We start from the raw sequence: 144,179 nt of genomic DNA, 5'->3' as shown, positions 1-144,179 counted from the left end.
CTAATAACTATTTTTGTATTAATTTGTATTGGCGATGCATTGCTTAGTTCATTGCTTGGGCTGAATACAGTGACAATTAAAAAAAAAATGTATGTTTAAATATTTAGTGTGTATAGTTTCAGGCTACCCAAGGGAATTCCTTTCTTTTGATTTATCCAAGTGAATCTTGGAATGTTTTGAATTGTACTGTATTCATTGCTTTTAAGGTTGAGATAAAATGAACAAACTATTTTATGTTTATAAATGGAAAAATAAATGGAAGATCCAAAGCACAGGTTTTGCAATTTGTGAAATTGACAAAATTGTCAATATCTTCACACCGGTTGCGGTTTAAGCTGGCTCAAAACCACACTTATGAACAAGGTACATATGGTCCCACATAATCCTCCGCTATGAATGTAAGAGCAGGTCTCAGCTGGCTCTCGGCTTCAAGGGGTGTCCACTGCATCCTTCTGGATCCGCCATCCCTCAGGAGCTAGAAGACCTTGAAAGGAAAGTCACCTGCACCTGCAGCAAATTGTCCACTACAGCTGAGAGTAGCTCATGGATTTATTTATTTCATTTCATTTAAGTTTTATATAACTCAAACGGACCCGAAGATATCAGAGAACTTTACAGAGATATCACAGCAGCAATAACATGAGATACATGTGGAGTAAATAAAAATACATAGTGACACTATATAAAATTGAATACAGTATATGGTAGGATATGTGTAAAAATAGTTCGGTGTCACATAATTCGGGGAAAGTGGACGCCGAGAGGTGGCGCTGCAGCAATTATTGCTCTTGTATTTTTAAACAAACTGGTAACAACGTCCTTTTTGAAAATGAATTACTAAAAGTAGGAAGGTCCTTTTGGCTTTTATTATATGATAAGATGTTTTCTCGAATGCTTCTTCTTTAAACTTCACTCCTCTTGGCATTCTTAGGCACAGATTGAAAACTCTGGCAACGCTATATAAATTTACTAGAGGTCGATAGCGCTGAAATCTCGATGTTATCTATCTTTGGAAAATTTAGTAAACGTGGTACAATTAACCTTTAATTACCATTACCCTTTTTCCATGCCATTATCTATTCTAAAGGTGATGAACCTTTGCCACCATATTTAGACCAAAAGAGCTCCTTCATTAACACAAGCGAGTAATCAAATGTAAATAAATATTTTAGTCAATAATGAGAGTTGTGGGTAGTTTCAAAGGGATTTATTTTCTATTTGAAGTTTAAGACTCTCGGACTCTTTATTGATTAGTCAGGTATCAATAAGGTTGCAGAATTGATAACAGAAAAATAAAGTTAGTACAGAGCATATCATGAATTGCATACAGCACGTTCCATAAAGGAAATAATTCCTATTCTAAAAAAGTGAGGTACAAATGATGTCAGTCAGAACTCATGAAGAGTAAAAAATGAAGCAAGGGTGAGAATTGCATGACGCTAAATCAATAATTAATAATTGCAGAATCTCCCATTAAGAGAAATAAAGCATAGAACAAATAAGCCTTGGCAAAGCCAGTTAGTCAAAGCAGAAAGCTTGGGGATTTAATAAAAGTCAGAATGGAACACAACATGCATCTAGTCTGCCTTCATCTGCATCTGTTCTGCTCTCCATCAAAGTCTGCCCTCTCCTCCTCTGCATCTGCAAATCACATCTGCTCTGATCCCTTTAGTTATGCATCGAAGTCTGAAACTCCTCTACAGGTCTCCATCTCTAAATCTGTCTGAGTCTGTCTGTTGGCAAAGGTCTGAAACTCCTAAACTAGGAACGCGTTTATAAGTCAGAAAAATGTTGCAAAGCATGTGGCATGATCTTCGTTTTGCATCCAACTGGAATCCAGCATTCTCATCTCCACCTCTCTGCTCACATTATCCATCAGGCAAGCAAAATCCTTCCCACAGCATATTCTGCATCGTATTTAATATAACTTTATCTCCTAACCTTCCTTTTAAGAAACGTTTTATTTCAACTAAACATATAACATTAGCTGCAAAAAACCTATGTTATTTAAGTAAAAATCATCAAAGCATAACATGGCAATGCATTTTTAAAGGATCATGGTTTTTAATTCTCTCTAAAGCAAAGAATTAACTGAAGCTTTGTTTAAACATTTCCAGCAACTAAATAGATAAGGCAGGTTTATATGCTGTAAATTCTACCAGGGGTTCTTTTTTTACAGGAGAAGAAACATTCATATTATCTGAAGGTAAAACTGGAGTTTCCAGAGCAAGCTAAATCATGTGCTGCTTTCTGTGCTCTATACTTAATTTTTTTTTTTTGTGTGAAGTTTTATGTAGCGTGAACTCGACCCAAAGTTATCAAATCACCTTATATGAGCACCAGTTGCTTTACAGACGGACACATTCATGTTTTTTTAGGCACGGGGAGATTAAGGGCCACATCTATCATTATTTTAAGTAGCGATTACCTAATTGCGATTTTCTCCGAATCACAATTAGGTAATCACTATTTCTAATGTATGAAACTCTTTTGAGTTTCATTAGCGATGCCTAATAGGTTGCAAATAGGCCTACCTCATGCATATTAATGAGGTAGGTTGCAATTTGTGATCTTGTAGGAATCTACGCCATCACAGGGATGGTGGCCTGCTGAGGTCAGCAGACCACCATGTCTGTGATTGCTTTTAAATAAAGAAGTTTTCTTTAAAAAAAAATGCATCCCGTTTTCCTTAAAGGATAACTGAATATATTTCAAAAGAAAAAATGAAACTTTGCAGTTTCATTTTTTAAGAGCAGGCAGTGGTCCATAGGACCACTGCCTGCTCTTCAAAATATCTTTTTTCCATTTTCAAACGGGACCCCTTCGAAATTACGAATGGGTTACCACCCATTCGGTAAAATATGAATGTTTTGCAAGCCTAATTCCGTCTTAAAACATTCATACATCCCATTCAGATTCGGTATTTGGAAGGGACACCCTAAACATGCCCCTTTCAAATACTGAATTGCAATTTGTGTTTCACACATATGTAAAAGCATTTTTGCGGTCGGAAACGGACCGATCGACCGTTTCCGACTGCAAAAATGTTTAATACATGTGGCCCTAAGTGATTTTCCCAGAATAACAGGATGCTGAGCGTCCCTGCCGTGACTCGAACCCGGTTCCCCAGCTTTGAGGTGGACCGTCCTAGCCGATAGGCCACATGCTCTTTAATTCAATATAAATTATATTCTACTACTGCACACATTTAACATTTTCGCAAAATAAAATCACATTCTATAGTGAGGACAAAATCTAAACTAGCCACATTAAATCAAACTATGAATTAATTGTCCAATGTTTTACATGATTCATTAAGTAGAAAGCGTCTGACTAAAAGCCTGTGAATATCAAAACCTCATGTTTTCATTTTGCAGCACCAAATTTCTGCGTGTCACTGTTTAAATGCAGTTTTATGTCTGAAGCCCAAGGCAGGTTTGCCATTAGTAATGCTTAATTATGCAGAAAATGTTTACACTCTTTCAAGGTCAAACAGTCCATCAAGCTTCTGCAGCTCTGATAGAGAGTTCAATCCAGCAGACATTAATAAGAGGAACACCATCTATTCTCAGTTTCATAAGCCTGGCAGTCATTCTTTTCTTTCTTAACTCAAAACCTCTGGCATGATTGTGGCATAGTTTGCATTTTTAATAGGACAAGACCCTAACCTTTTTGGAGCTGTTACCAGGGCTCAACTGGTCTTTTTATTCCATCAGCCATTTCCTCGGTGTGCTGGAACCCTTCGAGGCCAGTTTGTAAAATTCAGGGCCACTGTTGGTGCCTCTGACTTTTTTGCTAGCTCCTCTAGCACGCATATGGGGTCTTCTAAAGCGAGGGAGAAAAACAGAGAAAGAGAGAGTGATGGCGGTAGAGAGGGAGCGGCCAGAAAGAGGGAAGAGAGAAGGATAGAGAGAGAGAATTGATGGAGAGCTATACCTAGGAGAGGAATGGAGCTGGGCTGGTTTGAACATATTTGCCAGGGCGGCTTTTAGTTCCCTGGTCCCTGGTAAACACGGCACTTCTGTTTCAAGAATCATAAGCTTTCATTAGGTTTGCCTATACCCTATTTAACAATATAGGCAAAGAAGCAAATCCTTAAAGGTTTATTTCTGGGTCAGCCCAGCCACACTTCATAATTCACCACAGTTTCAAAATGGCAAAGCTCTTTGTGCTGGGAAAGATCACTTTTACTTGTTTGCCTTATTCCTTATACCTTCAAAATTATATCTGAGTTAGAATGTCAGAGGTCCTAACCTTCTGGTCTAGAAGTACAAGGGCTATAACTTGCAAGGTATTTTACACTGTTGTGCATATTCATGGGTCAGTGACCTCTTCTTGAGGATTAGTTCAGCTGTGGTCTTCCATGTAGAGCTTTTGATGCAGCATTATTATTTAGATAGCACATTACATGCACATACATTTTTTGGAGGCTGACTTAATTTAGGACACTTTTAATAACCTCTAACCTCAATTTAAGTACCTGATATTCATACATTTAGTAAAAAGTTACATATAGCTTCAAGTGAGGATTCTTACAAGATCTTCCGCCAGAGGGAGTGTACAATAAGTCAAGAGGTTTACCAGGAAAAGATTTACAAAGAGACCTTAAACATAGAATACAGCACTTGTTACCCTGTAGGGATAATGTCTGAGTGGTGCAGAGATCAGGAGAAAACCCCTCCTATTCCCAAAATAGTGAAAAGAATTCACACATATATTAGCAAGAAGATGGTCAGCACACACTATTCTCAAGCAATTTCAATATTGCATCAAAGTTAGAATATCACATTTGAATAGATCACAATTATTTCCATGGAGACATTTTTTATGTTTTCAAATTCTTTATTTTTTCAAAGATTAAGTCTTCCAAGAGTAGCTAACACATTTCGTCCCGTCTTGGGACTTCTTCAGGGCTACAAAACATAGATGATATATACATATTTAAAACCGCAATATTTACAACCCTCCATAAAAACACATACAGATTTACAGATATCAATATACAGTACTAAACATAAACAAAACAATAAACAAGTAACGCCCATTCTCTGACAGACTGCTAGATTGAATGGATTATCTCAACTGCTTATATACTCTCTATTCATTTAATACCATGCTTACTCAAAAGGTAATTGAAATATACTGTTTTAAATGATTAATAAACATACCTATCATTTTGTAAGAACACATAACTTGATAGATTGTAGTAAAATCTTATATTTATTTTCTTCCATTCTATTTTCAGGGTAAATGTTACCTAAGTTTGTTTTTTGTTGACAAATATTTTCTAAGGTTATACAAAGGGAGAGCAAAAAGAGAACATAGGTAGAAATCATAGTTGTGGGGATATTGTCATACCAAGGTTAAAGGATGTATTACCTTGATCCTTTTTTTATTGGATTCTTATCTATGATGCGCTGTATCGTCTCTATAGGTCAGGTCATGGAAATTTTAATCTGTCATAGAGGGGGCCACTTTCTATTAATATATTTTATACTCCTTTAGTTGCACAGAAGAACTATCTATATATTAATAGACATACCTTCTTGGTAAAGATGTTGGTTGCCAATCCATAGTCGCACTATAATTCGTCAGGAGTAATTCAGACCAATGCCGGCCACCGCATCTAGGGGTATATTCACAAGAACGTGTGATAACTACCGCAAGAGTAGCCTAACGCAACTTCCAACATCGCAGCCCAACACGGGAAACTTACGCCGTGCCAACCAAGTATTCACAACACGGCGGTAGCATGCGATAGTCACCAGATAACGCGACAAATGTCCACGCAAAATCCAAAGCCACGCCGCAAAAATGCGGAACGTGAATGCAAAAATCATGCGATGAGGCCAATCGTGGTAAAACAAATTGCGAAAAACAGCCACAGGCCTGCAGATCCCATGCGACTGGCGGGAAAATGCATCATAAAAGAAACAAAAAAAACCACCATGGATGCACCCGGACCGAGTGAAGAGGACATGCTGAACTCACCAAGTCCCACGGAGGACCAGCACAGAACCACGGGGTCAGGGAAGGGCAAGGAGAAAAGGAAGAGGAAGACGGGGTTCAGTCCGCAGGAAGACCGCATCATTGTCACAGAGGTGACAGAAAACTATCAACATCTGTTTGGCACCTCCCCTGCAGCACTGGCAACACAAATATGGCAGTCCATCGTCACAAAAGTCAATGCAATCGGAGTGTCGAGGAGGTCAATGGAGGTGGTCAGGAGGTGCTGGCATGAAGTGCACAGCCGAAGGAGAAACTCGCCGCCAACAGGAATGCAGCATCGGTGACTGGAGGTGGGAGTCCTGCGACACAAGAGGAGCTGGATGAGCTGGAGGAAATGGTGGCCACAGTCAGCAGTGTGGAGACGGTGGCAGGAGTTGGGTGCATGGATGCAGCTTCATATGACCTGACCCAACAGCAACAGGGTGAGTAACGACCAGGGACTGGGGGACGGGGGAGATCGGCACAATGGGACACATGCACAAATATGTGGTGCACACTGCACACCCATAATGATCGTGGAACATGTTCCTGACAGCCTTGGCACACTGCAGCACACACAGAAACGCCAAGTAGGACTCCATCCAAACTATCAACATCTGTTCGGCACCTCCACTGCGGCATTGGCAACCCAAACCGAAATATGGCAGGAAATCATTACCAACGTCAATGCAGTCGGAGTGTCGAGGAGGTCACTGGAGGAGGTCAAGAGGCGCTGGCTTGATCTGAAAAGGCAGACCAAACATAAGCTCGCCGCCAACAGGGAGGCTGCAACAGCGACTGGAGGTGGGCCTCCTGCGACACAGGAGGAGCTGGATGAGCTGGAGCAAATGGTGGCCACAGTCAGCAGTAAGGAGATGGTGGCAGGATTGGGGGGCCTGGACACAGCACAATACAACCTGACCCAACAGCAACAGGGTGAGTAACGACCAGGGACGGGTGGATGGGGGGAGATAGGCACAATGGCACATATGCGCAAGTATGCATAGCACACTGCACACCCACAATGACCGTGGAGCATGTCCCTGATTGCCTTGGCACGCTGCAGCACACATAGAAATGTCAAGTAGGACCCCATCCACAATGTGCACAGAGGGCCCCCCCCCCCACCAAAATCCCAACCTACCCATGCACATGTGCTGAATCCAGGAAAGCAGCGGCACTGTGAGCCACACTGACTATGCAAGTGACACTGCATGACAGATAGCTTGGCTGCACTCACAACACATGCCATGGCCACGAATCAACATGGAGGTGTCCCAGTGCGGATCACATCTGTAAAGGAGCAGGTCACACTCTGACATATCCACGTGCATACACAACCCATGTCGCACAACACACGCAGCAGACAAACAATGCACCAGGCCACAAAATCTGTCTGGGAGCACATATGACCCAAGTAAAAAATGATACAGCCCCTGAAAAGCACGCAATTCAAAGGCACCCCGCCTCAAAGGGAGAAGGGTACATGAAATCAGAACTGTAGGGGCAATACCCCCACAATGCAGCACACACACATAGCAATCACAGTACATCAGCAATGATGGCAACATGTTACAATGTGCAACGCCAGAGGACAGAGCTCACAACATGTTCCGCTCGTGCGTATCAACTGTCCACTCACATCTGGCATTGCCTGACACTGTGTGATGACAATGTATGGGTACTACCACACATCCGTCATGTAGTCGGTAAACACACTGTCTCCCATCAAATATCCAGCTCCACCAAAACAGTCACAATGTACATTGGCATGCAGTCTGAATGTAAACATCTGCAATTCTTCAACATACATGTGCAACACTGTTAACCTGCATCACCCCTTCACATTTCAAAGGGACAAAAAACACCTCCTGCAGAGCACACCACACTTCCCATCAGTGATGATGAAGAGGACAACCTGCACATATGTCAGGACACCCTCCAATGGATAATGGACAGCCTCTGCACCCCATCCCCAGGAGCAGGGCAGGCCAGATGCCTCGAGGTGACCCCAACACCTGCACAGACCACACAGCAGGAAACACACACCACCACGGCTGTCTCCCAGGACCCCCCGACCAAGACACGGAATTACGACAGCGTGTGTGGGCATGCCAGGTGGAGTTGGCTGATAAGCTGCGGGTGGGATTCGAGCTTGTGGCAGCCAAACTCGATGCCATACGTGGGTGTCTGAGTCCCATCATGGACCACGTACAGTCCCTATCGGACACCCCCTGTACGCACCATGCTCCACCACAGACCTTGGCTGACCTCGCTGGGGCCATTAATCGGATACAAGAACTGTCTGGTCAGACAGGCACCAGCGATGACAGCACAGAGTTGGCACAGCTGCAGAGGGCAATGGAGACCATGGAGCAGATGCAGGCTGGACGTCTGGCTGCCACATCTGGACACCAGCGAGTAGTAGCTGGGAACTTCAATGCCCTGCGTTACATCATCTTGCCATTGATGCCACTGAGCCTGTCACAGATGGCTTCAGCGGGAACATCGACACACACAGCACCGACCCCTGATGTGTCAGTGGCACACGGTGATCAGGTGGAAGGGTCCGACCGGTTCACATGTTGTCCTACATTGCCATGTGTGTTCACTCACCCCAGCAGTGTGTCTGAATTGGTAACATTGCAAAACAACGCTGTGTTGCTCCGAGCATGGACCGGCATCACCTTGCACAGGTGTGTGTACACACACGTAGTTCCACGCACATGCATCCAGAATCCTGACGATGGCAGACATGTCCTCGGTTGCTGTGGGATATGTGAGCATTTCTCACGATGCAACAAGTTGTTGGGACCTGTGCTGTGGGTGACAATCCGATGTGCCTGCAGGGACGTAGTTACTCATCCATGAATGCCAGCGCAGCTTCATGTGCAATGTGTTCCAATAGTACGTCGTTCTCGTGTTCGAGGAACACCAGGGTGAGCCAATCCATTAACTGGTCTGGGCAGGTGTGCTCAGCCCACGCCGTTTCCCCAATCCGCAACACAGCCCAATAGGGGAGCGCCTCGATGTGGTCACTGCACACGAGGAATTGTGCAATCTCCCATGCACAACTGCCAATACATACGCAGTATGTCAAGGCATCCCATGCACGGCTGTCTCGGTTACACTCCTGTTCGTGATCCAACAGGGGGCGCAGACACAAGTCATAGTCCAATTCATCTACGGTTGTGTTGGATAGGCAGACATCCATGGGACACTCAAATGTGCATGTTCGGCAGTGGAACCAGGGCTGGACACAGGTGACGTAGGCCAGGTGGAAGCTCAGCCGGTAGCTGATCCGCAGCACTGCCAGTGGCAGTGCGCCCAGTGAATGCAGCATACGTGCACGGCACGTTACTGTTCCATGTGATGGGGGTTGTGCATGTGCCCGGGATGGCCTGACATTGCGTTGGTACGTCTCGTGGAACCGGCACTCTTTCTGGACTGCGGCAGTTGTGTGAAGGATGTGCCCTATCTCTGGACTATGATTAGATTGTGTGTGCCACTTTGGGTAGAATGGGTTGCTGCTTCCGCGAGTGTCAAGGGCATCCGATGCGGGGGTACCTCAGGCAGGGCCTTCTGTGTGTGGGGTGTGGATAGGTTGGATTGTTCATTTGCGCAATGCGTGGTGTGGGAGTCATCCACCTCTGCCATGGCATCTCTCTCAGGGTGTTCCAGCCACGTTCAGGACCAAGGTCAGAGGTGCAGGTGTCCTCCCGCCTTCTGCATTGGTACAAAGGAGCTTTCATCCCTAATGTGTGTCTGACTACTACTTGCGTTTTCAGAATGTGATGTTGCTTTGTCGCTGAGATTGAGACAAGGCCTTGGGCTCATGGTGTCCCGATAGCGATACACACACACATGTTGGCATATAGGGCCAGGTGCCTGGGAGGCCTTGCGCTGCTTGTGCAGTCTCACTCCGACTCTCTTCCTTGCTCTCTCCCTCCCTCTCTCCCTCTCTTTCCTTTGTTGTGCGCATGGATTTTGTCTTCCAGGCTGTGTCCTACAGATTGTCCAGTGCGGACTCGCTAGGACTCTTCCGAATGCTTTTTGGGTTTTGGTTGGAATGGTGTTTTGTGTTGGTGATTGCATTGCTGTATGACTGATTCTCCATTTTCTGGGCATACATGTGTGTTGGTATTCCTGATTGTGCGACATCAGTTTTTTTTGGAGGGATTCGTAGTGTTGGTGTGCAGTTTATTTGTCCAGGGGGGGTGAGTTGGGGGCCTGGGGGGTGGGGGTTGCCGGCCGGGGTGTGGTGTCGGTGGGTGTTATGGCCCTCTTGGGTGTCCGTGCTGCATGGGCAGTTGCTTGGGGGCATCTGTGGTTCTTCATGTGCGGCTCTGGGCTGGGCTCCCTTTCGTGGTGCAGGCTGTGGTCCGACTTAGCACCAGGTCAGAGCAGGTGTTATTTTCCTGCTGCTAACGCGCCTTATCGCCTGTTTTGTGTTCTTATCGCAGTTCTGTCTGGTCGTTGTGAATGTTGTGGAGGGGTGTTGTCGCGGCTGTGGGCATGGGAACGCCTACCCTGCATCTCATTAGCGATAGATGCGGGGGTCTGCTGTGGGGATGTTTTTTGCGTCTGCTATTGCGGATAAACTGGTACTGTGGGCTGTTAACACCAGCTTGTGAATGGAGAGATAAATGTATCGCAACTTTGGCTGCGATAAAGTGCTCTTAACTCGGCAATAGCTCCTTGTGAATACCCCTCCTAGTTTTTCATAATCCATTGTTAGATAAGTTTGTATTTTACGATTTTAACACATATGGTAGTATAGCATCCCTGTATATTCTATTGCTGAAAATTAACAAATAGACACTCATCATTATGTTAATGTACAGTATACATCCGCTCTTAGCATATGGTCAAATGTCAAATTTTATATAATAGTTATTTTAGAGTGGGCCTGTGTAATTTTTAGCATTCAGTTTTTGAAAGTATCTTGAACAATACATTTCTGTCTGACAAATGCGATGCAAAAAATCATGTAATGTAAACATATATTCAAATGAGAAGCGATCAATTATTTCAACTGATACAGGCCTATAATATGATCCCATTATTTTAAAGCAATTGATACATAGTGTGAACACAAGATGATGATGGCCCCCATGGTGCGTTTATTAATAATAGTTATGAGCATCTTAAAGAGTCTTGATTGCCACAATATTTATTTTCTCGCTATATAGCCCAACATTAAGGACAAGCAGCAATATTCTCCACATATTGTGGACAGACATATGAACTACCGATTTTTTTAAATCATTGTCTGCCATCTTTGAATGACTCTAATAGCTCTATAAGTATCAGGTGAGCATTCTAAAGCGTTCAATACGGCATAGTCCTACATGGACACTTTAAGGTCACCATTTTGTAATGTTCACAATGAGTTGTCTTTTAAAATCTAAGCGGAAAGTAGTCATTCATTCTAAGACTCTCGGTCGCATAGTATGATTACAATGTCAATTCCAATACAAAAGACGTTTGAAACCCTGTTAAAATATAAAATTGTTCAATATACAGTGATCACCACTGAGTATTTCCACGCTATATTACCTAACATTTAAGGGCAAAAAGCAATATTCTCCACGTATTGTGGACAGACATATGAACTACCAATATTTTTAATTCATTGTCCTCCATCTTTGAATGACTCAAATAGCTCTATAAGAATCAGACAAGCATTCTAAAGCATTTGATACGACATAGTCCTACATCGACACTTTAGAGCCGCCATTTTCTGATATCCAAGATGATGTATTTTTATGATCTAAGCAGGAAATGATCATTCATTCTAGAACTCTCGGTCACATAATATGCTCACAATGACAATTGTAATTCAAAAGACATTTAACTCACTATTAAAATACCAAACTGCTCAACATATAGTGATCGCCACTAAGCATATACTTTTAGAAGAATATCTTTAAGGCGATACTGATGGAGCAAGGACTCGTAGAAAAGAGACTTGTTCGGAAGCAATCTTCTCATATAACTCATAAACTTGTATTAATCATGTATTGTGAAAAATGAATATGCACCAAACATGATATAAAAGAAAAGAAGACGCTTGCCTATGTGTCTTACTGATAAGTAACCCGAGTGAAAGCTAAAATGGCTGCTAACGCGAGAATCTGTATTGCGCATGCGTCAACTGCATCTACGCAGTATGACGAGCTAACGCTTGGAGGGAATTACCTGCACCTGCGCAGTTGCTCTTAAAATGGCCGCTTGAAAGCTCACATGCTAAGCATCTGCTTTGCCGAAACTAAAACAAGTTATTTACTAACTGCTAATGCAGGGAGAGCATTTATAAGTAAATGGGATTAGAGTAGAGATAGGTGGTATACAGTGAAATCATTTTATTTTGAAATTAATATACTTCTTTTTGACTTTTCTATTAGTTCGTATTCGGGACTTTTGTAAGAAACTGAAGTCTATATTTCACGTGACCTTCACACATGCGCAATCTAAGTGAGCCAGAAGCCGCGATGTAATCCGTGAACGCCATCCAAGGACAAGAACAGCAACATACCCTCGGAACCAGTATGATGTCCTGTGAAAAGGAAGAAAATTATATGAAGTGTATTCTTTGTGTTTGATAAAGATGTTAATGCGGGTGGGAATAAAGATTTATGAATAAAAAATTAAGGTGCAAGATCATTTAACAAAGAATTGAAAGAATATATAAAAAATTTGGTATGGTGTGATGATCATCCCCCCTTGCCTGTCCAATCAGAGTTAGGAGTTTCATGATATTGAAACATAAATGGGTGGTACATGATCATAGAAAGGTATAATTGAGGTAGCTTTAGTTAGTTAGCGAGCACAAGACCGGAATGCTGTCCGAGAGCGCAAGAGACGGAGATGCTGCAAAGCTCGGGATGATGTCGGAGTGATGAGCAAATGCTGAAGAAGACTCGAATTGCATAATTAATAATCTAATCCAAATATTTAGAAGAAGGTCGCTGAAGAATCTCGAGGAGGAAGAGAGTGACAGAGAGGGGTGCGACGCCAGCGTCGGTGCTAGAGAGGTCATCTATCCTGTCCTGATTCCTCTCCTGAAGTTTTTGTCGCCTGATCTTTCCCGGGGGACCCTTCGCAGCTCCTTGGCCAGGGGTTGATTTTCACACCATACAAGGTAAATATAATTTCATGAAAGTGCAGATATACTTTTCTCTCTGTCCTCTCTTCTCTGAGCACCGTTATTACGAATTATGATTTTGTCTGAAAAACTGACTAATTGAATCTTCCTTCCTTTGAGTGGAAGAGACTGTAAAGTACTTTGAATGGTTTCACGTGAATTTAATTTAGATAAAACCTTAAAAACTTTCCCGAGTCTGTGGTTATTCTCATTACAAAGAAAATTGATATATGTCATTTCACCATCAACTATTTCAACTAATGGTCCATTGACCAGAGGAAAGAACTTTTTGATCAGTGAAAGATTGGTTAGGTATGACAGGTAACTAATGTTGCAATAAGAAACATCCTAAAAATTGACCCCCAGTGATTTAACTAGTCAGTGTGAGTATGTGTGTTTATGGGCCCAGGTGAGTATATGGTGTTGGATTATCTGTGGCTGGTTCACCGCTGGATCAGTTCTCTGATAGCAGAGCTATGGTTTTTATTGACTAGTTTGGTGATGAGTATAGATTATTGCTTATTGATTTATGTTTTAACAAACCTGTTTGTATTTTGTTTTGTGTTGTCTGGAAATTCCCGGGAAGTGAATAGCGGGTGGTAAATGGAAGTCACACTGCAGTGAGGTTACTCGTCTGTTAGAATAAGCACTGAGAAGCAATGCAGGGTTAGCAGTGCAAATTTAGGAACTTTTCCGTATAAAAGTGAGAGTGATTGACAGAAAAGGAGTTCGCAGTTGAAACTTTGGTTTTATATCACCTAGTAAGGGTAACACCGAAGGAGTAACAGGTTCTTCCGAGCTTGAAGGAAGGGTAAGTGGAAAGTTTTACTCGCAGTATATGAAGAGTAAGCGGAAGGTTTTACTCGCAGCAAAAGACATAATCTATCCTTTGGTTTTAGTGGAACAGACAGAGTAGCGAATGTTTCTATATTGTTATTAATGAAAATTGAAAGAAAATAAGTTTTCGTGTTACCTTGTGAAGGGAGGGTCAGTCGCCAGAGTTGCACTGACGTCACAGAGAGCCGCGCTGCGATAGGTTGAAACAGCGGATGTGTGACTGACGGGAATTTGTAAAGGAGGGGTCAGTAGTAAGGAGTGATACTGACGTCACGAAAAGGCAGCGCAAGGATTGGTTAAACGAACAGCGTGAGCCCAAGTCTGATTGGTCAAAAGACTAGAAGCCACACTAGAATTGGTGGACGGAACTTTTGTATAATTGAATCTCATTTGCCATTCAGTGTGAGTCGCCCTGATTGAAAGCTCAAGGATTTGCAGATTATTGCTTTATGTTTCCACAGTATAAAATGTATGGTGAAAAGAGAAAAAACTCATTAATTAAGAAAATTAGGAATTTCTTTAAGAAAGATAAACCTGTATTGACTAGGGAGGGAATTCCTATGCCTCCGCCAAAAACACCTGCTTCATTTATGATGATGGAGAGAGGATATCATACGTGTGTATGGATGGAGAATTAGATAGAATACACGAAGGGTGATGGTGTTTTGGCTTTTCCAGAACATGGTACATTTAATGGGAGAATTCTTCAGAATTTGAGAATGCGGATAAAAGATTTAGATCCGAGACCCAGAATGACACAGTCTGAAGCGCTAGAAGAATGGGAGACTCAATCTTATGAGAGAGAGAAGAATAGGAGTGGAAGATGCATGGGTCATTTCCCCAGGTATTTGCGTGAGGCACGTGAGGTTCAGATGAAGCAATGGAGGAAAGCAATGTATCGGAAGGTTTATATCCAGTATTAAAGGCTGACGAACAGTTAGGGGGCAAATGTAAGTAGAAAACAAAACATTTGACAATTACAGGTTTTGGTAAATTGGAGGATGAATTTATGGAGGACATTTTAACTTAAAACCCTCCACCATATCAGGAAGGACCAAATAGGATTATTCCGAGTGCCCCTGTCCTGGGAATGCCTTTGATTCCACAGGTTATACATGATCCAACAGTTGATAGGGTACTTTAGGATAAGGAAAGAGAAACAATAAATAAAAACAGAGACAAACTAATACAGAAAATAACCCAACTGAATACACTCCCTGAAGCATTGACAATACCCGTAACTCTGGGTCCAGTTGTTCCATTATATGGAGACAAGGTAAATTGTCCAAAGCCACAAGCTGTGACAACTCCTTTGAATAATCCTAGAACAGAAATTGTAATAACTGATGACCAAACCAGTGAGTGCGATTCAGTAATTTCATTAATGAATTTGCTGATAAGGGAATCAGTGAATGAAAACCCGAGAAAAGTTACACCCAGCAGTTCAAAAGAAGGAAGGTCAGGGACATCCTCAGGAGTCAGAAGTGTAACAGCAGTAACTCCAGAAGATCTGGAGAGATGGGCACAAGGAATAGGAAATGCAAGCTCACCCTCAAAAATGTTGGATATTTACAAATTGAAAGTGGAATTAGAAGAGATGATAGCTGGAAATGTGGGATCAGATAGATTAAATACTTACAGTGTAGAAGAGTTGTTGTTCATTTGCAGGAGCATAAATATAAATGCAAAGACCTTCCATGAGAAATTGACAGATCTTGCATTCGAAATGGGGATAGAAATCGGAAGATCAAAGGTATTACAGAAACCATACAGAGCAGAATTTACTGACAAAGACCTGGAAAATATGAATGTTTCTGGAAGAAAAGTACAGATTAGAGAGCTAATGATTATTTTACAAAAGTGGGGAGACTTAGACAGGTGGAAGACTAGGTGGACAAAGAAGAATGAGGAAGCACAGGCAAGTCGGACCGCATCTAAATATTTATTAAAAGAATTGGGAAGGGCACAGAGATTGTGCCCAATGAGAGAAGTTCCCGGAAGAGAATATGTTCATGTTCCATGGAGTCGACAAGATATTTTGTCATTTCGAAATGACTTCCCTAAATTGAGAGAGAAACCAGTTGAATGGTACAAACAGGTTGAGAGGTTTGTGAAGGTTTCAAAGGTTTTGTTGAAAGATTTGGATGGTCTGTTTGACATAGTAGTACCGCGCTGGGATAGGTTGAAACAGCGGATGTGTGACTAATGGGAATTTGTAAAGGAGGGGTCAGTAGTAAGGAGTGATACTGACATCACGAAAAGGCAGCGCAAGGATTGGTTAAACGAACAGCGTGAGCCCAAGTCTGATTGGTCAAAAGACTAGAAGCCACACTAGAATTGGTGGACGGAACGGAAATTTTGTATAATTGAATCTCATTTGCCATTCAGTGTGAGTCGCCCTGATTGAAAGCTCAAGGATTTGCAGATTATTGCTTTATGTTTCCACAGTATAAAATGTATGGTGAAAAGAGAAGAAATTCATTAATTAAGAAAATTAAGAATTTCTTTAAGAAAGATAAACCTGTATTGACTAGGGAGGGAATTCCTATGCCTCCGCCAAAAACACCTGATTCATTTATGATGATGGAGAGAGGATATCATACGTGTGTATGGATGGAGAACTAGATAGAATACACGAAGGGTGACGGTGTTTTGGCTTTTCCAGAACATGGTACATTTAATGGGAGAATTCTTCAGGATTTGAGAATGCGGATAAAAGATTTAGATCCGAGACCCAGAATGACACAGTCTGAAGCGCTAGAAGAATGGGAGACTCAATCTTATGAGAGAGAGAAGAATAGGAGTGGAAGATGCATGGGTCATTTCCCCAGGTATTTGCGTGAAACACGTGAGGTTCAGATGAAGCAATGGAGGAAAGCAATGTATCGGAAGGTTTATATCCAGTATTAAAGGCTGACGAACAGTTAGGGGGCAAATGTAAGGAGAAAACAAAACATTTGACAATTACAGGTTTTGGTGAATTGGAGGATGAATTTATAGAGGACATTTTAACTTAAAACCCTCCACCATATCAGGAAGGACCAAATAGGATTATTCCGAGTGCCCCTGTCCTGGGAATGCCTTTGATTCCACAGGTTATACATGATCCAACAGTTGATAGGGTACTTCAGGATAAGGAAAGAGAAACAATAAATAAAAACAGAGACAAACTAATACAGAAAATAACCCAACTGAATACACTCCCTGAAGCATTGACAATACCCGTAACTCTGGGTCCAGTTGTTCCATTTTATGGAGACAAGGTAAATTGTCCAAAGCCACAAGCTGTGACAACTCCTTTGAATAATCCTAGAACAGAAATTGTAATAACTGATGACCAAACCAGTGAGTGCGATTCAGTAATTTCATTAATGAATTTGCTGATAAGGGAATCAGTGAATGAAAACCCGAGAAAAGTTACACCCAGCAGTTCAAAAGAAGGAAGGTCAGGGACATCCTCAGGAGTCAGAAGTGTAATAGCAGTAACTCCAGAAGATCTGGAGAGATGGGCACAACGAATAGTAAATACAAGCTCACCCTCAAAAATTTTGGATATTTACAAATTGAAAGTGCAATTAGAAGAGATGATAGCTGGAAATGTGGGATCAGATAGATTAAATACTTACAGTGAAGAAGATTTGTTGTTCATTTGCAGGAGCATAAATATAAATGCAAAGACATTCCATGAGAAATTGACAGATCTTGCATTCGAAATGGGGATAGAAATAGGAAGATCAAAGGTATTACAGAAACCATACAGAGCAGAATTTACTGACAAAGACCTGGAAAATATGAATGTTTCTGGAAGAAAAGTACAGATTAGAGAGCTAATGATTATTGTACAAAAGTGGGGAGACTTAGACAGGTGGAAGACTAGGTGGACAAAGAAGAATGAGGAAGCACAGGCAAGCCGGACCGCATCTGAATATTTATTAAAAGAATTGGGAAGGGCAGAGAGATTGTGCCCAATGAGAGAAGTTCCCAGAGGAGAATATGTTCATATTCCATGGAGTCGACAAGATATTTTGTCATTTAGAAATGACTTCCCTAAATTGAGAGAGAAACCAGTTGAATGGTACAAACAGGTTGAGAGGTTTGTGAAGGTTTCAAAGGTTTTGTTGAAAGATTTGGATGGTCTGTTTGACATAGTGGTACCTGCTGATTTATGGACAGAATGTAAGATCACAGTTGATTGGCCTTGTGATGAGTATCCAAGAGATCCAAAGACAGGTGCACCCTCAGATGATGTGATGAAGAAATATCACCAAGTAATTACTTTCTTAAAGGGAAAAATTCCTCTAAAAGAAACAGATTGGGTAAAAATAGACAGAACAACCCAAGAGCCGAATGAATCTGTTCATGCATATTATGAACGATTATTGCAAGTGTTTAAACAGTATAGTGGATTTGAGAACATTGGAGATAAGGACATGGGTCATTTTGTGTATCGGTTTGTGTATGGATTGAAACCAGACATTAGTCAGATGATTCAGCAGCACATGTTGTGGTGGCAGGGAATGCCCATAGACGACATTTTAAAATATGCAAAGTACTGTGGAGATGACATTGAGGCAAGGCATAAAAAATTGAAAGAGAAGATGATGTGGGCACAAGTAAAATTAGCAGAACAGCAGGAACTTAAATTAAACAATCAAACTGATGGACAAATGAAAGAACAGGGTCAGATAATGCCGTGAGCGGTGGTAAAGCAAGAGGACGAATGAGCCGAGAGAAAGCGAAGAAAAAGTTTCCTTGTCATGGGTGTGGAAAGTTAGGATATTGGAAAAACGAGTGTAAGAATATTCAGAATAACAATGGCCCAGATCAAAATTTAAATCCACAGACGCAGAATGAGGTGCTTATGAATCAACCGCAGCAGGTTGTTAATCAGCAGAGTCAGGTGCCACCTGCCCCTCTGCCAAATTTTGTGGGCAAGACAAAGTACAGTGCGGACGCCGGATTTCAAGGAGGAAGTGGTAAGAAAAATTCTGTGATTTCACAATATTTTTTGCAAATTGATAACGTCACTGAGTTTGAGCAATGACGGTTCCTGAGGGGGGAAGAATAGGAATACATACTTGGCGCATCCTTGCCAGTAGATCAGTCAGGTCCTTTTATTGATGGGAAGGTGGAAGGTAATGATATCACTTTTCTGTTGGACTCTGGTGCTATCCGTTCTACAGTGAGAACATCAGACATCCCAGATCTTCCCCTCTCGGGAGAAGCCATCCAAGTTGTAGGTGTATCTAATAAGCAGATTAGAACCCCAATTACAGAGCCCATGGATGTGCGAATTGGCAACTTTAAAGATATGCACAAATTTGTGGTGTGCGACTCCAGTCCAGTGAACTTACTAGGAAGAGATGAACTGCACAATTTATTCTTCACCGGATGGTGTAGCAATTCAGACTCCTGATGAGGACATTGTCTACAAGATAATGCTCGCAAAGCAAGGCACAGAGGTAGATGAAATGTATTCATTAATGTCAAAAGATGACTTACCCGAAGAGTTGAAAACCACTGTTAATCCAGAAGTATGGGATTTCACTGGAAAAGATAGGGCTAATGACAAATGTAGATCCAGTGAAAGTAACTGTGAAAGAAGGTGTAGTTTACCCTAACACCCGACAATACAAAATGAGTCCTGAAGTCAAAGCAGGAGAAACTTCTGAAATTGATTGAATGATTAAACAAGGCATTTTAAAGGAAATAATGAGCAGCCCTTGTAATTCACCTATAATGGTCTTAAAAAACCTAGTGGAAAATGCCGGATAGGGCAAGATTTAAGAAAGATTAATAAGATTGTTGTCCCTTGTTGTCCTGCAGTGCCAAATCCAGCAGTGATTTTATATCAGATACCTTGGAAATGCAGGATGGTTCACTGTAATTGGTTTATGTCAGGCATTTTTCTCCATTCCTTTACACCCAGACAGCCAATATCTTTTTTTGTTTAAATTTGAAGAAAGTATTTTGGCATGGAACCAAGTTCCTCAAGGGTATATAGAAAGTCCAGAAATTCAGTTCTGGTGCAATATATCGATGACCTATTCGTAGCATCTAAATCTCGAGATGACTGTGTAACTGATTCAATTGCATCATTAAATCTTTGGCTGATGGAGGACACAAAGTATCCCCAGAAAAATTAAAATTATGTCGAACTGGAGTCAAATAGTTGGGTCATCAAATAGAAAGGGGAGTGAGGCAGGTGACCCCAGAAAGAATTAAGATAATAAAACGGATACAGTTGCCCCAAACTCAGAGAGAGATTAGAATGTTACTTGGAGTAGTCAGATACTGTAGGCAGTGGATTGTAGGGTTTTCCTTATTAGCGAAGCCACTAATACAGATGACATGTAAAAGAGTGAAGGATCCAATCGTTTGGGATGATGAAAGTGTTGAAGCATTTGTAAAATTACGAACTTTTCTATGTTAGTTCCCTGCTCTGGGTATGCCGGATTATACAAAAGAATTTGCATTGTTCTGCTGTGAGAGGGAAGGTTGTGCACTTTCAGTCTTAACCCAGAGACATGGATTAAGCCGATGGCCAGTAGCCTATTTTTCTGCTACTTTGGATCCTGTGGCTTCAGCATTACCCGGCTGCTTAAAACCTGTAGCTGCTACCTATGTGAGTTTGGAACAAAGCCAGTCAATTGTGATGGGACATCCAGTAAAGGTGCATGTTCCACATTTTAGTTGAGATTCTTTTAACAAGGACTCGAACATAGCACCTTACACCTAGTCAGTTGACTAAGTACGAGAGAATAAATTTGGGAGCAGAAAATGTGACAGTGATCAGGTGCACAATGGTAAATCCAGCAACTTTATTGCCAGACTCACATTGTGAAGAAGTCAGAGATGGAAAAGACCATGACTGCTTAGATGTGACAGAGTTAAGCCCCGCCCTGATATACAAGAAGAACCACTAAAAGAACCTGGCCACAAACTTTTTATTGATGGTTCCTGCGTGAGGCTTGAGGAAGGAGGATTGAGAGCAGCCTATGCTGTATGTAAAATTTCAGAAGTCATTGAAGCATCCTGTTTACCGGGAGCTAAGTCTGCACAAGTAGCCAAATTGATAGCTTTAATTAAAGCATGCAAAATTGGGAACAATTGGAGAGTAACCATATATACTGATAGTCAGTATGGTTACGGGGTTGTGCACGACTTTAGCCAGCTTTGGATGCTAAGGGGATTCATGACTTCTTCAGGATCTCCTATAAGAAACAGAAAATTTGTGAAAGAACTGTTGGAAGCAATACAATTGCCAAAAGAACTAGCAGTGGTCAAGTGTGCTGCACACCAGTCAGGAAATGACTATGTAACAGCTGGTAATCGATACGCTGACCGGATTGCTCAATATTGTGCACGAAATAACATGACAATAAACAAGAAAATTGAAACAAGTGGACTCAGCTGCCAACTTATGCTATTCTCAGCTTTTGAAACATGGGATGAGGTGAGATAGTTGCAGGACGAGGTGGAAGTGAGTGAAAAGGAAGGTTGGATAAAATCAGGTTGTGAAAGGAGGGCAGAAGATGACGTGTGGGTTTATCAAGATGGCAGACCAGTCATGCCAGACTGTTTGCTTTCACAAATGACTACAATGTACCATGGAGACACACATGTAGGCAGGGACGCCATGATCAGACTTTTCAGGCAAGATTGGTACAATACAAGATTTAGGGCAGTCGCAGAGAGTCTTTGCCAGCAGTGTCTGATTTATCAACAAATAAACCCAGGAAGGAAGACAGTGGTCAGTTGGAGAAAAATTGGAAAGGCAGAAGGACCATTTGTAAGGTTACAGTTAGATCTCATACAATTGCCACCATGCAGAGGAATTAAGTACATCTTTGTTATAGTATGTTAGTTTTCAAGGTGGATGGAGGCATATCCTACTAGGAGGAATGACAGCATAACAGTTGCAAAATTGTTGTTGAGAGAACTGATTCCGCGGTTTGGTTTCCCAGTAACTTTGGAGTCAGATAGAGGATCTCATTTTAATAATGAAATAATTCAGTTAATCTGTGAAGCATTCAAAATTGAACAGAAACTGCACTGTGCATAGCGCCCAGAGGCTTCTGGAGTGGTGGAACAAATGAATGGCACAATCAAGTCAAGACTGGCAAAAGTGTGTGCATCAACATCACTGAGTTCGCCAGATGCATTACCTTGTTGCAGGGATTCTGCTTTTGCACAGAACTATGCGCAGGAGACCAGGACCTCAGAGAATTGTGGTGTACCAGAAAACTCCCCTCAGAACCCAGAACCCCTTATCCGACTAGCTTAGTATCCCATTCGTTAACCTAGATCTAGCTAGGTGGTCCCAATGTATAGACAAACCAGAACAAGCGACTTAGATATTTCTCAGGAGTGGTGGGAATCCGAAATACCTGTTCGTATTTATTTGTTAGTCCACAACATAATAATACAGACACGGTAAAGTTTAAAGAGTTTATTTTATAAACCTCGCGTCCTAAGATGCAGTACTTTGGCTAACACTAGCAGACTAACAGTACAGATCAAAACCATAAGCATTATTAAAATACCATATAAAATGAAAGGAGCAATCATACTGTTAATGACAGTGGTATACGACCACACTCCTTTCACTATAATCTAATACATTATTATTATTAGACTATTAGAAGGTCTCTTAGGCTAACAGGGGGGACCCCATACCGTATAGATCAGCTCAGTAGAATCACATCAAAGGATCAGCTCTCACAGCATGCATCAGCTCTTCTGTTCGAATGCATGTAAAACCAAACTGTTCTGCAATATTAAAGACGCTTGTCCTTCAGATATTGGCAGCTGTATGCATGATATGTCTAACAAGTGGTACGATCAATCTAAACACAACACTCTGTACCTTCTAGTGACCCAGACGCGTTCTTTGCATGATGTACAGACCAAGGGCACATTTCACGGTTAAGAATGTGAAACAACAGTTTGTTATCATGTAAGGCAAAGTCGAGTCAGCATTTCTAAAATGAATAACACATAACAACAGTGTCGTGTGCAGCGCAGCAGAAACGACAAGCTTGCTTGCTAAAAATGATCTTGTTTATGCTAACTTAGTGTTGTAAATAGGGCGTGGCTTAATCCATCTCACACCCCCCCATGATCGGAGCACTAACCAATAGGGATACACTTATCAAGAACGCAGAGTTCAAGTGATTTAGAACGTAACCAAGGGCATGAACTATAAGTCCATAGAAGGTAAGTGTAAAGTCCAAGAATAATAAAAAAAAAAATTCGTTTAAAAAATGAAAAAATGATATATTAAAAAATAAGCAAAACTTTCGTAGAAAATTAACAATCCTGGATGCACCCTGGAGTGACAATGTCAATCAGTCAATCCATGAAGGTATATGCACCATAAGTTGCAACTGCTTCCAAGAGAAAATCATTGGAGCGTTCCGCAAAAGTATCTGCCATCCAATTGAGCAAGGGAAAGGAACACACCTGTTCATCAAGTATCGGAGCATCCAGCACCATGATAGAACAACTGTCAGTCTCTTCAATATAACTCCTTTCAAGGAAATCAATAGCTGCCTCTCCGATATCCCAGTTTCCAAGGACTCCGTGTGCAGCACCCAAAGCCATAAACCCGACACCAGAACAATCAAATTCATGAGCCACTAAGGGACACATTAGTTCATCAAAATCCGGGTCAGGTGACGCCAAGTTTGACAGGCACAAATCCAGAGCCCATTGGAAGGGACAATCTAGGCAATGAAAAACAGGTTGCACACACGTAAAAAAGGGAAACCGGAAAGACAATCCATACTTGACGCTTAATACCGCCAGTGGTAAGGTGCCGTAGAAATCAAGCATCCGGCTACGAAGATGGAGCAAGCGCAGCATTTTGTCTTGCAACTCCCGGTATGCAGCCATATCGAAGTGCGCAAATCAGCAAGAGGATCCCAGCCACTAAAGCGAGGAGTAAGGGGAACCCTCCGAAGACACTCGAAAAAATAGAATGTAAAAATGCGGGTATCACACCAAAAATAGTCTGGAAAGATGTCACGAGGCCCGAGCCCACAATTTTAAAAAAATGAACAAGGCCAGTCGTAGACGAAGCATTAAAGATAGTTTGAATCAAGGTTCCAAAATGGAGGGGGAGGTCGGTATTTAAAAGAGCTTGTACCTCAGTGCGTGTATTCGCCACATTAAGAAGAAATGTTTCACGGGACGAAGTCAATGCAACCTCTTTTTTAGACAAAAGAGCCCTTATTCTGCTCATCCTATTGAACTCGGCGTTCAAGGTTGGAATTGCTGGCCAGATGGATATATCGAGTCGGCCTTGCGGGGGTGGGAAGAGGACGTTATTACAGCAAACTACTTTTTGTGAAACAGTCACTATGTAAGGAATACCCACTAGCATCCCACAGCAAGCTTCACTATTTAAAAGCTAATAACTACCGTTGGCAAGCAGCTTAAAGGAAGACGTTATAACTGGCATTGGAATCCCCTTTAGAACACAAGCTAAATTAGGAGCGTGTATATTGCAAGCGCCATGTAATTGTATATGTCTACAAACCACAGAGTAATCAGGAGCGGAATTGCATTCTTCACCTTTTAAGTAAAATTCCTTGCCATCCCTCACGCATCTGTAAGTGAACGGAAGTGACCAAACTTCATGCAGAAACGCATCACCAAGTTGTTCATATCTGCCGATGGCATAATGTTTCATGCACGAACTAAACTTGAACAAACTGAACGGTAAAGTGACTAATCCGTGAGTAAGCCACACGGCTGAATTTAACTCAGCTACAGAAAAAGGTAAAGGTTCTAATTTTTCAATGTGCAGCAATGCATAAGTTGCATCTTTCATGGACATGAACTGCTGTTTTTCTGCCAAATTAAACGGAAGGAACAATGATGAAATATTCATGTAATCCCAAGGGACTTTCCCTGCTTTTAACGTTTGCAATGTCCATGCAAACTGCATAATTGAACGCAACTGATTTTGACCATGATACAACACAGATACATCATCTTGCACAATGTCTACGACAGAAGAAACAATATTATCTAATGTATAAATTCTAGAAGACAACGTATTAATACTATTATCTATCACAGCCAATACTTTTTCCATATTGGCCTGGTCAATAGCACGTAGTCTAGAAGCAGCTTCAATTTGCGACAATTTCCAGACTTCATTGTAAATAGCATAAGCCCATCGTTTAGACCTGCCATTTGCAGGACCCTTAATAAAATCATTCAAATCTAGTTTGTCATTTAAGCGTGATAAATGAAGCTTAACTGAAGTTAACGTGGAATGTTGCAGCCATGACTGACATAATTTACCTACAGAGAAGGTAGTCACTGTGTGTGAAGATGTAAAACGAGGGTCAACCCTAAGTTGTGTATACCCTGGAGCCAAATCCAGAAACCGACGTTGACAGGAATCTGAGCTTGTTTGCCATACCAACCAACCCTCAGGATTCAATGTTGAAATATTGAAAGTGCCATTGGAAACAAGCGACTGCAACATAGTAAGGGACAGATCTGAGTGATTTTCCCAACCAGGATAAGCACCCAGATCAGGGATCGAGGGAAAAATTTATTTTTTAGATATAGCCAATCCAAAACAGGTGGTCTGAAAAATAGACGAATTTAAAAATAAGATATGGTTAGGGATAAGACAGGCTCGATGCAAAGCTTCTGTTCCTTGTACCTGCCACGGTTTTGTTCCCCAAACCGATTTAAGATCGATAGTAGCTTTCCATACGTCATAACCTCCAATAGCCAATTCATTCATAAAGGATTTGGAATATAATAATTTTGTGTGTGTCAGTCTGACCTTAGAAGTGGGTTCTACCGCCACCTTAAAATAGAAAGAATCAGGGTTTGACACACTAAAATCCGAAAAGTATGTGAATTTTTTCAATAAAGTGTCAGAGCTGCCAGGCATAGGGACAGGACAATGTTCCCATTGAGTAAAATTAACAAAATTTCGAAAAGTATTTGCTCTGTGTAAAAAATGTGTGCCATAATGTTGAAAACAAAATTGTTCATCATAGTTTGCAGTATTTAAATACAGATCTTCAGCATCAAATGCAGCATAATATTTTAAATCAGAAAACAGTGCTTCTATTGCTTGTACATCCCAATCATCTGAGCGGATGTTTTGTTTAACTACATCACCCATAGAAACACGAAAAACAGCTGGCACATTAATAACTTCGGTGGGACCATGAATTTGAAAGTTCACTGCATCCCAAGCAATCCCATCACGTACAGGCCAGGCGGTGATGTTCACAAACGTCTGGTCTCTTTTCATGATGTGTGATGAGGAATGGGGGGCCAAAGTTCCATCAATTAATTGAATTGTAGAACGCTCATTCAGGTAGTGTCCATTGATAAGTCTAAAAAACACTACCACAAAACCAATTGTCATGAATAAAAAAATACAAATTAGCACCAACCAGATGTAAGTCCAAGGTGCAACCAAAAAATGTCTCTTGAACCAGGCAAAAAATTTAGAAATTTTGGAAGGGACAGTGGAAGTCAATGATTCAGTTTCAAAGGAAGAATGTGACTGGGCAAGTGTCGTTGTATTTAATAGTGGCAATGCGACTTCTGTAGGGTAAGCATACTCCAGATCACCAGGCAAACCACCACCAGAAGGTGGCACAGGCAGGTCTGAAACTGTATTCATCTCAATGGAAACTTCAGGCACGATGATAGAGGGTGGCAACACAACAGAGTTTCTCAGCATTGATGGGCAGGAAACCGAAGGTGTCATACTATGGAGAATCGGCCACTCTGTGTAGCTTGACATTCTCAATTGAAATGTACCTGTTTTCCTTGCGACCAGGAAGTGAGGGTAAAACAACTGTACGTGTACCCAATACTCCAAGCACCGGGACTGGTGCACGATAAGAGGGGCCAAACTCCTTCTTATTCTCCACCTTCTCACGGACCAGATCACCAACTCGAGGCAGCCAGCCGACCACCGGAATCAGGAGCGCTTCTTCAGATGTAGAGGGCACGTGTTCTTTCGCTAGAGTGTCTCTTGCTTCTTGTAGATTCTGTAATACAGCACAGTGGTCATCGAGGTCAAAAGGCGCGGCAGCTGCCGCCATGTCTAGACCATCAAGGTCCGGAACAAACATTCTCACTCCAAAGAGCATCATGTACGGGGTCCGCCCACCCAGAGACCTTCTAGGGAGATTATTAAGTGCACGTTGGATGTCATACAAGTGGGCAAGCCAGTTCCGGCCTGTACCTAACACCTTGGCTGTCAACGATTGCTTTAGGTCACGGTTCATCCGCTCCACAACACTATTGCCCTCAGGCCGGTATGGAGACGAAAATTTGACTTGGACCCCCAAACTTCTCATTGCCTCTTTGTAAGCCTTAGAGGCGAACGCCGGGCCCTGATCAGAGTGAAGGGTACCACACGCAAAACTCCCTATAAAGACACGCAATGCTTTGATGACAGTCCTGGCATCAGCACTCCTTTGTGGCCACACCCACAGAAAACGTGTGCACGAATCCACTGCAACCAAGATGTACTTGTACGCAGTATCAGAGGTAAAAGGACCGCAGTGATCTAAATAAACACACGCTAGTGGTTGATTAGATATATGCAGCTGCGTTGGAGGTGGACGCGCAACAGAAGAAGGTTTGATCTGCTGGCAAATGTCACAATTAAGTACATAAGCCCGCGCTTGTTTATACAAACCGTACCACCAGTAACGTTGCTGCAAAAGAGACACAGTTGCTGACACTCCAGCATGCGCAGACGCAACACCTTCGTGGGCAGCTGTTATCAAATTTGGTCTGCAGTCCGCGTTGGGAATCAATCTATCACCAACGTCGTTAATCCTCACTAATGGGACGTTATCAGGACTTAAGTAATAATGGTACCGAGAAGGGAAACCTCTAGGGAAGTTAGTCCCTGTCTCAGATGCAGCAATAGCTGCTAAGATGTCTGCATCTACCTTAGATTTTGATCTTGTAACTGCTGCTACTAAATATGTCGCCAGTGCTGTTTTAGCTGCCTCGTCAGCCAAACTGTTACCGACAGCATGGACGCCAACTCGTTGGTGACCAAGAGTGTGAATTACATCCACAAGCGGCAGACTCCCTTTGAGTTCCGACACCCGAGCCCAAAGTGTTTTATGCTTCACTGCGCTACCTTTGGAATCACGAAAACCATTCATAATCCAAAAAAGTAAATTGTCGTTGTAAGATTGAACACAATAGTAAGAGTCACTCACTATAAGAGTAGTGACTCTGTGATCAGCAAACTCAAGTGCAAGCACTAGAGCACGAAGCTCCGCCAGTTGCGCGGTACAATCACCCAATGACTGCGTATGCACTGCATCAGATTTGAACTCTCCATTCACGAAAGTACCGACTACAATTGCGCAAGCCGCTGAATAAGCGTGCCTTGATCCAGTTGCGGGTTGCGCCGACAGTGTATATGACACAATGGTATTCCTCGATGGGGCGCAATGACTGTGGAGCAGGATGAACGAATTCATACTCCAAACTCTCTTGAGTCTGCAACGCTGCGTCAAAGATGTATTCGACGTCAGGCGAAGCTAAGGAGGTCGCCCATTGTATCCACCTTGGATGCAAAGCCTTGGAATTTGGTACACTAGCTTTAGTGACTGCTTCAAGAGCAGGAAACGGTGTTACCACCAGCATGCGTTTTCCTTGTGATAGCGCTCGTTCTTTCAGGATCGCCATCTGAACTGCTGTTAAGATTTTTTCAACAGTGGAAAATCGCAGCTCAGCCGATGTGTACAGATGAGATTTGTAAGCAATGGGGACTGTGTCACCCTCATTGAACGTTAAGTACGTGAAACCTTCCGCGCCGGGAACAATTCTAATGACCAGGTTGGTGTGGTTGTCACGAGTTTTTAGATATTTAGCTGTAAGAAGATCAGTTTGCAAAGTATACAATGCCAACGAGTGCTCTGGCAACCAGCAAGATCTGGTGTAAGTTGGTTGTATCAAGGCATAAAGTGTCTTGATACGCTGGGCATAATCAGGAATGTAGGATCGACCGAAATTCAGAAAACCCAGCAAGGATTGTAGTTTTTTCAGTGTCGTAGGGATACGAAGGTTTGCGCATTTCTCAAGGAATGGCGGTGCCAAGCCTCGACCTTCATTATTGAGTTCGTACCCCAAGAACAACACTGTAAATTCTGCAATGTGGGACTTCTTAAAGTTAAACTTGTAACCGAAGTCCGCAAACATAGTCACTATGTTATCCACACGAGCAAGGTGTGGAAGCAACTCGTCGTCAGTCAGATAGATGTCATCAACATACGAGTATGCTTCCGGGTCTACCATCTCCAAGAGAGAGACCACGCGAGCGGCAAAAACTCCAGGGCTGTTTTTATAGCCCATCGGGAGCCTTTTGAACATTTTTTGTTTACCACCCGAGGTGAACGCTGTCCACTCATAACTAAGAGGGGCCAGGTTATGGCAATAAAAGCCATTGGATAAGTCGAGCGTAGTTTTGAAACGTTTTCTCACAAGACTATCTACGAGAGCCGAACTATGAGTATTTTGTACCGCACACGTCCGGCAATGTGAGTTTAAATGCCGGTAATCCAAAACTAGGCGGTACGACCCGTCAGGCTTCGTTACAGTGAATAAAGGATTATTCATGGGTGACACACATGTCTCAATCACTCCTTGATATTCCAATTGTTCAAGGATGGACGCAACGTGAGGTCTTGCCTCGCGACGCATGGGATATTGGGGTTGAGGCTGGGGATCGGATCGCAATGGAATCTCGTGATTGGGAGAACATTTATCCCAGCCAACCTGATTACGATATAACGCAGGCACTAGCACCTGCGCCCACTCCCCGGCCAACCTAGTAGACTCCTCCGTGGGCACTGCGTGCCCAAAGGAAGGAAGTATAACTTCCTCTCCCCTAGGGGTGTCTAAAATGAAAGCCGGAGGCCAATCTTTCTCCGCCAAAAGAATATCATATGTGGTGGTAAGATTATCCCAAAAAACCACTTTAATTTTGCGCTGTATGTCACCCTTAATATTAAGGACTATTTCAAATAATCTTTCCGGGGGGGCTACGCGAGTATCAGCAGTTTCAACTGTCACATAAATGTCAGTTGCTGTCGCCTCCAGAAATGGACGCAATGCTTCCCGCACTACTGTAACTTCCGCCGCGCTGTCTAGCAGCGTTAGTGCCCATGTCAGGTTCCGAAGCTGTGTCCTGACCATCTGAGGCATATCTCGCTGAGATAGCAGCAACTTTCTTTTTCTGAAACGGTGGACGCGGTCTTGCAGCGTCTTCCTGCTTGCCTTTACCGTCAGTCTGGCGGGGCTGGTCTCGACCTTGAGTACCCCGTCCTCTACCACGGTCTCCACCACCAGAGTGCGAAGTCGATGTTTCCTGTGAAGAACGAGGAGAGCGTTGTTCAGAAACCTGAAACCTATCAGGTGACTTAATACGAGTACGATCGCGCAAATCATAAGTGCGTTCACTATACGACTGAACGGGTGAGGCAGGACGAGAAACTTGTTTCTGTTGCTGCTTCTCTTGTTTTTTGGCTCGCCAACTTTGTTTAGGAAAGTTGGGCTTTTCGTCTTTTGTAGACGAACTCACCTTAGTTTGCTGCACTACATCAGGAATTTTGATGGTGGGTTTCACACCTAAGGCACTACGTCCAACCAATAATTTTTGCGAACTCCCTAGGCTTATCGGCATCAGCCACAAGCTCCAGCATATTACCAACTTGGAACTGCATGGCATCTCCTTTGAGGTTGCCCATTACCATGGAACAAATCACATCGAAACTGTCGACAAGCCGTAATCCCAACTCAATAGCTGCCTCCGCACCATGACTTTCTTGAACTTTCTTGATGACGGAGGGTAGTACAGCCATAGACGTAGCACTTCGAATATGTCGCAGCAAAGACCTTGCCCCAATTGTCACAATCAACAAGTTCAGGGACTAGGTCTTTCGGCAAAGTAATGGTGAGTATCCTGTGTTTATCCACAGGTGTAGTGTTTGGAAACACGGCTTCTAATTGATCAAATTTTTCCGCAAGCCAGTAAGGAAATTCATCCTTACTGAGGGGGCGCTTGCCGACAACCGCGTTAACCATAACAGGGCTAATCACCACCGCGTGATGGTGATCCGCCCCGTGTCCAGCAACCGCAGGTGCTCCCACCTGAACTGTGCGTGACACATACTGCACTAAAGCCCTATGGACCGTAATCAGGGCTGTGTGTAGCGTACGTAAATCACCCACTGCCACCGTCATGTAGCGTGGGTGTGGAGTATATCCGGCCAGTACCGGCCATGAAGCCCCTGCAATTGACAACGGGCCCATTCTCGCCGATACGACCTCATGGGGGAGGGCGCCATTAAACCAAATTGTATGCTGCCAGGCAGAAATAGGAATTTCCAGAGTCCGATATGGGGCATAAGCCGCAGGTACAGCCGAGGCTGTGTATTCGTGGAACAAATTATCGTCTGTATCCACCTCCGCAAAGGTCACCCATGAGTAAAACAACTCATATGGGTAGGTGGTATCAGCACTGACCACAAAGACTACAGACATTCCGTCATCAGGTACCCCATACGCCCTCAAATGAGCGCGCAGAGGAACCCTACTATGATCGGGAATATTAACCGCCATAAGGACACCTCAAAGAGTAACAACGATATTTACAGTAGCACTTGGGCTCAAACATTATAACCTTTTTAATTTTCAAGCTTGATAGAACCTTTAGTCTAAACCTAGGTAGGTTAAACCGTCACTCAAGTTTTCCGGAAACGAGAGTGAGGGTAGTTGTGGACTAAAACTTGTACTACTAAAGCGTCTCAGATCTTAAGACCAAACGTTAGGTGCGCCATGTTGCATGGATTCTGCTTTTGCACAGAACTATGCGCAGGAGACCAGGACCTCAGAGAATTGTGGTGTACCAGAAAACTCCCCTCAGAACCCAGAACCCCTTATCCGACTAGCTTAGTATCCCATTCGTTAACCTAGATCTAGCTAGGTGGTCCCAATGTATAGACAAACCAGAACAAGCGACTTAGATATTTCTCAGGAGTGGTGGGAATCCGAAATCCCTGTACGTATTTATTTGTTAGTCCACAACATAATAATACAGACACGGTAAAGTTTAAAGAGTTTATTTTATAAACCTCGCGTCTTAAGATGCAGTACTTTGGCTAACACTAGCAGACTAACAGTACAGATCAAAACCATAAGCATTATTAAAATACCATATAAAATGAAAGGAGCAATCATACTATTAATGACAGTGGTATACGACCACACTCCTTTCACTATAATCTAATACATTATTATTATTAGACTATTAGAAGGTCTCTTAGGCTAACAGGGGGGACCCCATACCGTATAGATCAGCTTAGTAAAATCACATCAAAGGATCAGCTCTCACAGCATGCATCAGCTCTTCTGTTCGAATGCATGTAAAACCAAACTGTTCTGCAATATTAAAGACGCTTGTCCTTCAGATATTGGCAGCTGTATGCATGATATGTCTAACAAGTGGTACGATCAATCTAAACACAACACTCTGTACCTTCTAGTGACCCAGACGCGTTCTTTGCATGATGTACAGACCAAGGGCACATTTCACGGTTAAGAATGTGAAACAACAGTTTGTTATCCTGTAAGGCAAAGTCGAGTCAGCATTTCTAAAATGAATAACACATAACAACAGTGTCGTGTGCAGCGCAGCAGAAACGACAAGCTTGCTTGCTAAAAATGATCTCGTTTATGCTAACTTAGTGTTGTAAATAGGGCGTGGCTTAATCCATCTCACAACCTCTTGTTCTGATGGGACTTAGAAGTATTCCTGACAGAACACAGGACTGAGTCCCCAAGAAATTCTCATGGGAAGAGCAATGAGACAAGCATTTACACCAGGACATACATTGTTAAATATAACTGATGATCTGGTATTAGACTATTAGACTATGAAAATCTTGAACAATAAGTTCAAGGGTCCCAAATGAACCTATATGATTCTTGAACAACTCGAGAATTTAGATGTAAATGGAGAAAGTGATGAGGAAATAATTGCAGAACAGATTGATGAAGGAGAAATGAGACCTCTGTGAAAAAATAAAAATAAACAAACTTCAGAAAGCAAAGTAAATAATAAATAAAAGAAGAGAAATCTTCTTCGACTACAATGGCTGAAGAAAGAGTTACTGGAAGACCAAAACGAAACTGCGTAAAGAAGTGTTGGAGATTTTGTTAGTGATCATAGTTTGGCTATTTTCAACAATAGTGATTCATTACCTTATGATAACAGATAAGAAAAATAACACAGACACTAATGAAAAGTTGGCTAACATAAAAAGAGATAGAGTAGAATTAGAAGCTTCAGATGAGTTAGATTTACATCACAGGGTGACAGATCATGACACTACATTAAATGTATTCACAACGTTGTTGTTTCAATATGTAGATACTATGGAGATTAGTGATTGTTATGTTTGTATGAAATTACCTGCCCCAGTAGCAGAGGGGGTCACTTACCATCATTTACCATTAACATATGGAATTTCATGAAGTGTACTGACAAGTCTATTTTATAGAACTGGAAGACTTCAATATTATTATTCAAACTTAGATGTGATATTTTCAGAAATACCTATCCGAAAGAATATGAATCAGTACTTAGTAGTTTAGATTCACAGTTTATGGAAGGATTCTTTTTAACTATGAAAACAATAGATATAGCAAAGGCACATCAAAGTAATTTAACATGCTAAATACGTGAAGAAGAGAAGGTGTTTTTAAATTTAGTTGAAGAAAGGAGACAGGACTTCCAGAAAAGGGCTTCTGAACAGAAACCCCATATTCCACCATGGGCTGAGAAAGAGGGAATTTATACAGCTGGCAAGACACATGCTGCGATGTCCCTAGATTTTGAAAGGACAGGGAAGACCTGCCTCCATAGATTAAAAACAGATTATAACAATGCATTTATTGGTTCCAGTGAGTGTGAACATAATTTCTTAATTCTTGGAGGTTGGGGACTAAAAGGGGGAACAGATCCAGTCTTTCCTGGTGTTTACTGCGTGTGTGGAAAAAGGCTTATTATAAGTTGCCTGAACAGTGGTACGGGAGTTGCTATTTCAGAATAGTATTCCCTAAAGTTTATCATATAATGAGAAAGACTGGAAGCAATGAAAACACTAAGGGGCAGATTTATGTTCCCTGGCGCATCCCTGCAAATCAGCATGGATGCGCCAGGGAAGATGCGTCACGCAAATTTGCCCTTGTGCCACCGCAGATGCGCCGCATTTACAATGTGGTGCATCGTGGCGCAAGGACAAGCAGATGCGTGACGTATCTGCCGGCGTAAGGTTGGCGCAGTGCTGAAGTTGTGTCGCAAACGCGACGCAACTTCAGCACTGTTCCAACCTACCCCATACCTAACATGGTGCGTCAAGCCTTACGCCTGCTTCAAGCAGGCGCAGGGTTTTGACGCATCAGCGTTGGGAAAGTGACTCAGTGAAATCTTATAGATTTCACTGAGTCACTTTTCAGGGGCGTTCCTGTGACGGAACGCCCCCCCTGCGTGGAAACGCCCACATGAAACCTGACGCAGGTTTCATGTGGCGCAGGGCTTTACACCGTGACGCATCTCCATAGATGCGTCACGATGTAAATAGGGCGCAACGTGGTGCAGGGTTTACGCCGCCGCTGCGTCATAAAAGTGATGCAACGGCGGCGTAAAAGTGGCGCAACTCCAACATAGATCTGCCCCTAAATAACTAACACGTAGAAAGAGAGCTCGTTTTTCAGAGATAATAGGTGACATTTTTGGTGCATTAATACCTTCAGTGGGAGTCATTCTAAATTCACATAGAATTTGTTAATTGTCTACAGTAGTTGACCGTCTATCGACTGATACTGCTGGAGTTTTCTTGATGATTAATACGGAAATGGTTGTAATTAGGTCTATGGTTTTACAAAATCGACTTGTGCTTGATATATTGTTAGCAAAAGAGGGCAGAGTCTGTAAAATGTTGAAAGTGCAACATTATTGCACGTATATACCGGATAAAATCACAGAAATTAGGGGGTATATCAAGAATATTACAAAATTGCAAGAAAAATTGTAACCACTGGAGGTTGACAGTGTATGGGAAAAACTAACAAAGAGTATTTCTTCAATAGGGACCTGGTTTACTAATATAGGGAAAGGCATTATAGGTCAAATAGTAATTCCATTAGTTGGTGTAACCATGATCGTCTTAATGATAATGATATGGTGCAAATGTTGTAAAAAGAGAAGGGGGTACGGGGTAAATGGAAAAGGAAAGAAAAGAAAGTATGAAGCGATACAGTTGGAAGAAATGAAAGGAGAATTAGATAAGAAAATGAAAAACTTGAAAGCTGAAGATGGGAATAAAAGTGAAAAGATAGAAAAGCGAATTTAGATGTGCTAAAAGTTGGCATCTGGGTTTAATGGGTATTTTGTAATGGCTTAAAATGCCATCAGAGAGGGGATTCCTGGAGCAAGGACTGGAAGAAAAGAGACTTGTTCAGAAGCAATCTTCTCATATAACTCATAACCTTGTATTAACCATGAATTGTGAAAAATTGCACCACACATGATATAAAAGAAAAGAAAAAGCTTGCCTATGTGTCTTACTAATAAATGACCAGAGTGAAAGCTAAAATGGCTGCTAACGCGGGAATCTGTATTGCGCATGCGTCAACAGCATCTACGCAGTATGACGAGCTAACGCTTGGAGGGAATTTCCTGCACCTGCGCAGTTGCTCTTAAAATGGCCGCTTGAAATCTCACATGCTAAGCATCTGCTTTGCCAAAAATAAATCAAGTTATTTACTAACTGCTAATGTAGGGAGAGCATTTATAAGTAAATGGGATTAGAGTAGAGATAGGTGGTATAAAGTGAAATCATTTTATTTTGAAATTAATATACTTCTTTTTGACTTTCCTATTAGTTCGTATTCGGGCCTTTTGTAAGAAACTGAAGTCTATATTTCACGTGACCTCCATACATGCGCAGTCTAAGTGAGCCAGAAGCCGCAATGTAATCCTTGAATGCCATCCAAGGACAAGAACAGCAACATACTCTGGGAACCAGTATGATGTCCTGTGAAAAGGAAGAAAATTACATGAAATGTATACTTTGTATTTGATAAAGATGTGAATGCGGGTGGAAATAAAGATTTATGAATAAAAAATTAAGGGGCGGGATCATTTAACAAAGAATTGAACGAATATATTGAAAATGTGGTATGGTGTGATGATCACCCCCCCTTGCCTGTCCAATTAGAGTTAGAAGTTTCATGATATTGAAACATTAATGGGTGGTACATGAGCATAGAAAGGTATAATTGAGGTAGCTTTAGTTAGTTAGCGAGCATGAGACCGGAATGCTGTCCAAGAGCACAAGAGACGGAGATGCTGCAGAGCTCGGAATGCTGTCGGAGTGATGAGCAAATGCTGAAGAAAAATCGAATTGCAGAATTATTAATCTAAGCCAAATAATTAGAAGAGGATCGCGGAAGAATCTCGAGGAGGAAGAGAGTGACAGAGAGGGGTGCGATGCCAGCGTCGGTGTTAGAGAGGTCATTTATCCTGTCCTGAATCCTGTCCTGAAGTTTTTGTCGCCTGATCTTTCCCGGGGGACCCTAACCAGCTTCTTGGCCAGGGGTTGATTTTCACACCATACTAGGTAAATATAATTTCATGAAAGTGCAGATATACTTTTCTCTCTATCCTCTCTTTTCTGAGCACCGTTATTACGAATTATGATTTTGTCTGAAAAACTGACTAATTGAATCTTCCTTCCTTTGAGTGACAGAGACTGTACTGTACTTTGAATTGTTTCACATGAATTTAATTTAGATAAAACCTTAAAAACTTTCCAGAGTCTGTGGTTATTCTCATTACAAAGAACATCGATATATGTCATTTCACCATCAAATAGTTCAACTAATGGTCCATTGACCAGAGGAAAGAACCTTTTGATCAGTGAAAGATTGGTTAGGTATGACAGGTAACTAATCTTGCAATAAGAAACATCATAAAAATTGACCCCCAGCGATTTAACTAGTCAGAGTGAGTATGTGTGTTTATGGGTCCAGGTGAGTATATGGTGTTGGGTTATCTGTGGCTGGTTCGCCGCTGGATCAATACTGACTGGCATGTAAAATCTATTCTATATGCTTACCTAATATTCTCGGTAATCAATAGGCATAGGCAGTCTCCACGCGCAGTCTCCGCGTTCGTTATCAAACAGGAGCCATTTTGCTGCGCTTCTTTTGTACAAACTGAAATTGACTGCGCATGCTCAATGTGAACACGCGAACCTTCCACTTTAGCGGCTATCTTTTAATAGATTTTATTCATATAAAGAGAACAGCTAGTATGTCTTTAAAAATTTACATATTCTCGATCATGTATTGCGAGGTAGTTTATGCTTCTATTTTATCTAACATATCATAAGACCGAGAGAATATATTTCAATAAAAGCTTTTGTAAAAATTGGAACTGACTGCGCATGCACAATGTGCACAACCGAACTTTCCACTTTGGCGCCCACCTTGTAATGGATTTTATTCATATAAGGAGAACAACTAGTTTATCTACGATGAATGGACAGATTTTGTGAAATAGTTTATGCTTCTATCTTCTATAGCGTATCATAAAGCTAAGAAGATATATATTATAATTCAGACTTTATAAACAGATGGCTAATCTGACATAGATTTAAATCATCTACACATGCGCAATGTGTGCAGACAGATTTTTACCTTAGCGGACATATTTTAATGGATTCCATGCATGTGCAGAAATCAGATATTTTATCTGTAATGAATGGACATATTCTTGATCATTAGTTGCAAGATGAATTACTCTTCAATCTTTTGTAATATATCATAAAACGAAACAATGTGCAAAGAATATACGTTTTCTACACATAGTATAATAATATAATTAATCCACGGTCCCCTCTGTTTCGAAATTCTCATGTCCTAATCACTTTTTACTATTCATAGATATTAAAGATCAGTTGTTTGTTACTGTAATACGAAAAATGGAATGGCTATTATAGATATACAAAAAGTACAGTGACAAACGATTCTTCAAATAACAGGATAAAGATAGTTAATTGACAATCCTGTCATGTAGGCGGTGTCAACCAATTCACCAGAAGTTGCCTCATAGAAAGTAATGAAGCTCAGAATTGCTGTTGAGGCCCTGATGATTTTTGTATATGCATGGAATCCATTAAAATATGGCTGCTAATGTGAAAATCTGTCTACACACATTGCGCATGTGCAGATGATTTAAATCTATGTCAGATTAGCCATCTGTTTATAAAGCCTGGATTGTAATATTTATCTTCTTAGCTTTATGATACGCTATAGAAAATAGAAGTATAAACTATTTCACAATATATGATCAAAAACATGTCCATTCATCATAGATGAACTAGTTGTTCTCCTTATATGAATAAAATCCATTAAAAGATGGCCGCCAAAGTAGAAAGTTCGCTTGTGCACGTTGTGCATGCGCAGTGAGTTCCTATTTGCACAAAAGCTTAAATTGCAATATATTCTCTTAGTCTTATGACATGTTAGATAAGATAGAAGCATAAACTACCTCGCGATTCATGATCGAGAATATGTACATTTTTAAAGACATACTAGCTGTTCTCTTTATATGAATAAAATCCATTACAAGATGGCCGCTGGAAGGTTCACGTATGCACATTGCGCATGAGCAGTCAATTTCAGTTTGTACAAAAGAAGCCTGGGAAAATGGCTCCCATTTGATAAGGGTCGCGAAGACTGCGCGTGGAGACTGACTATGCCTATTGAGTACCGCAAATATTAGGTAAGCATATGGAATAGATTTTACATGCCAGTCAGTATCGCTGTAAAGATATTCTTCTAGAATTATATGCTTAGTGGCGATCACTATATGTTGAACAGTTTGATATTTTAATAGTGATTCAAACGTCTTTTGAATTGGAATTGTCATTGTAAGCATATAATGTGGCCAAGAGTTCAAGAATTAATGACCATTTCACGCTTAGATCTTAAAGATAAATTATCTTGTACATTACAAAATCGCGGCTCTAAAGTATTGATGTAGTACTAGGTCGTATCAAACTCTTTAGAATGCTTGTCCGATAGTTATAGAGCTATTTGAGTCATTCAAAGATGGCGGACAATTAATTAAAAATATTGGTAGTTCATATGTCTGTCCACCAATACGTGGAGAATATTGCCTTTTGTCCTTAAATATTAGGTAATATAACGAGGAAATACTCAATGGCGATCACTGTACGTTGAACAGTTTTGTATTTTAACAGGGTTTCAAACATCCTTTGTATTGGAATTGACATTGTAATCCTACTATGAGACCGAGAGTCTTAGAATGAATGACTACTTTCCGCTTAGATTTTAAAAGACAACTCATTGTGAACATTACAAAATAGCAACCTTAAAGTATCCATGTGGGACTAAGCCATATAGAACGCTTTAGAATGCTTGTCTGATACTTATAGAGCTATTAGAGTCATTCAAAGATGGCGGACAATGATTTAAAAAAATTGGTAGTTCATATGTCTGTCCACAATACATGGAGAATATTGATTCTTGTCCTTAATGTTGGGCTATATAGCGAGAAAATACATATTGGCAATCTAGACTCTTTAACATGCTCATAACTATTATTAATAAACACACCATAGGGGCCATCATCATCTTGTGTTGACATTATGTGTGAATTGCTTAAAAATAATGGAATCATGCTATAGGCGTGTAACAGTTGAAATAATTGATTGCTTCTCATTTGAATATATGTTTACATTACATGTTCATGATGTTTTGCATCAACTTTGTCACATGGACATGTATTGTTCAAGACACTTTCAAAAGGTGAATGCTTTTAATTATATAGGCCCACTCTAAAATAAATATTATCTAAAATTTGACATTTGAACTTATGCTAAGAGCGTATGTATACTGTACATTAACATAATGATGAGTGTCCATTTGTTAATTTTCAGCAATAGGATATACAAGGATGATATACTACTGTATTTGTTCGACATAAATAAACTTTAAAATCTTAAAATGCAAACTTATCTAACTATGGATTATGACAAACTAGATGCAGTGGCTGACATTGGCCTGAATTACTCCTGATGAGTTATATTACGACTATGGATTGGTAACCAGCATCTTTACCAAGAAGGTATGCCTATTAATATATAGATAGTTCTTCTGTGCAACTAAAGGAGTATAAAATATATTAGTAGAAAGTGGCCCCCTCTATTACAGATTACAAATTCCATGACTTGACCTATAGAGACGATACAGCGCAACATAGATAAGAATCCAATACATAAGATCAAGGTAATACATCTTGGTATGACAATATCCCCACAACTATGATTTCGACCTGTGTTCTTTTTTCGCTCTCCCTTTGTATAATCCTGAGAAAACATTTGTCAACAAAGTAGAAACTTAAATAATATTTACCCTGAAAATAGAATGGAAGAAAATAAGTATAAGATTTTACTACAATCTATCAATTTATGTGTTCTTACAAAATGATAGGTATGTCTAGTTTTAAACAGTATATCACTGTTACCTTTTGAGTAAGCATGGCATTAAATGAATAGAGACTATATAAGCAGTTGAGATAATCCATTCAATCTAGCAGTCTGTCAGAGAATGGGCGTTACTTGTTTAATGTTTTGTATATGATTGGTACTGTATATTGATATCTGTAAATATGTATGTATTTATATGGAGCGTTGTAAATATTGTGGTTTTAAATATGTATATATCTTCTATGTTTTGTAGCCCTGAAGAAGCCCCTAGACGGGATGAAACATGTTGGCTACTCTTGGAAGACTTAATCTTTGAAAAGAATAAAGAATTTGAAAACTGATTAAATAAAACGTCTCCATGGAACTAATTGTGATCTATTCAAATGTGATATTCTAACATTGATGCAATATTGAAATCGCTTGAGAATAGTGGGTGCTGATCATCTTCTTGCCAAGAGGTTTACCAGGGCCTGTGTTACAGATCAGGTGCATTGTCCAACTCTAGGCCATAGTGCACCCTTAAGTGGCTGCTCCTGGTTCAGGCCAGGAGAGTGTGCCTCATTACAGAATGTGCACTGTTCCTGTTGAGGCATGAACTCGTGGCTGCACCAGAAACATCTCATTAGTGAAAGGTGGACTGACTATTTGATGCTGCTGCACTGTCTTTCACTGCAGGTAGTGGCCCAATTCACTTCTTAAAAGGAGGGCATTGATTTCCCTGTACGTGGGTGCAGTGTATGTCTGAGCCCACCCGTAGATGGTTGCCTGGGAAGATTGTAGGGCTCCCTTTGAAGGGGTGCCCTCAGAGATGCGCTGAGTGTGTACCGCCTCATATATGACACACCATCCGTGTGCTTCCTGATAGCTTCTTTGCCATCGCGCCTGCTATTTGGAGTGTGTGTAGAGACAAAGGGATATTATAATTTTATGGGATCATTCCCTAAGCAAATGACAGCACATTTAGCAGGGCAAATTCCATGTTGCATAACGAGTCACGCGAGCTTCAGAGGAATCATATGTAATAATTATCAAAGTAATAATAAGTGCAAAAAGTGGGCACAAAGGACCCTTGTATTCCCTGGGCAGTATGAATAATATGCCCTCACTATGTCATATGGTGGAAGGACCTATACAAATGCTGGCAAAGAACATAGGGAAAGTAGAAACACTATTTCTTTGTAGGCGCTGTTAAGCATAGCAAAATGGAGAGCGCTCAAATTTCCCAGTTCACTATATGAGTATTTCGTCCAGTCCAAGTTATCTCTGTGTATTCTGGGACTTGTTGTCCTTTTCATCCAATTAATATTTTAGGGCTACAAGAACAAGAACACAAAGATAAGCATTTGCAAAGCCAATAGGTCTCTGGCTTTGTCAATGTTTATAACTATGTTACAAAGCAGCATGGTTGAAAACGTTTTAAAAAGCTCTGGCCGCATCATAGTATTTTATTTTTTAATTGCTGGCTAGAGGGAGTGTGTGCAACACAGAGGGTGTAGATAACTCACACCCACTCTACTGACAACAATAAAAAAAATCTGGCAAATCCATAATTTTGCAGAAAATGCAGCAACTGCAAAATCGCATAATTCCAGTAGCCCTAATCTTATTATACACTCACTCGCCCTTTCCACATAATTCTCATCTCACTCTCCTCTCTTCCTGTCTTTTCTCCCAATCTTTCATTGGCTGTCACTGTCAAGAGAGGAAGACTGACCCACAAGGAATAGGGGTGGACATTTTTGCTATTTGTTCCCACATAACACATGTAGCACCTGAAGCTAATTCATGATTTGTGTTAGCAGTGTGCTGAGAAATTTGCGGTCCCTGAGTTGGTGGATGGAACCCTTCTTCCCTAGCCAAAGAAAAATAGAGGGTTTAATGCAATTTAAAGGAAATGTGTGCAGATTAAATAAACTAAATTAAAAGACACCTTCTGCCTGAAAAGATGAAACTCCAATTCCCAGAATGCAAAGTACCATTACCTAAAGCACCCGTACTGGGTGAAGGGGTCACAGGACAATGAGCACTTAGCACTCTTTCCTTTCTGAGAAGTGGCTGTAGAAGACACGGCCCCTTGTCATTCATGTATCAAAATGCAAAGTAATAAACAATACTAGGTGAAACGCTCTTGGATGAGACAACCAAACTTCATATCTATCACCACGGCTGTCCTACTCAGGCATCCCAACAATTTCACTGCTGGTCCCACAGTGGGTGTCCAGATCACACTCACGGACAGCAGAACAATGATTGAAAATGCCTTACTCTAATTAAATCAGGGAAAAACTACAACTCTCAGAATACAATGATGTGCTCAATGACCGGACCGGGACCATGATGCCCTCACAGTCATTACGTTATGTTGAAATCCTACTCCAAAAGTGATGCTGATTTGAGAAGGTCACAAGCACATTCACGTTGGTATAGAAAATCGTATGGTTAAATTAAAAGACATATGTTCCACTCCAGCAAGAGGAGCAGCAGTTCACTTGTCAAGAAAAGCAGCAGCCGCCTTTATTGACTAGTTACCCTGTGGCTCTTAATGTTAAGTGTCTGGAATCACGAGACTCAAATAAACATCTGTTTAGCGAGTTTAAAATCTTTTCAGTAACAGTTCACGCATATAACCTGCTCGCTTGTTAGTTACAAGCAGCCGCCTGAGCAGAGAGGCAAACAGCATATGTAACAAGAGAAAAAGTGCAAGCGCAATGGAGGCAGCAGCAGACAGGAAGAGTTGGGAGGGGAGAAGAAATAGTACCTCAATCACTTGGAGAGCAGTGGATGGGCCCAGATTAACTTGCATCAATCTGTGCTTGGTCCCTGCTCCACAGCAATGATCGGAAATTACTTTTCCCCCTCACTGGACAATTAAGGAGGCTGTAAAGAAGAGTGACCTGAAGCCAACAAATGGTAAACCAATGGGCAGGCTCCAAGCCCTTTTTGTATACAAAAGTGACTCGTGCATGCACTCGCAGCCATCGACCCTAAAAATAAAATTTTAGGGCTATAATAATGTAAAGAAAAAATTCATACAGGCATTGAATTGAGAAATTTGAGCGGCCTGAAAGTGCTTGTATGGGGCTCTGGTGAGCAGGCTTAGAAATGCATCTCAAAAGTGCACTTTTCTTAAAAATGTGGTCTGAGGTCCAGACCAGTGGGCCTAGATTAATATCTGAGTAAGAGTATGTGTTCGTACAGGACCAGGAACCACTGGTACACACATAATTTAAAACAAGAAACTCTAAAGCTTTGCTAGGTTGAACAAAAGTGACGTTTACTCTAATCTGACATTGCCTGTGCTGTTTTTCGTTCCCATTCGCAGCACTAGAAACAGTTTCTTTTCTTGGTGAAAATCACTTTTTTGGGTAACCTCATCACACGCCTTTCCTTCTCCTTATATTTTGTTTAGGGTAATCTCATTTTAACCTGTATTTGTTAATGGAGTCTTGGCTAGCCCTCCCTCACCAGTCCTATGTGACAGTCTGGCTGCTTATTTTTCTGACAAAATACAGGAAACGTATAGAAGTATTACACAGTCGAGCTTTGACATCTACCTAAACCCAGGAGGTCGTCCCCTGCATTATTAAATAAGAAGTGCTGGATTTGCTCGCTCCTCTGCAGTCTGGATCTGCAGACATTATATGTTAGGTCTCTCTTGTGAAATCCCCAGCTCCGATGGTCACTCCTGTCCTGGCCTACATCCTTTATGTCTCTTTTTCCTCTACGGTCCCCACTTCATGCAGGAAGGAGCATATAATCCAACACCTCGAGAAACTCAACTTGAACATTCCTGTTGAATCCAACAATAGACCATAGTCTTCACCAATATCAGGGAAAAATGCCCCCTCTTTGGCTCACCACATATCTAGAAGAAAACCTCCTCATAGGTCCCAGCTAGATGGGCTGTAGACTGGGAAGGGAGAGTGAGACTGCTGTAATCACTGTCATGGATGAACTGCAACTGGGTTTATGAAGCCTTCCTGACTCCTTATGCTGCTTGACTTCTCCTCTCTCACTCTTATCTAGCATCCTGCAGTGGTGGGTCTACAAGGGTTGGCTTGTGTTTGGCTTGTCTCTTTTCTCTTCAAGAAGACAATCTTGCTCCCTGCCACGCTGTTGCTGTGATTCCCATGCAGTTACCTGTGGAGCTCAGCAGAGCTCCTCATAGTCCACCATTTGTTTTAATATTTAAATGCTCCTCTTTGTCAACATTAGAGCTTCTGTAATGAAGGTAGTATCTATGGGGCTGATTCTGACTTTGGCACAGTTGCGCCAGCTCTCCGCTGACACAGCTGCACCAAAGTCGCAGGAGGAATGCCCACCATATCACAATTTGAACGCGTGTATGGCAGATGGTCCTTCGCCTTTCTCTTGGCGGTGCCTGGAAAACAGGCACCGCAGTGCACTGCGGCGGAAATGGCTGGTGGTGGCAGAACTCATAATATGCTGAGCAGGATTGCACCAGTCTTGCTCAGCATGTTACATTGTGGTGCAGCTCCGCCACCGCCACGGAACAATTGTTCCCTGGTGCAGCCGGTGGTCCTCCACCGCAATAACCTTTGAAGTTGTAATGCGGCAGACAGACCCCCGCCACCGCAAGTTTGGTGGTCTTATGACCGCCAGACTTGTAATCAGGCCCTTAGGCAGACACCCAGCTAGGCTGGAGTTTGACAAACCTGCATCCTAGATACAGAACTCCCTCCAGGCATGCCTCTTGGTGACTCAATGCTGGGAAAGTGAGAATTCCCAAAGGTTAATGCTTCCAAGATGTAGGGACATAATAGGAGTTTGGTAGAAGGCATACTCCGCCACAAACATGACAGGTATCCTGTCCACTGTATTACAGGTACATTATGGTCTACCACATACAGCAGGTGGGATATCCGCCACATTTTGGCAGTGTATCCAATCCTCCAAACTCCATACAAGGCCCTTATTATTGATACTGGGTTATGAGACCCTCTCGACCCAATTCCTTGGGCCAAACAGCAAAGGGGTTGCATCTGCTCCTGTCTCAAAGGAGAAAAGGCTTGGCTTCCTTCTGGACAAATATTTCAGTTTCAATGGGCAGGTTAGTGTTGTAGTCTCCTCTTGTTACCATCAGGAGAGGGGTGGTAGGAGCATGTTACTGTCTATTTCTCCATCCCACTGTAGTTTCTGTGAATGCTGAAAGTATGTCCGGACCTGACTTTGCTAATCCCTGCTACTTTGGTCTTACGCCTGCACCATTTAAAGGCTTTAAGGTGTCCAGAATATGGCCATTGGTTTGATTTGCCATTTTAGGAAATTTGTGAGGGATGGGGTCTCTGACGCCTGGAGGCAGCTTCACTTGCTTGCTGTGACCCAAAGAATTCAGTTTCAGTTAGGAGGCAATTCCTATAAATCCTTCAATGGTATTGACCCCCATATCTTCCAGGGCCTTTAATTTGTAGTTCTACTATTCAAACGTTATCAGTGTGGGGGCCAGGAATTTCCTACTCCGGGTCCTTCATTGGGAAATAAACGCCCTCTTAATTTGCAGCAGATTGAAATCTATTCTGCTTTCCAAAGAGCCCTGGAAACCTGTGAATTCTGTTAAGACTGTTGTCTGTTTCCTTTCTTGCAGATTGCTTCCTGTTTTTTGAAGAGTGAATAGTTTTATGAAGATTGAAGAAAATGTTAGCACCAAGATTATTTTGGGTACCCATTATGTTCTACAAACTTCACCACTCACTCACTCACTCATTCACACACTCACTCTCTCACTCACTCACTCAATCACTCATTCACTTACTAACTCCGTTTTTATATTCTCATTTTTAGTTGTACTACAGTGAGGTGTTTTGCCTAGTCAAAAGGAAGCATGTGAGGGTTGGTACAAATGTCAAACATATGGAGCATAGAGAGAAACAGGGTTGGTGACCTAAAATGGACACATGTAATTTTCCACATCAACTTTTTAAATGAAGGCGGTCCTTTAGCAAAATATATACATAGATGTGAATTGCATCTTTGTAAGACATTATCCGTATCTTACATCATTTTGTGACATTTAATTGCATTATGGTTTTCACATTTTTCCACATTTGAACTTTGATAATATGATTGATATCCAATTCATACCTAATTCAAAATTAAACTCACAGGAAATCAATACCTTAATAAAATGTTAAATGATGTATATTTCAGCTATATAAAAACACACAGATTTTTCCAAAAATTACAATGATAAAAAACATAATATACAGGTAGGCACATTTATTAGTGACATATGGGTTTTTAAAATGTAAGAAGTGTATTTGATAGATTTTTGTAGATTACCTTTGAGGCAAAAATTACTGTAAAGTGCAGAGTATACCTCGGTGGATATCATGCGCGTACTGCTTGTCCTGAAATATTACTACAAATGCCAGGCAGGAAGTTTCATGAAAGTCATTTACAGTCTGTGGAGAGCAGTAGGCCGGCTCCAGACAACTATACTCTCCAGTGGAGTTTATGCACTTTAATTTATATTCATGGATGTGCCTCCAGCAGATGAGACTACACAGCTCCACTGTTTATCCTCAGCCTGGCATTTTATTCTGAATATTATTCAATTTTACGTAGAAATATAGAAGGATTTTCAGCAATACTTTCTGGATAGGGAAGTGTAAGAAGAGTTATGAGACCCCTCAGGTGAGCCAAGAGTGTAAAATACCGATTCCCAGGGCCAGAACGTATTTATGTATTTATCATTGCACACAGAGCCACAGATGAAAAATAACAGTTTATTTTATCATATGCTGTCCTCTCTTAGCTGCCCTTGAATGACTCGCTTTTCTCTAAAAAGAGTGGGTCATTATTGATCTACCTTTCATTAATTGTGCTTTATTAGCTTTGCACTTTTTTAAAATCTGGATCGTATTTTAATCCCGAATTATCATATTGCTGTCTACATTTTGTGAGAATTTGCTAATGATCGTAACTTTTGGTAAACAATAGTATGCTATTTCTTTGCTAAAAGGGCTAAGCTGCTCTGAAGTATTTAGCTTTTCAAGTTTACATAATGTATTTATGTGCCTCACCCATCACCATATATTGTCAGTCTCTACAAGCACATGCAGACCTAGGCGACCCAAACCCTCACAAAGTATTTGCACAAAACCTAGACCCAACCTTGTACACATCCCACTAACTACAACACACCCTACCGAACTCACTCTGCTGCACTCCACAAACCAATCACAGACCTCATCATCTATCATAAGGGTGACAACTGTTTAATAGCAGAAACATGGGGGCATATGTACAAGTCCCTATCACCACCGGAACGTCCCTTTTTGTGATGTTCCCCTTGCGGTAGGGGCCTTGCCTTATTTACAAGGCAGCGTTATGCCACTTATAGGCCCCCTTTCACGCAATGCTTGGCGTGAAAGGGGTGGGCTGTGGGTGTTGTGGTGGCAGTTCCACCACGGACACTGCCCCCTATTTACAAGTAGTAGTAGGTAAAAAATGCCTGCAAGGGATTTTATTTATGTTCGTCATGTGCTTTCAAGGATTGACGCTGGCTTTCCGATAACGCCCCTTCCTGAGGAAGCAGAGATTATTGATAAATCTGGCAGTGGATGAATGACCACCCTCTGACATTGATGCCATTAATTGTGACGGCCTTGGAAATTATCGGCATTAAATTTGGCCGATACTTGATCCATTGATCAGTGATAGCTTCGCCATCTATATAAGCGGCACAGACTTAATCTCCACGACTAGGATTAATCGCGTTGAGTTTGACTTGAAAAAGGGTCCTTCCTTTCTTGCAATATCCATTGTCCTGAAGATGTTCTGATGGACTGACGCCTTAAAAGACCAAAACGTCGACTCCTCCATCTATTTCCGAAACAATTTTTGTTTGCAATTGATTATTATTCTCATTAGGAGATATGTCATTTCTGATTCCATTGGAATAGATGTCATTTTCAGGAAGGATTAATTTTATTTGTACCTCTTTCATGATTTATTGCTGAATTTATTGTTCATTTGTACCCCCCTCTTTTAACTTGATTCAACTATATAAATAAGATTGCATTTTCATCAAAAGATATTCCCGTGTTTTTGTGTTTTTTTATGTTCATTAATTGGTGTAGTCAGATGACTATTGGGTGTATGATCTAATTAGACTCACCCCACAAATAATCTCGGAACAACCAATTATTAATTTTCTTTAAATAAAATCCCTTGCACGCATTTTTTACCTACTACTATTTGATTTGCCCAAGCCTTCAAGGGTATATTGGGTTTACCCTACTTCTACAACCCTATTTACAAGGGCAGCGTAAATAGGAGGCAGCGCCAAAATTAAGACCAGGGAAAAGCTGGTCTTAAGTTGGTGAAACGAGGAGAAATGCAATATTTCTCCTCATGTTTGCTTTTTCCATGTGTGCTGCCTTGTGCAGCACACATGGACAAAGCAAAATGCCTTGGATTGTTTATGTACAGGAATGGCCCCCTTCCTGCACATTAACAATCTTTAAAAAAAAAAACACATTTCGTGACTTTCATGTGTGGTGCATTAAGCAGCACACATAGAAGTGACAAAATAGTATTTAAAGATTGTTTTTGTGCAGGAAGGGGGACCTTCCTGTACATAAACAGCCTTTCTCCTGTACACAGACACCCTTGCACAATGGTGCAAGGGTGCCTGCATTGGCGCTAAACTGCTAAGTGTAGTGCCAGCGCAGGGGGAAAAGCAAGGCTGCACCATATTCTTGTAAATATGGTGCAACTTTGTGTTTCTGAAGTGGCGGAGTGAGGCGTTAAGTCATCACGGCTAACGCCTCACTCCGCCACTTCCTCGTACATATGCTCCATGGTTCACTAACCCATCCTAACACTCCCTAGACGTCCTTCTCCCCACAGGCTGCAGCATCCATCATGTGGACTGTGCACTTAACAAGGGAGGAGGCCTCGTTCTCATCCATTAATCCTCCTGGTCCTGCACCCTAGGCTAGCAAGTAACACTCAACTCCATGGAAGTGCTAACATGCCACTTTCCACTCTTTGCAACTCAGACTACCACCTTCCATCGTATCTATAATCCTTCCAAGCAGTACAAAAACTTCATTGATGAAGTGTCATATCTCCTTGCCACCCCAACCATGCAACATGCCCATACCACCCTCTTGGGTCACTACAACCTCCCAGACATAGCAAGCTCAAAAAACACAAGAGACACCCTCCTCAACTTCATTGAAACACTCAACGTGGTAGAGCAGTCATATAGCCGACACACTTCAAAGGCCACACCCTCGACATTGTTTTCTCGTCATGACCAGCAATCCATTTTTTCATTTTTTAGGGCTCATCATAATCACGAGTAGTCCGCACCGCATATATTCCTTTGTCCTATTAATATGAGACTGTAGAATGTGAACTGTAATAACGTGAATTGTGGTGTATTAAGGTCAGTTTAATTTAAATGTGAAGAGATAATTTTGAAAGATTAACTTTGAAACTTGATGTGGTTAGCTAAAAACATTAATGTGCAGAATTTGTGTAAACCACTGACAATTATTCATGTATTTGATGTGCTTATGTAATGTGCTAATTTAGAAGTGCTCAGTAGAGAGTGTGTTTACTTTGTATGTAATTTCATAATGCCTGCGTGCCATTTTCTTATGTCGGCCGATTTCTATAGGCCTGAAATTTATTTTCTCTGGAAGCTCTCGCAATAGATTTAATAGTTGAATTTCATGTGCATGATAGATTTGTTCTTTCTCACGTGTCTGTTGCAGGTGGAAGAATCATCCTTGTTAGTTAGAAGAATGTCTTTGTTTTAGGAGTTAGGCTTAGTGAGCAGAGTATACTTTGAGCGTTGATACTAATAGTGGAGAACTGTTGTTCTCTCTCATCTAAGCAAGCCTGGGAATCAAGGTCTTATCGTCAAAGCTTTGTCTAATGGAAAGTTACCTATGAGGAGGTGGCCTGACTGGATGGCTTGATCCGGAAATCACCCTGGGATGCTACCTGTGTTATTGATGTATCATAACTAGGGCAAGTGTCCGGGGGACTTCTGCCATGCATTGAGAGAGAGAGAGCATCTTAGAAGGAGCTCTGTAGCTTTATGCTGCTTGACTCAACTGATGTGAGGAGACTTCTTAGGAAGACTTCACACGCTGACACCATAACTAATCTTCCCTTGGGAAATGCTATGTAGGGATGTCACGTTAGTGCTAGTGTAGGGACAGCTTGCTGTTTTATACCCATGAACGTCTGATGAAGGGGTGTTATGAACCCCGATGTACATCAATATAGGCCTAGGTAGTTGTACAACCTTTTACCTACATTTGTCCTACCTTGCTCTACATAACTGGGGCTGACCTTTTACCCAGTTAGGTGCTGTATAAATGTTGTGTGGTTTTCTCAGAAAACTAGCCTAATTTATTATGCATGAGGATTCTCAGTATCACAGCAGGATTACCATCTTCTGCATATTAACTCTGTATAAGGGTCACCACTATCGTCATACTTGGCCGACATACCCACAGTACCATGACACATCTGGGTAGAACCCCTGAGGGTACCGTTCGGGTATATAAGCACAACATCTTCGCTGGGCAAAGGAGAGGAGAAGAAGCTTCCATGCTGACACGAGACGTTGAGGTCCCTGCACACAGACACTCCAGCACACAGTGGTCTGACATTCCTTGTGGGGTGTCCAACTTTGTTCTCTCACATCAGGTAATGGGGTTGGCTCTTACCTAGGGGGATTCTTGACTGTACACCTATATACATGCTAGGTATACTTAGGTAGATCTAGTTAGGTCTTGCATCGTAGGAGTACATTATTATTGTATTGTATCTATAGGCCTGCATAGATTCATTGTTTTAGCACTATGGTAGCATTCTACCTTCTATTTACTCTTTTGGTGCTTATAACCGTATACATCTGTTTCTGTCTAATGGTTGCTGCAGCACACGTATCTTAGAGTAGAATGACACTGGTTCAATAAATACTTATTGAAAACGTCCCCATTATTTATTCTATATATCTCTCTGAAAGCAAGTAAGCACGAGTGACTGAGCGAAAAGTACTGTACTGTTTCCCCGATCCCTGAGGGGTCAAGGTTGTCATGTTCGATACTTCCCAGAAACTTTTCGCTCCTTGGTGAGGTTGTGGGGCTTCTAGTGGCACTCTGAGCCAGCTGGTCTACAGACTAACATATCCTTTGGGGGTGTTTGAAATCAGTCTGGACACCAATCCCTTAGTTTATGTTGTCTAAACGCGCAGATCCTATATAGATTTGTAGAAGCTACACAACAGGGAAATATGGATGTCTGCTCAATAATCTTTTGTAGCCTGATTCTCGAACGAATCATTCTGTGCATGTTGCACCGCCTTAGCTTCATCCGTATATTTGGCTTTGTATTAGTTCCAATGTATTTCTACACCCTCAATTTGAGGTGCCTGTACGTCCAGTTATTCTTGGCTTTGTAAAAAACAGACTAAACTTAATTGGGAGTTTCTAATTCTTTAGAGTCATAGTAAATTGGAACTGAAATGATTGATCTACTAACAATTTCTCTGCCCCCTATGCTTTCATGCTGATAAATAGAACCATTGACCCGAGGTTCCAGAGCGGATCCAGAACATGGAACCTTCAATAGATTTTTGTAGATTACCTTTGATGCAAAAACTATTATAAAGTCCTGAGTATACGCCGGAGTATATCATACAAGTATTGCTTGTCCTGAAATATTACTACAAATACTGGCCAGGAAGTTTCACGAAAGTTATTTACAGTCTGTGGAGAGCAGTAGGCCGGCTCCAGACAACTATACTCTCCAGTGGAGTTTATGCACTTTAATTTATATTCATGGATGCGCCTCCAGCAGATGAGAATACCCCGCTCCACTGTTTATCCTCAGCCTGGCATTTTTATTTGAAATATTATTCAATTTTACGTAGAAATATAGAAGGATTTTCAGCAATCATTCCTGGATGGGGAAGTGTCAGATGAGTTATGAGACCCTCAGGTGAGCCAAGAGTGTTAAATACCGAGTCCCCGGGCCAGAATGTATTTATGTATTTATGATTGCACACAGAACCACAGATGAAAAATAACAGTTTACTTTATAATATGCTTTTCTCTCTTAACTGCCCTTGAACGACTCGCTTTTTTCTGAAGAGAGTGGGTCATTCTAGATACACCTCTCATCATGTGTGCTTTTTCAGCTTTGCACTTTTTTTCCTATATCTGGATGGTATTTTATTGCTGAATTATAATAATGCTGTCTATTTTGCGAGAATTTGCTAATGGTCGTAACCTTTTGACAGACAGTAGTATGCTACTTCTATGCTAAATTTTTAAAGTTTAGATAAAACATTTGTGTGCCTCACTCGGCACCCTATATTGTCACTCTCCACAAGCATACGCATAGCTAGATGGCCCAAACCCTCACAAAGCATTCGCACAAAACATAGACCCAACCATCTACACATCCCACTAACTATAACACACCCTACCGAACTCACTCTGCTGTACTCCACAAACCAAACATCACAGACATCATCACCTATCATAAGCGTGACAACTGTTTCATGGCAGAAACATGGTTCACTCACCCATCATCACACTCCCTAGATGTTCTTCTTTCTAGAGGCTGCAGCATCCATCATGTGGACTGTGCACAAAATCTAGGGAGGAGGCCACGCTCTCACCCATTAGTCCTCCTGGTCCTGCACCCTAGGCTAGCAAGTAACACTCAACTCCATGGAAGTGCTAACATGCCACTGCCTACTCTTTGCAATTTAGACTGCCACCTTCCATCTTATCTATAATCCTTCCAAGCAGTACGAAAACTTCATGGATGAATTGTCATATCTTCTCGCCACCTCATCCATACGACATGCCCATACCACCCTCTTGGGTGACTACAACCTCCCAAACATAGCAAGCTCAAAAAACAAAAGAGGCGCCATCCTCAACCTCATTGAAACACTAAACTTGGAGTTTCTTCTTCCTACGAAGTAGCACAATAGCTGACTTCATTAGCATTTCTTGTAGAGGGCAACCAGAAGCAGGCATTCTATCAAAAAAAGTTGACAGAGACACGCATGCACATAAACACTTAAATGATCTATCATGCCGAAAACTGACATACTGCTGCTCCTTAAATAGACAAGTGTGATTTACAATTATCTTCTTGTTGCATGCTCTCTGCCACAGCCTGGAAATTGAGTAGTAAGGACTGAGTTGTATCTGCAGCTTATGTATTTGTCCTAATTGGGAATTTGTAAAGAAATTGCGTTCTTAGTTGAGGGTGTGTCTACCCACCTCCAGTAGTAATCAAAATCCTTGTCAGGGTGTACCGTTAAAGACATTTCATTTATCTGAGCTTATGCCCTGGTAGCTATGGCACAGAGCAGAGAGTAGACAGGCTTAACCTAGGGGAATGTTGAAAGTATTTATGCAATACCAAAAATGTAATAAAGTCAAAACCAACACAATACAAATTCCAAACCAAATTAGAAAAACAGAGTAAACTTTACTAAATAAAATGACACCAAAAAGACAAAAATCCAATAAGATAGTCCAGAAGTATGACATTAAAATTTTTAAAATAATAAATTGCACCAAAAAGGTTTAAGCTTCAACCACGGTCAACGGGACTTGGTAGACCAAGACCTAGATGTGTTTGAAGCTGACTACAATGGTCTACATATGGTGTGGCTAGGTCAACGAGTAGCCCCTCCTCTGTGTTAACTTCAAACCAGTTCTGGGGTTAGCTCTCCTCCCACAGGTGTTAGTTCCTGGCTGACTGTATGCACAGAGGAAGGGGCTGCCCTGGTGTCAGTGAACATTTGCCTGTTAGAAGGGCAGTTCTCTTTGAAGAAATTTAAGTGCCTGGGTCCACCCGAACTTACCATCCTCCCAGATGAACAAAATACCTTCCCAAACCCCGGCCTTCGCCCTGTTCTGGGAGCAGTCTTGCCACCTCATTCAGGAACATTCACCAGCTGGGCGACATTTGGAATGTCAATGTAAATTAGCCTTTAGGAGTTTCTAGTAGGCAAAAGGTAGCTATCAAAAAGTTACTATTCCTCAATATTGATTAACAACCTGACTGTCCCATTGAGATGCTTTTAATGAATATTAAAACAGTTGTTGTATCATTTTTCTAGCTGGTCTCTACCCTGAGATACCAGAATTAATATTTGATATTGCTTCCCACTGTTTATTTATAGGCCAGTCAGCTTTACTAAAGTGAAAATAGCCTTTGGGTGCTAGTCACTGTAAGGACATAATAACATTCCATTTCTGCATGTCCTACTTTTAAATACCATGCATTCTGCCTAAGGAGCAACAAGACCTACATAGGGGTGAACAAGTAATATTTAAAAGTAAGGTATTGACGTGCCAGAAAGGCTCATTGCAACTGGTTTAATTGCAGTTTTTACACTCCACAGAAAAGCTACAATGGTCGGCCTGAAGCCATGTACACTATAGGTGCTGCATTCCACTAGTGTCATTTAACTTTGAGTCTCTGCATACACTTTATACCATATACTAGGGATGTATAGGCAAGTTAAGTATACCAATTAGAAGTATGCCAATTCAACCGTGTTTAAAAAGAGAGCACAGGGACTTTACTTTTGTTTACCAGATGTAAAGTGCTAGACCACCATTCAGTAACTCTATTGGGATTTGTGGTCCTATCATAATAAATCTCTAGGACTCTCTTGGCAACAGCAGTGGCCTAGCTAAGAGCTGGGGGGGCGGGGGGTGCTGGTGTTTTGGGATGACCGCAGGTAAGGGGGGGCACCGGACCCAAAACTTGTGCTGCCTGGGGCGAACCGCCCCTGCTTGCTACGCCACTGCATGTGAATTTGTGTTTTCGTATTCTTACTCAACTTCCCAAACGCACGTACTTCAGGTGTGTGCTGTAGTTGACACATAAGTAACTTGCTAATGTGCTTAGGCCCTGTACCAAAATCCGATGCCTTCTGGGAAATTCCAGTGAAGTCACTGATATGTTTCCAGATCATTCTCAAAATGTTTGAAGTTTTTGGGGGTCTTGTCCAACCAGTGAATTTTTACAGGGGTGAATACATTAGACCCAGACCAAACAGTATTTGTTATGTATTAAGGCTATTTTAATTCAGTTTAGAGAAATGGGATAATTGTTTGGCTGTAACATTCCTAGTTAGTTCCTCCTCAAACAATTGTTTAGATTGGTCCCATATGTTCATCATCCGTTTTATAAGAACACATACAAGAAAGTGGCATGTTTCCTCCTCTTCCTCCACTTTAAAATCACTTTCATTTTTAATTCTGCACATCTTCGACAAAGGCGACTTTCTCTAATGGGCCATGCCAATAAGGAATTGCTCTAATGGTCTCGAGGATTGAAATGGTACACCTAAGGGTGATGTCTGCATTTCACATATGTGAAATTGTGCAATTTTCCCTCTGAAACGGTGCTAAATTATAGGAAAGTTAAGCAAAATGAAGTGTGCCCCCTTAATATCCAATCAGCAATGTCAATGGGAAACAACATTGTTGACAGACTATCAAAAATAAAATATCAACAGGTACTTTAGTCTAGATTTTCTATACCTAACTCCACATATATGTACCTACACAGTACATACATATCTCTTCAAGGTTCTTTTTCATAGAAAGAGGAGATTGCCTCTTAGGATTGTTTCTGTGTGGGAAGGTATGCCTTGCTTCACAAAAACAGTGCTGCTCGTAACGCAGGCATCTTTGCACCATGGTGCAAGGGTGACTTCATTTATGCTGGGGGCCCCAAATGCATCCATGCAGGTGGAGAGCTGAACAGTGCCATACCTTACTAGGTGCTAGGTGCTGTTAAGTTCACTCCAGTTCATGCAACGCAGCACTGAAACTTTGCTTGCTACCCAGGGTAAATATGCCAGTGAGTCCAATTCATTTTATTGCCTTTCTGTCATCAGAGCTTAATTTGAGAATGTGGTTGCAGGTGGGGCCCACTGGCACTAATTTGTTGGGTCTGGCACTTACTTTTCCTCTTGTGACTTTAACCAAGAAGAAGAGAGAGAAAGAAACATGCTAGAACAGGGTGGCTGGTGGCGCCTAGTGCAACCATCCTTTTTGCCCCCCCCCACTCCCTGCTGACCTCCCCTGATGCCCTCACTATCACCTGGCAAAATTGCCTGTCATCTCTCCATAGCTCCTCTCACGTACATTTAATGCACTTTAAAGCGCTGGTAAAGGCTGGCTTTACTAATCCACTCAGCTATACACATAAAATCCATATCTGTTTTTTGCAGCAGGCATATTAACCCTCTGCGGTACATTATGGCGAATCAAAACTGCCCCTAGACAAATCTCTGATCTCTCTCTCTAGCAGGAACATTAATCATAAGAGTTATCTTGACATTTTTATTGCTGCCTGAAAGCTAGACGCACAAAGAACTCTGCATCAGGTGCTTTTAAATCATAAGTTATCATTAAACACACCACCCCCCTCAGCACCCAGTGCAGCTGCACCAGTCACACCTGCATTTGAAGGAAAGGAGGAAGAGGAGAAATATGGAAAAACAGGGACAAAGTGATGAATAAGAGCCCGCAGGAGTTAAATAAAAGGCAGGGAGGATATGGTGGTGGAAGGAAGAGGAAAATCAAGACTACGCGGCCATCACATGCGGCAGCCCCCACATGCCTCAGCGCCAGCTGCGGAAAAAAACTTTGCACACCAGCACTTAGTATTTTAGAAATTAAGCACTGTCCCCCATGAAGATGATTCCTAGCCACCACCCAGTAATCATGACAGTGAACAACGTGCTGTTAATGAAGAAGCACTTTCACTTAAAAGCCAGATCTATTGGCCTTGCCAGTGCTTGTTCTACATTTCTGTGTCTGTGGGGTTCCTGCGCTTATTATTTTACAAATTAGGCACTGTCTGCCATGAAGATGATTCCTAGCCACGACCCAGTAATCATGACAGTTAACAACGTGCTGTTAATGAAGAAGCACTTTCACTTAAAAGCCAGATCTATTGGCCTTGCCAATGCTTGTTCTACATTTCTGTGTCTGTGGGGTCCCGCGCTTATTTTAAAAATTAAGCACTGTCTGCCATGAAGATGATTCTTAGCCACCACCCAGTAATCATGACAGTTAACAACGTGCTGTTAATGAAGAAGCACTTTCACTTAAAAGCCAGACCTATTGGCCTTGCCAATGCTTGTTCTACATTTCTGTATCTGTGGGGTCCTGAAGTGACTCCTGAGTTGAATGGCTGGGGGGGGGCATAGAAACCTATTTGTTGATGTTATTAAAACGTGAACATGAAGCACGCATTCCTCTTTTTTTACTTTTCACTTTCCTTTTACAAATTGAATTCTGCTCTCGTCAAGACCGGTGCCACACCTGGCGCAGAGCACGGATAAAAGAATATGTATCCAGCATGACATGGTTTCCTGTAAACGGGTGCATTTTGACTAATGTCTGAGCACCATCTGCTCCATGAATGTACGCCGGAGATTGCTTGATGGCGCACCAGCAGGGCACAGTACGAAATGTGCAGACGGAAAATGAGATGCGCGCGCGCGTTGTGCGCAGGTGCACGCGCTGCAGAAATGGGGCTGAATTATACACGGTGTTATGAGGTAGGTAATCATTTGTACCTTCGTGGATAAGTGCGTTCATACCCATCGGAGTGTACAAACATGATTCAGCGAGATAACTTTATAATTTCATTTTAGAGCCATGAGAAAAATCAATACCCAGTAAATTTAGAGAATGCCACCTCAGTGCTTAGGGCCCATAAATGCATTCCTGTGGACATCAGTAGTAAAGCTTACACCAAATTTAGAAACCCAAACTAAGCTTTTTCTTGCTTGATTAATTCTCCATCTCCTGTCCACCTGAGTTCCCTGGTATTGCATTTCCACATTTAGTAAAAAAGCCGTAGAATTGTTTTATTCTGTCTTGCATCCTGTCACGCCCCGTTCGGAAGGCTGGGGGCACGGGCAGGTAAGGGTTACTAGACATTACCCGTGGTGGTTAAGGTGATTTGCCCCTTGATGTGCTGTGGTCTGCCCAGTGCTTAATTTGAGCCTGTGGTTTCCGGTGCTCAGCAAGGACACTTAATCATCAACACTAGCTCTTTTAATGAGCACTAGTTAAGGGCACATTCATTTACGGGGAGATTAAAGTGATTTGCCCAGAATCACAGGATGTTGAGTCCAGCCAAGACCTGAACCTGGTTACCCAGCTCCAAAGTCGGCAGCTCTGGCCATTATGCCACAACCTCTTCCCACTTTCATGGTTAGTATTTGGTTCTGTTTTAGGAGGAGCTAACTGGAGGAATGGGCTGGTGCAGGCTGCCTCCTGACAAGAGCCCCAGCACTTTTTTTTTTTTTTTACAAATTAACCCCTGGGCCTCTCCTACTTTCGCTTCTGGAAACTAGGCCAAGCTCAGCAGCAATTGACTCTGCGGTAGCAAAGGCTACCAGTTACTGGTCAAGCACCAGACACAATAATCTTAATGTCCAGCCCAGTGCTTGGCTTTACAAAAAAGAAAGTATGGTAAACCACACAGTTGCAATAAATACTACACAGTTCAATGATCACACAAGTCAGGGTTCCTGAGTGCGATCCCTTGAAGGTGCTACACCCTCGCTGCTTCCTCTTCTACTCCTTCCGGGGTGGCTCTCCCCTAACTCTGGGTTCCTGCCCCTTAATGCTATCAAGAGTAGCATGAATGAAGCATAAGGGCAGTTTATATGTGCCCAGAGTCAATTACAATCAGTTTCCATTTGATCTTACTCCTTCTTTGGATGGATCATACCTTACAAATACTCGTTCTGTTCTTTGTTTTGGGGGTGGCCCTTCTGCTTGATCGGCGGGGGTTGTGGTGAGTGATCAAGTCCACTGGAATGTCAGAGCCTCGCCCAGGCCTAGTTTACTAGCATGCCTGACCACTATTGGTCGGGAAATCTGTGAGGGCTGAATTTAGGACCATGAAGATGTGGGCCCAGCTGCTGTAATCCTCATCTGGTTTAGTGATGCTGAAGCAGGTACAACTGTAGGGTCGGGTGGTTGCAATCTTGCTGGCCATTATACCAATTGGATGAAAGGTAGAGCGACGTTGACTGAGCTTACTGTAATTTCATAATTACAGCCCTGTCCAGGTTACAACAATCCCACCGGTGCAGTCCTTGAATTGGTTGATGGTAATCACATAGTTGCAGCCATCTCCTGGGCCTTCAGGAGTCATGCATGTCCAGCCCGACTGGACTGGCAAGAGCACAGTGCAACAGTTCACACCCAGAACCAAGATGAGAGACCGGGAGAAGCCCCACAACACAAAGAACCTCCCTAGTTTGCTTTACAGCAGTCCTCTCTCCCTCGACATTCCATAGCCACATAGCCATAGACATTCCATAGCCACAGAGGTGCCGATTACGATCCGGTAGAAAAAATCCCCGTGCGACTCGTCCGGTCTTTTTACCGTACGAATCGTACAAGTTCCGTACGAACTGGCAATCACGATTCGCATGGTAAAAAGTCCATACGAACCGCATTTGGAATCATTCCCCACACGTCCTCGGGTCGGAAAATGTGTCCGACACGTCCTCGGACGATTTACCGTACAAACGTGAAAAATCAAGTCCGACCGAGGAATCACGATCCCACCCGTGCGTCCGAACTCACAACCGTATGGTAAAAACACCGTCCGCACCGAACTCCCATTGCAACCATGGAGATATGTGCCCGCATACGCGCCAAACACTCCCCCCAGCACCCATACGTTCGAGTCGTACTCCCCGTTAATGTACACCCCCCCCTGTATGTACACCCGTGTACGTGTCGAACCCCCACCCGTGTATGTACACCCCAGTACGTTCGAGTCGTACCCCCACCCCTGTACGTGTCATACCCCCGTGTACCTACACCCCAGTACGTTCGAGTCGTACCCCCACCTCTGTACGTGTCGTACCACCGTCTAAGTACACCCCAGTACGTTCGAGTCGTACCCCCACCTCTGTACGTGTCGTACCACCGTCTAAGTACACCCCAGTACGTTCGAGTCGCACCCCCACCCCTGTACGTGTCGTACCACCGTGTACCCACACCCCAGTACGTTCGAGTCGTACCCCCACCCCTGTACGTGTCACACCCCCGTGTACCTACACCCCAGTACGTTCGAGTCGTACCCCCACCCCTGTACGTGTCATACCCCCGTGTACCTACACCCCAGTACGTTCGAGTCGTACCCCCACCTCTGTACGTGTCGTACTACCGTCTAAGTACACCCCAGTATGTTCGAGTCATACCCCCACCTCTGTACGTGTCGTACCACCGTCTAAGTACACCCCAGTACGTTCGAGTCGCACCCCCACCGCTGTACGTGTCGTACCACCGTGTACCCACACCCCAGTACGTTCGAGTCGTACCCCCACCCCTGTACGTGTCACACCCCCGTGTACCTACACCCCAGTACGTTCGAGTCGTACCCCCACCCCTGTACGTGTCATACCCCCGTGTACCTACACCCCAGTACGTTCGAGTCGTACCCCCACCCCTGTACGTGTCGTACCACCGTGTACCCACACCCCAGTACGTTCGAGTCGTAGCCCCACCCCTGTACGTGTCATACCCCCGTGTACCTACACCCCAGTACGTTTGAGTCGTACCCCCACCCCTGTACGTGTCGTACCACCGTGTACCCACACCCCAGTATGTTCGAGTCGTACCCCCACCCCTGTACGTGTCGTACCACCGTGTACCCACACCCCAGTACGTTCGAGTCGTACCCCCACCCCTGTACGTGTCATACCCCCGTGTACCTACACCCCAGTACGTTCGAGTCGTACCCCCACCCCTGTACGTGTCATACCCCCGTGTACCTACACCCCAGTACGTTCGAGTCGTACCCCCACCTCTGTACGTGTCGTACCACCGTCTAAGTACACCCCAGTACGTTCGAGTCGTACCCCCACCTCTGTACGTGTCGTACCACCGTCTAAGTACACCCCAGTACGTTCGAGTCGCACCCCCACCCCTGTACGTGTCGTACCACCGTGTACCCACACCCCAGTACGTTCGAGTCGTACCCCCACCCCTGTACGTGTCACACCCCCGTGTACCTACACCCCAGTACGTTCGAGTCGTACCCCCACCCCTGTACGTGTCATACCTTCGTGTACCTACACCCCAGTACGTTCGAGTCGTACCCCCACCCCTGCACGTGTCGTACCACCGTGTACCCACACCCCAGTACGTTCGAGTTGTACCCCCACCTCTGTACGTGTCGTACCACCGTCTAAGTACACCCCAGTACGTTTGAGTCGCACCCCCACCCCTGTACATGTCGTACCCCCATGTACCCACACCCCAGTACGTTCCAGTCGCACCCCCACCACAACCTCCTAAGTACGGAGCGCACCCCATGCCCCAACATCACAACCGCATGTACGAGTCGTGCCAAGCCACACACAAGGACAGCACCGTACAACCAAATGGCCCATCTACACACCGTACACACGCTCAAAACGCACGTACACAACCAGGACAAAACAAAACAACACAAGAATACACTATTCGAATGGCACAAAGCCACTAAACATGGCCAACAAACACTCAAAAAACACACATTCACTGACCTGCAACTGCCAAAAACAAACAGAGGCCCTAAACACCACCACTCCTTATAACACACCCACCCAAAGTTCAAACACAGCCACACCCACCAATGGACCAATCAAAAGGGCCCACACACACAAACCATGAGCCTTTGCAACAGACTCACTGCTGCCAGACACCACAGACAACTTACAGCACCTTACTACAAGCTTCACCACACCTTACACTTGCACATCTCCACACAACCACCTTCACAAACACACCCTCATCACATTCACACACACACCTGCACAACCACACCCACACACCCACAACCATCCACACCCCCCCCACCATCCACACCCCCCCCCATCCACACCCACACCCCTCACCATGCCCACTACCAAGAATCCAAAGTTCAGTAACCGAGAGTTGGAGGTTCTTGTCGATGAAATCCTCAGAGTCGAGCCACAGCTCTTTGGAACATTGGTCAGACAGACCAGCATTGCAGCAAAAACAGCCATGTGGCAGACCATCGTCGATGCTGTGAATGCTGTTGCGGACACCAGAAGGACCAGGCAGGAATGCCAGAACAGGTGGTACGATCTGCGGAGGAGGGTCCGAGCCAAGAGGCAGGAGGAACACAACCAGGCCAACGCCACAGGAGGAGGGCCCTCCCGCAGACCCGTACACTACCAGCCCTGGGAGGAGAGGGTGATGGCCATACTGCCGGTGGAGGCAGTCGAAGGATTAGAAGGACTCCGAGACCCGGGTGAGTACACAAACAACGCACCTCACATGGGGGGAACGGCATCCACTACCAAAATCACTAACAGACACGCAACCACCCCAAGCCATTGCATGACTCAACCACACTCCATGAGCACGCACATGCCACTGCTGCTACCATGCCCCATGCACCCAGCTGGACAATGTCAAGTCACAGGCCACAGAAGACACCAACACATGACACGGTAACCCGGATGGCGGGAGGCTGGGCCCCAAAAATCACATAGTGCAACTCCGAAGCAGACAACAATGCCCTCTGCCCATATGGCCTAGGTCACAGCCAGACAAACAGTGTGTCCCAACACAGGAATGACTTGCCAGCAAATGGCGGACGCCTTTCATCAACACATGGGGGTGAAGGCACTGTTTTGCACATGACAGCAGCTAATGAACAGCCAACATTGTGAAAGAGTGGCAGCACACACCACCACAGCAGCAGCGCACAGACACACATCACACCCAATGGGTGCCTGGAGATCAGAAACAAACTCACATCAACAAGCCAAGGGCCACTCAAAGATCTGCTAACAGTGTGTGCCCAGGAAGCTGGGCTGAGGTGACAGAGGGTGACACACAGAGGGAGGGAGAGGGGGACAGAGAGGGAGGGAGACGGACAGATGGAGGAGGCTGACACACGGAGGGAGGGAGAGGGGGACAGAGAGGGAGGGAGAGGGGGACAGAGAGGGAGGGAGACACAGGGACACGGACAGAGGGAGGAGGCTGACACACGGAGGGAGGGAGAGGGGGACAGAGAGGGAGGGAGAGGGGGACAGAGAGGGAGGGAGAGGGGGACAGAGAGGGAGGGAGACACAGGGAGACGGACAGAGGGAGGAGGCTGACACACGGAGGGAGGGAAAGGGGGACAGAGAGGGAGGGAGACGGACAGAGGGAGGAGGCTGACACACAGATGGAGGGAGAGGGGGACACAGAGGGAGGGAGACACAGGGAGACGGACAGAGGGAGGAGGCTGACACACGGAGGGAGGGAGAGGGGGACAGAGAGGGAGCGAGACACAGGGAGAGCAAATCAGCCGTGTGGCGTGTGCGAATGTCTGCTCGTCAGCAGGTAGACTGCGTGCATGTAGACAAGGGTGGCCAGTCCCAGAACCCCCCCTCTTCCCCATGGCAAAACACAGGGCCATGTCACAACCTGTTCACGAGCACAACGACAGCTACCTGGATCATATAAGTGTGTGGATCCACTCCATGTGCACATGTACAGTGCTACATGGAAGGCGCCAATGCATGGCTCGCCACCCCTGCCCACTCCACTGCTGACTGCAGTCACACTTGACGCAGCAAGTAAGACCGTGCCACACATAGTTAAAGGGGCCAAAGTGGTGCCCAAGAGACACACCCATGCACAAGTGCACTGTGAGTGGAATGCAAGACAGATCCCAATTCCAAGAGGAAATGTCCCAACTTTGAAACAGATGAAACATGGATGTTGCATGGACCAAAATTAACATTGTCTCTCTCACACACAGGTCAACGTCGTGGTTCACCCCCCAACACTGGGGGGGAAGACTCACAGGACCCGGATCTGCGGGAGCCCGATCCCACCGGCAGCGACCACTCTCACCACTCTGTGGACGACCCGACCGACCTGGCCCCTCTGGTGTCCAACCACCTGCAGCACCTGCGTCAGGTACAACTGTGCCAACCACCACCCCCACTCCTGCCACATCCCAGGAGACACCCAGGATCCCTGCCCCAACACCACAATGCAGCCAGGCTGCCCAGGAGGGACACGGTGTCCCGGGCACCCAGGAGGAGGCAGGCGACAACGCCAATGCCACCCCTCAGGGGTCCCGGAGACCCGATGTACCCACAAGGGCAGGCCAGGTGCAAGTGGGCAGGGGTGGTGGGAGTGGAGGACGGCGGAGGCGCGAGCCTGACCAGTTGGCTGGGGAACCGGTATATTCCCATGTCCAAAACATCCTGGACACATACCGGCAAGACACCACAGGCCTGGCCCAGGTTGTGTCCGTCCTCGAGGGGATCAAGACCCAGCAGGCCCAGCAACATGCGGAGCTACATGCCTGTCTACTGCGACACCAACGGAGGATGGAGGACAGACAGGCTGAGCAAGTGACGGCATTCCAGGGGATTCACGATACACTCCGTCGGATGGCCGACAACATGGCCGACCCTCCCTGTGCCAGAAGGCGGAGAACATCACCACCCACAGGGAGGGATCAGGAGGAGGAGGAGGAAACATCCGATGGAGCATCCCAGACGTTGTCACGGCCTGCTGCTGAGGGTCCCCGCAGGAGGCCGGGTCGTCCACGGAAAGGACCGTGAGGGTCGGCGCTACATCACCATCTCCCAGGACACCTGGCCTGGCACCTGGCCCACTGGAGCAACAGCATCACAGCATCAAGAGACATTCTCTGCCACATGGCCCTGCTGGTCACTGGCTGACCAATGTTGACAAAGACTGTGGCATGGACTCTGAGGATTTCAAATGGCAAGGACACCAACTCCCCTACTGAACTTTGGATTCCAAAATCCCGGAAAGCCCCTCACTTTGTCCCCCCCCATAATAAATCACACTATGAAGAGTAGATGCCTGCTGGTTGCATTATTACCTAACCTGTGTCTTGTAAAGTCTAAACATGCCTGAGTCATCTTTTGTCTTCAACCATCCACACCCTGGGGCCTGAGTCTGGCACAGGACACATGGGTCACAGTGTATTAGGCAAGACAGACATGGAGCACCATACACACCTGTGATGGGCCCAACCAGCTGAGGGGGTGGCCGAACAACCGTGCTGACAGACACATTGAGTACAGCAACAGTCATGCGCAGAGGTCAGGGATCCAGTCCAGTGTCCTGGGGGGCACCCAGGTATGTGTAGACAGGTGGCAGAACCATGTCCTGCAAGCTTGAGTCCGGTGGATGCAGAGAATGGGGTCCTGGACAACGTTGGATGCATGAGGATGGCACATGTCACAATACCCACACAGTCATGGACATCATGCCCAATACACAGTCTCAGCCCACACACACAGCTTGCATCTTGCTACTCGACACATTGACACATAGCCACAATCAGGGAATACCATGCCAGACATGCTGGATGCACCGTGGCAACACACTAGCATTGACTGAGAAGAGGCACCTTGGAGGCATAGGGACACCTTTATTAGTCATGTTTTCGGGATTGCAGAGGCAACTTGAAGTACACATGAACACATCATGTGGAGTAACATGTGGGTCCAACACTGGCACCCCCCTTCTGCAGCACAAATGCGTGTTCGCCATGGAACTGGCACACAAGCGTCGGCTAACAGCTAAACACCCACAGCTGCTCACGGAGAGCCTGCCATACACCATAGATCCGCTGATGTGGAAGTCCCACACCATGTCAAGCCAATGCTAACCGTATGTGTCCGAGGGCAGTGTCACACACATTGATGCCATCATCACAATCCCCTATCCCATCACTGATGACTGTCAACCAGTCAGACCATCTATTCAGGTGTACACAGCTGCATGTCGTGTCCCATGGTGATGCTACATGGCTGCAGAGGAACCAAACATCGACAGGGGCAGTGTGCATACATCGTGAACAACTGCCACACCCAATACACCCCAGATGCATCCCTTACCCTATGGAGACTTCCAAACGTGTCCGTGCCTGTAACGCTGAGTCAGCCCACGATGTCATGTCCATGAGGAATAGCAGTGCCACAACAATGCAAGCAGCAGACGGCATGCGCAAGTACCTGGGGAAGAGAGACACACAAGAAGTCAGCCACAAAAAGCACAGCCACTTGCATGTGCATTTACTCGACACATGTATGGATGACAACATGCTGGGTCACAATTATGACTGGTGAAATACAACCATCACTGCCACCATCACTCCAGTGACACACCCACACACACCTCTGACTCACGTGCCATACATGCAGGTGGAGACACACATCCCAACACATGCCACACGGGGACCAATGCGTGCACACTCAGACACTGGTACTCACCACTAAGCAAAGAAGTCGCGTATGAGCCGAGTCCGGATGTCCTCTTGTGGCTCCACATCCTCCACATCACTAGCCCCATTGCCAAGCCCTTCGTCCTCCACGGGTGGATGGTCCTCGTCATGTTGATCCAGGATGAGTGGCACAGCTCTTTCAACTGCCATGTTGTGCAGCATGCAGCAGACCATGAAGATCTTGCAGACCTTCGCCGGGGCATATGGGAGTGCGCCGCCGGTCTTGTGTAGGCACCTGAATCGGCTCTTCAGCAGGCCAAACGTCCTCTCTATCACTCGCCTTGTCCGGCCATGGGCGGTGTTGTAGCGGAGCTGGGCCGGCGTGATGGGGTTGTGGAGAGGTGTGAGCAGCCAAGGCATGTTGGGATAGCCAGCATCCCCTACATGGGAAGCACATGGACATCGTTAGAAGTGGTGAAGCGGTCGTGCTGGTAGGCTATGCAAAATACAGGACAGACAGACTGTACCCACCAACAACACATGCCCGTTCGTTGCGCAGCTGCATCATCATTTCAGGCATCCCGCTACGCCTCATGATGTAGGCATCGTGTGCTGATCCTGGAAAACGAGCACAGACATGTGAAATCACCATGTTGGACTGACACACCACAAGGGCATTGATGGAGTGGTAGTGCTTTCGATTGCGGTACGCCACCTCCCGTGCGTGTGGTGGTACCAAAGCTACATGTGTCCCATCTATGGACCCAATGACATGGGTCATCCCTCCCAGGGCATAGAATCCACGCTTGACCGCAGTCATCTGTTCAGGGGTTGGGAACTTGATGAAGTCATCCAGGTGAATCAACATGGCCTCTAAGAAATCATGCAGCACACGGCAGAACATGCTCTGGGACATGCCACCAACATGAGCTATGGTATATTGAAAGGTACCCGTGGCAAGAAAATGTAGGGCAGCCATTACCTTCAGCTGGGGTGTCAGTGCCGTAGGATACCTGTGCTGCGGTTGTAGGTGTGGTGCCAGTCTCGCCGTCAACTCCAGAATCAACGGTTGGGTGAAGCGGTAGAGCCGGATGCTGTCATTCTCCTGCATGGCAGCCAAGTCCGGAATTGGTCGGGCAAGAGGCGGCGCTCTGCAGTAATTTGGAAGTGACAAGGAAGAGTGAGTGCACTACAACAACAAATCATGTGTACTGAGCACATGTTAATCTGTCAATACACATATGCTACATAGGGAGTCAGGTATGTGCTACATGCCCAGGACACGTATGGATGCAAGGTGACACTCCTACCAAGACCCAGCTACACACGGAGATTGAGAACCTCCCCATGCCACGCCATGGGAATAGCTGTGTCCCAGTGCAAGTGAACAGCCAGACGCAAGACAGGAGTGACATACGCCCACACATCAGCAGCAGTAGGATGCCGATTGCAGAGACTGGTAGCGGAACACTGGAGCCACAGGTCATATGACATTACACTAGGACAGCCCACACACCTTGCCATGAAGGTGCACATGTCATGACTCACCACACATTCCTCGTGAGGATGCTGACATGTCCTTGTCACGCTACTCCGTGTCCCATGCATACATGTGCGGCTCACATCCGATACCACATGTGGCATGGTGTGCGGAACAGTGTGCAATGACAATCTACACACAGACACATGTTGGTTGCTGCAACGGCTGCAGCTTTTGAGGGTGCTCCAAAATCAACCTGATGGGAAGCCCCCACACATACATGACATAGTCACATTGTGCACCGTGGGTAGTGACAAGTCAGGTGTGATGACCCCTGTACCGGGCATCAGGGGACACTTCCGTGTGTTGGTGTCCGTGCCATGCCAGTGACGCTCACCCCAAGTGTGCAGTACGACATGCACACATGTCAAAGGAGTCAAGGGCATGCCTGGCACACATTGCACCATCACACAGTACATCTGTACACATCTCATCATACATCTGGTGCCTTCTCGACTCAGGAGCAATGTTCCACATCACAGGCCGTCACACCTGTGCCCCACACATGTAGTAATGCACAGACGATGCCTTGATGTCAATTAATGGACAAGTATGTCCATTCATGGACAAGTATGTCCATCCATGGACAAGTATGTCCTCCCTATCCCTACCTGTGTGCCGCCTGTCACCACTGTGATGTGTGAAAACCGCTGTACTGCTGCGAAGAGGGCCTGTGTATGTTCCCATATCACTATGGGAGTGCTGCCGTATGTGTACCCATCGTGATGGCGAGCGTACAGGCATGTGTACGGCCCGTACCACTACGTGTACGCATACGCAAGAACACCCATAGTGATAGGGAGCGTACAGGCGTGTGTACGGCCCGTACCACTACGTGTACGCATACGCAAGAACACCCATAGTGATAGGGAGCGTACAGGCGTGTGTACGACCCGTACCACTACGTGTACGCATACGCAAGAACACCCATAGTGATAGGGAGCGTACACGTGTGTACCGCCCATACCACTATGGGTGTTCTTGCGTATGCGTACACATAGTGGTACGGGCCGTACACACGCCTGTACGCTCCCTATCACTATGGGTGTTCTTGCGTATGCGTACACGTAGTGGTACGGGCCGTACACACGCCTGTACACTCCCTATCACTATGGGTGTTCTTGCGTATGCGTACACGTAGTGGTACGGGCCGTACACACGCCTGTACGCTCCCTATCACTATGGGTGTTCTTGCGTATGCGTACACGTAGTGGTACGGGCCGTACACACGCCTGTACGCTCCCTATCACTATGGGTGTTCTTGCATATGCGTACACGTAGTGGTACGGGCCGTACACACGCCTGTACGCTCCCTATCACTATGGGTGTTCTTGCGTATGCGTACACGTAGTGGTACGGGCCGTACACACGCCTGTACGCTCCCTATCACTACGTGTACGCATACGCGAGGCCACCCATAGTGATAGGGAGGGTACAGGCGTGTGTACGGCCCGTACCACTACGTGTACGCATACGCAAGAACACCCATAGTGATAGGGAGCGTACAGGCGTGTGTACGGCCCGTACCACTACGTGTACGCATACGCAAGAACACCCATAATGGTACGGGCCGTACACACGCCTGTACGCTCCCTATCACTATGGGTGGCCTCGCGTATGCGTACTCGTAGTGATAGGGAGCGTACAGGCGTGTGTACGGCCCGTACCACTACGACTACGCATACGCGAGGACACCCATAGTGATAGTGAACGTAGGCACGCGTGTACGGTCCGTTGCAATGCATTTGGGGTGCCCTAGGGCCCCGGAACGCACCGTACCTGTGTGTGGAGCTCCAAATTACATAGGGGACACATGAGGGACAAGTATTAAGGCCTACATGCATGCTGGTTGTCATGGAGACCAAGTTCAAAATTTGAATGTGTTCTGGAAGGTGCACAGCAGTAGTCAGTTGGAATTCTTCTACTTTGTTGCAATGTGTTTGTGGGGCTGACATCATGCAGGAGAATGAAACCGCTAGAGAACCCACAGACTGCTAGGTTTGAAGGGATTGGAGGAAACATAGGATGCAAATGTGAGTGACCAATCACTCTGTACTCCTGTGCATGAGATGGGCCAGCAAGGCAGATATAAGGCATCCAGGTCCCATGAGGGAGCACTTGCCTGCACATCTCTGTATTCCACGACCCAGCTGCTGCTACTGATTCCCTGGAACCATGTCAAGGGCTGTGGAGAGGTCACAGCCATTCACCCTGGAGGAGAACATGGCTTTGGTGGATGTGATCCTCCCACGGTACCCCATGCTGTATGGGCGACCAGGTTATCAGGTGAGTTCAGTGTCCACTGGCACAGACTGTGTCCCTTTTTAGTGACTGTGACTTCTGCCATTGTGTCCAGGTGTGACACACATGCTTTGTACTGCAGGGGGGGTCCCAGGGGGGGAATGCCTGATGTCTCCCAGCAGTGCCCTGAGACAGGAGGGGTGGGGGCCTATCACTCCCAGCAGTGCCCTGAGACAGGAGGGGTGGGTGCAAAGTCCTCCCAGCAGTGCCCTGAGACAGGAGGGGTGTGTGCAGAGTCCTCCCAGCAGTGCCCAGACACAGGAGGGGTGGGTGCAGAGTCCTCCCAGCAGTGCCCTGAGACAGGAGGGGTGGGTGCCTATCACTCCCAGCAGTGCCCTGAGACAGGAGGGGTGTGTGCAGAGTCCTCCCAGCAGTGCCCTGAGACAGGAGGGGTGGGTGCCTATCACTCCCAGCAGTGCCCTGAGACAGGAGGGGTGGGTGCAAAGTCCTCCCAGCAGTGCTCTGAGACAGGAGGGGTGTGTGCAGAGTCCTCCCAGCAGTGCCCAGACACGGGAGGGGTGGGTGCAGAGTCCTCCCAGCAGTGCCCTGAGACAGGAGGGGTGGGTGCCTATCACTCCCAGCAGTGCCCTGAGACAGGAGGGGTGTGTGCAGAGTCCTCCCAGCAGTGCCCTGAGACAGGAGGGGTGGGTGTGATGCACAGTGTGAGCCAGGATCATTGATTGTGTAGTTGCCCTCATTCCACCTGTGTCCTTCCAATGGCACGTACTGCTTTTGGCCTTCCCCCACAGGATCATGTCCCTATGACAAAGTTGCAATGCGTTGGATGCATACTATGCCTTGTTGTAAACTGCAAATGTGTTCTAATCTGTGTCCCCATGACATGTGCAAGGTGTATTGATGTAGTGTCACTTGTTCATCCTCACAGGTAGACGCCTCTGCCAAGGAGCAGATATGGCTGGACGCCGTCAGCGCCGTGAGGAGTGCGGATGGTCGGAGGCGGCACCTGTCCCAGGTGAGGAAACGCTGGCAGGATATCCGGTGCTGGACGCGGAGGATCGCACGGCTCCTGCTGGGGGACTCACCTGAGAGCCACAAGAACCGCGGGCGCCGCCGTCTCTCCGACATCCAGAAACGTGTGCTGGCGGTGGTCTTTCCTGACTTGGACAGGCGTCTACAGGCCATGCAGCAGCCGGAAGGGGGTAGGTACATGTGTGTGTTTGTTGTGTTTCACCAGCATTTGTAAGTGCACTGTTCCATGGATACACTTCCAGGGTTTATGGTGCTGTGCAGATCCTGTTACCCACAGTGTTGCAGGCCTCACCTGCCTCCCTTCCCAACCTTGCAATGTGTTCCCTGGTCTCTGTGTAGTCACTCCATCACAAAGTAATGTAGCCTGACACCTTCTCCAAGTGTACAATGCCTGCAGCGTCATGTGTGGGGGTGGTGTGTAAGAGGTTTAGTGACCTTGCCTGTGCCCTGTCCAGTTCTGGACTTGTGGGTTCCATGTCAGTTGGCACTAATGCTGATTTCAGACATTAGAGTTGATCTCTTGAGTGCGAGGCCTTCCAGCAGGCATGTCCCATGTGGTGGCCTGTGACATGATGTGCATGAGTGTGCGTTACGCATAGTGCAGGGATGTTAGCGTGTGTTGCAGTCATTTCCATTCAGGAGCATGGAGTTGTGTGGCCACTACTGTCCCCAGGGGCATCTTTTCCTAGGTATCATGTGTGTAATCCGAGAATGTCGACAATCTCTGTGTCTACAGCATAGCTTGTGCTCTGTGCCATTGTCCCCTGGCACCATGTTTATTGACGTGAGATGTATTACAAGTGTCCACTGTCCAGCCTGACATGATTTTCCAAGTTCATACTCACGGTGGCCATTGCCTGTGTGTCTTGTAGCAATCATCTGATGATGGCCATTTGTACATGATTCTTTGGACAGCCGCACCTTGGGTATTTGGTGTGCAATCTTGAATTATTGCATCCCATGTGTATTTCACCCAGACTAAGAGATGTAAGTGCTTCCTGTGTCTCCACAGATGTGTCTCATGTAGGGGGTGGGTGGGGCGGCCATGGCCTACATGTCAAGACCTGTCATCTCCTTGCTCGGACTGGCCAGTGTGTGATGTTTGTCTGGACATACACTCAAGGTGCAGCGTGCCAGTCAGGGTGGGCATGTTCTCAGTATTACCTATGCTGCATGTGCCTCTAGTTCCTGGATTTGGTCCCTGCTCATCCCAATTTCCTGCCACGCTGTGTGGTGCAGATGCAGTGCTGTATTGTCCCCAGGGCCTTGCTCCTCAGTCAGAATGCCATGTCATCTCATTTGCTATTGTGTCATGCTCTCCATAGTGTTTCCATGCCATGGTGGGTCACACAACTGTGTCTTGCAGGGCCTACGTATGTACCTTGTTTTGTAGTTGTAACTCATCCTTTGTTTCAGGCTATGCACTGTAACCTACGTAGATTGTACTCATGTGACATATGTATACAGGTGTATGATTACTTTCTGTCTCTTCACCCTGCCCACAGCATCGTCGGGGGACACGGTGGGAGACATGGACACAGACGGCGCGGAGGGACAGAGCACCAGTGCCAGCGGTGACATCGGGGCTGGCACTTCGAGTGGGACAGAGGCGGTGGAGAGTGACCCCGGGGACCTGTCGACTGGCACAACAGACTATGAAGCGGACGGGTCCGAGGATGATCACTCCGAGTGGGCGGTGGCTGCACCACCATCTGACAGCAGCCCTACATCTGGCACCGCCCCCTCCATTGGCATCAGCCGCCTCCCACGTGCTTGTGTCCCTTCCCAACGTGCCCGGTCACCACATGTCTCCTTCCTGCCAGGCACCGCACCCCCTGCCCCTGTCTCCACTGCTGCCGCCAATGCTGAGTCTGTGGACATCCAGCGGCAGTTGCAGATTGGTCAGACTGCGATCCTTAATGTCCTCCATGCCCACAGCCAGGTCCTCAACAACATGGAGGCATACTTGGAGGGCATTCATTCATCGCAGGCTGACCAACGCAACTTGCTGAGGTCCATAGACTCCACACTGACTGCAGCAGTGGGTCTCCTGCAGCGCTACGTCCCACCCCCTACCCCTGCTCCTTCCACACTTCCCACTCCCATGCCTGTCCAACATACACCCAGACGTAAGCATGCAACCACCACAACAGACACAGGCACCACACCAGCAGGGAAGGTCCGCCGCACACCTCCTGACACGCACACACAGGGTGCAGTAGGCACACCCACTGGGTCGGGGGGCAAACGTGTGACACGCAGCCAGAGTGGGAGTCCGCATTCCACCCAATCCACTCCCTCCAAATCCCCTCCCCTCAGCTCTCCTGGCCACATCTCCCCCAAAGACTCCTTCATGGCCGCTCTGTCCCTGAGCCCCACAGTGACACCACCCCGCAAGCGGTCAAGGAGGTCCCCGGTCATGGTGCTTGATTCCCCCCCCTGTCCACACCCTCCCACAGTGGCGCTGCGACCCATCCCTCTGCCCCCCCCCCTCCTTGGGGCCTGTGGTTCCTTCGGGTGCAGGGGAGTCCCTGGAGGACCTTGCTAAGGTGTGCAGCAAGATCCTGGCCTCCGCCTTTGGCCCTGCCCCACCCCCTGTGGTGGAGTCCTCCATCCCTGCACCCACGACACCTACCCTTCACCCTCCTGTCCCTGCGGTGCCTGTTTCTTCCCCCCCACATGATGCCCTGACCCCTGTGGAAGACGACGGATTGTAACTGTGCAGGCAAGCTAGGGGACACGCATCCCACTGTGTCCCCCATCCAGTTGGGACTCCTGGACTGCCCTATGGCCTTTGTTGAAATTTGACTCACGTCATACTAGTTTTTTTCTCATGCTGAATAAAGCTATTTATTTTTTGCCCTTGGAACACTCCTGCATTGCTGGCCTTGCTGTTGGTGGGGCTGCTACATGGTTGTGGGTGTTGGTCATGTGTTGGGTGTGTGGGAAATGTAGTAGTGTGCTGCTCATAGGGGGGACCCTGGGATCTGTGTGCCATCACACGGTGTTAGCTACCTTTCTCCATTCATGTATGCAGTTGCTGCATGTTGCAATTGTCCCAAGGTGTATTCCTTCCTCTGTGTACCCTGACTTCTTCCCTGCAGGGTGTCCCCTGACTTTGGCACAGAGCTGTGTGTCCATTAGCTGGGTGTGTGACGTAGTCCTTCACCTTTGCACATGCATGCTGAGCGATGTCTCCACATGCGTCATTCGTGGCATCCTTGGTAGTCATTGTACTTGTGTATGTGGCCTATTGACATGACTTCATGTGTACATGTTTTCTTTTCTGCGCTATGCATGCGTATACTCCCAGCCTCGAACACATGTGGTACATGTACTGCAGGGTCTTTGTGCACCTGACTGACATTTGTGGGCATGGTATCTGTGACTACTCCACCCTTTGCGTTCCATGGGCACTGCTGGGAGTGATAGGCACCCACCCCTCCTGTCTCAGGGCACTGCTGGGAGGACTCTGCACCCACCCCTCCTGTGTCTGGGCACTGCTGGGAGGACTCTGCACACACCCCTCCTGTCTCAGGGCACTGCTGGGAGGACTTTGCACCCACCCCTCCTGTCTCAGGGCACTGCTGGGAGTGATAGGCACCCACCCCTCCTGTCTCAGGGCACTGCTGGGAGGACTCTGCACCCCCCCTCCTGTGTCTGGGCACTGCTGGGAGGACTCTGCACACACCCCTCCTGTCTGAGGGCACTGCTGGGAGGACTTTGCACCCACCCCTCCTGTCTCAGGGCACTGCTGGGAGTGATAGGCACCCACCCCTCCTGTCTCAGGGCACTGCTGGGAGGACTCTGCACACACCCCTCCTGTCTCAGGGCACTGCTGGGAGGACTCTGCACACACCCCTCCTGTCTCAGGGCACTGCTGGGAGGACTCTGCACACACCCCTCCTGTCTCAGGGCACTGCTGGGAGGACTCTGCACCCACCTCTCCAATTTCACAATATGTACGCTCATGACATACACGGATGTGGGTACGCTCCATGCATTCGAGGTGAGGGTACGTGTCTTACTTACACTGTTGGGGTGGGGCTACGCTCCATGCATTCGAGGTGGGGGTACGTGTCGTACTTACACTGTTGGGGTGGGGGTACGCTCCATACGTATGCGGGTGTGGGTACGGGTCGTACTTACGCTGTTGGGGTGGGGGTACGCTCCATACGTACGCGGGTGGGTACGGGTCGTACTTATGCTGTTGGGGTGGGGGTACGCTCCATACGTACGCGGGTGTGGGTACGGGTCATACTTACGCTGTTGGGGTGGGGGTACGCTCCATACGTACGCGGGTGTGGGTACGGGTCGTACTTACGCTGTTGGGGTGGGGGTACGCTCCATACGTACGCGGGTGTGGGTACGGGTCGTACTTACGCTGTTGGGGTGGGGGTATGCTCCATACGTACGCGGGTGTGGGTATGGGTCGTACTTACGCTGTTGGGGTGGGGGTACGCTCCATACGTACGCCGGTGGGTACGGGTCGTACTTACACTGTTGGGGTGGGGGTACGCTCCATGCATACGGGTGGGGGTAGGGTCCGTACATATCCGTCCCCACGCTATGTGATGCTTGTGCGGGCCGTACCCAGGCCTTTGCCACGTGGGTACGAGCCGTCCCGCCATTGTTGGAGTGACGTGGGTGTGGGCGTGGTTCGACTCGTACCCACGCTCTTCAGGCGTGGGTACGGGACGTACCTGTCTGGTTGTGTTGCCTGTTCGCGTCGTGACGGACTTCCGTTGTGGCGGTCGCTGGCTTATCTGGACACGCCCCCACCCCCTCGTAGTGACCAGGGCATGGGAGTCAGGTATGTCCAGGGCATGTGTGCTGTGTGACTTTGGTGGGGGGTTTGTGGCCTGCCCTGGTCCTGCCACCCCCACCCCACCCCACTTTCCCCCCTCCCTTAGTTGTTCTGACCTTCTGCGGCGTCTGCGTCGGAACCTGTAGAGGAGGTCGACTGCTATGAGGGCCGGGATGACTCGTAGGTTCGGGTCCATGTCTGTCCGTCGCGTACTGGTCCTCCTTGTTCGCGTCGTCCTGTCTGTCCGTCGCGTACTGGTACTCCTTGTTCGCGTCGTCCTGTCGCGTACTAGTCCTCCTTGTTCGCGTCGTCCTGTCTGTCCGTCACGTACTGGTAGTCCTTGTTCGCGTCGTCCTGATTTCCCGGCAGTTTTTGGCTGCCGGAAAATATTCACCGTGCGGGATGACGTCGGTGCGAATCGTAATTCCTGGTTCGTGAATGGCAGGCTGCGTGCGTCCCGACGTCAGGTCGGCGCTTTCCCGGTTCGCATTTGTATGTTTATTTTGTTCGGTCGGGGTTTTTTACGATTCGTACGGAAATGGTGTTCCCGTGCGAATCGTAATTCCATGTTTGTATTTTTGTATGACCGGGTACGCGTCGGACGGAGAATATGCTCCGTCCGACGGTTCGTACCCGGTTTTTACAGGATCGTAATCGGCACCAGAGTGTCTTGCTCCTCTGGGACAGTCTCTGCTCCTACAGGGCCAAAATAACCCTTTACCTCTCTTAGCAGCCAGGCAGGCTTCTAGGGGCTTCAGGGCAGATCCATAGTTTCTCCAGTCGACTCTTAGACTTCAGGTGATGTCATCTCACCTCTGGGAGACTAGCTATCTGTTGGACCTGACATCCTTTGATTGTTTTTTCCCCAAAGTTTTTACCTTCTGTTCCCTTGTTTTTCCTGCCTTCATACTTGTTCGTTTTAGGGCTCTGCTCGCGGCACCACTTTTAACCATTGCTAAAGTGCTTTCTCCCTCTCCTTTAACATGGTAACATTGGCTTACACCCAATTGACACATTTAATTTACTTGTAAATCCCTAGTACAGTGGTACTACATATATCCAGGCCTGTAATTGAAATGCTACTAGTGGGCCTGCAGCACTAATTGTGCCACCCACTTGAGAAACCCATTAAACACGACTCAGGCCTGCCATCGCAGCCTGTGTGTGCAGTTTAAAACTGCCATTTCGACCTTTCATAATAAGCCCTTTGCCAGGCCCAAACCTTCCATTTTAGTACATATAAGTCACTCATGGGGTGGGCCCTAAAAAGCCAATAGGCAAAGGTGCAGTGTACTTAAAAAAAGTTGGACATGTACTTTTACGTTTTACATGTCCTGGTAGTGAAAAACTCTCACACTTGTTTTACACAACTACAAGGCCTACCTCTCACATAGGATAATATTGGGTTACCATATTACATTTAATAACTGATAACCTTCAATTGGGAGCAGGTAGGAATGTCAAGTTTAGTGTAAAACAAAATTGTAATTTAAAACCCTTTTTAATGGTGAAATCGGATTATAAATCATATTGCTGAAAATAGCACTTTTAGAAAGTTGGCATTTTCTGTCTCAACCATTTGGTGCCTGTAGCCTATACCATTGGTCACATGACTAGGTGTAGCTGGCAGTTGCTCTCTGTGTATTGTTCCCAGACAGTGAGACAAAGGGCTAATGGGTGTCTGGTCGAGTTTTAGCCTGGACAAAAAGTGTGGGTAATGGAGCCTGTGGAACCACAGGCCTTGCAATACTGATGGCCAGGGCCCTATGAGGTGAAAGAACACAAGTGGGAGGTCACCTACGTGGTGGACATCAAGACCCCCAGGAACCACTTGTGGGTCCTGCACATCAGTCACCTTCAATCCCACTTTGAGAAATACAAGGGTACCATGCTCCTGGTCATGGATGACGGAGTCGAGGAGGAAAGTGAACCTCTCCCCGACCTAATGTCTTCCAAAGAGCAATATGGGTCTTCCCAAAGTGGGATTGGAGGTGACTGATGTGCAGGACCCTTCAAGTGACCCTAGAACAACAGACGTTACAACAAACAAATGATGGACGGAATGCTGACAATGCAGACATTCTCCCCCAGTCAAGAGATCTGGGTTAAATCCATCGTTCTTTTGCCCACTACGCCACCCCAGTTCAGACATGGCCATGTGCAAATCAGTCTTGACCCTGTGCCTCATGGGAACAGTCCAGCCCGAACTGCCAAGCCATGTCTTCCCTGGACCGGAATCAAGCATCCTAGAACCGGTTTCTAGCTATCAGCCGTCATCAGCCAGGATAGCTTGACTCCAGTGGCGTAGTGAGCACGGGACCCACGTCTGGGCATACCCATCCCACTTAGGGCGAAAAGCGTTACAACAAACAAATGATGGACGGAATGCTGACAATGCAGACATTCTCCCCCAGTCAAGAGATCTGGGTTAAATCCATCGTTCTTTTGCCCACTACGCCACCCCAGTTCAGACATGGCCATATGCAAATCAGTCTTGACCCTGTACCTCATGGGAATAGTCCAGCCCGAACTGCCAAGCCATGTCTTCCCTGGACCGGAATCAAGCATCCTAGGACCGGTTTCTGGCTATCAACCGTCATCAGCCAGGATAGCTTGACTCCAGTGGCGTAGTGAGCACGGGACCCACGTCTGGGCATACCCATCCCACTTAGGGCAAAAAGCGTTGCAACAAACAAATGATGGACGGAATGCTGAGAATGCAGACATTCTCCCCCAGTCAAGAGATCTGGGTTAAATCCATCGTTCTTTTGCCCACTACGCCACCCCAGTTCAGACATGGCCATATGCAAATCAGTCTTGACCCTGTACCTCATGGGAATAGTCCAGCCCGAACTGCCAAGCCATGTCTTCCCTGGACCGGAATCAAGCATCCTAGGACCGGTTTCTGGCTATCAGCCGTCATCAGCCAGGATAGCTTGACTCCAGTGGCGTAGTGAGCACGGGACCCACGTCTGGGCATACCCATCCCACTTAGGGCGAAAAGCGTTGCAATAAACAAATGATGGACGGAATGCTGACAATGCAGACATTCTCCCCCAGTCAAGAGATCTGGGTTAAATCCATCGTTCTTTTGCCCACTACGCCACCCCAGTTCAGACATGGCCATATGCAAATCAGTCTTGACCCTGTGCCTCATGGGAACAGTCCAGCCCGAACTGCCAAGCCATGTCTTCCCTGGACCGGAATCAAGCATCCTAGGACCGGTTTCTGGCTATCAGCTGTCATCAGCCAGGATAGCTTGACTCCAGTGGCGTAGTGAGCACGGGACCCACGTCTGGGCATACCCATCCCACTTAGGGCGAAAAGCGTTATAGCAAACAAATGATGGACGGAATGCTGACAATGCAGACACTCTCCCCCAGTCAAGAGATCTAGAAAAACAGAGGCATTGCCACCAAGTGTTGGGACGGATTGCCTCTTTCTTCTCCCTAACTCTAGGTTTCACTAAATGGAGTACCCATGCAATAGACACTGGGGATAATATGCTGGTGATGAATAATATCTACAGGCTATCTGACAAGGTGATAGCCAGCATAAAGAAGGAAGTCTCCAAAATGCTAGAGTTAGGAGTAATTGAGCCCTTTAGCAGCTGTTAGTCCAGCCCAGTGGGGCTAGTTCGCAAGGCTGACTATCCATATACCAGCCCCAAAGTCCAGTTTGGCATGGATTACTGGGGGCTCACGTCAGTCACTAAGACTGACACTCACCCCATCCTCTGAGCTGATGAGCTAATTGATCGGTTGAGGTCATTTACTTCCAGCTTCAGGTGTTGCCCTGCGGGTTGAAGAATGCACCTGTCACCTTCCAGAGGTTGGCCAATCAGGTCCTGGCTGGGTTGGAGAATTTCAGTGGCGTTTGCCTATACAACATTGCAATCTTCAGTTCCAGCTGGGAGAGCCATCTGTGCCATCTCAGAAAAGTGCTAGTTTCAGGCATTGTAGACAGCAGGCCTGATTATCAAGGCATGTAAGTGTCAGATAGGGCAGGTTTCAGTGGTCTACTTGGGTCACCAAATTTGAGGGGACAAGGTACAGCCCCTCCAGGCCAAAATTCAAGCCATTATGGCTTGGGACCCCCCTCACCCCAAGCCCCAGCCAGAGGTGATGGCCTTCTTGGGCCTCAATAGGTACTCCGGAAAATTTGTCAAGGGGTACTGCGCCATAATTGCTCCCTTGACAGAGCTGACTTCGAAGTAGCGGCCCAGACAGGTGATTTGGACTGAAGCATCCTAGACTGCTTTTGACACCTTGAAGAAGACCATGTGCACATCACACATGCTCAAGGCCACTGGTTTCTCTCAAGAGTTCATCATGTAGACAGATGCCTCAGAGCATGGCATGGAGGCAGTGCTCTCACAGCTAAACAAAGAGGGCTAGATCAACCAGTAGCCTTTATCAGCAGGAGGTTACTTCCCAGGGAACAGGGGTGGAGTGCAATAGAAAGGAAGGCATTTGCAGTAGTCTGGGCACTGAAGAAGTTGAAACAATTCCTGTATGGGGTCACTTCTAGGTTCAGACAGACCACAGACCCCTCAAATGGCTAATGCAGATGAGAGGTGACATTACCAAACTGTAGCGGTGGTCCATCTCCCTACAAGGATTGAACTTTACGGTGGAGCATCGTCCTGGAATTGATCACACCAATGCTGATGGTCTCTCTAGGTTCTACCTCCTTATCGACGAGAACTCCCATGAGGGTGGGTGGTTCTCTCTGCTTTTACCTGGGGGACAAATGTTGGACCTGAAATCCTTGGCGTGGTATTCACCCAACTGTTTGCCTTCTATTCCCCTGTTGTTGCTGAGTTTGTTTTTGCTGATTTTAGAACTTTGCACACTTTACTACTGCTAACCCGTGATGAAGGGCTTGTGCCCTGCCTTTTAAACTTGGTACCACTGGCTCACACCTGATAGGCACATTTAATTTACTTGTTAGTCCCTCGTACAGTGGGCTGCAAATTAAGTCCTACTCTTCGGCCTGCAGCACTACTTTTACGTTTTAGATGTCCTGTTACAGAAAACATCTAAATGTGCTTTTTCACTATTGCAAGGCCTACCCCCACCATAGTATAACATTGGGTTACCTTATTACATTTAATAAGCGATAACTTTCAATTGGGAGCAGGTTGGAATATTGAGGTTGCTGTCTAAAGAATTGTTACGTAAAACCCTCTTTAATGGTGAAGTCAGATTTTAAGTCGCAATTCTGAAAATGCCACTTTTAGAAACTTGGGTTTTCTGTCCTAAACATTTGGTGCCTGTAGCCTGTGTTCCTGGTCACATGACTAGGTATAGCTGGCAGTTAGTCTTTGTTGCTTGCTCTCAGACAGGGAGACATAGGGGGAACAGGCTTTGGCAGGATGGGTCATCTCTGACTTAATGAGAGTGAGGATCTGTCACCTACCACACTTGCCCATCACAAAAACTCTGCCTGAGCTCACTCACAAAGGGTTTCACACTAGTCTTTTGTGCCTCCAGACAAGCTGCTGAAAGGGCAGGGAGGCAGGAAAGTCCAAACACCTCTAGGGGTGGAAACCTCCAGAACCTTCTCCTTTTTCAAAGCTGGTACCAGGTATAAATATTGGACCCTCACACCAGTGATTAACTTGAGTCGATGGTTTCCAGTGGGGGGGGCACCAGCACTCATTTTTTGGAACCAGCACTTATTTTTCTTCATTAGACATTTATCAAGAGTAAGAGAGGGAAAAGCACTGGGAACAAGCATTTGCAAGCATTTGCAATGCAACAGGTCTTGCATTCACACAAGTTTGAGCTATTGGCATTGTAAATGACAATGCCTTTTATTTATTTATGTTTTGGGTTTTAAAACCTAAATAAAAGGCATTTTCATTTACAATACTCATAGCTTAAACTCTCACAAACGTGAGACCTATAGCATTGCAATAAAAGGCCTTTTCGACCACTTGTTAGATTGTAAATATGAGAGGAAGAGACTGGCTTCAAAGTAGTGATAAATAGTGCAGTGAAGAAGATGTGTAAGTGTTATAAATTACGCGGACACAAAGTGTGAAGTGAGAGTTACAAATGAATTGAGCTATAAACACTAACAAAGCGCTCCAACACCTTTTGCTCTATGATTACACTGTCGCGGCTCAGGAGAAAGAGCGGGAATGGGGGCTAGTTCCTGCCCTCTGCGTGATTGAGTGTGGCATCGCATAATGTCATTGCTATCTTTGGCCTAATAACACTCAAGCTGTAGTAGGGCCCTGGCTTCACCTCCTGGTGCAGGGCAGGCTGTGCTTTATGGCAGGCATGGAGGGAGGGAGGAATGGTCTTGGCTGCAGCTCCGGCCTCGTTCAGTGCCACTGATATTACTAGTGAGCGAGAAGCGCTGAGGTGGTGGTATTGGTGGTGGTGGTATTGGTGGTGGTGTTGGTGGTATTCATGGTGGCATTGGTGGTGGTGATATTGGTGGTGGTGGTATTGGTTGTGATATTGGTGGTGGTGGTATTGGTGGTGGTATTGGTAGTGGTGGTAGTATTAGTGGTGGTATTGGTGGTGGTATTGGTGGTGATGGTGGTATTGGTGGTGGCGGTATTGGTGGTGGTGGTATTAGTGGTGGTGGTGGTAGTAGTATTGGTGGTTTTGGTGGTGGTATTTTTATTGGTGGTGGTATTGGTATTGATGGGGGTGGTATTGGTATTGATGGTGATGGTATTGGTGGTGGTGGAGGTGGTGGTGGAGGTGGTAGTATTGATGGTGGTATCAGTGGTGGTATTGGTGGTGGTATTGGTGGTGGTAGTGGTATTGGTGGTGGTGGTATTGGTGGTGGTATTTGTGGTGGTATTGGTGGTGGTGGTATTGGTGGTGGAGTTGGTGGTGGTGGTATTGGTGGTTGTAGTGGTGGTGGTGGTATTGGTGGTGGAGGTGATATTGGTGGTGGTGATATTGGTGGTGGTATTGGTGGGGGGGTGGTATTGGTGGTGGTGGTACTGGTGTTGATGGAGGTATAGATGGTGGTGGAATTGGTGGTTGTATTGGTGCTGGTGGTATTGGTGGTGTTGATGGTGGTGGTATTGGCAGTGGTGGTGGTATTGGTGGTGGTATTGGCGGTGTTGGTATTGGTGGTGATATTGGTGGTGGTGGTATTGGTGGTGGTGGTATTGGTATTGGTGGTGGAGTTGGTGGTATTGTTGGTGGTGGTATTGGTGGTGGCGGTATTGGTGGTAAGGGTGGTGGTATTGGTGATGGTATTGGTGGTGGTGGTATTGGTGGTGGTGGTGGTATTGGTAGTGGTATTTAAAGGATAGATGGTGCTGTGGACCACCCGTGGGTTTTGACTCAAATCCCTGTCTACTAACATTCATATTCAGGGATTTGTTACAGAATATACATTTCCTTGAGGCAGGCGTAACAAGGAGAAATGTGTTAATTTCTCCTTATTTTTCCAACTTTGCATTTCTCCAGCACACAAACAAAGTGGAAAAAGTCTTAAAAGATAGTTTTTGCACTGGAAGGGTCCCCTACAAAACCTATACCTTAGAGAATGCACAAACCCTTACACTATGGCGCAAGGGTGTGTTCACTGGCACATGGTTTCAAAAAGTGCACTTGTGCTAGGAGAGAGACAAAATGTGCTGTATATTAGTAGATATGGCAATTAAATTTTTTTTCTCTCCCTTTGACACAAGGTAGTGCAGCAGCTTTGGTGGCTGTGCTGCCTCGCGTCAACTATTAGTAAATCTTGGCCTGAGTTCTTCAAACAGGTTATGAGCTAAGTATAATGTTGTATCTTCAAGAATCAGTCAGAGAGGTCACAAATATATCTTTTTAGTATTTCTTCATTCTTCAGCATTTACAAATACTATTTCAATTCGGTCAATAACCTGCAAATCTTACACAAACAGCCGATAAAAGCTTTTTCCTTTTACATGTGCTAAGAGTTGTACCCTCTTAACTCGAGGCTCTAATATTCACACCCCTCACTTGTCACTTCTGGTGCAAGGAATGGAAACAAGTGATGGCGTGACACAATAGCGTAACATTCAGGGAGAGAAAACCAAACTCGCGCCCGCCATGCACAGTGTTGTCATCAATGATGTAATTTTATTTTTTCCAAAATATTTTTATTGGCATTTTAAGAAAGAGAACAGCACGGTTGTATGAATCAGTTCAGGAGGTCATTTGCTTTGCACTCTATCCTTAAACATCTGTCTGATGAACATCATTGCACTAACGCAGTAGCTATACAAATCTCAACAATTATCCAGTGAGTGCTATAGATTGATTGGTGTTATCCCTTATATATCAGGCCCTCTTGGCAACATTACAGTCTGTGTTGATGTGCATATTTTATGACATGTACGGTTGCTGTCCACACATCTACACATATCCATATATTTAACCATTCAATATTGCTTGGTGCTCTGGGAGTCATGGTCATGGAGACAGACCTACTAATACTGCCAACATTTTATACAATAAAATTAAACAATTTGGATGTTATTTCCATTCAAACAAACAAATAAACAAAACAATAATGAAACCATAGTGTCGCTTGGTGAGTATGCATAGGTCAACTTTCAGGAGAGTGTCCTATAGGATAATCGACCACTGGTATGAAGATGTTGAACCTGGTTGGGGGTGGTGGTGGGGGGTTGGTATGTGGGCAAAGCCTAGCCTGTCAGTTCGGGACATTATTACTCAGACTCTCAGTAGTTGGGCACAGAGAGGATTCTTCCGGGGTCTCAACTAATCTTGTAGTGGAAAAGGTATCTTCTGTCCTGGCAGTGAGATATGAATTCCATGCCCTGAGCACTTCTGCCCCTGTTCCGCTATTGGGCGGCGTCTGAGTCCTCGGGTGTCCTCTCTTTTTAATGCCCTCTCTTCTGCCCAAGCCTATGCTTCTACATCTTTCTACCATGATACAGTCATGGGACTCATCTGTGCCATCCAGTATAAAGCTATGCGGTGTTTTGCTAGTATCAGAGCTAGATCTATGAATCTGGTGCTAACCTTGCGTGCTTTGGGCCTAGGAAAGAGTCCAAGCAGGCAGATCTCTACTGTGCATGTAAGGGAGCATTCCAGGGCCCCATTAATTGATGTTGATGAACAACTCCCATAATCCCCTCATTCTTGGGCAACCCCATGCCATATGTGCAAATCCAACATCTGGTATCCTGCATCCATGCATAATCCTGAGGTGGTGTGGGGTCAGCTATGCCATATGTAGGTAATTAAATTGTATATATTTGAAACTGGTGTTCCCAGAGATACTCTTAAGACTCTCAACAAATCTATTGCACTCTGCCTCCTTCAGGTCTCTGCCTATCAGTGATGCCCACTTATCTCTTAACCTTGACAGCCATCCTGTAACCATTTCTAATTGCGCCCTAGAGAACCATTTTACCAGATGTTGTGCTGAACCAAGCATTACCAATGCCTGTAAAACTGCATGGGTTTCTGGTTCTCCCTGATTTCTGGGCCATAGATGTTTAAAGGTTCTGACTATCGCGTGGTAAAGTAGAAACTGACCAGGTGGCAGTCCACACTGTCCCAACAGTTTGTTAAATGGCAAAAGCCCTCCTAGTTGGAAGCAGTCTCCAACTGTCACCAGCCTTGTGAACGTTCAGTCAGCTAATTGGGGAAACAACCTTTACAACACAGTCATTACATCGCACTACCTTTACATAGCAGTCATTACATCGCAACATCCTTTACATCACATGTCATTGCAATGCAGCCATTACATCGCATGTCACTACAATGCATGTCATTACAACGCACGTCACTACAATGCAGGCCTTACATCGCAAGTCATTACAATGCATACCATTACAACGCATAGTACCCTTACACTATCCAACACTTACCCTACTGTTGCACTCACTGGAGTTAGAATAGTAATTATTACCCCTATACTATCCAACACTTACCTTAAATGCGATGTAATGGTATGCATTGTAATGGTATGCGTTTTAAAGGTATAATGCGATATAATGGAATGCGTTGTAAAGGTAGTTTCTGAAAATGCTATGTAATGGCATGCGATGTAAAAAAATGCGTTGTAAAGGATGTTGCGATGTAAAAACTGCGTTGTAAATGTATGCAATGTAACGTCATACATTCGCTAATTAGAGACTTGTGAATGGAGAGGGAGGATCTCCATGCGGCACACCCACTAGTGGTAAGTCTGGGGTGTAAAGATGCACTCCTTGAACATGCCCCACACATCTCCTCCAGCATTGTAGGGCTGTTCGTAGCAATACCCCTGGTGTAGGGATCTTTACTTTTGGATTGATTAGCGTCGCCAGTAGTAATCCCTGATTTGTGAACCTTCCAATAGGGCCTAGCAATTCAAGGTCCCTGCTGTCCAGCCAGTGTGCCAGTCACTGAAGTATCAATGATGTTGTTTTAGATGTCATTGGTAATGTTATCAATGATGTCATAGAACATTTCATGAGTGAAGTAATATGTAAGAGTATAAGCAGTGCATGGCAAAGGCGCGAGTTATAGTTGATACATGGTGCAAGATAGATAGATAGATAGATTGATAGATGGATAGATAGATAGATAGATAGACAGACAGACAGACAGACAGATAGATAGATAGATAGATAGATAGATAGATAGATAGATAGATAGACAGACAGACAGACAGACAGATAGATAGATAGATAGATAGATAGATAGATAGATAGATAGATAGATAGATAGATAGATAGATAGATAGATAGATAGATAGATAGATAGATAGATAGATAGATAGATAGATAGATAGATAGATAGATAGATAGATAGATAGATGGATGGATGGATGGATGGATGGATGGATGGATGGATGGATGGATGGATGGATGGATGGATAGATAGATAGATAGATAGATAGATAGATAGATAGATAGATAGATAGATAGATAGATAGATAGACAGACAGACAGACAGACAGACAGACAGACAGACAGACAGACAGACAGACAGACAGACAGACAGACAGACAGACATATAGATAGATAGATAGATAGATAGATAGATAGATAGATAGATAGATAGATAGATAGATAGATAGATAGATAGATAGATAGATAGATAGATAGATAGATAGATAGATAGATAGATAGATAGATAGATAGATAGATAGATAGATAGATGAAATCTTGTGAGATTGGCCACTGTGTTCCAGGGCTGGACCTGACTCTAGTGATTGCTCTGTTTCTTTTCATGGCTTCATTCTAGCAGAGAGTCTAAGTTATTTAAGTTGACCTCACTTGTTTTGGCATATTCACATTTCTACTGGCGGGGAAAAGATCATTTAAACACAAGCATGTGTAATCTGTTGTCTACTCTAATGAGAAAGGGCACAGATGTAGCAACAGCACAGTAAAATGAATGTAAACTGATAGGTCTGGTCTAGTCAAATTCAGTGCAAACTGATAGGTCTGGTCTTGTCTCAGCCTGTGAGATCCAGTAGCTGGTTGGGGAGGCAGTGAACAAGTCTCCGGTTGCTGATAGGACAAAGCATGACAGACACCAATTACACAATAGTCAGGAGGTATATCTCTCTTATTACACTTCCTTGAGTGAGGAAGCAGCGTGGTCTTCCAATTGTAGCAAATGTGTGTCTGCCATGACGGGGATTATCTTGGAACGTTCGCAGAAAAAACTGGATTTTCTGGAACTGGACACAGTGAAGGATTCTCTCAATAGTCACTTCCTTAATATGTTTCGTCTTCATGGCTGGTACTTCTTTAAATGTGAAGATCACAGCTCTCACTCGAAGTGAATAATGTGATTTGAGTCACCAGGCAGTGCCTCATTTCATGCAGCTTGTGAAAGCCCTAGAAAATGAGGAGACCATGCATCTCCCACTCCTAGAAAATTGAATAATTAAATGTGTTGGTCACTTTGACTCATCACCCTTCTATGAATCCTAACATCTGTACCATGGATGTTGTTACGGATAAGCAGACTACGAGCGCCATGAAAATTGCCTGTGCTTGGTACAAGTTGGTCTTCAGAACAGGACTGACAAAGCATCTACTCCTCAGTTATTGGCGGAAGACATTAGGCCTGATTCTCAAACTACACTTTTCATTATTTTTGTGGTGCTACAAAACATACTACAAAATGCAGTTCACAAGCTACGTGCAGAGTTTTACGACTCTGCAAATCCTATACATATGTGTGCAAAGTTCGCCATCACAACTACAGAGTCTGCGGGTGAAGAGAACTCCACACACATAAGTATAGGGAGTGCAGAGTCATAAAACTCTACATGTAGTTTTGAATACCAAAAGTTAGTAAACTTTATATAACGTATAAGTTTACCTTTGAGAAGCAGGGCCTTTGAGAGTTTGGCTAAGGCCATGCAAAAAGGAGAGACTGTTCTGATCTGGTGGCAAAAATGTAACAGCAGGTGTTGTTCCTGTCGGCTATCTCATGTGATGGCCTGAGTGCTTAAGCTTTTGTTTCAGAGACTTCAGTGGTGGATAGATATAATATGTGGATGAATGGTTGGAAGCCAGATGGGCAGTGAAAATTGCCCTTTAGAAGATTCTTTTTTTGGATTTTAAGCTCTTTGTGGACCAACTGGAACAAATAATCTCTAAAGCCTTCAATGATAGAAGGAATGCCTTGCCCTACAAGGCAGAGTATTCTGGCTCTGCCCACACTCATGATTGGGAGCCAAATGAATATTCATTCTATTATTTACAGGCTTCCAGTTCCTAAAGATTTCATCTTCCTAAATCTGGAAAGAAATTAAATAGAGTACCTTCCTACGTAGGGCATAAACAGAAGCAATCCTTACTAAAGGTTTGCTTTGGAAAATTTAGGACAAGTCATAAGGGGTATCCAAGAAAGTCTGCCCACCTGGGAAACAGGCGTGTCAGACCAATGGTGTATGTACTTCAGTTGGAAGGTGTTTCATTTATACTGGGATTGGTATAAACAAAAGTAACAGGGGCTTACCAGAGAATTCTTCGACTATGAAGGAGAATGAACATTTCACTTTCTCTCCGTCAGCTCATTTTTAGACGCTGCTCTGAGACCACTACATAGCATCCTTGCTGCCTAGGTCATTCCTGCACTTCCATGTTTCTGAGACCAGGATGATTTTTTGTGAGTTGTGTGGAGTGCAGAAGGTGAAGGTTTGCAACCAGACTCCAGAATTCTCTGCTGTGTGCAGGATGTCAAACATGTGCTTCTTTCTTATAGTTGAACAAAGGTTATGAGTTCTGGGAAAGAGACTGAAAGACACCATACACATAGTCTATTCCAAGATGGTGGTGTGTCCATTGGAAGATATCTGAGTTTTGCAAGACAAGATGTTGCAGAGTCTTTTTCTATGACTTTTCAGAAACAGTCTGACTTTTTATCATGATCATCATCCCTAGCTACTATTTATGCCCCTGATTATTGCTTCTTGGCAGGTTTGATTATTTTCCTTCTGGGTGATTCGCTTTACATAACCTGATCTTGTGATAAATTTGGTGCCTATATATTTTCTCCGTCACTATCTTCATCTTCAATGAAAAAGTAATAGATTTACAAATGAGGATTGTCACCTTTTGTGGGTTTTTTCCCTTGCTGGGCCCTCCTAAAGGAGACAATTGACACGTTAATATATATTTTATCTGCAGTATCGCACAGTGAATATTGAGAGGAGTCACCCTTTCCCTGGGCATCATAGAGGGTTACTGAAGGAACTTTTCAGTGCCCACTCCTTTAGAAAGGGTTCCACCAGGTCTGGGGCTCATAGTTTCATCCCCTGAAGCAAGACCAAGGTGGAGGCATTATGGGCCAAACTTTTATTTTTATTGTAGTAAAAGAATGGTATTCCCACTCTTGTGGAATTTCAGTATTTGGGTGTTCATTGTCATTCTGTTCCGGCTGGAGAATGGTGTTGGGCAGAGGTAGGGGTTTGCCTCTCTGAAAAGTTAAAAAGATGAGTACGTACTGTGCATTCAAAATGGACAGTCTGCTGAGGATCATTACCATGGTTCAGTCAGGGAAGTATCTAGTAGCCTCAGCTGTGCAAAATGCCTGTCTACACATGCCCTTAAGACATTGCATCAGAGATTTATGAGGTTTGCAGTCTATGGTCGACATTTCCAGTACTGTGTCCTCTGATCTGGCCTTAAGCCAGATCCTCTGGTGGGTCTGTTGCATGGCACGACCATTCAATGTCAATCTTAGCCGGATCACTGGTTGGTTCACTCCCAGACCTGAGGGTATTGACATTTAGGTGTCATCTGTTGGCTCTTCAGGGTCATGAGACTCCAACACAAGGACCTTGGTTCCAGGTGCAGAAGTTGAAGAGACCATGATCTGTAAGATAGAAGACATTCTTTAAATTAGTAGTGATGAAATAAATATGTTTTGCTATTTTGTTTGTGCATTGTTCCATGTAAGTTAGCATGTAGTTATTTTATGTTTAGCCGCCATTTTGAATCATGCCCTTAACTGCGCATTCCCTCTTCTAGAAGAAGGCTGTGGAAAGTTTAATTTCTCCAAGTTTAGGCTTTCCTCTGCTAATGAATACACTGTTCTTATTAGCGCATACCTTTCCCACTAGATAGAGGTCTTCTCCCACCAGTCTAGCGGCAGGACAGAATGACCTTGGGTTGGGGATACTGTGTGCCCGGCCTCAGAATCAAAACCCATCTTACTGTACTTCTTTGTGTTAGCTGCACCTGTTTGTAAAATTCTATTATGAGCAGGTCTTTCTTGGTTCTGAAATGTACATAATGTATCGTTATGTTTGCTGAAGTCAGTTCTCTCTGAAGCACCCCTAAGCGACTGGGCAGATGGGGCTCCACTCGAGTGTATCTGAATAAATATATACTTGGTTTTGTATTCTCTACTGTCTGACTGACTCTTCATTTTTATGGAAGGCTGAGAGGTGGTCGCGAGTGACCCGGGTGGCCCTAATTGGATCATTTTCCTTCAGTTGGTGCCTGAACAGGGACTCCTTTGGGTGAGTGACCCATTCCCTCCTGCTGATGGGTGGGGAGGACGGGGCTATCGTCGGGTTGGACGGACGGATCAGGGATCCCTGTATAAGAGAGTTCCTGAACTTGCAGCTGCCCCCTCTGTCCTGCTGAACAGTGCCTCACCCAGTGGTCATCCTGACTGGAGTCCTGAATGGAGAAACCCTTGGATCTGACCGTTCGTTCTGAAGAGTCGGCAGTGGAGAATACATTTGTTTGGCCTGCATATATCAGGTGAGTTTGTTTTGGTTTCTTTGTGGATATGGTGCCATTTTGGTTTGTATTTGGTACGGTCTAAGGGCCGCGTTTGGGATAAAAGCAATTGCAGTTGTTTTGCTAGGCATAAAATAGTGAACTTGTTTTCTTTTGAGAATGCCTAGTGTTAGTAAATTGTTTTCCTTGTGCTGTCGTTGTTGTTCTACTGATGTTTGATTGGAAGAAATTCAGACAGTGCCTCCAGAAGGCACTCTGAACTTTGATATGTATGTGAAGCATGGCCTTGGCTCTATTATGTTCAGTACGCTATGGCACAAATATACGAGGGACAATGCCGAGTTGCAGTGACCGTTGACGGGCACTTTTGATGAACAAAAAATTTAGTTTTTACAGGAGAAATTGTTTGCGAAAAGAAGTAGGCAATCTATGTTTGATTCTCTTCAAACGTGGCAAAAGGAGGCTAAACAGAGGCGAATGAAAGCAGAGAAAGATGCCCAGAAGGAGCGAATGCACACATTGACTCAGAAAGCTGTAGCACATGACCGAGAGAAGCAAGACATAGGGGTCGATCATGAAGATAGGAGGTTTTGATTACAAATTGTTAAATCATTTGTAGACCGAGAAGAAAATGATACGTTTGTGGAAGAATTGCTGGATATTAGACCCGCATATGCCCCGCAGAGGATATATCCCGCTCTTCCATCACAGGCCCAGCTACCCGGTTCTTCTGTCTCTACTGTTTCTGTTCCTGTTACTATTGATTGGACTGCTTTGGCCACGACACCTCCTGTCCTTTCTTTGCCCTCGCCATCTCTGGCAACAATGACTGTTAGTACTCCTGCAACTCCTACTGCTTCGACGTCTCTTTCACCAGCCCATACACCTACAATGCAGCCAGCAGCAACGTTGGTGTCTGTACTTCTGTTGCTACTCCCCCTTTGTTCTTTCATCCCCTGACATTACTGAGTAGTGGGACACCAGTACGTGGCCTTTAGGAGGCAGATTGGATGAAAATTAAGGAACGCTTTGAGCGAAAGTTAGTGCTGATGTGGGAGATGAAGAGAAAAAGGTAGTAGCTAATCAGGCTGCCCAGTGGGCTCGAAATCCCATTTACAGTGTAGAGGATGTGTGGAATGTGATGAAAGATTATGAGTGCCTTAAAATGGCCGACAAAATGCGGGAATTTCACTGCGCATGCGTCTACTGCATCTACTTAGTATGACGTTTTCTATGCTTGGAGGGAAACTTTTACAGCTGCGCAATAGCTTCTAAAATGGCCGCTTGAAACTCACATGTTAATGCGCATGCTACTGCTTAAACTAAACCTCAAAAGTTCTCCTAATTGCTAATGCGAAAGATTATTATAAGTGAATGGGATTAGAGTAGTAATAAGTGGTATACAGTGAATTCATTTATTTTCGTATTCTAACATGTCTTTCTCTGACTTTATTATTAGTTTGTATTTGGGCCTCGGAGGGTGACTGAAATCCCTACCCCACCTGATCTGTGCGCACATGCACTAAACCCTGCCCGGAACTATGATGACACCATTGAAACCCAGCCAAGGTCAAGCTGGCAAGAAACACATGGGAACTTAACTAATCGACCCGGACAAGAGCAACATATTATAAATTGTATAAATAGTATTAAGCCTAATGTGAAATATGGGTGGGAATAAAGCTTTGGGAAAGTAAATTAAGGGGCGTAAACATAGAACAAAGAGCCTAAAGTAAAATATTACATTTAAAATGGTGTGATGAACTCACCTCCTTGCCCTGTCCAATCAGAAATAGGGGAAAACACGATATGGAAACTTTTGGGGGTGGTACACGAACACAGAATAGTATAATTGAGGTAAGTTAGTTAGTTAGATGTTTTGAATCTGGAGCAATCCGACCCGACACGTATGCTGCCACAGATGCTGTACGAGACGCTGTCTCAGATCCTGCAGATGCCAGAGACCCTGTTTGAGAGACTGAAATACTGATCTATATTCCAATCATCTAGAAGGGGAATCACGGAAGACAGATCGAGGAGAGTAGTGCCAGAGAGGGGTGCGACGCTGGCGTTGCACTTAGAAGAGGTCACCTTCCCGGTCCTGAGCCTTTGTCTTCCACCTGTCCTGGTGGATTTCATCTGCCCATCTTCAAGGAGTTGGGTTCATCTATCTCCTTAGGTAAATATAATTCTGTGAAATCTGTCTTTGTACCTGCTCTCTCTTTCCTCCCTTCTCAGGTACTGTCCTCACAATATATTTTTTTTAGATTTATTGTTGAACTAAAATGTACTTCTTTCCTGATTGAAACTCAATGTTAACATTGTATTTGATCTTTGACTAGATAAACTTTTAAAACTTATTGAGTCGGTGATTATTGGAGAAAACGTAAATGTTATTTTTCCGCCTATACAACTAGCTACTGGATTCATTGACCAGAGGAAATTTATTTTCAAAGAGATTGGAATGGTAAGATTTGGGTAAAGAGAACAAAATCTTGCAGGTAAAACAATATTGACTCCGGCGGTACTACTAGCTTATTGTATGAATGTTTATGGGCCCAGGTGAGTATATGGTGTATGAGTAACCCAAGCTGGTAAATCCTCTGGATCAGTATTTCTTGGTAGCAGCGCAATGGTCAGGGTTCTAGTTAGTTAGGTAGAGAATATTGTGGGTTGAATTATTGATTTATGCATTAACACCCGTTATTCGTTTGTATTCTGTTCTATGTTGTCTGGAAATTCCCGGGACTATTGAATACCGGTTGGCGAATGGAAGCCACACTGCAGTCAGGCTACTTGTCTGGATCAAGAAGGTGCTGAAAGTTATGCAGGACTAGAAGCACTGATATAGGGATTATTTTCTTTCGTATAAAAGTGAGAGTAATTGGTAGCAAAAGAGTTCGCTGGTGAAACTTTGGTCTTATATCACCTAGAAAGGGTAATACTGAAGGAGTATCAGGTTCTCTGATGCTTGTGTGAAGAGTAAGCGGAAAGGATTTTACTCGTAGTGTGTGAAGAGTAAGCAGAACGGTTTTACTCACAGCAAAGAAATAGACTATTCTTTGAATTTAGAGGATCAGACAAAGTAGCGAATGTTACTATGTTGTTAATTAATGAGAATTGCACGTAAATTGAAGAAAATAAGTTTTCGCATTACCTTGTAAAGGAGGGTCTGTTGAGAGTGCTGCACTGACGTCACAGAGGGCCGTGCTGGGATTGGTTGGAACAGCGGGTGTGTGACTGACACAAAGAATTGTAAAGGAGGGGTCAGTAGTAAGGAGTAATACTGACGTCACAGTGAGCCGCGCTAGTATTGGTTAGACACGTAGCAGAACAGAATACGGTTGGTGAGAAGAATAAGAAGCCGCGCTGGTATTGGTCAATTGTTAAAGTAAAAGCGAACATTTGATTCGTTCAAAAATAGAAGCCACAATAATAATTGATAGTGGGTCTTGCATGTGGAGACACAATCCTACTTTTATAGGGAATCGACCAGATAGAAGGTATTTAGGATTTGTCCACGAACATTACATAAAAGGAAGATCTCGAAAAATGTACGGAGAGAAAAGGAAAATGTCATTTATGCAGAAAATCTAAAATTATTTTAACCCCTTCAGTGCGGCGCGGATTATCGCGCCGTGCTGAAGGTTCGTTGCGCGGGCGGGGCCGTGACGGAGCGGTTTTGTCATCCGCACAGCACGACCGATGCGCATGACGGAACCGCTCCGTCATGCGCATCGAAAGGGTTAAAAGGGATAAACCCATGAAAACTAGAGAAGGGATTCTTATTCCTACCCCGAAAACACCTCCATCTTACATGATGATGGAAAGAGGCTATCATACCTGTGTATGGTTAGACAATTGGATAGAGTACACAAAAGACGATGGGATACTAGCTTTCCCTGAATTTGGAACATTTAACGGGAGAATCCTACATAACTTATGTACTAGAATGAACGAATTAGAACCCAGACCCAGATTAACACAGTATGAGGCATTAGAAGAATGGGAGACTGAAGCATTTCAGTGCGATAGATCAAGAAGTGATAGAAACTTGTGCAGATTTTATCCCACATTTCCATGCGAAACCCAAGGTAGGCAGATGAAACAGTGGAGGCAAGCCATGGTGACAGAAGGATTATATCCTGTATTGATGGCTGAGGAACAGACAGGAGGAAAATGCACCCAGAAAACAAAGCACTTAACAATGGCAGGTAGTGGAGACTCAGAAGATGATTATTTAGAAGATATTTTATTGAAAAATCCTCCGCCTTATCAAAAAATATCTAATAGAACTACCCCGAGTGCCCCAATTCTAGATACACCTTTCGCTTCACAGGTAGTACATGAAAAAACAATGGAGAGGGTATTACAAGACACAGAAAGTTAAGCGGTAAATAAGAACAGAAGTGAATTAATAAAGAAAATTACTCAGTTAAACACGTGTCCTGAAGCTTTGACTATACCAGTGACTATAGGTGCTGTAGTCCCATTGTATGGGGAATAAATCAAATTGTCCTAAAACACCCATCATGACTACACCCATCATTGAACCGAGAAAAGAGAAAATAATAATTGATGACTAAGCTAGTGAATGTGAGTCAGTGATTTCATTAATGGACTTACCGATAAGAGGGCAAATAAATAACACACCGAGAAGGGACTCTCCAGGTTGCTCAAAAGAAGTACAAATAGGGACATCCACAGGGACGAAAAGTGCCACAATAGTAACCCCAGAAGAAATAGAAAGATGGGCACAAGAAATAGAGAAACCTAATTCACCACCGAAAGTATTAGACATTTTCAAATTAAAAGTTGAATTAGAAGAAATTATAACTGGAAATGTAGGGCTGGATAGGTTGAATACCGATAGTGAAGAAGAGTTACTGGTCATTTGCAGTAGCATCACTAGAAATACAAAAATATTTCATGAAAAATTGACAAATTTGGCCTCTGAAATGGGAATTGAAATAGGGAGATCGAAGGTGTTGCAGAAACCCTATAGAGCAGAATTTTCTGAAAGAGATTTGGAAAATATGAATATGTGAGGAAGAAAATTGCAGATTAAGGAGTTGAAGATGATATTACAAAAATGGGGAGATTTAGATAGATGGAAAGTCAGACGGACAAAGAAAAAGAAAGAAGCACAGACAAATCGATCGACGTCTGAATATTTGATGAAAGAAACAGAGAAGGCTGAAAGATTTAACCCAATGAGAGAGGTTCCAGGAGGAGGATATGTACATGCCCCATGGGCCTGACAGGATATTTTATCATTTACTAATGATTTCCCTAAATTAAGAGAAAAGCCAGTGGAATGGTACAGGCAAGTTGAGAGATTTGTGAAGGTTTCGAAGGTTTTGTTGAAAGATTTGGATGGTTTATTTGACATAGTGGTGCCTGCTGATTTGTGGACCGAATGTAAAATTACAGTTGATTGGCCTAGCGATGAGTACCCGAGAGATGAGAAAACAAGAGCTCCGTCAGATGAGGTTATGAAGAAATATAACCAAGTGATCACTTTCTTAAAAGGAAAAATTCCCCCAAAAGAAACAGATTGGATAAAGATAGATAGAACAACTCAAGAAAAGGATGTCTGTACATGCTTACTATGAACGCCTTTTACAGGTATTCAAGCAGTATAGTGGATTTGAAAATATCGGAGATAAGGACGTGACTCATTTTGTGGATCGGTTTGTGTCAGGGTTAAGACAAGAAATATCCCAAATGATTAAGCAGCACAATTTGTGCTGGCAAGCGAAGCCCATAGATGAGATACTAAAATATGCAAAGTATTGTGGAGATGAAATTGACAATAAACAAAAGAATTTAGAGGAGAAAGTAATGTGGGCTCAAGTGAAATTAGTAGAACAGCAAGAACTCCAGCTACAGAATCAGACAGGAAATACAGGAAGGGTGCAAGGTCATGGTGAGAATAATGGGGGTAAACCAAAAGGGCGATTGAGCAGAGAAGAAGCAAAGAAAAAGTTTCCCTGTCATGGGTGCGGAAAATTGGGGCATTGGAAAAACGAGTGCAAAAGTATACAGAATAATAAAGGCCCAAATAAAAATTGTAATCCACAGTCGCAGAATGAGGTGATAATGAGTCAACTGCAGCAGGTTGTAAACCTACAGAGTCAATTGCCACCTGCCCCTATGCCAAATTTTGTGAGTCAAGCCAAGTACAGTACGGATAGGGGATTTCAAGAAGGAAGTGGTAAGGAGAATTTTGTAACATCGCTGTTTCTTTTGCAGGATTCTTATTTTGATGACAGCACGTTATGACGGTGCCTGAGGGGGGAAGAAGAGGAATGCGTACTTGGCGCATCCTTACCGGTAGATCAGTCAGGTCCATATATCGATGGTAAGGTGGAAGGAAATGACATTACCTTCTTGTTGGATACTTTTGCTACCCATTTTACTGTGAGAACAGCAGACATCCCAAAACTACCCCTCTCGGGAGAAGCGATCCAAGAAGTAGGTGTCTCTAATAAACAAATTAGGACCCCAATTACAAAACAAATTCAAATAGATGCATACGCTTGTAGTGTGTGATTCCAGTCCTGTGAACTTATTAAGCAGAGATCTATTGTGCAGGATGAATTGCACCATATTTTGCACACCGGATGGTGTTGCTATTCAGACCCCAGACGAAGATGGAGTGTACAAAATCATGCTAGCAAAACAATGAACAGAAGTAGATGAATTATATTCTGTAATGACCAAAGAAGATTTACCAAATGAGGTCAAAACAACAGTGAATCCTGAAGTGTGGGATTTTACAGGAAAAGAGGTGGGATTAATGAAAAATGTAGATCCCGTAAAAGTGACTGTAAAAGAATATGCAGTTTATCCAAATATACAACAATACAAAATGAGTCCTGAAATAAAAGCTGGTGTTGCAGCAGAAATTGATCGAATGGTCGAACAAGGCATTTTAAAAGAAATAATGAGTAGTCCTTGTAACTCACCTATAATTGGTATCAAGAAACTTAATGGGAAGTATAGGGTAGTATAGGATAGTACAAGATTTACGAAGGATAAACAAGATTGTACAGTAGAAAAGAATAACACCCACACACATGAGAGAGTAGCTAACACTAAAAGAAATAGGGTAGCCTTAGAAGCACCAGATGAGAATAAGATAAGACAAGACAAAGTAGGTTTAGAAGCACCAGATGAGTTAGACATATCACACACTGTGACAGATAATGACACTGCTTAAATAGTATTTACAAAATTATTAGTGCAATACGTGGACACTATGGAAGTTAGTGATTGTTATGTGTGTATGAAGTTACCGGCATCAGTAGCAGAAGGTGTGACATATCATCATATTCCATTAACATATGGTATCTCTTGTAGTGTTTTGGCAAGTTTATTTTATAGAACAGAAAAACTGCAATATTATTAATCTAATGTAGACGTGATTTTTTCCGAGGTTCCTATGCGAAAGAGCATGAACCCAGTTCTTAGTACTAGAGACTCACAATTCATGGGTGAATATTTTCTAACTATGAAAGCAATAGATTTAGCTGAAGCACATAAGCACCATTTAACATGCAAATTACACAAAGAAGAAAAGATATTTCTGAATTTAGTTGAGCAAAGGAGACAGGACTTCCAGAGAAGGGCTTCTGAACCAAAACCACAGATACCTCAGTAGGCTGAGAAAGATGAAATTTATAAAACTGGCAAGACTCATTCTGCCATGTCCTTGGACTTTGAAAAGAAAGGGAAGATCTGCCTCCATAGATTAAAAACAGAGTATAACAATGTGTTTATTGGTTCCAGTGAATGTGAACATAATTTCTTAGTAATGGGGGATGGGGACTAAAAGGTGGAACAGATCCAGTATTTCCTGGAATTTATTATGTATGTGGCAATAAAGCTTATTTCAGATTGCCTGATCATTGGTACGGGAGTTGCTATTTTGGAATTATATTTCCGAAAGTGTACCATGTAAAAAGAATCACTGGAAGCAATGACGACGCGAAGGAACTAACCCGTATAAAAAGAGCTAGTTTTTCCTGAAATAGTAGATGACATTTTCGGTGCATTGATAGCTTCAGTGGGAGTAATTCTGAACTCTCGTAAAATCTGTCAGCTTCCTACAGTAGTGGATCGGTTATCTACTGACACTGCTGGAGGGTTCTTAATGATCAATACAGAATTAGTTGCGATCAGATCTATGGTTTTGCAAAATCGACTTGCTCTTGATATATTATTGGCAAAAGAGGGCGGAGTCTGTAAAATGTTGAAAGCGCAACATTGTTACACTTATATTCCTGATAAAAGTGGTGAAATTGGAGGATATATTAAGAATATTATGAAATTAGAAGAAGATTTGAAACCACTGGAAGTTGACAGTGTATGGAAGAAATTGACAAATAGCATTTCTACTATAGGTAATTGGTTTGCTAATGTAGGTAATGGAATTTTAGGTCAAATAATAATGCCAATAATGGGAATAACTTTATTAGTTTTAGCAATTATGTTTTGGCACATGCTTTAAACACATAGGACTCAATATAAAATGTTACAGCATTTTCCTTAGATACATTGTATTAGATATTAAAAGGAATTCACATCAGATGAGTGAATTGGTTGTTGCTGAAATAAGCACGACATTACAGAGCAATAGATTTGTGCTGGCTTGAAAGGCGTGTAAAGTGACGCCTGCTGGTCAAGAGCACAGCTGCGTCAATAATACATGGCTATTCTTGGTCCCAAGCCACAAGGAAACTGCTGAGTCAACTAGATTTTAAGTTAGTGCAAAACACGGTATAAAGGCCTGCATTACAAACTGTTGATTTTAAAAGTTACAAAAGACAGTTCCATTATTTTGGATAACAGAGAAAAGATTAAAAATAGGGATTTCTTTTCGTAAAGCTTTTTACATAAGCATATCTGTGGTTCTGATGTTAAATAATAACTGTCCTTTAAAAAGTGGCAGAGGCTTTTCATATATCAAGTAAGGCTTCTGTGCTTAGGGTTATAAATGAATGCGTTTAAAAATGATAAGATAGGAATGAGGCTTGCTTTTCATATGTGGAACAATAAAAAGGGTTGGTGATCATTATTAAAAAAGAAAAAGGGAATTTTGATTATATGAAAAAAAAGAAGTTTATTAAAAATAAGTCCACTAAATTTGTTTTTTAATCTCTATAATGCCTAATAATCATGCTGTGAACTCCTAGCATCAAAGTTGAATTTAAGCAGCGCTTTACCGCAATGGGGGGAACTAAAATGGAAACTTTCACTTTACCCATGCATACAAAACTCATTTTTATAAGGGTGTACCTTATACATTTCTGTCCACCATTCCAGGGATATCTAGGGGACACTCTGGGGATGACTAATATGCCAAAACATTGTAGGTTATTCATTTTTAAGTGCCCCTAATACCAAAGTCGAATTTGGGCAAAATGTAGTTTAAAAGCAGTTCTGCCACTCAGAGCAGTTTTCAAACTGATCTTAGGCTTCAGTAAATGCACACATGTAAGTATAGAATGAACAGCTGCCCTCTATACTGCTAGAAAAGCACACCACATACTGCACACAAATGAAAATAAGTATATAGAAAGCAGCAGAAGTCATTATCCTACCTCTAAATTACTGGCAAACAGGAAGGGAATACGCCGCATGGAAAGCCTTGCACAAACAAAGGACAGCTGGTAAGGGTTGAAGGTCGAGTTCTGCATTTACCAGCCTAGCAGAGCTAAAGGCAAAGTTTGCTTTGACATTTTGACCTCTGAACATTTTTGAAAGACGGGATGACAGTGCAGGGAGAGAAAGAGACGTTTTGCGTATTATTTTTGGCAAAAGCAAGTTTTTGTGCAGGCATTGAACAGAAGGAAATATGGTGGTATATGTGGGCCGTGTAGAGCACAGCTCTGCCATGTATATAAAAATAATGCTTTTAGTTTAAACATTACTGTGCAAGGGCTGAGATAAGGAGGCAATGGGATTTAGTTTGCATTCATTCGCCCTCATGTTACACTAGTACAATTGCTAAAGGAATTGGGAGTTGGTTATTAACGTGTTCTAGCTAGCTCAATGTGCTATTTACCTCCTACAAGTTTGTTTGTGCCCAGCTGCCACAGATAGGAGTTGATAGTGTCGACAGAAGTGAAACCTGTTTCAGGTTTCCTACTGTCAAAATAGGGGAAGGAGGTTAGCTCCTCTACAAATTAAGGGTAGGCATATTTATATTTTCTCTCTCTTTTTCTCACTCTCTTTTGAGCCTGTCTAAGCTGTCTGGGAAACAGCCATGAGACATTTAATTCGCTATTCAGTAATACTGTTTTAAAATTGTTAGAATTAATAAATGAATAAAAAAATACGTCATGTTACTGCCCATCCTGTCTGATGAAATTATGAAAGGATGAGTAGTCTAGATTGCTATTCCCTTATTTGACCTTTAAGGGGAAACTATATGTTATTCTCATGCTACATACAGTTTTGCAAGGGCATTGCTAGTCTTTTATTAGTTAGTCTGTGTAATTGAGCTGACAGCCCTTATTGAGATGGTGTATAGGATTTTTTCCTTTGAAAATGATGTCGCATAGTCCACATCGTGAAAAGTAGAATGCATAAGGTTTATAATGTCAGGGAAGACGCCCATGTGATCCTCAGCAAACATTTTTGAAGGAAAATATTGTTTTATAGGAGTTTGTTTGTTACAACATGTTCTGCTGGAGAAATTTATGTACTCACTATGTTCAAGTTTTTTTTAAAGTTCTTTATGTAATAAGAATCCCTGTTAAATTAGCAGTTTTATATTTTCCTGCTGCACCTATAACATGAGAGCATGGTCCTAAGCATACAATGTAGGTGCTTTTATGAAAGAAAAATCATTTTAGAAGTGTCTGCAGTCCTGTACAAGTAATGTAAAGTTTATGAGTAAAAGTGTAGAACATTTCCTTTTTTCTTGAGGTTCTTCAGATGAATAATATAGGAATACACAAATGTAAGGTTTTGGAGTATGTCTGTATTGTTTTTCTCTTTTCCTCAGAATTTAGTAAATGAAGACAGACTTCCTTAGCTGCTTCAAATAGTGTAATAGGCCCACGGTTTTTACTCTCAGATAGATAAAGTGGTTCTTGGGTGCCTTTCTAATACATGGGGCACCCCAAGACTAGGAATAATTTTGAGACTATCCTCTCTGCTGATAGATTAATTGTATGCCTTGTCTAAAGACCTTTTGTTCTGTTTAAGGGTGGGTGGAATTTGCGAAAGTGCTTTTCGCAAAATATCGCGAAACGGCAAAAAATCTCCGCGATCACGCGAAATTTCGCGTGATCGCAGAGATTTTTGTGTGCTGAATTAATGCGTTACTGAATTTGACCATCAACTCGGGCACTTTCTTTATTCATATCTGTAAGACTTACAGATATAAATAAATAAAGCAGGTGCCCGAGTTGAAGGTCAAATACAAGTGCTTCCTGTTGGGGTTTCATTTTTGTGACAGGAGCATCGTGCCAGAATGAATCCTGCCCTGCATATTTACCCAAGAAGATACCACCGTTTTCCTACACTGCAGCCTGCTGTAGTGTAGGAAAAGCACTATACATTTACCCAACGAGGTAGCACTTACGGATTAGCCAGTAGAATCCTTGATGGAGCTCTGTGCATCCATGAGTTTCTCGAGTGCAATCCCAGTGTAGTGTAAAGGGCCAGAAGAGTGTCTACAGCGACCATGTGTGTCTGTAACGTTGCCACAGCACCGACGGGCGCCGGGGCCCCTCGAGTGAGCTGTCCATCATAGTGGGGGAAAGGGAGGGAACAGGGGGAAGACGATGCACACTGCTGGGGTGGGGGGTGTGGGGCCAAACGGGAGGGGCTTCAATGCAATTCACATGCCTCTTGTTTATAAAGGGCCAGAGACGGATCAGAGTAGCAGATGAGGAGACAGAACCTCCTGGTGTCAGGAACTACAAGGGAATTGTGCTCGAGAAACTCATGGATGCCCAGAGCTCCATCAAGGATGACAGCATATGGGGAGAAAGCACACCTGCCTAGGCGACAATTTCCGTTCCCTCGCGGATCGTGGAAGTTATGACATTTTCGCGTTCCGCGCGGAACGCGAAAATGTCGAATTTTCGCAATTTCCGCGAGCGGAACGGAAATTGTCGCCCACCCTTAGTTCTGTCCACCAATAGATATTTGCTGCCTTACAACCATTGCCAGAGGGGCCTGGACATCAGATCCAGCCTGAGGGGTCAGCACCAGTCCAGCTTGAAGCCAAGGTGAAGGGAACCAGCACAGGCATTGCTGGCAACTAGGACCTCAGTGAAGGTAGAAGGCCGGAAGCACTGGGATGTGAAGTGTGTACCCCTGCCACTGTCTTGGGCGAAAGATGGGGTCACAAATCAGAAAGGAGAAGTTGTGGATCCAGTTTTTGATGCCCAGCCCGACCGACAAGAACGGGAAGGAGGCTTTTGCTTGAGGTGACCCCCTTTGAAACAAGGGTTGCTTCAGGTACTTCAGCATCACGCCCCTGAATGCTGGCTGTAAAGTCTGCACCTTTGTTTGTTGATCAAGAGATGCCTGGGCACACTGGATGCAATCTGTGGCCCCAACGAAAGAGCAGTGTGCCAGAGCAGAGCAATACAGGAGTTAGGGAAGGGCTTGAGTTTAGGGTATAGTTGCTGTGCCTTTGGTGCCTGTTAGGTTAAAGTGAAGAAAACTGGTGCACTGCCTGAGACTCTGGACAGGATCGTTGAAAGACTTTTTCTTCTCAAACTGAGCCGTGTTCCTGAGTTGCGAGTTGTGCAACTCCACCGTGGGAACAACAAGAGCCTGTCTGTGAGGCTCAAACGGACACAGAGAGAAGACTCCCCTCTGGCTGGTTGTACAGTGGCTTCAATTTTCCAAGGACTTCTTTTTATTAGCGATGTACCATTTCGGTCGTCCCATTTTTGAGGAGGAGCAGCCCTTTGCGGCTCCTGTCCTAATTCCTATGGCCCTGTGTGGTCCTCCTGGTCCCCAGGAGCCAGGGTTGTTTTTGTAATAATATGTCTGACTGCTTTAATATTTGCATCAGGGATAATGTTTATTCTGCAAAATAAAAGTTCATCTGAGCAGTTGACAAATGTTACTTTGCCCTTTCCTTGACTATAATGATTGATACTCTAGCCCTCATAAAAGGAACACTGGAAAAGTCTATTGAAAATGTTCTTTACATAGAATTAGACTAGATGGTTCTAGGACTTGCTTTCTGCTTGGGGTTGAAAAATATTGATGGTTCTGTTTGTAATATTAGTCATTAGTCTCTTCTGCTATCTGTATGTTAATTATGATCCAATGCTCTGTTCCCTTTGTACTCCTGCTTATACTTTATATATGCCCGCTTAATATTTAGAATGAGAAATGCCCACCTAGCAATGGATTAGAATATTGATGAATTTATGAGACTAAATGTGCAAAGTATTTTCTATGTTCCTTCTAGATCATGGGAATGTCTTTAGCTCATGGTAAAAGGACCGTCTGTTAAAGATTGCAGGTATTGCTGTTAGCATGAGCTTAAAGCCATTTTGTTCCTGGCAGCCATTTTAGTTAGCCATGTGCTTTCTCCCTCTTCCAGAGCCTTGCACATGCTCAGAGAGGCCTAGCTGGTAGAATGCACCTGCTCCTTGTATAGAATTGTCAGGCTATTCTTACTGATGTAAGCAGTTTAGTCTCCCCTCCCACTATGTTGAGCAAGCAAATTTTGTATAGCCATATTAGTCAGTAAGAATTCTTATATGTTCCAGGACCTCCCCTTAGTTTTATACTGACTATGTAACCTATGTATATATAAGGCCCCTGTTCTCTGTACTCCTTAGAATGCCTCCTACAGTGGCCTGAGGGTACTGTGTGACACAGTCTCCCTCATGTGAGGTTAATAAATATGTTTTCTTGATATTACAGCTTCCGTGCCAATCTCTTCTTTGTTGGTTTAAAGGACCAGGTGTATCAGTGAACCCGTTAGAAGGTTTTATTTCTTCACTTCCCTCCTTTTGTTTTCATCAAAAATTTTCTGGCTCAGGTCAGGTGGGGGGAAACAAGCTTGACCCTGAATCTCCTGGTGTCCTCTACTATATCAGGTGCTTCTTCCCCTTCCTTCCATTCTTAGGTGGTTGTATTTGACAGAGAACTTCCTGGTTTGCCTCTATTTGTCTAGTTAAAGGTTGAATGGGTTGTCTTTCAAAATAAGGGTTTGACCAGGGATCTAGCCATTACTGTGAAAATTTCAAGATGACAGAGCACTCCGACATTGTACTATAATCACCGGGCTTACATTAGGAATTGATGTATTCACCATGGTGTGGATCCTCCGTTTAGAGAGGGTGCATATCCTGTTATTCCTGCAAGATGGTTTATGTTTGATAGGGGCCACTCTTGGCTTCATTGTGCATCTATTACAGCTGTTTGAAAACCCTGGGATGGAGCGAGGAACTGTGAGCCTTATGCATTAGATCTCTTGAAGGGTTTTTGCCTTGCCACCAGTCTTGTGTGATAAGCTGAGACTTACTGATGGTCTTTGATGCTTTTATGAAACCTTGTTTTGAGTCACTGTAATCAGTGGATGTTATATCCTGACCATAAATTGTTTTTTCTTGGAAGCCATCATTTCCATCTGCAGAATTGTAAAGATATGGGCCCTGTCTTGCAGAGCAGTGAAGAGGTTGGGTCCTTATTTGTTCCTAGGGTGACTTCATCTTTTAATTATGAACTAGAAATGTTGCTTTCTGACTTTGATCCTTGCCCATATTTACCTGAGCAAATTCAGCTCCATACCTTTAAAATGAGGAGGCCCCTAAAGGTTTAGCTGGAAAGTAAGGCTTTGTGCGTTTGGAAGATTCTTAATCTTCAGGCTTTATCTTGCACTGTCCATTACAATCCTTACTTTCTGCTGCATATTTCCTTTACTGAAATTCCTAAGACTTCTATATGAGCAGAATGTTGCCCTTCTGTGTGGCTCTGTCTTCCAGTGCAATGGAGGAGGTGCTGCTAAGTATGGTGAAAGAGTACTTTCTTCTATTTTGGGAATATGCTAGTGTTCAATGGTAAAGTCTGCCTGGGTGTTGCATCATTTCATTGTTCGCATAGTTTCTCTTTCCATATTTATAGAAAGGACCACCTGCTCAGTGACTTGGCTATTCCTCAAGTTGTAATAACTGGATTGAGAAAGTGGACAAGGGGGTAGTGTTTTAATTACATACTGGTAATTCCATAACTGAGCCCGTTTGTTTTCATTTGAGTTATTAAGTGTAACCCACTCTCCCAGTTAGCCAATTGGTTGGGCTGACCTGTGTCTTCTAGACACATGGTCCTCTTGGTATGGGGGCCTTAAAGTTATTTTTAAAGGGGATAGGATCACCGGAAGGCCAGTCAGTAGATGGCGACTCTCCTTAAGTTGTAAGGAATGTAATTCAAACATTAAGGCCCTTAAGTATAAACTAATTTCCCTATATACACAAACAGAATACAGCATTCAATACATCAGGCTCCATAGCCTTTTTGAACTTCCACTCTTGTGGTAGTGAGAATATGCAGTAAAAGCTTATTTTTAGAGTTTGACGCTGGTCCTATACAGCTAACACAGGAATAAAAGACAATAGCTTAAGTGTGCAGCCACTGACCTAAAATTAAGTAACATTTAAATTTAAATAGGACTTATATTTGCAATGGTTAACATACCTAACAAACTGTTCATATCAATACATGTTAGATACCTAACTCTCACAGTAGTTTATTGTCCATTGCTTCTAGATATGAGGGAAAATATCTGAATGAATATTTGCTTATGTTCATAGGTTATGACTCTAGGGCCACGATAAAACGTTTGTTATCAGAGTCTACAGAATAAATTGTTGTTAAATAATTTAAATTTTAAGATGATTTTTGCGGTTAGATTTATTTATTTTTAGTTATTTATTGTGTTTCATAAAGTACGAACATGACCATCACGGTATTAAAGCACTGTACAAAGAGGGAGCTGATGAGGGCTGCAGTACATTAAAAATATTTGTCACTTAAGATACACTGTACATAGAATTTGAAGAGCAAGGTATAACACAATAGCTTACAATATAAAATAGGGTGAATGACAGTTTCAAAATAGTGCTCTTATGATACATGTTTTTCTAGAAGTAATGCTTTAACTACCTTCTTGAAAAGCCTGGGTGAGGTAATTACTTTCACTGAGGGTGGTAGGAAGTTCCACATTTTTTGGGCAGATCCGGCGAAAATGCGGCCTTGTGTTTTTCATTTTTTTAATCTGACTGGTTCTAGTATGAGGGATTTAGCACTTCTGGAATCCCTTCCGCTGCCTGATAGCTTGATCCTATTCGCCATGTATTTAGGACCAGAATTGTGTAGAGCTTTGTGTGTAATGCATGCAACCTTCAGTTGAACCCAAGCTTCAACTGGGAGCCAGTTGAAGGCTCTGAGTGATGGAAAAATGTGACCATGACTTGTGCCTGTTAAAAGTAGTGCTGCTGCATTTATTGTCGCTTTTGTTGGGGCTAGGCTGGCTTTAGGTAGACCTATGAGTGTGTCTTTCCCATAGACTAGTCTTGAGAGTACTAGAGATTGAACCGCTGTTTAGAGGTCTCTTAGCAGTATGAAGGGTTTTAGTTTTCTTAGAAAGTGCAGATGTAGGTTAGCTCTTCTGATTGCAGCTTGTATGTGAGCTCACATGTTTAGATCTGGGTCTAGTGTGATTCCTAGAGATTTTACGGAGTCCCAGATGTTTGGGGCGCAGTTTAGCGATTTGACGTTAGGAGACTAAAGTTGTGGTTGATGAGATCTAAAGGGTGGGGAGAAAAGAATTAATTTGGTTTTCATTGGATTCATTTTTAGATGGTAGTGTGCCAGCCAGTCCTGTGTTTTTCTCAGGGTGTCATCCAGTATCTGGATATCCTCTTGAGAGGAGAGTTTGATGTAGAGCGGAGTGTCATCAGCATACATTTGGTATGAGATTTTTTATTGTTTAGGGATTTCAGTGAATGGTTCCATGTAGGGATTGAAGAGCGTTTGTGAAACTGTAGATCCTTGCGGATTGCCCCTGTCGATGTTTGCTACATCAGATAGGGTGGTGCCTATTTTGACTCTTTGTTGTCAGTTGTGCAAGAAGGAGGTAAACCAGTTCAGTAAGACGTCTGAAAGGCCCATTCTAAATTCAAGAGTTACTCTGAGGTATTTGTGGCTGACTCTGTCGAACGCTGCTGATAATCTAGATGTATTAGGAGACAGGATTCATTTTGGTCTAGTGATGTTTGTATATCATCTAGGGTGTTTAGAATGGCGACCTCAGTTTTATGCACAGGCCTGAAACCTGATTGGTGTTTGTCTAATAAGTCAAAATTCTTGATGTATTTGCATAGCTGATGGTGGGCACATTGTTCTACCAGTTTAGCCAGGAAAGGCAGACTGGATACTGGCCAGAAGTTCTTTAAGTCTTTCTGGCCAGTGTCCGTTTTTCTTAGTAGGGGAGATACTTAGCCCATTTTCAGGTATTCTGTGAGGGATCCTTCTTGTTGGAGAGACGTGTTTACAATTTTTGTCTATAAGGAAGTGACAGGTTGGAGGATCTCTTTCAGTAGGTGGGAGGGAATGGAATCATCAAAATGTGTAGTAGTTTTCATTGACTGAATGTTTTTTGGGATTTCTCCCTCAGACAGAGATTTTAAACTGTTCCAGAAGGCTCTGTTTTTTCTTGGGACAGTTGTGGTGTGTTGGTCAGTATTCTTGGAACGCCCCCATGTGTGCTCTGAGAGTGGGGTTAACGGATTCCCTAGGTTCCATAGGTTGGGTACTAGCTTGGCTCGAAATAGAATTGCCTAGGTTTTGATTTTATCTTTAAAGAAAGTAGAAAAGGCGTTGCAGATGTCCGTCGAGTTGTGTGCAATTGTGGGTTCTGAACGTTTTCCTGGTTGTTGTTTTATTCTGTAAAAGAGTTTTCTGGGCTTGTTGTTCAGTCTGTCATCATTATGGGAACTTTATTTCAATCGATAACAATCATAAAAGTATAAACACTAATTACACAGTAAATTAATACATAAATACATAAAAATACACTTTTAAAAATGATGATCAATAGCATATTGGTAAAAAAGGGAAGCAGTACCTATTACACAATTGCTGCTAAAAAAAAGTATAAAATATCAAAATCACAAAGTGTGTCTTCATTTTTAAAATACAAAATGTCACAGTTCAGTGCCTACCACATTAAAACCATTCTCATGTAAAACCCATAGCAGCCAGTAAAGGTTTTGCACTCTTAATCCAAAAGGCCCTAAGAAACATGACCACACAACAGACTACTATCTGGCTAGTGTCATTCTGTAATATTCTGAACATTTCCTTGTGCTCCCCACAACCCAAACTTTTGCACACAGGAGCAATCCATTTTGCCTGTATATGTATGAGGGATAGAAAAACAAAACACGAATGGGTGCTTCAGAACACTCATCACAACCCCCACACATATCATCTTTTTGCCCCTTTGTCTGTTGCCATCAACTGGTAAATTACCTTATGGGTAAGGTACCATACCTAAATTGCAAATGTAGTATCCTAGCCACTGGAGGGGCAATTTCGTCAATGGTACCTTCATAGGCGGTGTTAGACCTGTCAGCCCTTTGGGTGGTCCCTCCTCATCATTATTTATTTTGTCCCACTTTTGCCTCAAACCCTGTTATAATTTTTCCTTTTTGGGAACCACCAGACTTTTTAGTGTTGATGCAGGGTCAGGGAGCCATTTTCCCTACCCCTGGAACTTCTGTCTGAGGGCCTGAGACACAAAATGGTGGCCATCCATTGTCACCTGTGACATCACCAGAACCTCCTAGAACATTCTAGAATCCTGTGACCGTGGGAGGCAGTTTAGAATGTTGGGAGGCCATCTCAGGTTGGCAGTTGGCAACTGACTAGAGAAGAGAGAGGACAGAGATAGAAGGAGGTCGGAGTAAGGCAGCAGAGGTGGAAACCAGTGCTTGGAGTGGGGTCCAGAAACCCACCCTTGATGCTAGTCTCTACTGACCAAGCCCAACCTAAAGCCCTGTGTGGGACCAAGACCAGAAGAACCATCTTAAGGAACTGAACATTTGGAACAGGCCTTAAAGAAGAAGAACAGCAAGTTCCTGACCTGTTCAGCAGTGTCCTCCTGGAGTCCTGACGTCGAGAAGCCTGGAGACCTGGGGCCTGAGGTCGAGAAGCGGTGCTGACAGAAAGCAGACGTCGTACCCAGAGCCGCCAGAGGTCGAGTGAGGGCGCCGACGGAGGTCGTGGAGAGACACCAGAGGTCGAGTAAGGAGTCACCCGAGGTCGGGTGAGGGCGCCGACGGAGGTCGTGGAGAGGCGCCGGAGGTCGAGTGGAGAGTCACCCGAGGTCGAGGTGAGGGCGCCGACGGAGGTCGTGGAGAGGCGCCGGAGGTCGAGCGGAGAGTCACCCGAGGTCGAGGTGAGGGCGCCGACGGAGGTTGTGGAGAGGCGCCGGAGGTCGAGTGGAGAGTCACCCAAGGTCGAGGTGAGGCGTCGACGGGGGAGTGAAGTCCGCCCACCGGAGTCGCCGGAAACGAAGGTGAAGCACGCCGGAGGTCGGGAGTGGAGATCGCACTCCGGAGACACCAGGAAGTGGGGAGTCCGAGTCCCTGTGACGCCGGAAGGCAACATCGAGCCGAGACCGCCCAGCGACATCGAGCCGAGACCGCCCAGCAACATCGAGCCGAGGCCGCCCAGCGACATTGAGTCGAGACCGCCCAGCGACATCGAGTCGAGACCGCCCAGCGACATCGAGTCGAGGCCGCCCAACGACATCGATCCGGAGCCGCCTCACGGCGTTGACACGGCGCCGAGCGGAGCCGAACATCGTGAAAAGGACAGTAAGTGGTAGAGGGGGCATCTGAGGCCCTGTGGAGCCCTAAAAGACCATCCTAGAGGTTAAAGGGGTGTTAGGACCAGCCTGGGAGTGCCAGGGGTGAACTGAGACTGGTACAGTGACCTCCATAAAGGGTTGTGTAGTTAGGAGGGCCAGATCTTTAGATTACTCTTGTTCTGCCTCAGCTTAGGCCCCAGCCTTGACCAATCTAGGTGGGACACCCCCATGCCATCCAAGTGTCCTTAAGTTGTGTATGGGCAAAGTAAGACCAAGTGACCTCATGAAAATGATCTGAACTGTAATTGTCATTGATTGTTTTACCTTATTTATTGAAGGTGCTTTATTTATTGTCTTCCACTAATTTATTCCTGCACTGTATTTATTGTCTGACTGTATTTATTTGCCATCTGTATTTATTGAACATCTATTTATTCCTTGCTTAAGGATGACCTGAACCTATTTATTGAAATTCCAAAGTGGTATTATTTATTATTTGACCTGCTCTTTTGAAGGAAAATCTTATTGTATTGTATTTATGTTATGAAACCTGCAACTAAGAGAAAATAAGATAACGACATATATATTTTCAACTTGACTTGCATAATTTTTACGGTGTAGTGTCGTTTTTGGAACGGATGAACGCATGGTTATTGTGAGGGTGTGACGTACGCTTAACACGGTGCCTGACCCCCAACCGCTCGAGCCAAGCTACCATTGTGCTGGGAGCCTGGTGACTGCTAACCCGGTTACCCGGTTTCCAACAGGCGGCTAATGGTTTCCAGCTAATATTGTTAACTGCCACATTTTCCCCAAAAAGTCCTTTTATACTGGCCTTACCAATCATGCACATGCTTTTAGGGTTTGTCCAATACACATCCTTATTCAGTCTATGAAGCACATCCTTCATAGCACAGAGCCAGGGTATTTTCCGTGCGTACTCAGAGGCAAAAAGGTCTTTAACACCCTCACTGTAAGACCTGAGGGCAGGAATTGTCTATAACCTGTGCCAAAAGGGCAGCATTCTACATTCAATCTTATCTGCAATTTTTGTTTGGCCCAGGTCTAAATAAAGAGGGGAAAGTGGTGTACTAGCGGGCAAATTCAATAAAGTTCTTAAAAACCGTTGCTTCACTATGGATAGGCCTTTAATGTGGGAGTAACCCCGCAGCTCAGCTCCATAGAGAACCACCCCAAGGGCCTTCACATTGTAAATTTCCAATGCTGGACTCAACCTTCTTGATAATGTATTACTGTGGATTTTACCTCTATGTATTGTGTGTTGAATTATGGATACATGGGCTTTTTCCACCTGTGGTGTCCAGCATAGGTTCTTGGTCGATTTAATCTCCAAGTACTCAAAACTTGGTACCATATCTAAAATTGTGTCACCCACTAGCATCCTCCTCTTACAAGATTTCGTCAACTGTCTACTAAAAATCATACATTTGGTCTCGGAGCTATTAAGCTTCAAGCCTCGATCCCCACAGAACAGTTGGAAAGAGTTCAGGAGCTGTTGCAAACCCTGCGGTGACTTAGAAATTAGTAAGGTATCATCCGCAAAGAGTAGCGTAGGAACCCTCTGCCCACCTATCTTAAGTGAATGGCACCCATCTTGAGCTAAGAAGCCCATTACCTTATATATAATGTAGAAAGGATGGGGGCCAAAACACACCCCTGCCGGACCCCACGTCCGATACGGATTGGGTCTGTTAGGGCCCTGTCCCTCCCCCACCTCACCTGGGCAAACGTGCCAGCATAAAGCCTCACAATAATATCCATCAAAGGGGCTGGCAAACCCATCTCTTCGAGGACCTTCCATAGTCTTGCTCGGGTCACTAAGCCATAAGCTGCACGAAAATCGACAAAGGCAACATAAAGTTTGCCCTTGCCTATGATCAACTCTCGCCAATACATATCAACAAAATGAAAGATCTGTACTCACATTTTGTCTAAGGCCTGCCTGCCAATCCGTAAGTATACTCGCATCTCTAATCCACTTCTGTACATGAGCCAGTACCTGTTTGCAAAAATGTTTTTGCAGGGAATCGATCAGACTTATTGGCTGATAGTTGGCCAGGATAGCCCTGTCCCCTTTTTAGGTCTCGCCTAGCATTGCAGCGCGAATGCGCTGCCATCGCTTTGCGAGGCATGCAGTATATACTATAGTGTGGAAGCTTCGTGGAAGCTCCACCCACTCTCTGCCCATTGGCTTTTGTCTTAAATGCTGCCTTCCGATTGGTTTGAGGCTTGCTAGTCCCTCCTCATTCATCATTTGTATCCTTCCAGGGCTATTGGCCCCTTTACTCCTAGCACTATTTTCTTTTAGGCCTCGTCTAGCGCAGCAGCGCGCATGCGCTGCCATCGCTTTGCAAAGCATGCAGTATATACTGTGGTGTGGAAGCTTCGTGGAAGCTCCTCCCACTCTCCGCCCATTGGCTTTTGTCTTAAATGCTGCCTTCCGATTGGTTTGAGGCTTGTTAGTCCCTCCTCATTCTTCATTTGTATCCTTCCATGGCTATTGGCCACTTTACTCCGAACACTATTTTCTTCCCTGTCTCCCCACCACATCGCCCCCTCCCTCAGTCTGTGACTTTTCAACCTCCCCTGCCCCTCCCCCCCACTCTCGTTCATGTTTTCTTGCCTGCCGGCACTTCCGTTTTCATCTTTAGTATTGCCACCTTGAAATATGCGCGTTCAAGATGCGTGCTGTACAAAAACTTCTCTTGTTTAATGAACTAGATTTTAATGTTTCTCTAAATATAATAAGACTCTAGGCAACATTCGGGGTATGCATGGCAACTGACGCCTCTTAGTTCACAAATGGCATTGTTGTTGGGCAGGAGGAGCGGCAGTGTTTTAACTCATGCTTAAAACAAGCACTTTTAATAACTTCCTCTCAATTCAGTGCTATGATCTTGTGTACTGAGGTGACGCGCTAAAGAAATGCACTTTTGTGAATTCTCGCACATTTACATCATGTTTACTGTATGATTAACATGCTGATCATTTTCATGTCTCGCCCACTGGCTCGTATACTCTTGGCTCTTCTCCGGCTGTCTCTACCTGCTAATTAATATATTGGCTTGCGCACCTCTAACAAAGAGAGATAAATGGATACATGACAGTGAGCCCGGTAGATGGTAGAAAAATAGACTGGTGCAGACAAACAGACAAAGTCAGTCGCCATAGCCTCACGTCAGAATCATCACTTTCAATAACCTGGAAATCTGCCGGCAACTCCTGCATGCCTCAACCTCATCCCCCTCACCAATTCTTAGCAGAAGCGGCAGATTCTGAGCTGTGCCCTGCTGGTGCAGAGGAGCACAGCAGAGTCTGTAGAAGCGCTAGGATCCCTAGCCTCTCTGGGCGGGCACCTAAGCCTTCCGGGTGCCTTCACACTCAGGATAAATGAATACATTTTGTTCTGTGCTTTAGTCGCCCCTCTGTGATCACTGTCTGGTAGATGAACCTCTGTGTTAATAAACACATTCAAAGAGGTCGTTGGGTACAAACAAACAACAGCCACAATACTGTACGTTTTGAACATGGAGTTAAATAACTGCTCATCGAGTACCTCATAGGCTGATCATTCCATGGCACTACCAAAACTACATTTGGACACATTTGCTCAACTGTAAAAGACTCCCTTCTATGAGTCATTTAACAACTCAGGGCTTTGGGTTAGGTAACCTACTTTGGATGCTGTGTAAAAGAGTAAATACAAACATTAATTCAGTGAAACTAAGCAACCAGTACTGTCTAAAACACTGTGAAAACTGACACGCATTCTGGCATTTTGTTTAGTTAATGTCGATTTCCTCATAGATGCGAGTAAAGTACTCTTAATATCTTAATGAAATCTGCACTCTTTTAACTAATAGCACCGGGCGACCTTTGACAACTAGGCAATGAATACATTTTCCTTGCCTAGTTATGTTATGTACCCCCGAAGCACCCCTGCCCCCGCCCCGTTGGCAAACTTCATTACCTGCCAGTGTTTTGGCGATAACCAAGACGCAGGATAGTGAGTCAAATAGTCCAGAAAATGAAAGAGAAGCCGGGATTCAGATTCACATGCTCCGATCCCGAACACGTTGTTTAGTCTGTAAGCACTACTTTTATTAATGAGTTTCGCATTATTAAAGCACCACAGTGTACATGTGTGGTGACACTTCACCCATGAGGTACGTGCCAAGCAATTGTTGACACAATCCACACTGCGTCTTTTTCAATATATTTATTACGAAGTGCAGGACCTTTCCAAAGGATTTTGCATTCTACATACATTCACTCCAAAAATAAAACGTGTAGGTAAAAAAGAAATTGCCATTTACAACGTCAATAGCTCTAACTCACAAATGCGAGATCTATTTGCATTGCAAATGCTTGTTCATAGATGGTAATAATTTCAGTTAGTTTCCAGGAGGATGGGATCACCATGCCCCGCCAAGATTGTGTGTGAAAGCAAGCTAATGTATTGGCCCCAGATTTCAGGGTTTACCTTAAATAAATCAATGGGCAATCAATCTGGCCCTGTAGCATGACCAGGGATAGAAGAGTATATAGATAGCAGCGTTTCCTTAAGGGTAAACGACAAATCGTAAGCTTTCGAAATAAAACTAGATCGAGAAGCCTCTTCTCTCACCTTGTTATCACATTGATGAGAATAGAGCTGTTCGAAATGAGTCATCCAATCATGTGGCTGGATACAAAAATCAAGGGTCGATTGACGACCGTTGAGGCAGTCCGCCACTATCTTCCAGAAAGACTTATTGTCATTCTTAGAAATTGCTGCATGCAATTCAGAACAAAGAGAACACTCCCACTCTTTCTTTGCTTCAGATATCACATACTGGTACAACTTCTTATGCTTGGCTATTTCAAGCTGGATTTTAGATTTAATAGCCCTAATAAGCTCACTATTGGCTTTTCTGCATGCTCTGTTGTACCAGTTAACAAAATAGAGTACATTTTTCCCCCGTGCCTATGTTTTCTCAGAACATCTCGGGCATGCTCCACTAATTTCTCATGATTTGTTGCAAAAATCTCGATTCTATAGGTAAGAGATCTCGGATAAGATCTCATAGGTAGTGATTGTACTCTATTTTATAGTTTTTAACACTGACTGTTTTTTTATCACCCAATCCCATCTAAGCAAATTTAAATTGTTGGTATATCTTAGTAAACCTGTGTCATTGTTACCAGCAAGTATCTTCACTGGGGTCACTCCAACACAAAGCTTCATGCTGTCTAGACACTCAACTACATCCATGTCCTCAATTGCTGACCAAAGCTTCACGTCTACCAAGAAGTAATCATTCTACTTTTATGTCCCACCCTATTAAATATCTGGTTACCTTGTTGATCAGAGTGGCACCTACCATTAGTGGCTCTAAGGTCACAGTTTAGCGTCATGGCCAATATCTGGCTCGCTTCAGTCTGTCTAGTTGAGATATGATTGCTGTTGTTTTGTAATTCAAGATAGCCTTTTCGTATGAGATTCTGTGCATTCTCAGCTGTTCGAGATGGGTAATGTTTGGATCCTTCCTCCAAAGTCATTCCAGATGTCTTAGTTGACTTCTTTCCTTGTTTATGTTTTGGTTGAACCACGGTACTGAAGGTTTTGTCTTTTGCCTTTTTCGATGTAATGGAGTAGCCTTCTGAACTATGTCGTGCTAGTCTAGAGGTGCATCAGATAATTGTAGTTAACTAATGATTTGATAAACTGTTATTATTGTTTGAGATGTAAAGAAAGGGAACTGTACAATAAAGTAATATTATGAAAACAACCAAAACTAGGTGACGGACTTAAGTGGATAGCACTTATAAAGTAATATTAAATTTATTTACAAACAGAGTGAAATAGTAGAGTAAAACATTACAGTATGAACATCATCAGTGGTGAGGATCTGAACTCCTTATATCCTTGTCTGTGTTTGTACGGTTGTCCTAGAAGCTGAGAGGACAGCCGCAGTGTTAGCCCTTATTGTGGATTATGTGCCAGGGTGGTGTATGGGCAAGAGCAGAAAGAAGGTCTGAAGCTTCAGGGTAACCTAATTTGATTTTGATAGGCACACATGGTAAAAGGCAGTCATGTTGATTCTTTTTGCATATGCTTGCAGGGACCTCCTGTTCTTTGTGGACATCCACCAGTACACAGTGTGTGTGTGTGGGTCACACCCAAAATCAAGCCGGTGATTTTCCAGACAACGGAAAATGGTGCTCTTGTGTCTCTTTGGTAGTGTCCTTTACGAGTTCAGTTTCTGTTCATTTTGGCGTACAGGGGGTTTTGGCCTCCGAACATTCCTGTTGACGTTGTGCCCTTCCTGGTTGGGTTTTAAGAAAGCCACTTGACACACAAGCACTCTTATGGCAGAGTCCCACCCTCTTTAATCTGTATGTGGCACCTCTCGCACCATAGTCCACTCTTTTGGATTGGAGGTGGTGTCATATGCGGACGATACTCAAATTATGGTTATCATCCCCAAGGGGCTGGGCCTACTGTCAGAAAATGTCCCTGGATGCATGACCAGAGTGGCAGACTTGATGTCCTCTAACTTCTTGAAGCTTAATGGGGAGAAAACTGAGGTGATGATATTTGGACCAGGGGCAGCCAAATGGAATAGTAGGTGCTAGCCTCAATCCCTGAGATGCTGCCCTGTCCCGAGTGCAAAGGCTAAGAACCTGGGAGTCCTGAGGGATACTGAACTTAGTTTCAATGTCCAAATGAATCGTACCATCTGTACATGCTCCTGCCTCATAAGGATGTAAAAAAAAATATTCCCTTTCATCCAGCGATCAGCTAGGATCCAGGTAGCACTGGCCCTGGTAATGTCCAGACTCGATAACTGCAATGCCCTGTACCTGGCTGCCAATAAGAGCTTACAGCATAAACTCCAGGTACTGCAGAACGCTTTAGCTAGACTCATTCTGGACATTCCCAAAAAACAATCTGCAAAGAAGGGTCTAGAACATCTGCATTGGCTTCCCATTGAAAAACGCATCATTTTTAAATCTCTTTGTATGGTCCATAAATCATTGCACGCTCCCTACCCCTCAAGGCTGAAGAATATGTTCAAACAGCAGTCTTCCAGCAGATTGCTACTGGTTCCAAGAACCAAGAAGAGTAGGTGGGGGGATAGGGCATTCTCAGTGGCAGCAAGCAAACTCTGGAACTCCCTAACCCTTGCTCTTAGATCTATCCCTCTTCTGCTTCCATTCAGAAAGGCCCTGAAAACCTGGCTGTTCACAGTCGAACGGTGAGCTGGAGTTCTCTCGCTTTTTTTTTCTAGATTCCGTGGTATGTATGGCCTTTCTCTTAGTGCCTCGATGTCTTCGGTAGAATGCTGCGCTGTATAAATATCAAATCAAAATCAAATCAAATCAAATGGCATGAAAACAGCTATAAAAAAAACAAGACAATTCCCATATGGGAGGAAGAGCACCTCCAGCAACTTGGAATTGAAAAATAACAGTTTGCCCCAGGCTTCTTGAATTATTTTTCTCATTGTTTCTAGAATCAGTGTGAATGGAAGGGAAAGACATATAAATAGGCTCAGAGAAACAATATCTGCAGATTTGTTGTTTGTCTTGGTTGGGTTGGGCAATGGCGCTGTGGTTTCTTTCCACACTCCTCACATTCAGGAGGTATCAAGCCCTCTTCTGCATGCACTTGGCATGTGGGCTTCATAGTTCTTGATAAGGCCAGATCTAGGAACCTCCTGGCAGTCTGCCACCATCTGCACAGCACCAGCACGCTTCTGCAGCATGTAAATCCTGCCACTGGCTCCACAGAAGGAATGGAAAGGCCAGTTTAGTAGCAGTTCCCTCTAGCCTGACTGCATGCCCCTTTTAAACTTGTTTAAATTGTTTTAAATACACCTGCACTGTCATTTTTAACTTCAGTGCTTCAGTGTGCGCCGTGTTTGCTCACTTATCCACGCCTGAATTAGTAGCCATTAAGTGCTACCAGGTAGCTTGGTTTCACAGTGCACTTGTCACTTATCTCCTGCACCTAGTGTCTGTCTCCTGAGTTCCGCGATCTGACACAGCTTTGCCGATTAAGCGAAGAGAGCTCAGGGAAGATTGTGCTGATTGCTGTGACGTGGCTGCACTGCGTCGGCTGCCATTTTTGGACGGCAGCGGTCTAGTCGATCACAACATTTCTGCATGAATGCAGGCCTGGTGCAGACGCGCGGCAGACACTTGCAACTGGCCAGTGCACCAAAGGCAAACTCGTCTGCGCCCTTCCGCAACCGAATGTCACCAGGCGCGAGGAACCTTGCATCTGCAACTCCAGTGGCAGCTTCCTCAATTGTTAGGTACTACAGTAGTAATGACCAAAAGAAATTCAAGCTCTGCTACCTGTAATGCGCTCCTGACTTCCCAGTGTGTCCTGAAGGACCATTTTCCTGACACACGTGGGTTCTCTTGCTCTGTTGCTGAAGCAACCTCACTGAATGGCAATAGGGAAAACTCTGCCACTGGGAATCTCTGGCCGATGCTTCTAAAGTACTTATTTCAACTGCCCTTGACTTGCCCATCAAATCGCAGTCTATCCCCCTCATCCAAATATCTTTATTTTACCTCCAGATCAGTCCCCAAGCACAGAGTCAAAATTTGGGACTTTCTCATGTCCACACAGCCAGATCTATGTTTTGTCACAGATACCTGGCTACATTCTTTTTAGCGCTGCCCACCATTCCCATCGCATTTCTCGACAAGTACAAACTGGTAAGGTGGCATAGGGAATCAAAACCAGAAGATAGGAGTAGCTATTGCTTTCTTAGACTCCTTCAGAGTAGAAATACTTGACTCCCTCCTCATCGATTGGGTAGAGATGGTAATAGTCAAAATAAAAACCCCCACGGTGACACCTGGAAAGTCGCCATAGTCTACCGCCCTTCGGGTATTTAAAAAGAGTTCAGTCATAAATTAGCTGAACAACTAGACCCTCAGGTATTGTCCACTCGAGATTTTCTCTCTATAGGGGATTTCAACTTAATGTCGACATAGCCATAGCCACCGACCCTGGGGTAACCAAATTCTGCTGTCCTAAATGCTAGATCCTCATTTGTTCAAAACCGGCCCTACACATTTGGCAGGCCATACACTTGACCTTATTTTTTCAACCTCCAAGTTTCTTCAAGTTGACACCCCACAACCTCTTACCTGGGCTGATCATTTTTTTAGTCAGCTTCCGGATTCCGATCATGATCATTCCTGTAAAACCCACAGCTCAGAAACACCTTATTTCGAGGCCAAGGATACAGATTACTTTGTAATCCTTTCAACTCGCCTTTCTCGCCCATACGGTACATAATTCTCAGGACATGAACTCTGTTTAGCCCTGTTCCGCAACACTTTTTTTATGCTCTTCACATTGTTGCTCCCTATAAGCAACTTCCCGCTAAAATATGCAGACCTTATGCTCCATGGTGTACTGCTGAATTGAAAATAGACAAATCTAGCTGTAAAAGACTAGACACCTTGCTGAAGAGGAAGCCCTGCTGCTGTTCTTTGCCCTCTGACTACTGGTGACCTGCCTTTGATTTTAACTGTTCGCCGGACCCGCTTCGCGGGTCCCGCTTCACCAGTATTACCTTTGGGAGAACTGCGCTGTGTCCGTGAGGCTTGTGGTGCTCTGGGGTACTGGGCAGGACTGCGAGCGTTTCAGCAGGGACTCCGTGTCCCAGGAGTCCCTGCCTGGCCGATTGAAAACACCTGGCCCGCTCTCCTTGTCAGCCCCGCCCCCTGCACACGGTTTGTGAAAAGGAGTCTGCCTGCCTTTCCTCACTGGGACGCCTTGCTGAAGAGGAAGCCCTGCTGCTGTTCTTTGCCCTCTGACTACTGGTGACCTGCCTTTGATTTTAACTCTTCGCCGGACCCGCTTCGCGGGTCCCGCTTCACCAGTATTACCTTTGGGAGAACTGCGCTGTGTCCGTGAGGCTTGTGGTGCTCTGGGGTACTGGGCAGGGCTGCGAGCGTTTCAGCAGGGACTCCGTGTCCCAGGAGTCCCTGCCTGGCCGATTGAAAACACCTGGCCCGCTCTCCTTGTCAGCCCCGCCCCCTGCACGTCACACTAATTATATCTTTGATATCCCTCCCCGCTGCGCGGGAGTGTGCGGGGGAGCGCCCGGGGCTACGCCCGGGCAAAGGGCGGGCCGTTTGAGGCCGTTCGAGGACGGTGGAGGCCGGGACCGGGCCACCCTCCCTTCATTTGTCCTGTCTTGCTGGACTTCCCCGGGGTTCGCACACCTGCTCCTTATATATTCATCGGCAAGCCATCTATCCCACTGTTACAATGGTGTTAACAAGAGGCAGGAAAAAAAAGGCAGCGGGAGGGGTGGTTAACCTCCTAGGTCCAATGGACGATTTTATCATTAAGGCAAACTCTTTTATCGACCAGAGTATCAGCCTTATGGAGGGTAGGGTGTCTTTAGACCTTGCACGCGCCAAGAGATCTTCTTTGGGTGCTCTAGCGAGTGTAAGATCCCCTGAGCTAGTTACTGCTCCTGATCCCAGGTCATTTAATGAAGGTAGGCGTAGCTTACCAAACATGGTGGATCTATCCGCAACTTTGCTATCAGACTTACAGACCAGCACAGATCTGGAAAAATCCCCTGACCTTCTCCCGCAATCTCCACAGCTATCCTCGCAAGTTACGCCAGAAGAAACAAGAAGAGATAGAGGGAGGAGGGAGGGCGCCGTGAGGAAAAAGAAGTTGGACATAAATCAGCCTTCTCTAGTTCCCAATACACTAGCTTTTAATAAATCAGTTTCTAGGCCTAGTTCAACTGAGTACTTACACCCGAGAAAGGTACAAGTAGTTCACTCCGCGATAGCACATCGCCCAGTACACGATAGTTCCGACCCCATTTTTGTGGCCTCATTGACTGATGTCCCTAGCGGTGGAGAACCACTCCGGTCTGATAACTTACAGATGTCATCAAACAGTATAGCGGATCTACTGAAAACTCTACTCACCCCAATAGAACGTAGGTTAACAAATATAGAAAATAAATTGACCAATCTTTTAAATCTGAATAAGACTAAGCAGGTATCAGAGACACAAATTCCACGAGTAAAAAACCAGATTCAGAACCCAGCCAAATCAGCACTCCCACAAAACCGTATATCTATTCCTACTGCCCCATTACAAAAATTAATTCCATCCACTAACTCAAAAATTAATAGTTCAGCAAAACCCGCCCCTAAAAATATCGCCACCTCAACAGTGGCAAGTACTTTGCCTCAAAAAACAATGGTACAAAATGCTCAAGCCTCAAAAAACTTGTCCCGGCCACTGCCAGCTTCAAAAACAGCACCCCCAGTTTCTGACACAGATGGTATGAGGGTAGGTCAACAGGCTAGACTTCCTGTTGACTTGCCCCCGGAAGCCTACCCCCTTGTGGCGGTAATGACGGGTGTCCCTGAACTCTTGGATTATAATTCAGAACCCACAGGGTCCCTTAAGAACAAAGTGCAATTCTGGCTCAATACTAATCGCCCTGTTCCACCGACAAGGTCCTACAGGATCCTTATGGTACGTAGAACTACCTGGGTGGGCCATGGCAGGAAATCACTGCCAGGCGACTGCATCGTGGTAACCTTTGATGATCCTAGAGCAGCCGACCATATCTGCGCATGGGAAAATTCATGTGAAAGTGGAGGAATAAGCATTAAACGGCTTTCCTTCTTTTATCCTCCAAGGTCCTCAAACATCCAAGAGCCATCTTGGCAATCGATGGGTCCCCACTATTTCGACTATGACAGCCACAGGCAGACAATGGGTCCCTGCCATCCCCAACATGACAATACCTGGCAAATAGTGGGGCATCGACATCTGGGTAGAGAATGGGACAGCTGGGGTGGGACACATACGTTGAGGGCGGTTAATCATGAGCGCACTCGCTGGGCTCCCTGGTCCGGTATTCCCACATATAACCGATTCAGTGGCTTAGAAATGGTCGATTGACCACTAACATTGATTGACCCCTTTAACTCAAAGTCTACTATGGGTAATTTTAATACACCTGACTTAAATAACCCAGTTATATTTGGCGAAACAGAGGGGATTGGGGTAATAAGGATACAGGAGTTTGACGGTGCAAGCACAACTAACAGGGAATGTAGGCTTTCTTCCTCCACCGTGACTCCTCAGCTATTAACGACACAACATTTACCCAGCGACATCAGCTTTAGTATAAGATCGAGTGTAGCAATCACGGAAGTCAGGCCAAGTTTTTCATCCTACAGCCTGATTACGTGGAATGTGGCAGGTTTGAGCAAAAAGGTCCACCAGCAAGCATGGCTGGATGTTATTAATAAACACACTATAGCCTGTTTGCAGGAAACCTGGACGACCGAGGAAATTTATATTATAGGATTCCAAACCTTTCATTCGCCCGCACTTATTAGTAAGCAGGGTAGGAATAAAGGAGGCCTTTGTACTTATGTGGCTACAACGGCGGAACTTAGGGCCATCAAGTGTCTTAACGCAGAGTTTTATCAGGTCTTGGTCTTTAAAGGGCCTCGCTCTGTCAATGTAATTCTAATTAATTTTTATAATAACGTACCATCTATCCATACAGAGCATGTTCTTTATAATCTTCTCAATAGCATAACATCTCTAATAGATAATCTTGCAGGTGAGAAGGTGCTAATCTGGGTAGGGGACTTTAATTGTATTGTCTGTCCCCTTTCTGCAACTGGCTTGTGCGGCCTAGCAGATTATGGGGAAGACTGCCCTACCCATTTCACCCACTCAAAATTAGGCAACTCCTTAAATAATATGATGTTCTATTTGAATTTGTCCTTTGTAAACGAACTGTGCAGCCCGATCGTTCCGTTTCAACCAACTTTTAACGGACGAGGGTGTAACTCCACCATAGATTTCACCTTAATGTCCCCGGCCCATGCTGGTTGCACAATCCTCTGGGAGACTGGAAAGGCTCTCTTCGGAGATCATTACCCCATATCATTCTCAGTAAAAACAATGGGAGAATGCAGTCAACTCAAGAAGAACCCTAATTATGCTCCCAAGGTTAAGCTGGGTGCTATAAATGGGTATGTTATCAAATGGGATAAAGTTGAGCCAGCTGGCTTCTTAAAGAGCTTGGTTTCGATGTCTCTCGAGGATATTCACGTATGTCTAACAGCTGCCATGGAGCCTGATAAAGTCGTGGCTGCCTTTTCTAATATCCAACGGTCAGTAAAAGATCTTTTATTTAGAGAACATAGGCAAACAGCTAAACGCCCACAGGGTTGGTTTGACAATAAATGCACCAAAGCTTTGACTTCTCTCAAAAAGGCCCTACATACCAAACCAAAAAACCAAGACCTGATCCGTCAAGCCAGAGGAGCTTACAAACTGACCATTAAAACGAGAAAAGCCACCCTTAAGCGGGAGGCGTGGGCGACCTTACGTGAGGCCTCGCAACAACGCGATAGTGCACTATTTTGGAAAGTGGTTAATGCCCCATACCTGCAAAGCAGAGCGGAAGAAATCTTAGACGTGGCTATCCCAGGGGATACCTGGGTGAACCATTTTAAGCAATTATATAATAATCCGACTGTAGGGCACTGTGCTCCTTAGCTAACTGTCAGTTTGACGGACCTCGGCGGATCAGGCGAGCGAAATGCTCCAAGAGGTCATTAAAGCTATTAAGGACAGCCCATCCGGTAAGGCTCCGGGTCCCGACGGTGTCCCAATCGACGTCTATAAGGCAGAGTTGGATTTATGGGCACCCTCACTTACCAATGTTTTAAACAAGTCTAATCAACAGGGATTTGTGGCATCTTGGCCTGACGCTACTGTCGTGCCAATATTCAAGAAGGGTGACAGAAACGACCCAAATTGTTATAGGCCAATCTCTCTTCTGGATGCACTGATGAAGGTGGCCGGTAGGATCATCCTAAATCGGATCCAGAGCTGGGAGGCCGAAAACCAGGCCATCTCTAACTTACAATATGGCTTTAGGACGGGCAAGGGAATGGTCGAGCAGTGCTTGAACCTGGCCTTAATTATTGCAAAGTACACTCAAGCGAAGTGCGAAAAGTTATATATTTCCTTCATTGACCTAAGCTCAGCGTTCGATTGTGTGAATCATGAACTCCTCTGGAACACACTTTCTTTCTTGGGCCTTGACGCCCAAATCATCACGTTTATTCGTGAACTTTACAGGGACGCAGGGGCAAGGGTCAGATTCGGACGTCTGGGGGAATGCTCAGACAATTGAAACCACTGAGAAATTCTGTTATTTAGGTGTGACTTTTGATAGGAGGGGGAGCAGGAAGCCGGCAATAGCAACAAGGAAATTAGCCTTTTTACGTTCCGCGGGAGCCCTGAACAATTTTTCTGCAAAAATTGGGGGTAAGCCTGCTAGGGAACTAATACAAATCTATAAGGCCAAAGTGGTTTCCTCAGCCACCTATGGGGCAGGGCTCTGGGGGATAGAAAATGTGCAGACGTTACAAAGCGGTGAGAATCGGTTTATCTGCCATTTGCTAGGAGTCTCTAAATTTTCATCTACTTACATGACCCATATAGAAGTAGGCCTTCCCTACATTAGCGACATTGTTAACATCTCCCCTCTTTTATTGTGGCACAAGGTCTGGGTGACAGAAGAGACAACCTTAAATAGGGAAGTAATCACCGACTGTCTCACAATGAATGGAATGGCCAATATTAGGTGGCTCTCCTACGTGAAAAATCTTTGTGTAAGGATAGGACATCCAGAATTCTTGATAACCCGCTCAGTTTGGATGGGCTATCGAGAGCCGCCTTGAAAAAGTTGGCTCTTGATTACCTGGTAATGGAAAGATGGGACAAGGAGAAAATGAAACCTACTGTACTTCGGTTTCAGGAAATTACTCAGTGTGAGGGTCTCCAATATTATCTTAGCTCAGCATTAAGCCCATATGCACGCACACTGCTGACCCGCCTCAGATTAGGCATGTTTTTTCACTTAGTCACTTTCCCCCTTTGTAATGACTGGTCCACTGAAATCCCTTTGTGCCCATGTGATGATATTTCCAGACAATCGGACATACATTGTGTCTTTTTTTGTTTATTTTACAAAGTCCCGCGTGGAGCTCTTTTGTTACCTGTTCTTAGGGCCTGGGGGATTCGTACCTGTAAATTAGCATACATGAAATTATTGCTATTAGAAGATGATTCCCTTATTCACGCAGTTTCAAGTTTCTTAAAATTAGTAATTAAATTTAGAAAATCTATGTAATCCTCATGTTCCTAATTTGTTCCAAATTATTATGTTCCGAATCTTTTTAATGATATTTTATCTTGATTTTATGATTGAATAAGCTTATGTTGTTGACTCTGTTTTATTCAAAAAAATGTTTGTATTATGTGCTTTTATGATTTTATCTTAAAATCGAATAAAGCTTGAAATGAATGAGCTGTAAAAGACTAGAACATAATTGAAGGGGTTCAAAAACTAATATGGATAAACAAACATACAAACTAGCACTAAGTGCCAACCAATGTAAAATAAGGTCAGCACATAGGCAGTATATTGTCAACAAAATAGACCAAGCATGCAATTCCTCGAAGGAATTATTCAAAGACTTTGTTAAACACCAAGCCTGCTCTTCAGTCATTTCCTCCTCACAAGCACTTTGTGATACGTTAGCTAGCCATTTTCAAACAAAAATTGATAACATCTACGACCGCTTTCAAGCCACGGCGAATCCCACAACTCTTAGTTGTATCATGGATTCTCATCAAACTACTAATTTGAAAGGTTTGAGCCTATCATTGAACCTCAGATGCTCGACTTGCTAGCCAAAGCAAAGTTCCAGCTCCCCTTCGGTCCTCCGTCCTATGCATATTATCTCCACTCTAGCCTCTCTTCTTGCACCGCTTATTATACCCTGTGTAATCAGTCTCTGTCCTCTGCTACCACCCCACAATTATGGAAGGCAGCACACGCCAATCTTATCTTGAAAAACCTGTTGCAGATCCTAACAAACCAGCTAACTACCACCCCATATCCCTTCTCCATCTGTTGAGTAAGGTTCTGGAGATCTTTATTGACAGACAGCTCTTCTCTTATCTGGAGACCCCTAGCCTGTTAGATACATCTCAGTCAGGCTTCAGATCTTCCCACAGTACTGAAACTGCCCTACTAGTGGTAACAGATACTATCCGGTTGTTCCTCGATGCCGGAAACCCTGCCACGCTGGTCTTGCTTGACCTGTCATTTGGTACCATCTTGCATTCCATCCTTATACAACATCTCCTATGTTAAAGCACATTTTTAAAAGGTTTGTTTATTTACAGGAAGGGACACCTTCATGTACATAAACAAACCATGGCATTTTGCTTTTTCCATGTGCACAAGGCAGCACACATGGAAAAGCAAAAACTAGGAGAAATAATGCATTTCTCCACGTTTCACCAACTTAAGATCAGGGTTTTCCTGGTCTTTATTTTGGCACTGTCTCCTATGTACGCCACCCTTGTACATAGGAGGCAGCATCAAATACAATGGGTGTTGCGGTGGAAAGCCCACCACAACACCCACTGCACTAACCATAGCATGAAAGGGGGCCTGATGTACAAGGCAGCGATAAGCCACGTTAAGTGGCTTAACACTGCCTTGTACATAAGGCGCAGCCCCTATCACCACCACAACATCCATAAAAGTGATGCTGTGGTGGCGATAGGGGCTTGTACATATGCCCGAAGTGTTTCCTAACATTGCCAGAAAAGAAAGAAAACAGTGTCATCGTATTCTTCATGTACGACTCTGGAACTAACTCTACAGACTACAGGACATCCGTGCCTATCGCAAATGCACATACAACACAGTCACACGTAAGCAGAAAGTGTAAAAGTGTGGCGAAGGGCACCATGAGGAAGAGATGTCAACTTAAAGAGTTGAATCAAAAATGGAGAATACATGCAAGCCACACCACACAGTTACTGGGGCACCTGTAATGGCAGCATTGGTTCTGTATTCTGCCACATAGCCAGTCAGATAAGTTCAGATAAAGTTGTTTTGCTCTTACCACCCTGCCTCCTCTTCATTAAAAAAATCAGAAGATACTGGTTTCTAAAAGTGCTTCAATTCAGGACACCTACTCACGCGTCACATGTTCAGAGCTCTTTTTACTGTTATATACTTGAATCACATTGTATCTGTACCTTACCCTTGTCCATCGAATGCTGTTTCTCTAACATGAAGCTGCAGATTGTCACAGAGCAGAGGACAGTGTTTTGCTACATGCATTGAGCCATGACTTCCTTTATTAGTTTCTCCATTTTATGTGTGGCCTCTTCTATGTTCGTTGTAATGGTCATATGTGCTCCTTCAGCAGAATCAGAGACCAGAAACTGGCTAAGCTGGCTGTTCTTGTTTCCATATAGAAATCGTGATATTTCTCTGCTTTATTTTTGAGCAGCATTTCTTTTTTTAGAATCCTCCTCCACTGGCTCTGTCTGGATAGCCTGCTGTGATGCCTATTAGCTTGGTGAAATCTGACAGCAGGAACTGATTATACAAACATGTGCTACATTTGCTGCTTCCTCATATACTCCCCTCTGTCTTATACCTCTGTGGATTCAAGGTACGTGTATAGACAGTAAGCATGCAATCATACACACGCATGCAATACTGCCAGGTACGGTGATGCCAGAATACAGTTTTATGCATAAAACACAGGTATGCAAAAATGACCTATATTAGGTCCAGCTTTAGGGCAGTGCGACAGGTGCAGCCGCACTGGGCACTGACCTGTAGAGGGGGCTGACCTCAGGGAGGGGGCGCTGTGTTTAGCAATAACTTATAATTGGAGAGATGAGAGACACTTTTGCCCGGTGGTAGTGGGAGAATCCGAGGAGGCGGTCATGGGTGTGAGGGTGCCAAAAATGATTTTTGCACCTGGCCCTGCCAGTGCTATAGCCGGCCCTGACCTAAATTTACTACTATCTTCTATGCACGCTTCTCTCTTTTACCTCTGTAGATTCAAGGTTTGTTAGTAGACAGTAAGCATGCATGCATACATGCACATGCAATCATGCCAGGTACGGTGATGCCAGTATACTGTTTTGTTCATGAGACACGATTATACAAAAATGTGCTAGATTCAGCACCGTCTCCTAATCACCCTGGAGGAAGGCATTTATATGCATGATCATGATTTAGACTGGGTGGTTTGATACACTCAATATATAGGATAATAGCTTTTCTTCTGCTTTGGCAGGTTTTATTATTATTTTTTCATTTTTTTCTTTGTATTGATATAGGTTTACCAAGGTTTTACATGTTGTGTATAGACCCAGGAGTCTTTGGATATATATTCCTTTGTAAATATAGGCATACTTATGCCTTATCAAAATGGTGATTCACAATAGTATGTTCACATGGGATTTTTAAATACATGTGTGTGTATGTACTGTTCAGTGTGAAGTCAGATATTTGTCATATTGTTTATTGGACATATAATTGTTTTGTATTTATATACGTAATTGTGTATGCAAAGATTTGTAATTTTCTTTTCTGTTGCTCCTGTGCTTGTCTCAATGTCTTTATATTTATGTTATGTTTTTTCATACTCTTTCAGCCCTGACGAAGTTCAATTTCTGAACGAAACGCGTTGGCTGAGACTGTCCTTCCATTGGATAATCATAATAAAGACTTTTTCTATTGAAAGAATATTGACCACTTGGTGTGACATAAAATAATAATCTGGTAGTGCACCACTCTGATTCTCTTCAAACTGTCTCCTATGCACCCTTCTCTCTTTTACTGCTGTAAATTCAAGGTGTGCTTGTAGTCAGTAAGCATGCATGGATACACGTACGTCCAATCACGCCAGGTACGGTGACGCCAGAATACAGTTTGTGCATGAAAACAATTATACAAAATGTCCTACATTCACTACCCTCTTCTATGCTCCCTTCTCTCTTTTACTGCTGTAGATTCAAGGTACAATTGTAGACAGTAAGCGTGCATGCATCCACATGCATGTGATCATGCCAAGTACGGTGATGCCAGAATACTATTTGCTCATAAAACACGGTTATACAAACATGTTCTACATTCACCACCATCTTTGATGCTACCTTCTCACTTTTTCCTCTGTGGATTCAAGTCCCACCTGCTGACAGTAAGTATGCATGCATGCTCTTGCATGCAACAATGCCAGGAACAATGGTGCATGAATACTGTTTTGTACATGACACATAATGATACAAAAATGTCCTATAGTCACCACCATCTTCTATGTTTACCTCTGTAGATTCAAGGTACGCTTGTAGACAACCAGTGTGTATACATGCAGGCGCATGACATTGTGGTAAATAAAATCTTCTTTACCGGACTGAATTTCATACGGGATCTTAAAATAAAGTAAAATAGCTCAAAATAACAAGAGGCAGAATCCGTGGTATAAGAGTTTCTAAATGGGCTTTATTCCATTCAAAATGGCCGACTCGAGTCGCGGCCTTCAGGTTCCGTCACCACGAGGGTTCAGGAAGTGAAGTACAATACTTTATTGACAGACATGCATTTTTATAATAAGTACATTACAATGAAACGAATGTAGAAGGCGTAACATTTGATAAGAAAAGTGACATGACAGGTACGTAATCGAAACTAGGCGTAATAAGGAATAAAAGAAACATGATTGGTTAGGATTATCAGACATAGGTGGATCTATAAGATAATACTTGGCATAGATGCGCGCGCAGCAGCATGACGTGTAATTGACGTGCAACTAGGGGGTGAAGGGACTTGACATTTAGCTCTACATGTGGAGACGAGAAGTCTGAGGGGTCAAGTCAACCTAATCCCAAATCATATCTAACATCCTATGTTTAAAGAACTATGTTATCCACAAGGAAGGACTCTCGGACAGAATCTAGTCTATACTGACTGTGTGCGTGCACAAACGCCTAAGTGTCTATATGAGAAGCGAGAGGCAGAAAACTTTCCATGGCAGCAGGGCTATGAATCACTTGCAGGAGGACGGAAAGGCTGAGTCCTTTGCTTGTGAGCTAAAGGAAATGTTTACCTAAATCACTAGACAGGAATGCATCGGCTGAAGAGCAAAATAGATAATTCGAAGGTGAAATACAGCTTCTTGGCAGGCAGGCGAAAACTGGCCGAGGCAGGCACCATTAGCTGCACAGGGAGTAGGACAAAGTTCATGGATACAGATGCGAGCTCAAGCTGAAGCTGTCAGAGACAGAGAGCAGGGAAAGGCTTTGAGGACAGAATCGGGCCTACTTGCCTGAACTGTAAAAATGGAGTAACTTAGCCATATAAAGTCGGTGGCCTTTCATGCTTAGGAATCGAATATCCAGCCCATTGATGGCGGATCTGACAGAGAACATGTCGACGGTAGACACACATATGTTTGCGTCTTCGAAACTGGAACTGGAGGGAACATACATGTACTTGTAACATGCATATAGAACCGTTGGGGTCCAAGATAGGGGACATAACTGATCAGGAAAATCCACATTTCCACATTCCCTCCTTGTCCCCTACTTGCCCTTCAAGAGATATCAATCTTCATCATTCCATCGATTTGCTCATGGAGCATCATTTCTTCTTCCTTCTTCTTCCGGTGTTTTGAACGAGAACTGTGATATGGAATGCATGATGTGGCACACAGACCACAAATCGCTGGTCCACATTGCAGGCATAAACAACAACTGAAGAGCATAAGAAGGCCAATACCTAGGAAGGATAGAACTCTCCATCCCCAGGCCGATATCACACTCCAAAACCACCCGGACCACGTCCAAGTGCCTGGATTCTCGTGTATCTGGCTTACAATCTTATGAAGGCGTGTTATAGCTTTATATACAGATGGCGAATTTTCTGGTATGAATATGCAGCAGCTGGATCCGATGACCCTGCAAGCTCCGCCCCTATCGGCCAGGATGACGTCAAGGACAAGACGATTCTGGAGAACAACAATTCTCATCACTGATTGTTCCTCTGTCAGATTGCCTAGGGCGGCTATAGTCTCGTTTACTACAGCTTCAAGAGTCTTGGTGAGTCTGCGTATCAGCTTACTATTTGATATTGTACCTATATAGGGAAAGATACCTTTATTGAAATCTACATACTTGTCCCATGCCGTCTCAGTATAATCGACAACTGGGAGATCTCTTCGCTCTCTATTGTGTACTAAATGAACATTTCGATAATAATCAGGGGGAGCTAGGAAAACAGGTGGCAAAAGGAATGCTATGTAACAGGTACCATCCCAATCTAGAGGCAGACGCATATATGCAGTCTGACCACATATAAAGTAAGAATGGCGAGAAGCTCTAAATGAAGATTTACCTTGATCACTATATTCTACTGTAGTAACGCATTGGCTATGGCCCATGTGTATGGAACCAACTTTTCTTACACATAATTCACCCTTAACTGGAAATACTGACATAGTGGGCAGAATTAGTTCAACTTCGGATTTGACATTCAAAATCATAAGATTAGGCGTAAAATTACCTAATTTATACACTTCATTTTCTAAATCAGTTCCTGTTCTACTGGGGTGACCCTCCTTATTAGGGTGACAGACTTTGAATAAAACTAGATTCAGATTTCCCCATATCCAATGTTGTTGATAAACTGCTGTGTCTGGGTCTATGGAATTTAATAAACTAAACCATGCTCCACAGGAGCCATTGTGTGTGAACGGATGTGGAAAGAAAGGCAGAACTCCTTTGTTATTCTGATAGGGAGGGAGTCGGCCACACACCCAACAATTGGTGGCATTACTAGTCTGATGGGAATGATGTAACATACTAATGAAGGTGTTGTTGCGCAGCGCAAGTCTATAGGACAACTCATGTGGGGGTAATTCACTAAAAGAATGTTCATCAGTTATATTGAAAGCACGTTTAGAAACAGGATAATACATATGCAACAATATACTTGCAGTAACTATTAAAAAACTCAAGAAAAACAAAATTAATAAAGTCACAATACAGTGGCTACGCAGTAATTTACAATAAGCATGTCGTTTCATTATGATTCTGGACTCTACATCATTCAGACCTAAGGGATACATGTCGGGACAGATTCAACCGCTTCACCTTGGAGAGGACTTAAACAATCAAATCGTCCGACAGTTTGGATCTGGACCTGAGTTTCTGCTTATAGAGTTCGGTGCTACTGGCTTCAGCCAAAGGTAGCTTTGAGTCAATGGGGGAAGACACACGGGGAGTACTGTTTGTGTCTGGAGGAAGTCCATGAAATTTCTTTATATGGCTGGAATGCACCCAGCCCTTTCTCCCTTCGATCTTCACAGCTGTTCTGGTCGTCAGCAGGACCAACTTAGGAAGCCTCCACCTTGGCTCCAGTTGGGTTTTCCGATCGAAATTCCTGACGAGAACATAATCGCCGGGAATTACGTCATGAGGTTTCACCTCGGTGTTGTCGGGAAAAGCTGCGACTACCTGTGAACGACAAGATTGTAGTGCAGACATCAAGGAAGCCAGGTAATCTGTCAGCATATTACAGTCAACATCAGTTATTTTACGAGGTATAGGCGTCCCCCACATATTCGGTGGTCTACCAAAGATCACCTCATAAGGGGATAGCCCTGTTCGAGAGTGTGCTACCATCCTCATGTAAAATAGCGCAACTGGTAAGGCTACTATCCAGTCCACACCTTTTTCCTGACATATTTTAGACAGTCTGATTTTTAAAAGTTGATTATGTCGTTCCACGAGACCTGCTGCCTCGGGGTGTCGGACACAGTGGAATTTCCACTGATATCCCAACAAAAGTGAGACATGTTTCATTAATTCGGATGAGAAAGGCTGGCCGTTATCTGAATATACAACACGTGGTAAACCGTACCGTGGGAAGAATTCTCGAACTAGCTGCTTGGCAGTAGTCGGGGCAGTGTAATCTGATACGGGATACGCCTCTGTCCAACGGGAGAGAGCGCAGACAACTACGAGAACATATTTGAATCCTCGACAACGTTCCATCTGAATATAATCCATCTGGAGGACTTCAAAAGGATGGTCAGGAGGCTGAAATCCACCCTGCTCTACGGGAACACTCTTTCCTGGATTAAACTGACAACATATCATACAGGTACGAACTTTTTGTTTAGCTGCTGCTCGTAAATGTTTGTTGAACCAAATGTGCTGAATGCTGTCTAGCATAGCCTTCTCTCCTAAATGTGCTGGACTGTGAACTGTAGCTATAATGGCTTGAACCATGGAATCAGGGAGAAACCATACAGATTTCTCCTTCGTCATCCATCCTTGATCTGTCTGGATCCCTCCTAGTTCAGTCCACTTCTTTATTTCTTCTGCTGTGGCATGTGTCTGTATGTCAATTACGTCAAGTGCGGGATCCTTAATTGTCATACACTGTGTTGGTGTCTGAACTATTGGCTTTGTCATGTCTAATGTGCGATTCTGAGCAGTCTGTTTAGCTGTTCTGTCAGCTAAATCATTGCCTTGAGAAATGGTATCAGTAACCTTCGTGTGTGCTTTACATTTCATAATCGATATAGCAGTGGGTAGATGTATTGCATCTAACAAAGCATGAATGAGGGGTCCGTGCTGAATGTGGGCACCATGGGAAGTTAAATAACCTCTCTCTCGCCACAGCACGCCGAAGTCGTGTACAACTCCGAATGCATAACGTGAGTCAGTGTATATATTAACTTTCTTATTTGTGGCTTGAATACAGGCTTGTGTTAGAGCAATAAGTTCTGCTGCTTGGGCTGACAAAGTATCTATACAATTTGTCTCAATAACTTCAGTGTCTGTTGTGACTGCATACGCGGCCACTAAATCTCCTGTACTTGTTCTCATGCACGATCCGTCTACATACAACGTCAGGTCTGGATCTAACAATGGAACGTCTGTCAAGTCTTGTCTAGGTTTCGTCTTTATTTCAATGATTTCAACACAATCATGAGCTAGTGGGTCTGTTCCAATTACAGGTAATAGTGTAGCAGGATTCAATGTATTACACCGTCGGATCTCTATGTGTGGTTGAAACAATGTCAGTTCATAACCGGTAAGTCTTGCTATGGTCAAGTGTTGTGTTTGTGTTCGGTTCACAAGAACCTCTACTGCATGTGGTACTTGTACTGTCAATGGGTGTCCTAATACTATGGCATCGCTTTGTCTGATTGCTAAAGCTGTCGCTGCCACTGATTTCAGGCATGCAGGCAAAGCCTGAGCTACGGGATCTAATGTACTGGAAAAATAAGCACATGGCTTGCGTGATCCTGCTTGATCCTGAGTGAGTACTGACAAGGCAGTACCTTCGCGTTCTGTAACAAAGAGTGTAAAATGTTTGCTATAACATGGTGTTGCTAAAACAGGTGCTTGACATAAAGCTTCCTTTAGGTTTTCAAAAGCTTGTGTATGTTCCTGAGTCCAAGGGAAAACAGTCGATGTGGCTGCCTCCTGTGTGGTTAACTGAATGAGTGGTTTTGCTAGAAATGCGTACTGAGGGATCCACTGCCTACAATATGAAGTGAGGCCTATGAAAGCCCGCACCTCCTTTTGTGTCTGGGGTATTGACATGTTAGCAATTAACTGGATGCGATCTGGTGTAAGCTGCCTTCCCTCCTTGGACAGCGAGTGACCAAGATAAATAACTCGCTGGACACAGAATTGCAGCTTAGAAGGAGACACCTTGTGCCCCTTGTCGGCTAGAAAATGTAAAACTGTCAGAGAAGCTTTTTCACATTCTGGCTCGCTTCTCGCGGTGATCAGCAGATCATCGACATATTGAAGCAGTGCTGTATTGACTGGCATGTGGATACTGTCAAGTTCTCGTTTCAGTGCTTGGCTGTAGATGCTGGGGCTTTCTGTGAATCCTTGGGGAGCGCGTGAGAATTTAAAGCTGCGCCCATTTAAACTGAATCCGAACAAATATTGGCTTTCCGGATCTATTGGGACGCTGAAAAAGGCATTCTTGAGATCAATTACAGTAAAGAATGTTGCTTCGGAATCAATTGCTGTCAACAATGATGATATATCAGGGACCACAGGGAATTGTGGTACAATGCACTTGTTTAGTTCACGCAAATCAATAACCAATCGGTACACTGGTGGGGCAGTAGGATCAGTTCGTTTAAGAATCGGAATTATCGGTGAATTACATACATTGGAGTCTGTTTCTACAACTACTCCCTGGGCAATCAGCTCATCAATGATTTTCAGCAAAGCCACTACAGCATCATGCGGTAACTTGTATTGTCGCATTCGTGGTAGTACCACTCCTGCTTTCAGTGTGACTCGATAGGGTGTAATGTTCATGCAGCCAACATCCGCAGGGCCTTGTGCCCATAGATGTACTGGTAAAGTCTGTAGTCGGGGATCCATGTCTCTAGACACATAGTGACCTTTAAAATCACGTAAAAACAACCTTACTCCTTCCGGAGAACAACATATTATGGCTCCTAGTGCTTTCAGAGTTTTAATTCCTAACAGATTTTCTGGGCATGATTTAGTAAGCAATAAATCTGTAGTTCGTGTCAAAGGTCCTATCGTAAGTGGTAGAGGCTGTGATACTTCATTAACAATAGGTTTTCCTGAAAAACCAAGGGAAACATTTTGAGAGCCTGAGAGGGGTGCCCCTGGAACTTCACTACGTTTTATAGTTGTTCGACTTGCCCCTGTATCGAGTAAGAATTTTCTATCCTGACCTAATAATTCACTATGTACATAAGGTCCTTCTTGATCTACAGGAATCTCGATAAGCGGTAAGTCAACTTCCCTCTGTAGGCTGGTTCATGCGTAACGCTGATACTCAGGGTATTCATACTGTGCAGTCTGATACATTTGTCGTGTCGTGGTTTGTGTGGCAGTAGCAGGCAACGGTGGTGCAGCTGGCACAAACTGTATGGGTTGCTGTGAGGCTGGCATGGACTGTTGCTGAACTGGCATGGACTGTCCATGCTGCATAGTTCCTTGTTCATTCTGATCTTGTCTAACTAATCGTGGTCTCTCCTTTGCAATACCTGTAGCTATATTACGTTTCAGGACTGGACAATCGTGTACATAATGGCCCAGTTGTTTACAGTAATTGCAGGTTCCTTTTACAGGAACTGCAGAATCACCAGAATGTGTCACACCCTTTTTGTGACCATCTGCTGGTACTGTCTGAGAAACTAGCATTTTCATTTTTGTATCCTTCATGCGTCTATGCTCGTGTTCTTGTTCATCCCTAATTCTATTGTGATGATACTGTAACATTTGTAGCATTTGCGACGGAGTGTTACTTTGCCAGGTACTCTCGAATTTCAATATTCTATTCTTTACTGGAGGCAATGCATTTTCCACTAATTTTGTCACAAATAAATGTGGATATGAGTCACTACTTGCTTTTATACCACTATTTATACCAAAACATTTTTCAAATCGAGCATAATAATCGCTTGTGTCTTCATCTTGCTTTTGTTTGCAGGCTGTGATTGCACCCCAATCTTCCTTTTTTGTAGTTAATAAACGTGGCAGTACCTGTACTAGTAAACCTGGTAACAGTTTAACTTTATCCCCGAGCCCTGAACCTGCAGTTCGGCCCCTTTCTTCCTCTGCTAATGCTGTCCAGTCTATCTTTTGGTCACCCACTTCCCACTCTTTTTCTTTCAGTTTTTCATAAATGCCAGCAGGCAAAAGCACCTTTAATATCGTCATAATATCAGGAAAGGTGTACTCTCCCATCAGTAACATGTCTTTAATTTCTCGGTGGAAACCCGCTGGGTCTTTGTCATGACTAGGTACTACTTTTTTCATTTCTAATAATTCCATTTTTGATATGGGTGTGTAAACAAATACACGGTGAAACTCATTGTCTTCGCCTTTTATTGGGTGCACTTCTCGTAGGGGATTTTGTCTATCCATATAGTACGGCGCTCTTTCTCTGCGGGGCAGCGAGAGAGGATCCGGACTTACAAAAAGGACATACTGCTTACGTGACACTAATATCTCTTTAATTAGCTTGTTACTAGAACCTCTCCATCTGTTCGTGAGTAGTTCCGTTAATATATCAGGTAAAGGACCAGGGTCAGCATGTTGGCTCTTATATAATATGAGGAGTTGCTGAATCATATATATTCCAGCTAAACGTTGTTCATCTGTACTGAGATTAAAAAACGTGTGTGCTACGGTCTCATCACCGTATTTTTCAGGACTGTCAATCCAGTGAACGGCTGATCTGGCTAATTCTTGCTCATCCATGGAATCGAGGAGGTGGTAACCCCTTCGTTCTCGTAATATTTTATCTGCGGCTTGAAACGAATGTTCAGGAGACTTCAGATTCATTACAGGCGTCGGATACGTTCTGCTATTATTTGGGCATACTGAGTGTATGGGATCAGAAAAACATCTAGCATTATCACAGGATCCTCCTCTGCCTACATAGGCTATGGTCTCTGACTGTCTTGCGGAATTCCCTGATTCGGACACTTCATCTTGCTCAAACTCGTCTGTTCCCAATCTTTCTTCATGAATACGCTCTATTTCTTTACGGATTTTTCGGCACATGGCTATTATACAATTTTGCTTATCGTGTCTCCCTTCTGATACATTCTGACTCCATCTTGTAAGAATAAGCATTGCATTCGGGTCTACCCCCGGGCGGTCTTGATTTCTGATCACACAGTTTATGAGGAAACGTAACAGTTCCCCCTGTATCTCTACTTTCTGGAATTCCATAGCTCTGTTAATACATCCTGGATCTCGTCCTGTTTGAACAAAATGATATATGTTATCTAGATGCGTAGTCATTCCTGGTAACCTTGCTAAATACTCTGCGGCTCGCCTGATACGTAATGATGCCAGGACCATTTCATCCTCTTTACCAACCACCGGATCATATCTACAATTTACAAGGAGTTCTTTAAGCGTACGTTCACTTACGAATTTAGGTGTACGTGAATGTGCTGACTCTTGAAAGACAAGTTTATTTATTCTGGGTGGTGTAAAGGTACTGCTAGCACCTCCCGTGGCCCCATCTGGGGCGTCGGGTGTGAATGGATTCGTTGAACGTGACACAGCAACTATGGGTGTCGATATCCCTGTAGGATCGACTGCGGAGACAGATGCGGAAACAGATGTGCTTGCCGAAGCTTGTATCGGGACTTGCTGTTGCACGGGGACAGATACCTGATCCTGACGTTGAACCCCTCCGCCAGACGGTCTATGTGGTGTGGCGTTAGCATACTCGGGAGCTGCGTCGTCTAGATATGAGGAAAGAAAAACATCTTCTGCGGTTCTGGGATGCCCTTTTGGATGTACCTTAATTGGAAATAATGGGGGTGGCAAGTCTTTTGGCATCTCTGGAGCAGCCTTAGGTAGTCCTTCGGCTAGAAGGGGATACATACCATTCATAAGAGCATTTCTTTGTCTATTTACTTGTTCTGATTTCACTCGGATACCTTCCTTAATTAATAGATTTTCTTGAACTTTATTTGAACTTTCTTTACTCCTCTCTTCTTGCCTACGTGCTTTTTCTGTTCGTCTATGAGATTCCTTACGCCATAACTCAACAGCGTCTTTCTGTGATTGTCTGACCTTTCTTTTCCATAACTCTTCCTCCACTTTCATGATGCATTCTGCATCCCAGGTTCCCGCTACGGGCCACCTTTGACTTTCCGGCAATCCCTTGGTATAATCTACCCATAGATCAAGAAACAATATGGCATCTAAGCCATGCTTATGGTACATAAAATGCCCTGGAGTGTCCCTAGGAGGAATAGGAACTGCTTCTTCAAGCACCCCTTTTCTGGTAGTAATCTGTCTTAACTTCGAGAAGAGCGGCATATTGACAACTGATCTGATACTTACTCTTGAACTCACTTAATACGAAAAACACAATAATGAACAGTGAACAATGAACACTCATTCATACCACAATATTTGAACACTTTAAACATTAAACATTAAACATTTTAACAACGACCGACAATGATGACAGTCTGCCTAACTAATCACCACGCTGAATTCTTGACAATAACTGAATACTTCGGAATACTTGATATACTGCTAAACAGTACATATACACTGCTAAACAGTGCAGACCGGATTTGTGTACCCAAATCCGTCTTGACCGGCACAACCTATGTGCGCGTCAACACGCCTCCCCGGCGATGGTACTCACCGAGTAGCTCCTTGAAACGAAAGGCCTCAGAGAATGGACAGGACTCGATGACTGCGGACAGCGGACCCTCTGGACATCGGGATTTCGAGAAACCTGGTGGGCCTCTGTATACCTCGGATCTTGCTCTCTCAGCTAGGCTCTGGTCGAGACACTTCGCACTTCTCACCGCCTCGTCTGGGTTGATCGCAGCCTCAGTCGCCCCCGCTTGACCGGAGGGAGCTTACAGGAAATCCTGCTGGTACGCGTTTATGGTCCGTCCAGCTGTGGCAGGAGACCGGGCCTGCAACGCACCGCCGGCGCGTGAGATGAGAAAGTGTCCCTATTCGGGCGCCATTATGTGGTAAATAAAATCTTCTTTACCGGACTGAATTTCATACGGGATCTTAAAATAAAGTAAAATAGCTCAAAATAACAAGAGGCAGAATCCGTGGTATAAGAGTTTCTAAATGGGCTTTATTCCATTCAAAATGGCCGACTCGAGTCGCGGCCTTCAGGTTCCGTCACCACGAGGGTTCAGGAAGTGAAGTACAATACTTTATTGACAGACATGCATTTTTATAATAAGTACATTACAATGAAACGAATGTAGAAGGCGTAACATTTGATAAGAAAAGTGACATGACAGGTACGTAATCGAAACTAGGCGTAATAAGGAATAAAAGAAACATGATTGGTTAGGATTATCAGACATAGGTGGATCTATAAGATAATACTTGGCATAGATGCGCGCGCAGCAGCATGACGTGTAATTGACGTGCAACTAGGGGGTGAAGGGACTTGACATTTAGCTCTACATGTGGAGACGAGAAGTCTGAGGGGTCAAGTCAACCTAATCCCAAATCATATCTAACATCCTATGTTTAAAGAACTATGTTATCCACAAGGAAGGACTCTCGGACAGAATCTAGTCTATACTGACTGTGTGCGTGCACAAACGCCTAAGTGTCTATATGAGAAGCGAGAGGCAGAAAACTTTCCATGGCAGCAGGGCTATGAATCACTTGCAGGAGGACGGAAAGGCTGAGTCCTTTGCTTGTGAGCTAAAGGAAATGTTTACCTAAATCACTAGACAGGAATGCATCGGCTGAAGAGCAAAATAGATAATTCGAAGGTGAAATACAGCTTCTTGGCAGGCAGGCGAAAACTGGCCGAGGCAGGCACCATTAGCTGCACAGGGAGTAGGACAAAGTTCATGGATACAGATGCGAGCTCAAGCTGAAGCTGTCAGAGACAGAGAGCAGGGAAAGGCTTTGAGGACAGAATCGGGCCTACTTGCCTGAACTGTAAAAATGGAGTAACTTAGCCATATAAAGTCGGTGGCCTTTCATGCTTAGGAATCGAATATCCAGCCCATTGATGGCGGATCTGACAGAGAACATGTCGACGGTAGACACACATATGTTTGCGTCTTCGAAACTGGAACTGGAGGGAACATACATGTACTTGTAACATGCATATAGAACCGTTGGGGTCCAAGATAGGGGACATAACTGATCAGGAAAATCCACATTTCCACAACATAATGCCAGGAACGGTGGTGTTTGAATAGTGTTTTGTGCATAAAACACAGTCATACAAAAATGCGCTATTATCATATCCCAACCCATTAAATATATTTTTATTTACAAATGACACAGAAAAGCACACTTTCCAAGATTTACACACAGCAGTCACCCACACAAATATATTTACGCATAGAACAAAAAACAGTTGGAACCAGAAGACGGAATGCGGTACACAGATCCTCTTCTGGTGAGTATCACTCCCCAACAGAAGACAGAAGAGAAACGGTGAAGGTTGTCTTTGAGAGATCCAGAGATGTCGTCTATCACTTTATACCATCCTAGCAGGAGCAGCTCAAGTCTGTCTTTCATGTTCATGGAGCCATTCTATTTTGTAGACCATTGAACACTAACAGTGATTCTGAAACACATGAGATGAATGGGCGCTTACTGTTTACTTCTATTCCTGAGGGAATGTTTAAGCTAGTCTATCGACTGCTCAAACGATTGTCGATTTGGCCCTTTGTAATATTGAGAATAGTGTTGGCTGTCTTCACTTGACCTCAAGTGAGAGACTTCAGTTGTCCTACTTCCCATCCCACCTTTTTAGGTCTGGGTTTTTTCAAACAGAGCTAGTGCCCACAATAAACATAGAGTGGGCTTTGGATCGCCTACTTTCAACAATTGGCTTTCCTCAACCAACGTCTTTCAGCCATTGGCTTGAGGCTTTGTCAATCTCATCTTGGCTCAGCCTAATGGTGCATTCCACTCTCTCACCTTTTGCTATTGGCCAATTGGATGTTTCCTTTCGAAATTATTTGAACTGAATGAGGAACTAGAGCACACTCCGCCCGCTCCTGTTGGTTGTAATGTGCTAAGGAAAGCAGACTCTGTCAATGCTTGTTAAATTTTAACAAAGGGTTCTTTTTTGCTACAAGGGTAAAGTGTAATGAAATGGTTTGCAATGACAACTCGAGAATTCGTGGGCTGGAAGCCACACATTTAATTCCTATAGACACAGATTAAATCATCTTGTTTGACCTTTTGGGTGTAGACAGAGCACACTAATGCTCCTGACTGGCTTAGCTCTCTCAGTTAATGAGACATCTTGACATCGACCCTTTTCTCAAGGGCTGCATTAGCAGACATGGAAATATAAGCAAAGTGGAACACGCTGGTAAGGAGAGTCAGGAAATCATGCTCAGCAATATTTGTGTAAACAACACACATTGTTATGATGAAACTCATTTAGCACTTTGTCACACAACTGGATTATTAATCATAAATGGTTTAAGGATGCTGAGTCATGCTTAGGATCAAAATACATTTTTTAAAGAACAATTATTGCAATCAGGGCAGAGTTTGTGGCACCCAGGCAATCATAACCAATCAGGGGGGTGAAACATGTCCTATCAGTCATGAGAAAGAAAAGTCACCTTAGGTTGGCTGGGGGAATATTGTCGTGGATTGGTTGGAGAATTTCTTATCAGTTGCTCATTGGTTGTGGGGACACACCAGTGGAGTTAGCACAGAATTGTTCGGTGCCTCAGCTAGTCAATCTAAGTGAGCCATTGCCTGGGCCAGAGACATCTAGAAGAGTAGCTGAGCAGCATTAAGGAGATAACAGCTGGTGAGTAGATTACACCTTATCCAGTGCTTAATTTGTAAAATATTAAGTGCCAGGGCCCTGACCAGGAAGCCACTGCAGCTTGCACCACCCAGTGCCCTTGTCATCGCTGCCAAAACAACTAATAACCATCTCTTACATGTAAATGAGACAGTTCAGATTATTCGAGGTCCCCAAAGCTAAAGGAATGGCTGGTATTAGAAATTTTAATGTATATTGTAGTCCTAAACGACGGTTGTTCTGCTCATCTCTAAATTAGATGAGCAGCGCCACCATGTGGTGGATTGTTCTAAGTATGGTGTTGACAATTAAGTGCCGGTGCTGAGCACCGGAAAGCACTGGCTCAAATTAAG

The sequence above is a fragment of the Triturus cristatus genome, chromosome 11 (assembly GCF_964204655.1).
Source record: "Triturus cristatus chromosome 11, aTriCri1.1, whole genome shotgun sequence".
In the NCBI taxonomy this organism is placed as follows: Eukaryota; Metazoa; Chordata; class Amphibia; order Caudata; family Salamandridae; genus Triturus; species Triturus cristatus.
The sequence above is the reverse complement of the archived record's forward strand: the minus strand, read 5'-3'. Positions refer to the sequence as shown.